The 144,179-nt window shown below is 45.3% G+C and overlaps 2 protein-coding genes and 2 long non-coding RNA genes across 7 annotated transcripts in view; 3 read left to right on the forward strand and 1 right to left on the reverse strand.

Annotated features, from left to right (window-relative positions):
• The window catches only part of EXT2 (exostosin glycosyltransferase 2), a 106,725-nt gene extending 97,158 nt beyond the window's left edge, over nt 1-9,567 (forward strand). For all 3 annotated transcript variants that reach the window (XM_006274085.4, XM_019476897.2, XM_059722769.1), the window contains exon 14: nt 6,696-9,567. In XM_006274085.4, the coding sequence (XP_006274147.1) occupies nt 6,696-6,834 (139 nt within the window). In that variant the 3' untranslated portion in view covers nt 6,835-9,567. The remainder of the gene's footprint in view (nt 1-6,695) is intronic.
• A 6,072-nt stretch (nt 9,568-15,639) lies between these two features.
• Nucleotides 15,640-87,392, reverse strand: ALX4 (ALX homeobox 4). Of its 2 annotated transcripts, XM_006274084.4 has the most exons (5): nt 87,281-87,392; nt 86,795-87,190; nt 44,035-44,345; nt 30,176-30,304; nt 15,640-23,155 (listed from the first exon to the last, which is right to left on the reverse strand). In XM_006274084.4, the coding sequence occupies exons 2-5, from the start codon at nt 87,186-87,188 to the stop codon at nt 22,832-22,834; spliced, it is 1,158 nt and encodes a 385-aa protein (XP_006274146.2). In that variant the 5' UTR covers nt 87,189-87,190; nt 87,281-87,392; the 3' UTR covers nt 15,640-22,831. The 2 variants fall into 2 exon arrangements, with proteins under 2 accessions (XP_006274146.2, XP_059578753.1); XM_059722770.1 differs by having other exon boundaries at nt 86,795-87,392.
• Nucleotides 87,393-89,240: 1,848 nt separating this feature from the next.
• Nucleotides 89,241-97,283, forward strand: LOC106738218 (uncharacterized). The gene is made up of 3 exons (XR_001372705.3): nt 89,241-89,327; nt 93,657-93,913; nt 94,593-97,283. It is a non-coding gene; the product is annotated as an uncharacterized LOC106738218 (long non-coding RNA).
• Nucleotides 97,284-133,805: 36,522 nt separating this feature from the next.
• On the forward strand, nt 133,806-142,102 carry LOC132248409 (uncharacterized). Its single transcript, XR_009459595.1, has 2 exons — nt 133,806-134,456; nt 141,486-142,102. It is a non-coding gene; the product is annotated as an uncharacterized LOC132248409 (long non-coding RNA).
• Nucleotides 142,103-144,179: the final 2,077 nt, after the last annotated feature.

Below are 144,179 nucleotides of genomic sequence, written 5' to 3' on the forward strand. Positions count from 1 at the left end.
AGGATCAAAAAGTGCTTCAGGAGACCTGCAAAAAGGTCATTTGTTTGTGGTATGGTAAAGGCACAAAATAAGCTGATGCAAGTCTGAGTTGTATGCACTGGTCACCACAGTTTTTATAGTCCCATTTGACAGGGCTCTGATGAGACTCCTTCTGGAGTGTTGCATTCTTTTGTGAGCCCTTTTTTATTAGAAAAATATCTTTAGGTGTGTTCAGTGAATAGCTGCAAACATTGTTAATAGCCTGGATAGATTGATTTATGAAAAGAGGGTGAAAAAAATCAAATATTTATATCAGGGGTTGGCAACGTTTTTGGGTAGAGTCCCAAAAACACCCACAACTTAGACATGTAAGTTGTTGGCGAGCCGGGGCAGATGGCGGGGTGGGCAGGGGCTGCAGGGATCCTGATCCTTGTTTTGGCAGTGCAGCTCTAGCCACTTCTCTGCCATCCACCCTGAGGCATATGCATTGAGCAAAATGCTTTCACGTGCCACACTCTGGCATGTGTGCTGGAGGTTGCTTACCCCTGATTTATATAGCTCACCTGAAGGATGGTTAATGTGGGACAAAATAATCTTCAGGTACAGAACAGTGTAAATATTGGGAATGGTAATTAATTACTGGGACACACACACACACAAATTAATTTAAGGAAAGGAAAATGTAGGCTGAATATCAGAAAATACTTCCTAACAATAAGAGGGATTATCTTGTAGAAAAAAAATTCTTAAGATATCAGTTGAAAGCTTTGGGAAACATAAATGTAATTTGAGTGAAGCCTTAGAAAATATGGTATAGGTAACAATCCTGTATTATCTAGAGAATGGACTAGATGAGCCTAGCATTACTCTTTCTCTTTACATTGTTATACCCTGAAAATTCATTCATGGACTGGGATCTGATTGCAACTGGCACTTTTAAAAACACACACAGAAAAACAGCCTTTACTTACAAGAGAACTATAGTAGGGACAGGATGCCAGATGTATAACAACTTTGGTATCCCAGAAGTGTTGCTATCATTTCAATGAATATACCTTTAAATGCATGATTTCCTTTCCTCCCATATAAATTTCCAGCAGCAGAGATAACTAAGCTGAGAAAGTGTCACATTAATTGCAAATCCAAGTTGCTTATTCTCTGATTGTATGAACTACAGATTATCCAACTAATGGAGAAGGGTATTGCATCTATACCTGAAAAAGAATACCACATATTTTACAGCTCTTTGCACTTCATTTTCAAGTTTGTTAATAGGGTAATATTGACCAAACTCAAGTAGTGTAAACTGTTACTTGCCATGTGAATATGAGCCATTGTATCTAGCACTTCCATGATCCATCTAACCTGAGTTTATCATTGCCTGCTTTGAGTTAGTGGGAACTAGCTGAAAATCTTGAAGCTTGTCTTTTTTTTTTTAAATGGGATACTGTAAGCTAAGTATTTGTTTTAATAGTGTAATAAACTACAACAACTTGTGGTGCAAGTTTCCATTGACTCCATAGTGACTAGAACTCTACTTTGGTTTGGGCTTAGGTTGTATACTTCTGATTCATGCAGACACTGGTCCTGTATGTTAACTGCCTTCTGCTAGGCCAGAGGACAATCTGGTTGAAGGGACTGCTCATAACAGGGAACCCAGAACACAAGTTAGAAGAATAACTTACATGATTAACTGTAAATCGCATAAATCACATTATGTAAATGTACATAAATATTTAATGTCCACTGGCTATAAGGATGCTGCAAGGCATGAGGCTGGGAGTCATAACCCAGTCCACCTGTAACTAGCCAAGTTACCAAACTCCTGCTTTCTTGCCATTCAGAAGTTGTGACAAACATATGACTCTTGACATAGAAGTCAGTAACAGGCTTAAATGTCCAGTAGTCAATCTGGTGGTTGTTAAGGGCATGTTGAAGAGTAAAAGTCATCAACCTCTAGCTCACAGACCAAATCTGGCCTGCCAAAATATTTCATTTTGCCTGTGAAGTTGGGACATCTGTGGCAATTATCTGGCAAAGGGAAGCTGTAGCTAGGTTGTTAGTGCATCAGTGGCAATTCAGTGGGGGGGAGCAGAGGAAGTGGTGCTGGCATTAGGTGACAGAACAGAAGCCTGTCTTCAGACTGAGCTTTATTAATTTGTCCTGCTCCTTATAAAAGGCAGCCAGCCCCTGATGTAGAGAACTGCTAAAGAAGGTGCATCGCTTTTCAGTTTTGAGTGTCGGGCTCAAAATTAGCAAAGGAAAATCCAGTTAACAGCTCATGGTTGGTTGTTCAGTGATTTGCAAGGATGTGGTGATCTCTGTCATATTCATCGAGGAAAGGTGTTCACATGAGAAACCCCCCTTAATTGGCTCTTTGCTGCCAATCCAGACAGAGGCAAAGTGATTAGAAGAGGGAAACCTAATGTCTCCCATCCTCACCCCAGAAATTTATTATATTTTTGGCCAGGGTTTGAAGTACATTGCTGGGAGAGCTTTGAACTTTCCCTGCTTGTAGGCCTGTGGCATAGATGAGATTTAAATCTCCAGGACTATCAAGCCCTATCACCAAAATGTATTAAGAGCCTTGAGCCAAGAGTCTCCATCCTATCCTGGAGGAACCTTTGCTTTGAATTGTTGGAAAAGCTTCAGAAAAGTCTTATAACACTCATGTGCTTATGGGCAGCAGTTAAGTAACAGGTTTCCTGCCTTTAGAATCTGCAGCTCTAACCCAAAAAGAAGAGATCCAAATGAAATCTAGAGGGAAATTGGATGTAGGTTAGTGGTAAGTGAGGCTGAGCTGCTTCTACAGTAGAGTCACCAGTAGTATTTCTTTTTTAAGGCAAAGGGTTCACTATAGAAAGATCATTCCCTGAAGAAGGGGTGTGCAGTCATCTTGCTGACATCAGAGAACCAGTGAGAACCAATTCGAGGAAATCCACAGAATCCTTGATTGGACTGGTTTGCTGCCAATCTGCCAGGGGGCGACAAGGCTCTCATTTTTTTTGATTCACAGAAACTTAAATCCATGTTGAACACAATTACATGTTGTCAGCACTGCAAGTTAAATTGAATAATTCTTGGAAGCAAAGCTGCATCTGTTAGTTTGAATTTGCAGAACTGTGAAGACAGCCAAGAAAAATACTCACCGTCTGTATGAGATGACATATTATCATCTTAGCTTCCTAGCTAATGCTTTAGGTGTCCTTGTCGTTTGTGGTGGCCTACAAGTGGCTGGTCCCATAAAAGCAAACCAAACTTGTTTATGTTGGTGTGGGAGAAGAGAGCACTCGGAAGAGGAGGCATATTTCCTTTAGACACAGTATGTGACATAGCTCTCTCTCTCTTACTCACACACACAATGAGTTCAAAAATGGAGTTCTTGAGCTTCGTTCTGAGGTTTGCTGGAAGTGGTTTTTGTAACTTGGCTAGAGTTGATGGGTCATAAAGGATTTAATGTGGGATTTTTCATTTTGCCATTTATTTAAAAATGAAATGGCTTTCTTGGTGAGTAAAAGTTATACTGGCAGTCTTGTAGAGCAGCATTTCTCAGCCTGTGGGTCACAACCCAAAAATGGTTCAGAAGAATATATGAAAGGGTCATGAGCAAACTTTAAAAATGGATTCTCCTTTAAAGGAGAAACCTGTAGGAAACTGTGGCTTTTCTTTTGCAGGCTGGCAGAGCTCCAGTCTGCAAGGGGCTGCTTGGGGGGCCCCCATGCCACACAAACCCCTCTTCCCCACACACTGGGGGGCAATGGGTCAGGAGTGAGGGGCACTGGGTCGGGACTGGCTATGTTTACAAATGGCTCCTGGTACAAAAAAGGTTGAGAACCACTGGTGTAGGGGGTATCCCTGACATAAACACAGTAGAGCTGCACACTGCTTTCTGTCTTTGCAATTCATCTTTGACCTAGGTAAGATCACCTCTGGAAGGAAGAGGACAATTTGCTTCTAAGGTCTATTTAGTTTTTATTTTCTTCTTTGCCTGTTATTTACCCCCAGTTGTGGTAGTGGCTTTTCTGATAGAGACACCTGCCCACCAGCCAGTAGACTTGATACAAATAATTTGTCTCACACAGGCCACCAGACAGCTGCTATATTACAATGACTTTCAGTCATGATTTGCCTGGGTAGGATTTGAACCAGTAACCTAGAAGTGAAAGGCCTTGTATTATTCCATAAACCACTGAGGGATAGCAGCTGTACAAACTTTTCTCATGCAGTTCTTCCAGTGCGTTTACCTCCTGACCTGTGAACTTTATGCTCTTCCCTCTGCAGGGCTCCAGCACACAACTTAGATTACACTCCTCAGCCACGTTTCTCAAATGTAGCTGGATGTTTTGGGGAGCCTTAGCTGTGGAGAGCGGATGGTGCTTCACATTATCTGACAGCCAGGCGGATTTTAGAGCCTCACTTCCCAAACTGGACCAGTTTCTGCCCTCCAGACTGCAGCTGCTTCTCTTGCAGCCAGTTCTCTCGCACCCCCTGAAGCTTCCCTTCTTGCCGATTCTCTTGTGCCCCCCTTCAGCCATGTCGATTCTCTTTGCCAGCAGCAATCACCATCAAAAAAATCGGTAGCAGTCACTGGCAAGGGAAACGGGGAGCAGAGATAGTGGTGACAGCAGCTGAAAAGGGAGGGCAAAAGAAGTGGCAGTAAGTGAAGCAGTGGCAGAGGCAGCTAACGTAAGGTGTGTGCAGGTGTCTGAAGTAGAAGGGTGTAAATCACCCCCCACAGGAGCCTTTTGTTCCCCCTCCACATACACATAGGGTGTGCCCCACAGTGTGGGAAATGCCGTTTGAAGATGTCAGGTTGAGCATACAAAAACTGACACACCAAAAATCACTTAAGATTCCTGGTCAGGGTTTTCAAGCTCACTGCTCACCAAGCTGCTGTAGTCCTGAGCCTCCAGTCTTACCCTTTTCCCCCAATCCACATCACTTATGACTTAAAGAAACCTTGGTATTCCAGATTTTGGACTGCAAATTCTGTGTATGCACTGCAGTTCTGACCTTTTAGTTCACTTGCTGTTCCAGTCGTCTGCCTTTCCCAAGCAGAGTATTTGTGCCAGGTTATCAGGAACGGGTGTTCTGATGCACATAAGTTGTTCCCATATTACTTTCCAAACTCTCTTTCATTTGTTTTCTGCTGTGAAGATTTGAGCCCAAAGGGTGGAGGGCAGAGTGCACACCAGCTGTTCTACCTAGCTATCAAGTGCTTGCAACATTAAACATTTTGTTTTAAACGTGAGCAGCATGATTATTTTCTGGCTGATGTTTAAACTGGTACGAAAATAATTGTTATACATTGAAAACAATTCTTTGGAAACAGAGCACTTTAAAAGCCTTGGCTCTGTGTTTTAAATTGTTTACTCTCACTATTGTCAGAGTGGGAGCCAGTGGATGGCTTGGAAGATGAGGAATTAATTTTGAAATCCAGTCTTGAGGTTCCGTCTACTTCAAAAGAGTTTTTGGGTGGTGCTGAAGCAGTCTCTGTCACAAAACTGTCACACTTAGTTGGTGTGATTGACCAAGTCTGCTCAGGAAAGCTATCCTGGAGACTGAATGACCCTCCTAACCCTTAGAGGGGGTCGGGAGTGAGCAGGGGGAGAGTGGGAGAGACATTCAGACTGTTTGCAGCACATCAGCCTCTGGAACACAGTTCTAGTTTGCTTTTGCTAGACGAACAGCTTATTGCTCTTTTGTCTGTTCCTTTAATTTGTGAATCTCAAAGAACTAGCACCCCATTTTCTTGTGGGTTACTCTGTTTCTTTGATTCTAGTGTCTGAAGCTTTCTAAAGTGATGGTGTTGAACACGCAGCTAAAATTAGCCAAGTGTGGGTTGAGAGAGGATTATCTATGTTTTTTTTTACCCTGCTTCCCCAATTCCCCAGTCTTTTAGCAAAGGAGTTAAGGGGCTCTGTCAAGTCAAAAATCATGTTCGTTAAAGTAAACGGCAAACTGCTCCCTTGTGCTTTGTTATTTACCCCTTAAATTACTACAACTGAGACAATTACCAAAATCAAATATGTTTTGCACCATTTTTATGCTTTACTATTCAATGGTACTTGATTTAGACAATAAAAATATGTCAACTTCACTTTAGGATTCCTTCCCTCCCCACCCCTTTAAATTCAACTTTGTGTTTAGGTTCCCAAGCACAACTGATGATGCTTCAGACACCCTAAGGAGAATGTTTATTTTTTTTAAGCAGGGAAAACAGTTTCTGATGGAGTTTAAAAGAAGAAAGGAGAAAAATCTTTCTGTAGGTGTTCAGTTTCCTGACTGCTTAGTTTTTGCAAAACCTTCATTATGAGCCCCAATAACCCATCAATGGCCCTTTAAGGGACATGTTGGCAGCTAAGCTGTCCAGGTTTACAGCAAATATGTTGTTTTAAGAATGACTGGAATTCTAGGAGGAGGGAGAAGGGAAGCTTTGACCTCCATGTGCACATGTGCTGCTGGCAGCATCCCCCTGCTCTTCACCGTGATTAAATCACGGATAAATGATGGATAAATCAAAGAGCACCAACTTTTTCCAAGCCCCCTCTGTAGTGAGGCTCCCTCTCCTATTTCCTAGTAACTAGGATAGATTAAATATTTCCAGGAACATAGGAGAAGGTTATTAAGCTCTTTTGAAAGTGTTTTGTTTGGGGTGGGAGCTTGGCTGGCATGATCTTTGGGCCATGTAGTTACATTTTTGTCTCTTTTACCAGATCTGAATGCATCAATAAGTTTGCCTCTGTCTTTGGGACCATGCCTCTGAAAGTGGTAGAGCACCGTGCAGATCCTGTCCTCTACAAAGATGACTTCCCTGAGAAACTGAAGAGCTTCCCTAATATTGGCAGCTTGTAAAAGGTGGTTACGAGACTAAAAAAATGCAAAAACAGTGACTGGTGCTAAGACAAGCACAAGGCTCTGAAGGAAAATGCAGAGAGGGGACTTTAGTGTGAGCAAAGGAAGATTGATACCAGGCTTCTGGTATACCTGTCCTTCCTGCACAATGTATAAGACTGTAACGCAGAGCCATGGAGTTCTTTTCTTGTTGTACATTTACACAGGATTGACTCTATTTATGGTTCCACTGAAAATGCCAGTAAAATGCCAGGACAATCCCCTCCCCCCATGTGAAGGCTTCACATCTGGAAGAATAAAACAGCATCTTACTTTGTAGGGGCTAACTGGCATGATTCACCACTTTTAAACAGTCTAGCCCTTCTTTATTTTAGTGTATCTACCAAATATGAGAGCAAACTGTTTTTAATACTGGCTGCAATATCCAGCCTGTTTTTTTCCATGAGGCTGACATGCCTGCATTTGTTGAGATGAGTTGTTGGTTTTAAGTAATTGTGCAACAAGCCTTTCTGACTTTTTAGGCTTAGGAAGATAAATGTTTATTTTTTATTTAAAAAATCACAAGCTTTTGTCACAGTGCTTAGGGGGCTAAACATTTTGTATTAAGTGATTGCAATGAGAGTTGATGCTGATGGCAGCCAAGACATTATCCTTAACTTAAAGATTTGTGGAATATACTTTTTGTCACTACACTTCTTTCCTATATATGAATCTCAGGTTTTCTGCTGTTCCTGTAGAAGATAATTTTACCTAGTATAAAATGCAGTCTTTTTTTTTTAAAGGAAAAACGCATCTTAAAGCTTTTGCTTTCTCTTACCAAGACAAATCAGTTGTTGGTTCATACTCATACAGCACATCCACATATGGAACAGCCACTAAAATGTGATTCTTGTGTGTATGTATTTCTAAGAGCCAGTTAAAATAGACTCTTGATTGGGATGCTTTAGTCAAGGGTGATCCTGTCTTGAGCAGGGGGTTGAACTAGATGACCTCTTGAGGTCCCTTCTAACCCCTTACACAAATGTTTTATGTATTATGTGCAACATACTAATAACATGTAGGTAGAAATCACTCTCATAAACTACCATCATGTGAAAAACTGGTGGGTAGCCTGTGATCAAACCTACTGCCACAGGATGCTAAGAAGGCCAGAAGTCTTAGTATTATTTAAACAAGGAGGAGACTACACATTTTTATGAACTGTAGAATCATTTTTATGAACTGTAGAATCATTTCTGCAAGCTGAAGTTAATTTAAATAGGACTGTTAGCTGCAGCTATGCTACAGAAGGCCCATCAGTCTTCATGCGTTGGTATATAAGCTGATGCCAAGCTAGGCCCAGAAGGGAGTTTTCCGTGCTCCAGTGATAGAATGTCCCCTGGTTTGGTGCATTATGGGTGGTTTGCACTTTCCTCTGACACTTTTTGGATTGCTGTTCTTGGGGCCATCATACTGAATGGGCTATCTTTTTGTTACAGTAAGGCCATTCTTCGGATTCTGCCAAACCCCAAACAGTGGGACAAGTGTTAGAAAGCATAGTTCATCCATCTGCCTTGAGAGTGACAGGCAGCAATGGCAAAAACCAAATGGAAGTCAGGCCAGAAACAGGAAACATCTGCTCCTGTTTGTGTCACCCCACTAAGACTTTCCTTATTATCCAGCACAGTGGATATGCTGTGAATGAAAATCATGTGGGAACAGTAGCTCTGAAGGGATGTCTCAGCTCCTGTGGGAAGTGTTTTTCACATGGATTCCCCCATTCTTTGGGAATGTTTAATTACCAGTAAATTCTAGAGCTTGTTTTTAACTTTGCAGTCTTTGCTATGTTCCTGATATGCTGCGGGAGATGACATTGGGGTGCAGGTGTAGCTTTTTCAGGGACAGGAAGGACTTTCTGAATAGAGAGGGTATCAAAAGATAAGGTACGCTCTTCACCGTTGAGCAGTTCTTGCTAGCAGCCTCACCTGCTCACACACAAACACTTACTTCTAGAATCTGTTGGTTTATGTCAGAATAATGTCTTTGTGCTTGAATATCAGAAACTCCAGTTCACTTACCACTGAGCAGTCTGTTTTAAAAGGGAAGTTATGGAAGCGATAATTATGCTCATGAATAGGAGCTGACCTCAGGATGACAGAGTTTTGAAGCTGCTGTGGTCTGTTCGTTCTTTCCCAAGTTCATAGACAAAGCCTACATGTAGGTTTGGCACAGACAGTTAAAGGACAAGGAGGATTTCTGATTGGTGGTGGGAATATGGTGGCCTAGAAATAAAAGGAGAAGGTGACTTACCCATGTAAGCTGATGTTATAGTGCTGAATCTCAAAGTGGGCAGCAGTCAGAAGATGGTGGGCACTAACAGACTAGTGTTCCTTCCTTGATGTGCTCAAGAGCCAGTGACTCTAAAACTGTCACGTTTTGTCCTGCAGTGTTTTACAGCTGTGTTTTATACCCCAGTCTCTTCTTTGTAATGATACTGTGTCTCTGTTTTATAACATGACAAATGACCTCACTGTAAAGTTGGGCAGCTGACAGTTCTGTAGCCTGGGCTAATTCCCCATTCCATTTATAATTGTTGTGTTTTAAAGATGATGCAAAACTTTAAAAAGTGCAAAGTGTTTTTATGTTTAAATTGGGATGATTTCATCATCAGTCATTGTCAGCTAATCAGCTTGTTTATTTTATCAGAGTCGTCCAATACTGATAATATATATTAAAAGAAAACTTATCTCTAAAGGGTCTTTATGCTGTTTCACTTTTTCAGATATGATTTTATATGCTCCCAAAAGAAATATTCTGAAAAGAAAACTTCATTGATAAATTCTTCATGCTAAATAAATCTCAATTAAATCTCAATTATCTACAACACACTTCAGAAATATCTATCCCTATTTTAATGTCTCCGTAACTCTGAATGGTGCCAATATCTTTCAGTAAGAGCATTTCTCTGATGGTGAGTGCACCTTGTTTTTTGCAGTGGGATGAATTGTAGCAAGTAGGCAGGGTCACCCAGCAGTTGCACAAGTCAAATGGATATATACCGTATTTAGTGTTACCCACCCTTCACATGATCATCGACTTGCTCTGCAGTCTACCTCCTGGCTCTGTTAGCTAATTGCAAGACATGCAGATTCACTCTCCAGTGCTATGAACTACTACTGCTGACCTGTCCCCAGCTCTTAGTGTCTGTCACTCCTCAGCTTGTAGGGCTTGAAGAGATTTCACTGCAGTACCTGTTTTTTTTCCTACTGTCTTGAAGGCCATTTTTTAAAATTCTGATTACTTAAGTGTAGAGTCCTGAATCCATATTCAGACTAGGGTTGTAAATACCAATTAAAAAAAAATCTGTTTAACATGTTGTAATGACAGTGGTTAAACAGTTAATTGGTATTGCAACCTCCAGCTTCGCTTGCATGGTGGGGCTGCTCCCGCCCAGCACCAACAGGGTCCTTCCAGCCCGCCGAGGTATGGCAGGGACTCAGCAGCTCCCCGGGGCCCCAGATCCCCAGGGCTGCACCTCACGACAAGCTGAGCGGGCGAGCGGGTCCTCTCTGGGCCTGGGCATGGACAGGGCAGGGTGTGCTGTGGGACTGAGCTGCAGGCTTGGGGGGAGCCATCCCATACCCACCTAGCTTCTACCTTGCCCCTACCAGGCCCTGCAGATGCTGTGCAGCTGTTTGCATCCTGCCTGCTGCTAGCAGCCTGGGCTCCATGGCAGACAGCAGCAGAGACCTGCCCAGAGCCTGGGCTGCTCACGGAAGGCAGCAGGGAGGCTGCAAGTGGCTGCACTGGGGTCCACGGAGCCTAGCTATAGGTAATAGCTATTAATGGTTTAACTATTCATATCTCTAATTCAGACATCAGAATAACAGCAACCTGCCTGATGCATGAAGATATTCAGTATTACAGCTCCTGATGCCTTTCCTGGCATGGGGGGTGGTACTGAACCCTTTTGAAAAGCAGGCTACTTTTATTTTGATGACCGCCTATAGATTTGATTTGGGAAACTAATTTGGGAGTTTAATATACTGACCCTAAGCTGATCTTTCTTTCCTGAGCATTATGCTTACACATCCGTTTTCATTAAACGAGGCCACAGTATGGATGCACTCCGGAATCAGTCTGTTAGACCACTGTGTAAGAGCACCTTTGCGTAAGAAGGATCCCAGTGATGCACAGAAGTCTACTTACCTGCCTATATGAAATATAGCCCCTCCTGAGTAGGAATATGAGAGCTGTTATTCTTACAAGAAGACTGGTACAGTATAGGGCAGGAAGTGAAAGCCACATGGCTGATCCAGGGAGATAAACTGTAATTATGTGAACTGGAAGCAGTATAAATATTGCAGTCTTCTCAGAATTTGTTTCAAAGACTTATGTATTTTCAATTTCCCAGGGAAACTGCAAGAATCATTTTCTTCCAAACCAAACAGTAGCTTCCACTTTAGCAGGATGGATGTTTCCACAGGCTGTCAAGCAGCAGCCTCTTCCTTACAGTAAAAAAAAACCCCAGTCATTGCCCAGTTCCTTAGCAGATGATGTTCAAGCTGGAGACTGGGAGAAGTTGAGCTGGCTCCATTACTTGCTTCAGTCTGTTTGGCAGGCTTTGAGGACACTGGAGAAAACACCATCGGGGCATCGAATTATATTGATCAACCTTGTAGCTTTGTATTTCCAGGAAGTCCCTGCATGCAAACAGCAACAACAGCCTAAAGCCACCAATAATCACACCTTTCCTCTGGAAGGTGTGTGGCCTTCCTATAAACCCCGTTCAAATGAACAGGCAAACCTTAATGACTTTGCTCCCAGAAACCAGTTTGCAAATATTTGTGGATGACGAGGTGCATCTTGCCTCCCTCTGTTTTCTTCTGTTGCTGTCGTTTGTATCATTTAAACCAAGGCATCCTATAGCATAATTCCATAGCATATGAAAGCACAGTTCATCCCCAAAATAAAATGACCTCATATTTGATGGTTGGGGGGTTTTTAGCCTCAGCTTCTACTGGATGTATAGTATTTGGTGCATACATACTCTCAGTTCATGACGCCAATCACTGTAGTATCTAAATAGCTTCCGGAAATGCGCTGAGCCTCAAAACCCCTTCGTGAAGGGAGTCTGTATTATCTTTGTTACAGATGAGAGAACTGAGGCACAGAGAAGTGGTGACTTACCAAGGTCACTCAGACTGTATGTAGGCAAAACTGCTAGGCTGATACCTGCTTAGTGAACAAGATATATTTTACATGAAGGGATGAGCAAACAGTTGGGAGAGTTAACCAAACTGTCACGTTGCTAGCAGCAGCCAGAGAGCTCTCCACCTGAGAAAGCGTGGCCAGTCCCAAAGAGGTGTTCCCACAAGAAAGCCTGACAGGGCTGCAAGAGCCTCTGTTTGCTCTCTTCATTTTTGTGGAGATGGTTCCAATAATTCTTCTCCAAATGTCCTTGATGCCATCCCCAAACACCTTGATGGTCTGTTTTACTTGGTTCATTGCCTTAAATGAGTAGACTACTCATTTAAGGCAATGAACCACCCACCCATGAGATGTTAGTTATTGAAAATCAATGTATGACGCAACATAAAAATGAAAAGGTTTATGGTATTCCCACATTCTCCAGTTTATTCATTAATTCTTTTGCTTTTGTGTGTCCATGGACATACTAAGTATAACCAGGCACACACAGCTCTGGGATGAAGTTCAACCAGAAAAACATGATAGTTTTAAATATTCAAAAGGCTACCATAAAGAAGAGAGAGCAAAAATTGGTCTTTTTGCCACATCAGGCAATTAGTTTATATAACAGAAAAGCAGATTTACATCAAATCTCAGGAGAGCCTTCCTAATCATAAACACAGTAGGATAATGGCACAAGCTTCCTAGAGAAGTTGTGCAATCTCCTTTCAAGAAGAGACTGGATAAATCAATTTGGGATGCTTTAGAAACAACAAATCCTGCATCTATGCAGGGGATGGGACTTTGACTGCTGAGGTTTCTTTCCATCTGTATACATCTATACAAGAATGAATTATGGATCTTGCCGTCATATTTATAAGTATGTGCTCTCATTTACAAATTAGCTTGAAGGCAGTGGATTTCTGGCATGGCTACAGGTATGCCTCAACAATGGTAAGTGCACCACCACCATGCAAGAAGTATAGTCCCCTACCCTTACACATGCCTGCTTCTTCTGCCCCCCACACACTAAACTTAAAAGTGAAGTGCTGTGCCCTTTACCTCCACTCAAGAAATCTCTGCCTCTGCTCAAGTCGATTCAGGCAAGGTCAGTGCCTGAAACTTAAACATGTTAGAAGTGAAGGAGGAAACAAGTACATGGAAGATTGATAGCAGAGAGCAAAGCTTCTGCATACAAGATATGATGACTTCTCATAGACATCATGGTGAAGAAAAGATACTTTGAGAACTGGAATTTTATCTTGACCCTTGTGGAGGCACAAGAAACTCTGGGATATAAGCCTTTCTTCAAGAAGTACTAGAGCAGCTGTCTTTTTCTCATTATGAAGTAACAACCTCATTTTTTATGTCATGTAGTTAAAACAGGGAAAGTGGAAGATCCCTTAAAGGTAATAAATTTTAATTTGTCTCTGATTAAATGCAACACCTTAATACAGAGTGAGGGCTGTATAGCACATGGGCCATATGATGCAGGATGGGCTCCTAGGAATCCTCTTTTCACCTTTCTCCCCACTGCCCCCCACCATGCAGGCTGCGTGGGTGGTGGTCAGTCTCTTGGCCCATGCTGTGCTGGCAGTGTGTGCCCCCCACCAACCCAAGCCCTCCACCGCTGTAGAGCAGTGGGAGGGGTGGCTGGAGAAGCCCATGGGCCATCAGCTGGACAGCCCCTGCTTAACACATAGGCTGCATATGGCCACATACAGATGCATATTTAACAACATTTTCTCAAAAGTGGAGGTTGTGATTGGTCCATCAATTTAATATTAATCACCTTTTAAAAAAGAGAGGGGAAGCCAAATCTTCAGACCAAAAGAGTTTACAGAAGGAATTGCTTTTCATTCAGATATCCAGAAATCTCTGATAGAGCAAGGCTGCACACCACAAGAAAAAGGGCATGTTTAAATTTTGTATTCTAGCCAAACTATCCTGTAGCAAATTGCCTTCTACATCCCTAAATTCCTTCTGCAGTTATAGTTGGGAAATGCATATCACCATAGCGTGTGGTCTTGGGGAAGTGTGGAGTGCTATTGCTGGCTCTGTCACTGAATCAGGGTGGTTCTGGGAAGGCCTCATCTCTTACTACCTTTCCTGTTTATGTGGATAAGTTAATTGGTTCTGTGTTCTGAAAATGTAAAAGGCAAGATTCAATGGAAGGGCTTTATTGTAGGTATGTTTAGCCCAAAATTGATAGATAGCATTACCCTGGTTCATCCTGCTCATTAAAAATCCCATCATTCCATGGGGATTTCCAGGCTATGACCAATTTTATGTTGGCCATGTTAACCCTTGAAAAGAGGATAAACTGATGCTTCGATAGCATCAGGCGAATCTAGCTTCAGGGAGTGGAGGGATTTTTCTTCTGCAAGTGGACTGATACAGGGAAGGAATAGACCAGGGTTATCCTGAATCTTTGTTACACAGTACCTTGTGATTTGGAAAATTAGTTATTCCATGTCTGATCTAAACTGGTGCTTTGCAGCTTGCTAATTGAATAAGAAAGGCCAGTGCAGGTCACAATGCATTGGATAGATTTGCAATAATGGTTAGGCAATGGAGTTGCTAAGAGGCTAGATAATGGCTTTATATAGGATGGTTTGGATAGGGAAGATGCTGCTTCTGGTGGGATTGGAGTAGATGACCTCTAGAGGTCCTTTCCAGCCCTACTTCTCTATGATTCTATGAACAGTATATCAGCTGGAGTCAGTAGCATAATGAGGGAGGGGCAACTGAGGCAGCTGCCCTGGGTGCCAACTTGGGAAGCAGAAAAAACTTCTCATGATCATGCCACCTGCAGTCAAAAATTGCAGCTGCTTTTGTGTGTTGCAGGTGCCCTGGGCTCCTGGGCTGCTTGGTGACACCTCTGGCTGCAATGCTTCTCAGCTGTGTCTGGGCTCAGGAGGCAAAATGCAGGTTCTGTTCCAAACTTGCAGCATATCTGGGTATTGGCTTATTCCTGTTACTCACTAGAGTTTTGAACATTTGACACATGAGAGCAAGTGACCCTCTTAAAGGCTATTTCCTACACTGACACCACTGGTTTTTCTGCTTTTTGAAAGGCAGCAATGGATTGGAGACTGGAAGTCAGGTCTCCTGCGTCCTATTTCCAAATTTGTCAGTGGCTTGTGTAACATTGGACAAGTCACATGCCTATTTCTATAGAATACAATGGCCTAGTGTGTTAATATTTGAGAAGTGCTTAGAAATAAGAAAGGGAAAGGAGCTAGAGAAGGACCCGGTATTATGTCATTATCAGGTGTAAGTGCTTCTAGCAGAAATAGCATCATGAGAATGATCCTATGATCCTGAGCTTCATTTTGCTAACTAGCAGCCCCTTTAACAGTGCTCTCTTGTAGCTGGCTCTGAGTTTGCTTGCAGGATGATCCTATGTCTGGATTTTGGCTGTTAACCATCTCTTTGTACAGGGCAGAGGCAGCAAGCCTGTGAGCTGCCACCTGTTGTTAATCTAGCCCTGGCTAATCCATTCTGCACTGTGTCAGCAGTTCAAAAGGGCACTGTTAGTATTTTTTGCCAACTTCAATTAATGTGAGATTTCAGAGGCCCCCTCTGATCACATTTCATCTGTCATGAGTCAGGAACAAAACAGACAGATTCCAGTTGAGAGGAGAGAAGAGAAGGAGTTTATTGCAAACACAACAACAACAGCAACAACAACCTTTGGATCCGCTCAGCCAATGCTGTAGGTAACTCATCTCATCTCCAGCAATTTCATTCCTTTTTAAAAAAAAAAGCACCCAGAAAGTCCAACCCCTCCCCCCTCCCCTAAACACTGTAAGTGCAATAACTTACTTCCAAAAAAAAAAAAAAATTAAAAAGAACCAAGATGCAAGACTGTTTTCTCTTTTTTAATATTACACTGTAATGAACTTGTAATACATGTCTGCATAGGCATTAAAATTGAATGGCACAAACCTCACATTGCAATATTTCTTCATACTTTTTAAAATTCATTTTTTCCCCAGAACTTTTTTTTGGTTTTTAATGTTTTTTCTTAATATCTTCTACCCCAGGCTGTTAAGCTAAAGAAAAAGTTGCGTTTATACAAGGTTACAATATTTTACAACAAGAACAATAGTATTGATTGAGGTTTGTGTTCTTTCTTTCTCCCATTCTCTCTTTCAAACACTGCACACCTAAACTGATAATATTACTATACATTGAAAACTGTCCTTCAAAATCAGTAGTATAAAAGTCCTAGCTCTATCTATCTATCTAGATATGTGGAGAGGGGTGGGGTGGAAGTAATCATGTTACCAGCAAAGAGTTAATAAGGTACAAGGTCAATCTTTTGCCTCCCTGCAATACCATTAGTAAAGCTGAGACTGGCTGCCTGATTTTCAGCATGATTCTGCTGCAGTTCCCATTTGGATTTAATTCTTAATTCAGTCTGTTTGCTTTTTGCTGTGTCAGTCAGAGCAGCAAAATAAACACAGTCCTCTGTGTCTGTTTGATTATTTTTGAAACCCTTTCCAGGAAACTACCTTTTGAGCTTAGTTTGTTTTTAGAGTGTTTTACAACATACTGCGAAGTCTGGGGGTACTCGGTGAATGGGAACACCCGCAAAAAAAAAAAAGAAGCCTCCCCATATAAATGGACACATCACATGCAGGCACATACCACATCCAGACTGTACAGTGCAATCCACATACTCACTGCAAACACAGAGATGGCATATGGGATATGCACACAACACTGCATACAAGCTTGCACATTCACACTGTACCTTCTGCACACAGTTCAGCCACCTATACGTGTGTATAGGTGCACTATTGCTCACACACCTAGATTTGTTCTTTTAAGTGTTGTTATCCAGCTACTATCTGTTGGGCCACACCTTTGTTACAAATTTCAAACCTAGGCAACAGATTAAGCCAATTTGCCTTTGCCTTGATTTCTCAGTCCATTGTTACAGGGAACTAGCAATATTAGTGCCAAAGAGATGAGACCTTTAATTCATTAGTGTATTTTAAAGGAAAGAACAAGCACAGCAGATGGTTTGTGGGCCTACTAGGAGCTTGCAGGAACAGCATTTTGGAGCCTCCTGGGTGGCAGAAAGCAAGTCCTCCTGCCTGACTGCTTCACCAGCACTGGGGTCTCTTAAGAAACTTGTTCTGGGGCAGGAGAATAGGAGGAACTTCATTCAGTTTCAGAAACTTACCATGCCCATGCCACGTATTGAGGGAAAATGCATTACTGTTCTCTCCTACCCTCCATGATCTGATTATTTTACAGAACCAGGTATTCTCTGAGTGTCATCTATATGAAACCCATGCACCCTTCTTGGTAGCTGGTAGAAAGGAGCCATTTTGGGGCCTACTGGAAAACCTGGGAGCAGGGAATATGTAAGAAATATTTTTTTAAGTTATGTAAATATTCATTATTGCCACTAATAAATGCTACCAGGTCGTTGGATAGATGTTGGTGCCTGACCACATGTTAACACGCTCTGGGAGCCATGCTGCTGTTAGGCCTGTTCCCATTTTCAAGCTTCAGTGCTTTCTCCGTGTTTCTAATGATGGGCAGAAGAAAACTGGCTGCTGCTGCTGTATCCTTTCCTCTTGGAGCACTGGATTCATGCTAGAGGGCACAGCTTCTCTGGAGTTTTCTAAACCTTTAGGGTCGCCAGCAGAGAGCGCAGGAGAGAGCAAAACACCGTTGCTGGCACTGTGGCACTGGTCCTAGGCACTTGAGCCAGTTATCCTGACCAGCTGCTGAAAACTCCCATCTCCAGTCATGCCTGTCACTCTGTTCTGTAATTTTTTTTCTAAGTGGGCAGGCAGGCTTAAGGTTGTATTTCTATTTGGGCAGACAGGCAGGCTTAAGGTTGGCAAGTCCAAGGCTAGGTGATCACAACTCCAGTTACAGAGGGTAGCAAAATATAAAATATCAAAAGATCACGAAGAGAATAGAAAAGTCAAGAAGAAAGGTGCCTCCCTGTCATGAGCTGATGCAGGGTAGGACTGAAAGGATCACCAATGCAATAACTGGGAAGGCAAAATAAGCCATGGTTGGTTTAAAGAAAGTTCTATATTTTTTAAGTTTTTTTTTCTAGTTGAAGAGTTTTTTAAAATTTTGTGTGTGTGTGTGTGTGTGCACACCATAACACACATATATTAACTGGCTCTAATGCTTTCAAGTAACAACGTTCCACCTTTCAGCTCCACTTTGTATCACTGAATTAGGACCTTGTGGGGGAATGGCACTCAGAAGGCAGCTCCAGATTGAGAGAGAGAGAGAGAGAGAGTGCAAGCAAGCAGAAGTACTTATAAGTAGCTGGAGGCGCTGAATGGCACTTATTTCTTCCAATGGACACTGCCCCCCTTGTCCCGCCACCCCCCTCTTCAACACAGCTCTTGTAATTCCATGCCCCAGAGATGGGCAAGACTGGTTGGCTATAGCACAAATCTAATGAGTCAATGGGATATTTTGTACAAGGATTTTAGAGAAAGAAAATTTGGGATTGAAATGCCATGCCAGTGTCACTTCTCTGTTTCCTCAAAATAACTGTCTTTAATAAATCAAGGCATATAAACCTTCATCCTGCAAGTTACTAATGGCTTGGGTGAAGTACAGTAAAAACTCCCATTGATCTCAACAGAGACACCCCTAGTACCCCTAGAACCTGTTCAACTTGTACTGACCTTGAGGAATGGAGGGGGCTCAGCAGCTTACAAAATCAGGCCTAAACTGTCCCATCACAGCCTTTTTAAAGCTGCCTCAGTTATAAAAAGAGGGGTTAATTTGCCTACTTGCTACTATTTCCTGCTATTATTCTGTACACCATTTTTCCTTGTACTGTATATGAAATGGAGCTAGAAGAGGTCCTTCCCATGTACCCGTGATCTATCCCGTATTGCACAGTAGTGTCTCCTGCCATTGAGGAAGGAGGCTTGTTGTGCTGTTCAGCTTTCAGCATTCAGTTACTAACAAAGTCGCTTCCTGGTCATTGCCCCTGGTTAGAATAGGGCCACGGGCAATTCTTGTTCAGTGACATATAAAGGAGGTTTTATGTTAAGGCCATTTTTACTGTGAGACTCATGAAAGGAGAAGGAGGAAGAGGAGCACAGATTTGATGAGGAGAGGTAGAAAAAGTCGGGTTTCACTTCATCTCAGGCTCTCCCCAAACATCATCTTCTAGCTGAAATGTATGGGCAAGATTTGATATCCTCCCAAATGTAGCATCTTTTTGGCAAATTGTGTGAAGTTAGGGGTATGTAGGAGGAGAGTGGTGCTCCATTCCTGATGCAGAGCCTTAGCAGGTGGACAACTACAGCTGGCTTGGGTAGTGTACTCAAGCCCTTCCATAACTGTAGATCAGGCCAGGCTTTGCACAGACTGTGGTGGTGACCAGGAGTAGAACAAGATGGGAACTAGGCAGGCAAAATGAACCACAGAGCCTGTCTGTGTCAGGCAGTCTCACTAAAGGATCCCCATTACATTCAGCAACTAAGTCCTATTCTTTTCTAGTGGCGGGGTAAGGGGAGGCTATGTGGTGGCCAAAGTATTTATTGATTTACAAAATCTCTCCAGTGCCACTAAGGTGGCTTTAAGAAGAGGTATGTGTTATCCCAGTGTAGTTGGACAATTAGGTTTCTAACTACATTCATTTAAGAACAAAATGGATGAATATGAAACCAACTAGAAATGGGCTCAGAGAATAGAAACACCAATCTGTGCAAAAATGCCCCTTCTTGCACAGAGCTGGCAACCCAAACAGAAGAGATCTGAGCTAGTACAGCAAAGCTAGAAGGTGAAACCAACCACATGAACATCACTGGCCAAGCAGGAAGCGGTGCAGAAACAAAGCAATTTAACTGTATGTGTGGAAAAGTCAATCAAGGGCTTAGATCTGGACTGAAGTGAGGGCACCTAGGGGCCTCTCCCAGGACACTGGATCTACTGTCCTGGATTCTTTTCCACTATCTGGGCTGCCTTATTTTTATTCTGGAAAGGTGTTTTTATTAACATAAGAAAGCTCAGGAGAGGGGTAAGAAGGATTTAAATTTAAGTGTGGTCTATGCCTGGACAGTGCCTCTAATACAACCACTAGAATGGCAGTTTTTCCAATGTAATTAATTGCCTGGTGTGGCAATCAGCATCGTTTTTAGCAAATAAAAAAACCCAAACAGCTTCCCATGCAAGGAACATTTTGCCACTTAGCCCTGACTGAAGACACCTTATTGCAGAGTCTTCTGGATACGTATGTGACATCTTTCCTGCGAGCACAGAGTAAAGATCCCCTTAGCATTCTACCAGCCCTACTTTTTCAAGAAAAAAATGAGCTAGGAGTATTAGTTTTGCTTATTCTGATAAATATATATTAATGCTAGATTAATATAGCCATATCATTTATATAGTGCACAGCAACAGTGAGGCACTATATAAATAATATATTATATACACATAGTTAGCTTGGAACCTACATTTAGAATAGTCCAATGTTTAGCCTCATGGTTAGATTTTCCAAAATGTATTGAAACAAGACTCCCAAGAAGAACAGAGGCCAAAGGGACACTGTTAGTTTTATACATGGGAAAATTCTGCATTACCCTGCCCAGAACACCAGTGGGATGATCCTGCTTAAAGGAAATGAAGCCTTCCTCTAAGTAGCAGAGACTGTTCTTGGAACTTGTTTCTTAATGTTGTTGTTCTCCAACAGAAAAACTCACCAATTGTCTCAAAAGAATTAGCATCCTCAGCCCAATCTATTGGTTCAAATATGGTAAGCCAAGTTCATCCAGATGTAATGCTACTGAAATCACTAGACTTGCATACAAACATAAGCCTCAAATCAACATGGAAGAAGATTCCTGGGAGAGCATGAGTGATGAAGCTATGATGCAGCTTCTTATTTTCATGAGCAGATGCACCCAACCCATGTTGATTAAATTGCTTCAGGTATGAAGGATGAGTACTACCAGAATCACTCCATCCTGTCTTTAGTGTTGTGTCAAATCTAGCAGTATTGTGTTTAAGTGATAGTATAAAGGCAGGTTTGGAGATTATACCAAGTACCATGGACTTGTTGGAAAATCTGAGGAGGACTTAGCTCTGGAGGGAGAGCTCACCCCAAAGTCAATTAATGATGCTGGTAATAAAACAAAATGGGTACATCTACATGTACACTTTAATGCGTGGTAGCCTATTTTACTGTGCATTGAAGTTTCACATAGAAAAAATGTGCAATTACACTAATGCGCAGTAAACTAGACTACAGCGCATTACACGTCACTTAAAAATTGTGCGTATTTGTTACTGTGCATTACGGCACCTAATGTGCATTTCTTTAGTACCTCACATTGGAGGTACTAAATGTAATGCTCATTAGAAAAAGCCTTAAGGCATGTGTAGATGCACCCAATATGAATTAGAGAGAAAAACCAAGAAACCCCCCCAGACTGTGAGGACATGGACAGTTCAGGAGGTTCTGCCTTTCTTCTGCACTCTTCTCCCTGCTGACTGGAATTTAAGAGGATGAGCACTGGAGGCCACATTTCCTCGACTGCTGGGGAGATGCCTGGAGATGGTTGTTACGTATGGGGTACTCTGCTATATATAACAATACTAGACATACTAATCCTGCATCTTGTGTGGGGCGGAGGGATGCGGGGGGGTAGGGACGGTTGTTGAAGGATTCCACAGATGCATCCAAGCTGGAAACCAGGTGTGTGCTAGTGCTAGAACCATTTTTCAAGGGAATCTCACTTCTGCTACAGATACCAACACGCCTGTGTTGGACAGGGCCTCCCCAACAGCTGCACTTAACTGAGTGACTGATTGTAGGTAGAAGGCAGTAGCTGCTGACCGAATAAACAGAGAAGAAAACTATCAGGCTTATTGTCTCTTCCCCACTATGGATCTCTGCTCAGTAAAGCAAACACTATAAATGTTAGCTTTTTTCCTAGGCGGGTGTGAAGCTTACTGGGTACTTCACCCCTAAAATTTTTGAAAAAGCAAGAAAAAGGACCACTTTTGGAAATCACCTTCTACTCTGAACGGAGGGAGACTGAAGGGGGGTGGGGTATAGGAGCTAACACTTGAGGTTACAGGATAAGCCTTCCAGCAAAGGTGGCGCTCATCTCTCTCCTCGAGGTGCTCTGTTGGGAGGACCACCACCACCACACCCCAAGAAACTACACAGTTCCTTGATTCTTCTAAGATTGTGCAAGACGGAAAAAATCAAGGGCAGGACGAGATGGGGGCAAAGGCACTTGCATTCCAGCCAGGATTACCCTCCCCACTCAAGCTAAGAGTTGTGATTCCTGCCTAGAGGCCAAGAGCTCTGGGGCTTCCTAGAAGATGCCTCCTTGCTGGTGCCTCTAGGCTCTGTATGGGGCAGAACAAATGGGATGAGAAATAATGATACCTTAACAACTTTGTATGAGGGGAAGAAAAATCACCTGGAAATGACTGGCAGCTCTAGCTCTGTGGCAAGTTAGATCTGGTGTCAGAAAAGGAGCAGGGAGAAAAATGCCCTGGTCATTGGCAACGTGAGTATGGCAGCAAGAGAGTGTCCTGTGGTAGAAGGAAAGCCAAGTCTCTTTGGGAGAGGTGAAACTCCGCACCTTCCTTTTATCCCACCTGATCCCAGGAACCTGGGAGCTGCCCATGTGTATGCCTGTAACACTCCTCTTACGGTAACATATGTACTCTACATGCCTAGGGTAGCTAAAAGTGCTGCACGCAGATCTCCAAGGAGGCAATGGCTGTCTTGAGTCCAAGCGGATGGATTTATTTGGTTGTCCCCATTTGCTCTATCAGTGTCTGCAGGGCGTTGGCCGCAGCTCTGTCATGTCGCCCAGGAGATGGCAGCACTGTGCTCCTTTGCCTTCATCCTCAGGGCTGCGATGCTGGAGGTCTTGCGGTCCGGCTCACTGTTCAGCTCGTAGCCATTGAGGCCCGGGCTGATCCCAGCAGTGCCAAACAGACTGCCCATGTGAGTCTGTCCCACGTGGCTGCCTGGGCTGGAGACGCTCAGAAACTCGGAGACTCCACCGGCCGCGTGGGGGTGAGCATGGGGGGACATGCAGGAGGGCACCGTGTCACAGGGGACCACGCAGGCAGGCACAGGAGAGGCAGCACCATTGTTCCCAATCCAGGATGGGTTCTGGATCTGGGGTAGGAAAAGAAACGTCAGCACTAGCTCACACAGGAGGCTCTTGGCTGGACTGGTGACAGCCCTGCAGAGGGAAGAACAGGTACAGCACAGGAAGGAACAGTGCAGGCAACTTCCACACATCTCCCGTCTGCTAGTAAACCTCAACCCTGACCCATAGAGGGAACCTTTAGAGGCAAGGGAGGCAGTCAGGGTCTATGGCCCATGACCCATCAGTCTTCCAGCTAGCACTGTCTTTTGGGAAGCCAGCCAATGTCAACTGTAGTATTGCACATAGCTACAAAATGATGGAGTGGGAACTACCGACTCATTTCACAAAGGCCCATCTGGTAACCTCTGCCAACCCAGCCTAGGTTTGAAGCAAAGACCAGCAACAGAAAGGCACCTTGTCCATTCATCTTTAAATATCTTGCAGTGCTACTGGATATGATATCTTGGGGACGGTTCAAAACTGCTTCCATGGCCCCTAAAACACTCAGGAACAGATTCACCAAGACTTCTAGGCATTTAGTTTCAATGGCAATTAGGCTGCCTACACAAGACCTTTGTAGAGCTGGGTACTGGTACCTTGTGGTTGTTGGAATTGTTAGTTTAAAACAACAACTGCATTACAGATATGGAAGTGTTAAAACATAAATGCTACCAGCAGCCCTCTCCTGTCAGGAGACTTTCCTGGGTTGGCTACATGCGCCTCAGAATGCAAAGCCAGCAAACTAAGCACAAGTAACTACCGGAAAAGGGAAAAGTGTATGAGCAGAAGGGAAGAACTCCTGGGGACTAAATCCAGGCCCACATCCAAGAAAATTTTCCAGAGACAGTGTGTGAGTATGGACTAATCTGGCCCACAGCCTTGGGGAGTTTTGGCAATGTTGCGGGTGGGAGAAGGGGGCTCTGTGTTACAGCCAGGTGATGGAGAACTGCTGGCCCATCTTGGACCCACGCTGGATTGCTCCAGTCTACTGCTGCAAAAAGGCTGCCAACTGCTGGTTTAGTCCAAATCATTGTCCCTCCTTGACATCATGAGACCCAACAGGGAATGTGTGAATCCACAGCCAGTCATCATATGACTGGGGAAGACAGGGCTTTAACACTGGAGGAGAATTCAGGCCACAGCATCTTGCACAGCACAATGCACTGAAAATGTGTTTAACCCTTCAGGTACTGGCTAATACCGAGAAGTGTTACACCAGGGGTGCCAAACTCATTTGGCCAAATGAGTGGCATGGGACCAGTCCAGAGGCCAGATGAACAGTATGGGGTTGGCCCTGCAGGGCAGATTAGACCAACAGACCCTCCCTTCCTCCCCACTCCCAACATGCTGTATCCAGTGCCCATGGTTTTCGCTTAAACTGGTCTGGGATTGTGCCATATATGGTACCTGCTGTGGCGGGATTGGGACATGAGCTGCACATGGTGCCCGCTCCAGCTGACCTGAAGAAGGTGCTGTGTTGTGTGGTCTCGGGCCAGCTAGAGCAGGTGCTGCATGAGGTACAGTCCTGGATTAGCCAGAGTAGGCACTGGTTCTGGCATGCGGGGGGGCCATGGAGCACTCCTCAGCCTCCCCCCTTGCATGCCAGATCCAGCACTTGCTTTGGCCGGTTGAGGACTGTGCTGCCCTCATTGCCTGCTCTGGGACCCACACTGCATGTAGCACACCCTCACTGGACTTCAGTCCTGGACTAGTGAGAGTGAGTACTGTGGGTGCTAGATCCCATATGCCAGGGCAGGGATGGAATACCAGTGTCAAGGGCCAAACAATCCAGCTCTGCAGGCTGGATCCAGGCCACAGGCCATATCTTTGGCACCCCTGTTTTAACACTATTGAGATTAATGTTCAGGTCTGGGAAAAGGCTGTCAAGCAAGAGGAGACCAGTGACCACTAGGTCAGTCCAGCTCAATGCTCCTGCTACAAGGAAATTCCCCATGTTGCAGCCCACATGAAAGCTCGACATGTTGCTGGATCCTGCCCTGTGCCTTACACAGGGAAGCAGCCAGACACGAGATGCTAAGGTAAGGAGTTCCTGCCATGGAACCCAGAAGCAGTCCTGTGCTGGAGAGGCAGCTGATGAGGTTTCAAGGGCAGCCGGGGAGAAGAAGCTCTCTCGTGGGGAGGGGGAATCTCTTCTCTATGTATACAGGGTGCAGAGTAAAGCAGTGGGAGGGGAGGCTGCTGGAAGGTGAGGAGGGTGACATATAGGGGGAGAAGTGAGGATGTTGGTTTATACAGGGCAAAGTGAGATGGGCTGTCTGTCAACTTTCCTTCCATCCTTCACCTGGCAAATGTTAAGGAGGACTCTCTGAGTTAAAATGAACACAACTATACAAGATCCTCAATCAGCAGTAAAATGCAGTGGAACCCTCTCTCTTTATATCAATTATTCCCGGAAGGTTAATTGCAACTCGCTGTCAGTCAAGTCATCCATCCATGCAACCACACTATATGCCTGTCACCTGGCAGTACTTATATAGCTACACTCCCTTTTTGGTTTCCACCTGCTCTTCCCTAGGCTCTTCCTTCCTTTGACTTCCCTTGAAAGTTGGTCTCTTCTTTATTAATTAACTAATTAAGTAATTGGCAACTTTCCTGAGAAATATCCTTATGGTGTGTCTAACTACAAAGAGTAGAAATTACTTATATGTGTTCCAAAGTTTCTGATCAGATGGGGGGTGGGGCACATCAAGATTAAATGGAGGATTCCATATGTCTGTGTAGATTTCAGATTAAATCTGCCTCAGTCAAGAAAGGGCCACACAGTCAAGGGAAATACAGTTATGAGCATTGGCTACAGGGCTCCTGATTTCAAGAAAAGACTCCAGAGGGACTCACAGCAGCCTCAGAATTGGTTACTAGCAGGGGCTCATTTGGAAGGAGATGCTTGTGCTTTACTTCTCTGCCAAGGCTTGAGTGGAAGGTATTACAATTCCCATGTAACAACTGATACCCCCCCCCCCCCCCCACTACCTAGAGCAGCTCCCTGCCTGGCATAGGATCTAATAAGGGCATATCATAGGATCAGAGAAAAATAGGGCTGGAAGGAGCCTCTGGAAGTCATCTAGTCCAATCCCCGGCCTGAAGCAGGATCATGAGCTTCTATCCAACCCATCCTATACAAGTCCTTGTCTAACCTATTACTAAAACGGTCTTCATCTAACCTATTGCTAAACCTATTACAATCAACCCTGTCACAATCACAAGGCATAGCATCCTAACCTGCCACAGGTAAAGCAAAAAGACAGTAGTGGCCAACGTCCTGTTGCTGCAAGGGCTCTTAAAATATGCTTGCAAGATCCAAGGAAGATGGCCACACCCCCAGTTTCAAAGGAAGACAAAAAATCCCCACTGTCTATACCAGTCTGATCATAGGGTAAAATTCCTTCCTGACCTCAAATGTGGTGATTGGTCTGATACCCTAATTTTAGGGGCAAGACCTTCTAACTGGAGCCTCTGGGATGCACCTCTGCAGGAGCATTGGCACATCCCAGACAAAGTCCCCAGCCTGGGCTGCAGCCAATACCCAATGCTTCTGAGGAAGGCAAAAAAAAAAGGAACCCCTGAGTCACAGGAGGGGGGGAAATCCCTTCCCAGCCCCATGTGGCAAACAGCAAAGCCCAGAAGCATGGTCTGGCCTTTGGCCAAGGAAATACAGAATTTAGATCATGGATTGATTCATGCAGGAAAACATGTCTGATTTCCTTGTTACATGCCAAGGGAGCTAAAGCTGCCTCACTCAATCAGACAGATCTTTATGGATGCTGTCTGCACTACTTGATGATCCTAATAAAATCTGGTTGATCCCAATCCTTTCCCAGTATACACTGGGTTCTACGAAAAACTTGCAAGAGATTCTGTAAGACCTGCTTCTTTCTTCGTCCAAAAGTTCTGAGCTGGACTGAGGAAGGAACATCAGCAGGACATTATATTCACCTTTAAGAAAACCCCCTTACAGGTAAGTCTCTCCTGCAGGAATGAATTGTTTATTGGTAAACCAGATTGTCCTGGATTTCTCATGTGGCCTAAATTCAGAATCATGAAAAAACAGAGCTCAAGAGTCCTCTACTGCAACCTCCTGCTCAAGGCAGGACCATCCCTGTATAAACCTTCTTAGACAGATGCTTGTCTGGCCTATGCTTAAAACCTGCCAGTGCTGGAGATTCTCTAGAACAACTGCTAAGAAGAATTCAGCCTATGTTCAGACCCAATGGGAAAGCAGGTGTGGCTCTAGGGAAGTGGATTAGCTTCGGAGCACTGGTTTGGGACTTACTTGTGAAAGGCCTCCAGTCTATGAAACTGAGCAGCAGCCTGGGATTAAAGACCAGGGCTCTGACTTTGACCTGATGGGGCTACTGAGCCACTAGTAGCTCATGTTTCCCTTACAGCTCCTTTTTCTTGTTCATTTAGATTGCAAGCTCCTTGGAGCAGACACCATCTCGAGTGCTTATCTAGTCCTTTGTACTCTCTGTCCCTGATCTAGATTATGGCCTCTAAGTGATACCATAACCCACAATTATGAATGTTTGGAGCACTCTGCTTTTCTTGTTGTGTGGGGGGAGGCAGGTGATGTGAGCTGGCAAGCATGCTGAATGGGGAGCCCTTGCTCTCTTTCTTTTTTGCCAGTGTGCACTAGCTGCTTTCAGAGAGGCCTTTGTAAAAGAAGCAAAGGTCCCTGCACATCAGAGCCAAGCGTGCAGCCATCTGGGGCCTGGATCTTAATAATAAAGCAAATTGACATTGCAGAAGAGAAAAGAGGAGCTTGGTGTTTGCCAGCAGGAGGCCCTTCTTCAGGGAATAGGTGCGTTGAGGGGGGAGTGTGAGATGAAAGGAAGCAGCAGGAGAGGATCCAGATGGAGAGGCGGTGCAGCAGGCCCTGCATTCCACAGCCCGGCTGCCCCACGTGCTCCTGTTCCACTTCTGACCTTTTGCCTCCTGCACGCTACATTTTTTTGAGGTTGGGGGAGGCGGGGAGCAGCAAATGGGGAGGGAGGTGATGAAAGTTGCAAAGGAAGATGAGAGAGTGTGGCAAAGTGCTGCCTAGAGCGTCCTCTGGTTGAAAGATGTCTCTGGTATCTCTACGCTGTGTGGTAAGGGCCTCTTGTTTCTTCCATCCCAAAAGGGAAGCTGAGCAGAGGAAAGGCCAAGCACTCTTGGCCTCAGTTCAAGAGAGCTTTCATGCGGTGCTCTCCAGAAGGGCCAAGCCTGTATCTGACAGCTTGTGGCTGGAGAGGGAGGGGGAGGCACAGCAGATCAGAGAACGCTTGAAAGCATCTGACATGGCAAACCTCGGCTTTGCCTGGATCCTGTGTGACAGAAGACAAAACTCAGTGGGATGGACTGAGAGGCTTGAGGGGCCACGCTTACACCCAGGTAGCAGCCCTATGCTATGAGTGGGTCCTGCTGTTGGGAGCTTCCTAAGAAGGGGCACTGTGAAAGAAAGATCAGTCCATCTTTTTCAATGGTACCCTGGGACTTGAGTATTTCAGCTTCAAGTGCCAGCTTTGCAACAAACTTTCTGTGTGGATCTTGAGCATGCCACTTAGCCTCTATGTAGCTCAGTTTCCTGGCTGTAAAATGGGGGTAATAGGACTTCCCACCCTCACAAGGGTGTTGTAAACCTAAATGGATTAAAGAACCTGTGCTCATGGCGGCCAAACCACAGATAGGTAGAAGAGACAAGAGCAGGGTTTGGTGTCCCATTCTGTCCTAAGGTTTGCAGTTTGGGCCTTGTTCCAACAGGGGTCCCAGAACATGCAGTTAGAAATAGAAAAATGAGTCTTTCCACCACTGCCTCGGCCAGCCTCAACTGTTTCTCACAGTCCATTCCCCAGGACTCTGCAGTCTGGGATCTGTGTTCAAGCATGTTTGCACCCATCACTGCCTGAGGAAGATGACTGCAAAGATCTTCTTGCTGGGAAGTCTTCCTGAAAGCATCACCAGCAAACCTGTGCACAGCTGTTACAACATTGTGGTCCAGAAGGACAAGCTGATGCCTAATGGCTCCTCCCGGTTTCAGGAAGTGGCTAGGGTTACAAGGGGGGATTTTTTTTTAAAGCTGACATTAAAGTCATGTGTATGCTGACTCTCTGCCAAGCCTTCAAGTGCCACTAAGAAGTAAGCCCTGGCTCCTTGCTCTCACTCCGTGCAGGCCAGAGCTTAGAAGTTAGGCAGGATAGCTGGCTTGGAGCATATGCAAAGAAATGTGCCCGACACAGAGAGACCTAGATTGGCACTAGTAGAGCTAGAGTGCTTTGGTGTGTACCAAGCAGGAGTCAATAGGTGGCACTAACTTCTCAGTGGGGCTCCTGATCTTGCCAGGGGAACAGTGCAAACATGATCTACAGGCCCTTTGCAACAACACTCAGCGGGGTGTTAGGGGTTGCAGTAACACAATGGTGAGGACAATGTAAGAATTCAGAGAGAACAGAAAATAACTAGTATCACTGAAGTGTGGCACATGAGTCACTGTCCACGCTGTTTCGTGTGGGGCTGGTATCAAACGTAAAGGAGGCTATCTAGGGCAGCCTTATATTAGGGTGTTGGAGATCCAGACCAATCAGCCCACTGCTAAGAGTAGGGGTGAGTTGTATAACCATTCATATATTTATTTGCACTGTGCTGCCTGCCTAGCTAGCATCAGCTAACTGTTGTGTAGACATCAGTACAAGGTAGGTCTTAACAGTTGAAAAGTGTGATAGAAAACATGTTGCTGTGGGTTGTACTGCTTTAACTGGCAGAAACTAAACAGAGCTAAGTTGCTGCTGGCTGTGATGGTGACTGGACCACTGCAGGACGGGTCTTAACAGAAAAAGAGCCATCTCATGGGAGGGAGGAGGAGCAGGTGCTTCATCAGGCAGTTGTTGTCTGGTGGCTGGAACTGGCTTTGATCCCACTCCCATCTGGGTTAGCCTTGTTCCAGTACACCACTGCCAGACTAGTTTTTGGGTATGAGCAGGAGGAACTGGAAGAGGCTGCACAGAGGACAAGTGGGAGGCCGGGGTGGGGTAGTGTGAGGGGACACTCACCTGGGCATAGTTCTCCGCTCGGGTTAGGAGGGGCAACTCATAGGCTGTTGAGAAATGGGTGCGGACTTGCTGCATCTGACCGAATCGCTCTCGCTTCCTCCATTTTGCTCGCCGGTTCTGAAACCAAACCTATGGGGGAGAGAAGCACAGATACCCCAGATCAGAGCGAGGGGAAGGCAGAGCTCCTTAGCAAGAAGCAGGGAGTGGGAGCTCCCAGAGCAGGAGCCTGGGGGACTAGAGACCCTCTTCCAGATAATGCCTCTCAGGGCACTACCCACAGAGCTTTGCAACAGAAGTCTCAAAAGTAGGATGGGAGGGGGTCTGTTTTAGAAGTGGGGACTTCAGATGATGCCAGATGGGGGGAATGTGATTACTCATGTCAGCACTCAAGCCTCCTAATCCCAGTTTGAGGTTTCTATGTACCCACTTATGCCCATAAATCAGTCACACAACTAACATAGATGTCCATCAGTGGACCTTCAGTGTTGGGTGAACTGACTGATTGGTTTTGGCTAGAAGCAATTTCATACCTGCTGGAATAGAAGGAATGTCCTTGGGGCAAACTTCCCTTCAGCACTGGTGAATCCCACCCAGGAACCATTTAAAAGGGAAGAGATTTAAAATTTCATCCATTCATTTTGCACCTACTACCTTGTCAGCTTTCTTTCATAATCCACTTAGACCAGGGCTGTCCAACCTCTGAGCCCCTGGGGGCCATATGCCTGAGAGCTGCACCACTGGGGTTGTATGCTGTGTGGGCTGCACAGATGTTACTCCTCTCCACTAGTACTGCAGTGTGCACCAGCATGATCCCCCCTTCCACTGCTACACCCCAGGGTGCAATCCCCCTCCCCCCATCACACACACATGTGATGCTCATCCATGGCCTCTCTCCCATGGTGCAGTCCTGGACTCTCAGCTCCCGATGCTGCTGCACTGTCTTCCCCTCTGGGGCAAAGGCAGGAAGTTGCAGCTGGAGCAATAAGGGCAGCAATAATAGGATAAATGCCCAAGGGTCACACTTTAAACCCTCACAAGCTGCATACAGCCTGCAGGCGGCCAGTTGGATAAGACAGCCCTTACTTGGGCAATGACATTAATTTGGTTGGTTTCCCTTTCTGTTTTTGGGCAGTTTCCTTCCCTGGGTATCACACAGGAGCCCACTAGCTGCTGCTTTGAGTTTCCAACCTCTGGGGAATTTGTCAATCCAAAGGAAAATGTCTCCACAAAACCCATAAAAACATCTTTGCTCCCATGAACATCCCTGTCCTTGGAAATGAGCGCCCTGCTCATATAAATAGTAGGAAAACACTTCCTAATTCAAGAAGAGAGACTCTCCTTTGCATGTACAGGAGTGGGGTTCGTTTCGAGTAAACCTGGGGTTTCTTCCATTGTGGTACGGGGGTTTCTATGGGAGCTGTAGGAAACCAATGGAAAAAAAAAATCCTTTTCAATAAAGGAAATACCACACCGGGCATGTCTGTACCACCTCTGCCCATGCCTAGAGTGTTGCTATGAACATATTCCCTACCCAGTCACTACTACTCCATACATGCCCAATGCCAAAAAATGGAACGTAGTTGCGGTTTGGCATGTGCGCAGGGTGCATACAGTACTACCCTTCTACATTTAGTCTCATACATGCAAGCCCAGACCTTCTGGCAATATATTCCACATCATTGGCATTTGGTGCCTGTGGATAGGATGTGGCATGATTGAAGGAGGTATACCCCCTGCAGTGTGGCCTGAGCCATGTCCCTTTAAAGAAGATAATCCTGAAGCATTGCATGAGGCTGCTGTAGGGATTTATTCATTCTTTTTGCCAAAGGAAGTATCAGGCCCCCAGCCTGAAAGTCTCAGGTTGTACACTTATCTATTGTGCACCTGGTAGTAGAACTAGCTTCTTCCGCATTATTCCTCAGTGTCTGGGAAAGAAGATGCACTGGGCTGGTCAAGCTCTCCAGGCCCTTCTGGGGCTGATGGATGTTTCTTCCCAAGACCTCAGCCTCACCCTAGCCATGCCTCTGTAATTCAGTTAACATGACTATTATTAAGCTGTCTGTTTCCCTAGTCCCGCACAAGTACCTGCCTCAGCTGAGATGAACCCAAGCCCCCTGAATCCAAGAGGAGACAATATCCAGCAATATCCAGACACTTAAGTGAGCACTCACCCTTTCAGCCATCTCTCAAAGTAAGTTCAAAATAAATAGGGTGTATATTGCACCTAAGGATAAATCAGTGGCCTGGGACCCAGGACACTTTCCGAGTTATAATCCTAGATTCATAGATTGTAAGGGACCTCACAAGATCATTGGGTCCAGCCCCCTGCCCTAGGCAGGAAAGACAGCTGTGGTCAGGTGACTGTTCAGTGTCCTCTTGAAGATTTCCAGGGTAGGTGATTGCAGCACCTGGAGGGAGTTTATTTCACAGTCTGGACACCCTAGCTGTGAAGAAGTTTTTCCTAGAGCTAAGCCTGAAACAGTCTTCCAGGAGTTTGTGGCCATTACTGCTGGTTTTCCCCAAGGGTGCCCTGGTGAACAGCTGTTCGCCAAGCCCTTGATGTATTCCCCTGATGTAGCAGAAAACTGCTACCAAGTCCCCTCTCAGCCTTCTCTTTTTTAGGCTGAAGAGGCTCAAGTCACACAGCTTTTCCTCATGTGGGTGGCTCTTCTCTGGACTCTCAAATTTTTCCATATCCTTGTTGAAGTGCAGCACCCAGAACTGGATGCAGTACTCTAGATTTGGTCTCACCAATACTGAGTAAAGCAGAAGAATCACTTCCTAACTTAAAGGCTGAAGACTCATGGCCAATAGCAGGATCAAACCAGGGACCTCAGCATTATTAACACCACATTTGATCAACTGAGCTAACCATCCCCCTTAATTTCCTTGTGCTTCCTTCTGGGGACTTGGATAACAATGTTTTCTAAGGCTCACTCTACCTGTGCAGGTAAAGATGCAATGGGATCTAATGCCCCATTCACACAATCACACCTTCTGCCTTGCCACACACGCATAGCAGGAGGCGCGATCGTGGGATTGTGCATTAGATCCCATTATCCCCCTTTGTCGAAGCAGGGGGAGCCTTGTAAGAAGCAAGCTCCCACAGCTGGGAGCCCCATGAACCCCAATTGAGGGGCTCCTATCAGTAGGGTGTCCTATACACCCTGTGGTAGGAGGATCATGGTCTCCCCACCCCGGGGATGCAGGAAACCCCTGGGGCCAGAAGATCACCTAGGGTGATCCCCCTGCCTTGGGGATGCAGGAAACTCCTGGGGCTGGAGGATCAATTCTATGGCAGTCCTCTGGGGTTCCCCACACCCTGAAGCCCTAGGGATTGCAGCAACTGCAATCCCCAGGGGCTTCATGCTGGGCATGGTGCACCCCTGCAGTTGGGAATCCTGTCAGCAATGGGACTCCCAGCCACAGGGGAAACCCTGCTACATGTGCAAATTAAAGCTTGATAGCAACCAGCTATAAAGTTATTACACATTTTCAAGGTCTAAGTTCATAGCTGGTTGGAGCTTTTTTATGGTGTGATAGCTACTTTGCATGTGTAGCTGGTCTCCAGGTAATTGTGCAATTAACTAGGTAATTGTGCCATACCGGTAACATGTAGAGGGGGACTCAGATTTTCATCCACATAACAGGACATAAAAACTCTCCTTTCCAAAGAAAATGCAGTGAAGGCTTGCATAGTGCTTTAGAAGAGCATCTGTCACAGACACTCCCCCCTGGCTTTATACCTACTTATCTATTCAGTTTTAATAACTGTGTAGCTGAAGTTCATTTGTTCAGGTCCCTTCTGGGCATTGGGAAGCCTAAGAAATAGTCTGATTCTGATCTGCCTTTTCCTGGCTTGACATCAGTGTAACAGTGCTGATTTCCAGCAGATCCTTCCTGCTTTACACCAGTGTACATAGGAGCAGAGCCAGCCCCCTGCATTCAAAGTCCCCTAAAGCAGGGAGTCAGGGAAACACATCCATCAAAGGCTGCCTTGAAGACTGCAAGATACGTGTGATCACCAGGCACTGGGATGTGCAGGTCACGCTGGTGCATGAAAGCAGCTGCCCGGAGCCCTTGCTCTCTGCTTTGAGTTTTATACAGTGACTCAGGGGGCAGTGAGCTCTGACAGCATACAGACTGGTTGGGAGAGGGGGGATGGGAACCAGGGAAGGCAGATCCTTTGCTTATGAGCAACCTCCAAAAATTGGCTGAGCAGACAGTGAAAACCAGACTTCTCCTTGGACACAAACTATCTATGCAGACACCAAAACAAGATGGACACTGACTGAAGTCAGAGGACACAAGCCAGCCTTTACAGGAATGGTAATGAGCATTAATAGGGAATGTGGATGTTGGTTGTGTAGTTTGCGGCATATGGCAGCATGTCTAGTAGTTGGCACACGAAACTGGGCAGCCAGACTTCTGGGTTTCAGCTCTGGCTGCCTCACTACCCTGTTGTGAACAGATCTCTTAAACTGTGCTGTGCCTCAGTTTCCCTACCTATTAAATCAGGTATCAAAGGGTTTCCAAACTCCAACAGCCATTGTAAAGCTTCAGATGTTAACATTTTTAAATACCTTGAAACTATGGGATCGAAAATACCTAAACAATGACCATGATGAAGGGTGCTCCCAAAACTGCCTGTTTCTTCCTGCAGGAGCTTGTCTGGTGAGCTGGAAGTGCTTTTTCCAGCATCCAGTCTTGATCTCCTTTTTGTCTACTGGTGGGTGCCCCAGTGACTAGGCATTTCTTTACCATGTGGGTTGGGGATGGGTTAGTACTTATCCAAGGAGAGGCATGGCAGTCCTGCATGCATGGGCAGTGCCGTCCTCCATGAAACCTTCCTGCTGCAGCCTTGTCAGCTGAGATCTTGTTCTAGGCAAATTTGTATGCTGTGCTGTAACTAGCAACCCCCACCTTACAGCCATTGGCAGGATTTTCATGTGGAGCAATGAAACCAAACAACAAAGGCTCTAAAATATATAGACAGAAAGAAAGAGGGAGACCTTAATTTGAATGGCATTCTAATGGAGCAGGTTTGGTGCCCTAGGCATCTGTCTGTTTTGCTTATACCACTTTCTGGCGCAGTCCCCAAGCAGCCCAGCTGGAGGCCAGTCCCCAGGATGGCCAGCTTCACATTGCTTTGATCTGCAGTTTCAAAGTCAGTGATGCTGCCCTGCTACTTTCCATGATGAGGAAGCCATGCTGTGCACAGAGGGTGGATAGCAGGTAGAGAACATGATGCGCCTTTTACTCAAAGGCTGGTGAGACCATATGCCATGCATGTGTAAATCCCCAAGAGGGGTTACACATGTGTGACTGGACACAAGCATGGCTAACACATTGAGCTGTCCCCAAGCAAAGTGTGTGCCCTATGTATGCACCCGCTCATGTACAGATTCATGTCTGTGAGCAAATATACAGCATCCCCATCATGCTGTGTTAGCTCAGTGCCATCTGTGGGGCTCCCCTGTGGTAACGGGGACCTTCCAGTGTCCTGCACATCTGACTAATGGTCTGCTTTGCCCAGCCAAAGCCTAGGACAAGATGTGGCTGCTAATGTGTATGAAATGAAGCATATTGAAGCAATGGAGAATAGTTAAGTTTCTTGGTGCCTTTGCTCTGATAAATCTATTAGTTTTCTGTACAGCCCTCCTAGCTAAAGAGGGCAGACAAGACCATTTATAATGTAAAAATGCAAGCAAGAAGAGAATCACTTTCCAGTACTGGAAGAATAGCTTTCCCACCTCAATACATTAAAGGGTGGCAAATATAGAAAGGTCCAAACTCAATGTTCTTTCCTTGGCAAGTCCTATCAATAGATGGGGAGATGGGGGAGAGGGTGGGTAGAGTACAAGGCACCTGGACCAAGATGGGACATTACATACTAAGTATGTAGTTTCTACTCTGTCTCTCCATGTTAGCAGTCAGAGTGGTGATGGATGTAGAGTAATTTAGTGTAGTGTGTTTTTTGCCTGGAAGTTGTGCTTTGACAGGCATTGGTCAAAAGGCAGGAAAAGAAAGAAATCAGACACCTATTCCTCTCATCAGACTCAGCTAGTTCTGCTAGTTGCACTTGGCTGTCGAATCCTCCCTGTCCTCACAGTGCTCAGTTGGATATTCTGAACTTGGTCATTTTTTAAAGCCCAGAGGTTCAGTTGCCGCCATCTTCAGGAACACTTGTCCTTACTGGCTTAGAGGCTTAGAAGGACTTTGTGTCATTACATTAATGCTCTCCCCCTGCTTACAGCTCACCACACCTACGTGAGTGGAAGGGATGAAGGGAGAGCATGGGCTTTGTATGGATAAAGGGGAACTGAGCTCTGGGTTTCACACCCACTTCATAGTTCAATCTGTAGGAATTGGGCCCGGGACTATGGTTAGAGCCCCTGTCTATAGGAAGTTCTCTGGCCATGTCAACTCTGCCTTCCAGCCATGACTGGGAGCATGACTGGGGCCACACCTAGCCCACATGCCATGCTCCCATTCTGCACCTACAAGATCCCAGAAGGAAGACAATGTAACTTGTGCCAAGTGGCTCTGAGTGTGTGCCAACAGCAGTCCTGAGACAGGTGCTGTGCCACTCTGGCATGGCGACATTGCCTCACTTTTAGGAGGTGGCTCGTGCAGAGCAAGCATGAGTGGGAGGTGCTTTGTGGCATGGCACAAAGGCATTGTCAACATGCTCTGGGCCCCCCTTCCCTTGGTGAGGGCCACAAGCCCTTCATTTTTCAAGCCTGCAAGAACAGAGCCAGAATTCATCTTTAAGCACTGAAACTGGACACCATTTTATCAGTGGCCTGGAATGGGAAATTGGAGCCTGGGATGAGAGAATTGAATAACTTGAGCTTGTTTTCATTTCATGTTTAATTTCCTGCAGGCTTAGCTCAGTCTTTCCGCTCCTTCCACCAGCCTCCCAGGGTTTTATGGGGGAAAAGGGATCAAGATATATTACTTCTTGCTTTGCTTTGCTTTTTTTCTTTCCAAGGCAGTGATTTTGCTACAGGGGCGTTTGACATTTCCCTCTCACTTTCAAGCCCCCGCTGCATCACAGGGTCACCACTGAAAAGATTTTCATTAACAGCTCAGCAATTGTGTAGGCAACTCTAGGGGATGGGTTGCGGGGGTTAGATTCCCTGGCACTGAAGTCAAGGAGAGAAGTAAAGCAGAGTACAATGCTACTGTCTGCTAAAAAGCAACAAGCAGCCATGACGATGGATTGATGATGAGCTGTGGTGTCCTACATGGTATAAGGAAAGGGGGTAACTGTGTGTATGAGTGGGCTTAAGTGCTCCTGTGTGCATGTATGAGAAAGAGAAGGAGAGAGAAGAGAAGGAGCTATACAGCAGTACATCAGTGTGTGTATGTACATGTTTGAGGATATGTGTGTGGGGACAGCCTTTATAATGATGTATGTGTATATGTGTGCGTGTATAGAACAGCTGAATGTACAATGATCTCTGCACAGAGCAGGTGGTGTGAAGTGGGGTGTGAGAACATGAAGGCACAAGGGGGTTGTGCAACATTGTGTCAGGCGGAGTATGTGGAATGTGTTGGCGGACAGCCTACTGTTCAAAGTAAAGGGATCAATCAGACCTGGATATTGCCTTGGCTGTGGTTACATGGCTTTCAGCTGCTCTCGTGACTCATCTGTGTGAGCAAAAGTGAGTCGAAGGCCTGGGCAGGGAAGGAAGTCAAGCAGTGACACACAGCATGTTGGGAGGGTCAGTAATACAGTTGCACTGAGCCACTAAGTCCTACGGATGTGTCTCAGACTCTTGCTCTTCATTGGTTTTAATGATATTTTAAGATGGGGTGGAACTGGGCACTCAGCACTGCTGCTTTCATAGATTCATAGACATTCGGGCCGGAGAATCATTGAGTCCAGCCTCCTGCCCCAGGGGCAGGAAGTCAGCAGGGATCATAGGATCCCAGCAAGATAAGCATCCAAATGTGCCTTGAACGCGTTCAAAGTAGGTGCTTGAACCACCTCCGGTGGCAGTCTATTCCAAACCTTGGGGGCTCGGACATTAAAGAAGTTCTTCCTTATGTCCAGCCTGAATCGGTCATGGAGGAGTTTGTGACCGTTCAATCTTGTCATCCCTTGGGGCGCTTCGGTGAACAGACGTTCCCCCAGATCGTGGTGAACACCCCTGATAAACTTATAGGTGGCCACCAGATGCTTGTGGGAGAACACTGCTTCCATCCACCGGGACAGGCGGAAATGCCCAGACAGGGGCCAAAGCCTGAACAGAGCAACCTGCCCATCATTCCCAGTTTTTCAGCACCAGCTTTTTCTCGCCTTCTTGCCCTTGCTTAGCAACTCATGACAGCAGTTATTCTCTAGGCATGATTCAAAGGCAGTGGGGGAACTACAGTGGGGTGACTAAGGCAGCCAACATAGGCACCAACTTATGGAGGGGTGGAAAAAAAACAGCTGTCACTGCAGCTGCACAATCACAGAGTGGCAGCTGGAAGTCTCTGCTTCCCTTCTCATGTCCCAGCTGCCCCGGGCACCAGGCTGTGTTGTTACGCCCCCTGTCCAAAGGGGCGCAGGCAGTTTGACTGTCTTGGTTCTCTAATACTGATGCTGCCTCCTGGTTTCACTAGGTGCATCTACGTGTTCATTAATGTGCCATAGTTACTGCACTTTAAGTTTAATACTTGGATAACCAAGTATTAAATCACGCGCAGTAACTTGTGCTACTGCTCAGTAGCATTGGCGCATGGGTTTTTTTTGGACATTAACTGTGCAGTAGCCTAATACTACTGCACAGTAGTGTACTGGCATGGGTTTTGCCTCACATGCTACTGTGCAGTTTTATTCAGCTACTGCGCAGTTAGTGTCTTGTGCAGTTAGTGTCTCCAGGGCCGAGAATAACTGAAGTGAAAAAAGGAAAATCTACACTTTCGTGTGGGACCTGGCCATCTACAGGTCTGTGTTGCTCCAAGAGAAGGTTGCAGTCTTTTCTGGTTGTGTTTACAGGTAGGGACAGAAGAGTGTGTTTGTTCAGTGCTTGCTTTTATAAGGGTTGTTGGAAGAGATTGCAGCACATTGGGATTGCTGACTTCTGTGGGCACTGAAACTGGGGATGTGCAATATCTAAGCTAAAGGACTGTTTAAATCAGGGGTGGCCAGCTTGTGGTACAGGCAGCCTCTGTGCATGGCATACAGCAGATCAGGGAGGAGGCAGGCAGCACAGGGGCAAATCGGGCATGAAACAGAAAGCAGAATGACAGAGTGGACAGGGAGCATAAGGCAGGGAGCGGACAGCAAAGCAGCAAATTGGGAACAGGAAGGGGATCAGAGTGGTGTTTGGGGAAGGTGTGGGGTTAATCTGTTGCACACCTACTAAAAAGGGTGGTCCCCACTGCTTTAAGTAAAGGTGTAGGAGGGTAGACAGGCAATTCTGCACACCTCCTCTCAGGGGAAACTCAGCCTTACAGTCTTTAGACACCACTCTGGAGATTAGCAGCCAAAGCTGGCAAAAAAGTGGCATCTTCAGCAGCTGGAAAGGAGCCCAACTGGGGAATGATTTTCACAGATCGTCCACTACACAGTTCTGCAGAAGGAGCCCACTGTGCAAAACTACTGATGTGGTGAGTTCTTCTCTAGGTGCTGACTCCCAATCAGGTATTTTACTAGTGAAGTGTGAACTTGGGAGAGATTTAGAAAGATCCATAGCAGTCACTTGTCTGCCTGAGCTTCATTTCTGCTTTGACCCACTGCTTTGGGGACTATTTCAATTCTTCAGGGAAACCAGTTTGGCCGGAGAGAAGACAATTCCAGGCCAAGACCAGCTTTTACTGGTTCAACTATTGGGAGGTGACACACAGCTCATACCAACTTAGTTCATCTATTTCCCCATTCAGCTAAGAGAAAATGCCTGGTTTTTTGGTTCACCCATTTCAAGCAGCTTAGTGACAATAAGGGTCCATTGGCTTCTCAGTTTTGATAATATACCAGACTCACAGTCACACCCAACTCACCAGCACCCTGGCTGGTGAATGGCTATGCCAAGGTTGAGAGAACTATGGAGTTAAATATCAGTTCAAGCTCTGGACCTATATGTCCAGTCACTAGACAGCCACTTGGCATGTGAAAAAGTATCATGGAGAGGACTGAGATAATTTACTTCTTATAACAAATCTTTGTTTGAAATATTTTGGTTTGTATGTCCTGCCCACGCCTAACACCTGGTTTTCATTGCCTCTGGTAGCATGGCTTTCCTTAGATAAAGGACTCTCATGGTATCAAATAGACTAATACCCTCCACCCATGCTCAGGGCATTTTTTGAGGCTTTTGCTTTCAGAAACTGTCTCTGTCATTTTGAGGAATGGTTCTCATGTGGAAAAGCAGCAGGGAAGCAATGGCTGGGAATTTGAGTGTAAGGTAAAGAAGGTGATCATTCCATGGCCACACAACCGGTATTTGCATTTGCAGACAACAGCAGCCATTATTAACTAAGGCTCATAACAATTAAACATGTAAAGCGGAAGTTAGATGGCATTTAGGCATTCAGGTCTGAAAGTGCTCCTCTTGAAACAGTTACCTAACCACACAGGTGTCTGGGAAGCCATACGTGCCTACATTTGTGCCAGTAAAGTTCCCTAGGCACCATGTCTCTGTTCATGCCCAGAACTGTTGCCCCTAGAACTATCTATATGCCTAAGCCCATTTAAAGCTCACAAACCAGGTGTCTGTGTGCTGAGCTCTTCTGAAGGGCCTAGTCCAGCAGACTTCCTCAGAGCATACCCAGCACACACTGACAGCATGGAGTTCAGCACAAAGTGCGGCAGCCACGTTCAAATATGAGGCCAGAGAAGCTGGTGCCTAGTGGTTACAGCTCTTTCCCAGGAAGTGGGAAATCTGAGTTCTAGGCCTTCCTGAAATGGGTAAAATCCATACCTTCCCAGAGGGAGCCTTACTACCTATTAGTCAAAGGTTGTTAGGGAGGGCATGCTCCACCCCTTGCTGGTGAAGCTGTGTCATTGTGTACCCAAGAATGCAAGATCTATAGGGCTGCAAAGAGAGTTCAGTCAAGAAGGTAAAGGAGTCGATAGCCCCCTGTGATGTGGACACTCCTCCAGGAAACAGAGACCTACTTTCTGGCCCCTGCTCCCAAGCTTCTTTATGCATTTGGTATTAATCATTTACCATGGACCATTCTGGAAGTTGGGCACACTCTTCACTCTTCCCAGGTAAGTACCCTCCTCAATGAGCTACAAGCTCATGCTGTGTCAGGAACTCCTTTCTGACTTCCACTGTACAGCCGCACAACTTTCAGCAGGGAGGGAGGGAGTTTCCCCATCCCGTTCCACCTGCACTGTGGTGGTTCGGACCCTTTTCTGGAAAGTGGGAGCAAAAACCTCAGGCTGAGGAGGGCTTAAGACTCAGATTTTTCACTTCCTGGACAAATGCTCTGACCACTACATGGATCTATAAAAGGTGAGAGGCTGCACTGCCACCATCATTAGACAAAGCAAAAGCGAACCTGCCAGTTATATTAAAAAAGGTGCCTAAGTCCAGGATACAGGCAGGCAAGATTCTTTGGGTAGATGTGATATCTTTTATTAGACCAACTGAATAGTTGGGGAAAAGTTCTTTGCAAGCTTTTGGGAGCAATCACCCTTCTTCAGGCATGGGGAGTCTTTGCTGTTCTGAGACTCCACGGATAGGTTTGTGAGCTGTGAATCACATAGGTGCCTTACTCATGGCTGCAGAGAGGCCCCTATGCTCTGGAGACTGCCCCAAATACAGCCTGTCCCAAGTACACCCTGCTGGCTGGGGTAGGTATCCTCACTCAGTGCACTGGAGGCTGTGAATCCCAGTTTGAGGTGCTGAGTACTCCCCATGCATTACAGAGGGAACTCAGGGGTCAGATTCAAACTGACCTTGTAGGTGCCTCCACTGAGACACTCCAGTGCCTAAAATGTAAGCACCTTGCTGCAGGAGGGTGACTTAAATCGGCAGAGTTAGGTGCTGAGGCTTCTTATACAGTGAATGTAGAGACCCAGGCACCTCCCAAGTGTGAGCTGGATGGCTTTGTCACCTACAGCCAGCTGATAGGAAACGGTAGGGTGTATCTGAACTCCCACTGCTCACTGGAGCTGGTGGGTCTGATTCAGGGCCACAAAGGAGACAGTCCAATCATGTCAGGATCCTGTTTGCTCGAGGGGCAGTCCCTACCTGTACTGGGATGCCTAACTGACAGCAGTGTTGAGTTCAGAATAAAGCCTAGCACCCCAGTTTGCTCTTGGTCACAGATCATGGTGGTAATGACAGTTTGCCTGGTGGCAATTGCCCTTGCCGAGGAAGTCAGGGACTTGGGTTTTAGTTCCTCTTCAGCCTAGGACTAGGGTGGGTGAGGGTCCCCCCAGCTCTCCTGTTGAAGCTGGGCCATTGGACAACCAGGAGTGCAAGACCCACAGGGCCAGAAAAAGAGCAAGTAAAAGGAAGGCTGGCTTTGCAGCCCAGCATGGTTGTGTGTGACTGGGGAAGATGGCAGGCTTGGGTTCTAGTCCCTGCTGCCAAGGACATTGCTGTTTTTTAGCCAATGTCTGTCTAATGTAAAATGCACAAACAGATTAGGGAGCAAGCAAGACGAAGCCTGATCCTGTACCCTCCTGGTCAAGGTTAAAGCCGGAGATATCCCTGACAGCAGGGACTGGAACCCACAGCTCCCCTGTTTCAAATGAGTAGTTTCCTCATAGTGGATAGAGTCAGGCCATAGAGTCAGATCGCTCCTTGCTCATTGTCTTTCCTGTCACATGACTCCAGTACTCATGGCTTCCTAATGGCCCGTCTTAAAACAAAGAGGTGCTTGAGGGAGGGGGATGTGGGAAAGGGTAAGAGAGCTTGCAGAGTCATCAACACCTTCCTATAGCACCTAGATTCTTATATACCCAGGCTCATACAAGGCCTCAGTTTACTACTTTGAGACCTTGGCAGGCCAGGGTGGTATGGCTGCAAGGGTGTTGCTGGACTGTCTTGTTCTTATCGAAGTGGGAGCCACACCTTCTTGCTTCAAAACAATAGGTTTCAAGCATTGTCTCTGAACCTGTTCGGCCAACCAGGCAGCAAAACCCGTTTGCATCGTGTCACTGCATTCTGACTCAATTGCACTGGAGGTCATGGTGACCTCAGCCACTCCCCTTTCCCCAGCTTGCCAGAAATAAGATGTATCATGAGAAAGTTTGGCGCCACTGAGGCTGATTCTCTTGGAGCAAGATATTTACATGAGAGTCTTGTTCAGAGTAACCATCACTGAAGAGTATCAGCTGCCTTATTGTTTGATTAACTCAAGGGAGAGAGTACACCTCCATGAACCTTGGAAATATGGATGCTATAAAGGAGTCTGCATTAGTGTTCAGCACATATAAGGCTCCCCTGTACCTTGGTTTGCTGTATAGCATGAAAGAAAAGCATCAATCAGTAGCACTGATTCTGGGTACAGGCCTACAGGCTTCAAGTTTCAAGGGAATTAGGGGCAAGGTTCTAGGTAACTTCCAATAAAACGTTACCTAGAAACAGTGGATTTTTAAGACTGATTGGGCACATCTACACATTCATTAATGCACCATAATTATGGCGCATTAAAGTTTAGTACCTGTAATCGGTGCTACTTCACAGTAGTGCCAACACACGCTTTTTTGTGACGTTAACGTGCAGCAGATTAATTCTACTGAGCATTAGCACAGTTTTTGCCTGCCATGCTAATACATAATAGAAGTAGTCTACTGTGCATTTAGCATCTTGTGTAGATGCACCCATTAACTTGCTACCTGGAAGCCTCAAAGTTTCACATGTAGAAGTTTCACCCCAGTCCAACCCCAGAATTTTTCCCATTACCTGTACTCGGGCCTCAGTGAGGTCTGTCCTCATAGCTAGCTGCTCCCTGGCATAGACATCTGGGTAGTGGGTCTTCTGGAAAACTTTCTCCAGTTCCTCCAGCTGGTAGCTGGTGAAAGTGGTGCGGTTCCGCCGCTTCTTGCCTTTGTTGCTCTCTGAGTCAGTCTTGTCCATGGGGCTGGGGAGGTCAGTGCTGGCCCTGTCCTGGGGAACCTTCACTCCAGCCTCCTTCACACTGAGGTAGCTGCTGTCCATTCCCGAAGGATCAGAGCTTGGCTGTAAGTCGGCTTCTCCCAAGTTGCTCTCTTTACCTGTTTGTGGTTGGGGAGGTGGGGAAACAGGGAGAGAAGAAAAGAGAAAAAACTGTAAAGTCCAGGATAAATGAACAGGAGTCAGAATAACAGGGAAAGAAAAAGACTCCGATTAAGAGGGTGAGAGTGTGATGGAGGAGGAGGAAGGAAGGAAAGAAAAATAAAAACTAAATGATGGAAGAATAGATGTCATTGGGGAAAATACAAGCCTGAGAATGAAAGGGCCTAGAGGATAAGAAGGGGGATGCAATGGGAGGGGGCGATATGGGAAGAAGAGAGAGGAGCTTCTCTTGTTATGGCATGGGAAAGATTAATGATAGCTTAATTGGTATTCAGTTGGGATTCCGCAAATCTGGCATTAGTTACCCAAGTTTGCACCCATAGCAGAAAGTAAAGCAATGCATCCAAAAACTACACTAAGGAGCCAAAATCGCACGGTGAAGCCATAGAGAACAAGAGAGAAGGACTCCACCTGCTTGGAATGTTATCAGCAAGACTGGAGCCAAACTGGGCCTCTCCTGCCACGTGGTGCTTGGAGTTTTGCATGAGACATTCAGATTTCCAGGAGTGGAGGCAAAGGCCAGTTCCTGCAGCTGTCTACATAGAGAAACTGCTGGGTGGGGCTTATACAGACTGAATGCCTTTACTGATCCCCTAGCACTAACTATTGCTAGAGTTGTGCTCCACAGTGAAACCTTCCCTGAGGCAGAGTGGGTTGGGATCCAGGCTTTAGGGGGTCAAGCTTGCTTATAACTGCAAGTTCTAAAAAAATTTAGATTTGTTATTATGTCAGCAAACACTAATCAAGCCAGCATCATCTCCTCTGACTGTGCATCCATCATCAAGATGAACATGAGCCTGCAGTGAGATGCTGCAGCTAGTAAAGCGACCAAAACGCTGGCTTGCATCCATAGATGCTTCTCAAGCAAATCCCGGGACGTCATTCTCCCCCTGTACTCGGCCTTAGTGAGGCCGCAGCTGGAGTACTGCATCCAGTTTTGGGCTCCACAATTCAAAAAGGATGTGGAGAAGCTTGAGAGAGTCCAGAGAAGAGCCACGCGCATGATCAGAGGTCAGGGAAGCAGATCCTACGATGACAGGCTGAGAGCCCTGGGGCTCTTTAGCCTGGAAAAGCGCAGGCTCAGGGGTGATCTGATGGCCACCTACAAGTTTATCAGGGGTGACCACCAGTATCTGGGGGAACGTTTGTTCACCAGAGCGCCCCTAGGGATGACGACTAGGTCGAACGGTCATAAACTACTACAAGACCGTTTCAAGCTGGACATAAGAAAGAATTTCTTTACTGTTCGAGCCCCCAAGGTCTGGAACAGCCTGCCACCGGAGGTGGTTCAAGCACCTACATTGAACACCTTCAAGAGCAAACTGGATGCTTATCTTGCTGGGATCCTGTGACCCCCAGCTGACTTCCTGCCCTTTGGGCGGGGGGCTGGACTCGATGATCTTCCGAGGTCCCTTCCAGCCCTAATGTCTATGAAATCGATGAAATCAATTCCTATATAACAAAATGTGTGATAGCATATCATTCTGTTATTTGTCTGTTCAGAAGACCCCCGGTCTGCTGTTTTCTGGGCATAAGTCAGCAAAACTGGGGATATGTCTCTATGGTACTTCCATATCCCCACTGAGGTACCTGAGCAAGTCACAATCTTTAATATTCGTAGAGTACTTACAGTACTTGCCATGCTACATGGGGTGACTGACCAACAGACAAGGTGAGTGACTTAAGGTCACAGAGGAAGTCTGTGATAAGTCAAGGAACTAAATCAAGGTCTCTCAAACTGGTCCCTTCGCCCCTTTTCTGCTCCTGAATAATATGGGTTCCTAGACAAAAAGGACAAATTATATATGATTTTATTTTATATTATATTTAACAGGCCCCATGCTTCTGTCATGTACATGTGGTGTCAAAAGAGTTACACCAGAGTGAATGGGAGGAGAATCAGGCTTGACCATCTTTGGCTAGAACATACATAATTTTTGGACGAGAAGAAGGTGGTGCAGAAATAAAACAAACTATGAAAAAGCCACAGCTACAAGGGAAATCCAATCACAAACTGTTTACCGTCAGACTGTCTTCAGCAATTAATTAATCAACAGTGGGTGTGTCTACATGTTGCTGTACAGTGATGTTACTGTGGCGCCATGCTTTAGTACTTCCTATGGATGGTTACTGCGCTGTGCATGCAGTGCATGGTTAGATTTCGCTGCTATATCGCTGTAGCTGTCCACTATACTGGGGGAGTATGCCACTACGGCAACATAGCTGGTGATCATGTATAGACCTGTGTTACAGACCAGATCCAGCTGGCCAGGCCATTCTATCCGGCCCACAGGACCCCTCAAAAATTTAGAAAATTAATGTATCTATCCCTAGCTGCCTGTCAAATTTGGCAGGAGCCAGTGGTAGTAGGACCCAGGGGAAGCTGCCAGCAGGATCAAGTGGATGCAGAAGCAAGGCCCAGTGGCCCTGCCTCTCCCACCCCCAGCTGGAAGCCCCATGCAGAGCAGAGAGTTCTGGCCTGGGCCCCTGGGGCTGTTCCTGCCTCCCTGCGCTGAAGGGAAATTCAGATGGAGGAGTGGAGGCAAGGGAGGACTGTGGGCAATTGCCTCAGGGTTGGGCTGAGCTGGCTGCTTCAGTCCTGGTGCTGTAGCCAGGAGCCACATGGTGCCAGAGCAGCTGGCAGCAGGGTGGAGAGGAACGGCATCAGCCATAGGCAGGGAAGCGCTGAAAGTGGCAGCAGGCAGTGGGGGAAGGGGCAGCGAGTGGGTGCATGGAGCTCAGCAACAGCTGCGTGGGAGCGCAGGGTCTGCTCCAGTGCACCAGGGCCAGGGCCAGCAGGTGCCCAGAGCGGGATGGCAGGAGCACGGGGCCAGGCTGGCAGGGCTCTGGAGCCATGCTGGCTCCCCCTCTCCCTGCTGGCACAGCCCAGCCTGGTTCCATAGAGCCCTGCTGGCCCCTTCCCCACGCTCCTGCACCCCGCTGCAGGCCCCGTACTCCTGCGCAGCTGTTGCTGTGCTCCACGCTCCCACTCGCTGCCATTCCCCCCTGCCTGCCGCACCCATTTGCCTGCCACTGCTTCCCTCCAGCCCCCTGCTGGTGGCTTGGGCACCACATGGTTCCTGGCTGCAGCACCAGGCCACAGGACACAGCAGGAGCTGGCCTGGCCCCTGTGATTCTTGGGTGGCCCCATGTGGGCCCAGCCAGATCTGTCCAGCTCCTTCTGTGTCCTGCGGTCTCAGCCATGCAGAAGGGATGTGGTGCCGGAGTAGTGAGTTGGGGGCAGGGGGAGGGAGGGGGATGGGGGGACAGGGAAGTGGCAGAAGGGCAGTGGTAGCAAACGGGGAGAAGTGGCTGCGAGTGGGAGCACGGGGCCGTGCCAGTGCCCTGGGTCCAGGAGCACCAAGAGCATGGAGCCCAGGCTTGGAGGAGCACTGCAGGGGGCTCCACCTGCCATGGGGGTCTGTGGGCAAATCCTCCCCCTCCACACATGCCACAACCCTCCCCAGTCACCTTCCCCCCAAACACTCATAGCCCCCACAAACCCCATACCCACCCACACCACATATCTACACACACATTCACATATTCTCCCACTCCACATACACCCCCACAGATCCCCCCACAAACCCTCAACATACACCCACATCCTCCCCCACACCCACAAACCTATGGCCACCCACCCACACCGTCCTACAATATACAAGAGTAAGACTTCATTTTAAGCTATTGTGCAATCATATTGATGTATACTATACAAACACATATAAATCAGGACAAAAATATTCTTTGAAATCAAATTAATTAATGTTGTAGTAAATGTTTGATTTTTAGAATATAAATTTGGTATTTTTCTGGTTCTGAGATGGCAAACCGTTGCTGAAATGAATACTTCTGGGGGTGGGGGGGGAGGGTAAGGGGAGAGACTTCCGGTGGCAAATGTCAGGGGTTAGGGTGTGGGACTTCTGGTCCCAAGATGGCAACCAGGGGGCGGGGCACCTGTCAAGGGGTGGGGCTACCCTTGCCACCCTCAATAGCTTGTCACAACTCAGTAAGTAGCCCTCCACACAAAATAATTGCCCACCCCTGCCATAGGGTGACATGTAGATGCACCCAATGACATGTAACAATAGTAGAATGAAGGAAGAGAAGAACAGTTTTCAGTCAAGAGTGCTTGCTTCTCTGTCACACTTAGCACTTGTCAATACACCCAGGGCTTTATCACTAGAACCCTCTTCTGGCTTCTATAAAATATACCTAAATATATACACACAAAGCAACAAATTTACAGTGTTTTAATTATGCATGAAATTCTCCTTTACCTCCTGTCCCCAACCATCATGTAATAGTCCTGTCAGTTATTAAATAGCTGCAGCATTCCATACCAAAGGCAGCTAAATTTCAGTGACAGGTGGTATGAGTTCTGAATAGTTAACTATTTTGGGATTCACCTTTGATGGAAGATGCTACATACATGTCATAAGAATTAGGAAATTCCAGATTCTAATCCCAGGGCCTCTATAGCTTTGGCCAAGTCACTTAAACTCCCTCTGGGACTCAGCATCTGGACACCAATGCATTTTTACTAGTATGATTTACATCAGTTTTGTATGTCCATGTAAATTATACTAGGATTCAGAGCAGACAGACCAACAGCTGTTCCAGGGTAACTGCACTCAGCAGGCTGCTATTATGGCACCATGCCACTAGGTGGCAGGAGGCAGGTCACAGTTGTTTGCCTTTAGCAAATAGTTCTTTAAGAATAAGTAGACAAGGTTCTCTGGGTGAATCTGATCTCTTTTATTAGACAAACTTAAATAGTTGGAAAACAATTTTTAAGCAAGCTTTCGGGTTCAAAAACCCTTCGTCAGGCTAAGGAAGTTTCAGCAGTTGGTGTATGCTCTTCCTGGACGGAATGAAAAGTAAAGAAGCCAGAGGCTGGTCTGGTATGCATACAAGATAGGCAGTCACTGAAGAATAAGTGACACTTAGGCTACCTTACACTAGGGGAGTTTTAGCCCTGATTTTTCTTCTGCTGGATTAAATGTATCCTTCTCTTCTACTGAAAAGACTGATAACACTGGTATAAAGGGGTTATGTGCCTATGCCCTCAGTTTCTAGCTGTAGAATGGGGTCACTACAAGACTTCTCTACCTGCATGTTTGAGAATGAATCAGTTGCAATGTGTGAAGAACTGTGTGTATAAGATGTGGTACAGAAAAACTAAGCACTATTATTAAATTGTAATGCTCAGGATCAGTACCTTTCATTTTCTAAGTGTCCATAACTGTGCCAGGCACTCCTAAGAGGCTCTGAGAAATAATAAAGTGCATTCATGTAAGAAAGAAAGATAATAAATGTATTACTATTACATCACTGAAGTCACATATGTACATATTTTTCTCAAAGCTAAGGTTTCATTCCACAGCAGCCAGACACTGCTTGCCAGGCTACGGGTAATCAGGTATAAATTCAGCTTGGCTGTGTTGACGGCCCTCCCTTGACATGCAAGGTGTGAATTCATGCGTGCTAATTTACATTCTGTCATATCTCATTGGTTCACTTGGATACAGCTGGCATGTGAGGCCAGGTCAGTGCCTTGAGCAGGAATCAGCTTCCTTTCAGGAACAGTTTGGTTGGAAGCCCAAATAAAGACTAGTGCAAAGTAGTCAGATTCCTGTTGATGGGGGGTATGGGACAGTCAGCTTACACACAGAGCCTTGCTGTATTGGGTTGTGCCATTTCTCAGTGTTATTCTAGTACGTACCAGCCCCCATCCCACAGTTCCTTCCCTGGGACAAGTTGGTTAAGGTAGAAAGTATGCTAGTAATGGCCCAACTGGGCTCAGCTGATGGCCACACATTAGCATCATGCCAGGAGCTTCAAGGCCATGTCTAATTATCCTAAAAGAGAACATGTTTTGCTACTCCTTTCATTACTACAGATGTGCATCCTGAGGAGACTAAGGCTCAAGGTGAAGCACTGAACTAAGAGGCACAGCTGCCCAGGTCAGTATAGATCATTGTCTTCTGGAATCTGCAGCTACCTTCAGTCCTTAAGAAAGGAGCTGCATGAAACACTGAGATGTCACAGGCTTGTAAAAACCCCACCTCCACTACAAGCTGAATGCGATGGAGAGTGCCTTTGCCAGGAAGCCCAGTTCTTCCCTCAATTTACTCCCCTGGCTCCAACTGCTAACTTTCCAGTGTCTGCAACAGCATAAAGGAAAAGCTGAATGGAGAAAAGGGATGTGGATCAGCTTCAGAGTATCTTTGCCTGACAACTTTCCAAATTTATTTTTTAATCCAATACATTCAATTCCTAGAAATTCAAGATGAAAAGATCCTTTCTCTTGTAGCCACTTCACCAATCCAGGATCATTCCCCACAGTATATTCTTCAGCCTGCTTTTGACTGTCTGAATCTGAAGGACGTCTGCCCTTGGGAGATCATTCTATGATCTCTGGCAGGACCATCCAACTGGCAGCCCATGAGGGGTTAACACCTAGCCCATGGGCTCCCACTGTTGCTGCTCCTGCTGCTGCTGCCACTGTTGGAGTCTCTGGGCTCCCCTCCAGCTCCACTTCTTTCCCCAGTCCTTTGGAGGATGGAGAGGGGGCAGTGTGCCCTGCAGGGCATAGTTGTGGTTGCCCTACCCATGCCATGTGGCAGAGGGGAAACGTGGAGAGGGAGAAGTCACACTGCCCAAGCAGCAGGGGGACCCTCACTGCATGGGGCCCACGAGTCCCAGGGGCCTGTGGCCCATGGGGGGTGTGGACTCCAGCTGCTCTGGAATAAGAAATCTCATGATTCTGCTATTGTTTTCATGGTTCATCCAAGCAGTCATCCTACTCCTCCTAGCTCAGCCCCCTTGTACCACCCTAACTATGCTCCTTGCATTTTGCAAACACTTGGGCCTGCTTACAACCCCACTGATGCTTTATTTATTCTTGCCTGTTTGCTGTACAGGGGGCTCTTTCACAAATGCATATATATTTCAGCTGTGCGTGTGTGTGTTGGGGGGGGGGGGGGGATTTGAAACAGGTAAATTAAGTCTCCCCCCTCTATCCCTGTCTCATGATCTAAAGATTCAGGCAGGCACAATTCAGATGAATGGCCAAGACTGAGATATGGCTGCCTTCATGGGTTGGCTGAATGGAATAAGATCTCAGGAAGGACTGGGAGATGGGCAGGAAACGTACTTAGAGTACGTCCATGCTGCACTCACTCCATGCTCTGGCATAGATACCCCCAAACATATCCCAGAAATGTGCCAACAAGGTATCTCAGGGGATGCCCCTCCCACGGTTGCTCTTGAGACTGTGGTCTCCAGTGTTCTCCACCACAGTTCCAGGTTGGTGGTATGGGAGTGGGATTGGGTGATGGGGCATACTTAGAGGTGTCAGTTTGGCACTTGCTGCTGCACTGTACACATTCCCTCAGTGTGCCTCAAAAGGTGAAGCCCAAAGCTGGGTGTGGGACACTGAGACAAAAGGGGGTAGAAGAAAAGCTACATAGGCAGCCTATAGGGACCAGGGTCTATGAGTAGGAACTGAGGCAGGACAGGTTGTAGCTCTCTGTAGCTATCTCAGGCTGCTTGTCTCTCAGCTCCCTCCAGTTTGCCGATGTCACTCCGGTATTCAGAGTCTCAGAACAGTAGGCAGAGAAGAGTTTAGGGCAAGGTGGCCTTGACACTTAGTGACCTGGCAGAGGGAGTGTTCCTGCAAGATGGAAGGAAGCGGAACATCAAATACAACATGTTTGTCTTTGCTTTCAAAGCCCTTCATGACCTGTCACCACCTGACCTATCATCTTGCCTTCCATATTGAAAGAGCTGTTCTTGTCTCTTACCCCCTCCCCATTATGCAGCCTCCATTGTCCACACGCTCGATTTCAAAGGAGGTATCTGTCTGCTTTCTCCTGTGCTGCCCCCCTCCTATGCTTATAAGGTCCTCCCTGGAAACAGCTACAAAACTGACTTGTTATCCTCCTTCAAAGCTCTTGTTCACTGTGATCCCTGCAAAAATAACCTGACAACAGCCAGACTCTTGATTGTGCCATCCCCACTGCCCACCCTGCTGATCAATACTGTCTTGCTGTCCCCCAGGCACTTCCCCACTTATTGCTTTCTGTCTCATATTAAGCTTGTAAGTGCTTTGAGGCAGGGGCTCCCCCTTTTTTTTGTAGTGCGTATACCACAATAGGGTTCTGGTCATGACCAGAACTCCAAGGACCCAAGGTTATATTGATAATCGATGGACATGGGTGACTGCAAATAAGTAAATCAGTTCAAATGGAGCAAAAAACAAATCAATGTGCCCTTTGCTATTCGGAATTAGGCCTGTTTTTTGGGTTCCAGAGCACTCAGTTAATTGTTCCCCATGTCATTATTTTGGCTATCCTTACACTACCCAGCCCTATCTGTTTCCAGAAGTAGGATGAACAGGAAATCTCACAGGGAAGTCTTGAGTCCGTGAGCTCCACTGCCCTTTCTTGGACATTCACATGGCTCTAATAATTGGTGGAGCAATTGATTTGAACCCAGTGCTGCTCCAAAGAGTTTGAGGCTAGTGTCTCACTATAAATTGAACTTCTTGGGGGAAAAGAATCACTTCAGACAGAAGGGGAAAATGACACAAGAACAATGATATAACCCTGCATAGGCCCACTTTCTCTGGGACATTACATATCCAGAATTTCCTCTTCATAATGAGTTTAAAGGAGGCTCTGTAGTTGTAGTTTAAACCTATTGCCATGTCTAGAGTTGGAATCAGAGGTCCATTAATACAGTTTGCTGCCAGTGTCCTTATCTGGGGATGAATTCCCTCTCTCCACTACTCCTGAGAACAATGGCCTGGAGAAGTGGCTAGTTGCCATCTGTCAAGTCCCCTACCCCTCCACCCTCATCATGGCACAGGGCTTCTTTTTCTGTTTGCTACAGGCTCTGGGGTGAATATGGCCCATTGACAGAGCATCTTGACAGCCTCAGTGAAAAGGGCACTGGCTATGCCATACTCAGTACAGCTGGAGCACTGACTTGCACTACGGTTATTACGTTGCAGCTGTGCCATGGTAGAGGAGAGAGGAAGCATTTTCAGTGTGTGAAGGTAGATGTACAACGTATTCATCGATGCCCATGCATCCGTACTAAAGAAATGCACGTTAGATCCATAAAGTCAGCAGCCTGACCCTCCAGCAATTAGTCTTCCTAAGGGGGGAAGGAACCTGCGTCAGAGGGATGCGTAAATACTTTGGCTGTGGGCTGAGGTCTGTGACCATGTGGCATGTGGGGCTGGCAAGGGCAGGAGGGAGGGACAAGCCAAGGCAGAAGTGACAGCCATGCGAGGGCTCTGCTAGTTGAACCCAGTCACGCACATTCCCTCTGCAAAGCTGGCAGCAGAGCAACCTGAGAACAATGGCCTGGAGAAGTGGCTAGTTGCCATCTGTCAAGTCCCCTACCCCTCCACCCCCATCATGGCACAGGGCTTCTTTTTCTGTTTGCTAGGCAGGAAGGGACTGCTGGTGATGCATAATAATGATTACAGGAGGGAGGTGAAAAACACATGCCAAGCACTGGCGAAAGCTCTGGGTCTGATGTAGCGCCATTGACGACATAGCATAAACTGCAGCTGGGAACCAGGCCCAGGGCTTTCAGCAAAGATATTTATCTCTGCTGAAAGCAGTCAGCCCCCAAGGAACAAACAGCACTGTTACGCAACTCACTGGACAGCACATGGGGCTTGCTTTTCTCGGGCCGGGGGGTGCTCCAGCTCCTGACGTAAGTCGAAAGCCCTCTTTGCCAAAGCAGCCTCACTCCCTTTCAAGTTCCTGCTCTCCAGGCCTTTATTAGTGGTCTCTGTTTAAGCAGGGATTTAATCAGGGGATTCTGTTTGGATGCGGGAAATAGGTTCTTGCTTTATTGTAGAGCGAGGCCTGGCCTGCGCTCATCTTCCTACAAGGACATCCTCTCTCAGGCTGGCGGCTTGGCTCTGCTGCCAGGGGACACAGTGCTGTAGCAAAGGGGCGGAGGGCGAGCAGGGTAACCACCCCAGGCATCAAAGCAAAGGGGCGCCAACAGGTGCTGTCCAGCTGGGGCAGGGTATGGGACAGAGCCACAAGCAGCTTGTTTGGGAGGGCGTGGGGACGGGGGGAGGGAAGCTCCCACTGCTGCATGCACTGCTGAGCAAGCACGGGGTGGGGCACGTGCCCACCAGATCTGTGCATGGGCCAAAGGCGGGCTGCAGCTGTGGGCTTTGCCCCAGGCACCAAACTTCCTTGCCACAGCACTGGGGGGACAGTTGGTGCCTGGACTGGTAGTGTCTTCCAGAAGAGTTCATATCTATAATAAGAAGCTTCTCTTCCTCCCACCCTTGGCTGCTTTTGCCATTGTCCCCTCAACCCTCCCATTACCAGGACTGGACAAAGGGGCAAAGGGCACCTTCAAAATGAACAGCTGTTCGCCCTTGCTTGTGTGTTTTTCAGCCAGAGATCTCAAAGCATCATTGTTCAAAGGAGAGTACACATGCATCACTTCATTTTATGGATGGGGAAACAGAGGCAAGGGGAGGGGCAGTGGTGTCCCCAGGTCACGCAGGGTATCGTGGGCAGGACAAAGGCAGACCTAGCCCGTGTGACTCATGGAGTATGTCTACCACAATGATAGAGGACTCAGTTTGGGCAGTGAGAAAACAAGTTCTGCTCTTGCTCTGTGTGGATGAACCCCAGAACGAGGCAGTGAGGGGGCCCCAATCTGCTGCTCTTGAATACACTGGATACCCAGGTCTTGAGTGTGATGTGGGAGGTGCCACCAAGACATCCTTGCTGCCTCCTCTTCCATGTGCTCAGGTGGGAATGGGTGGGCAGGACTTACTTCCTTATTGGTGAGACTGAGCTCTCTGTCTGCCGTTATGTAGACATTTCCTACAGCAATGGGCCTCAGCCTTTCTAAATTGGAAGCACTCAAAGTCCTCCTTAGAAAATGTCAGCTTTTTCTTTTCACTCAATTTTTGACTACAGAATAATAAGGTAATTCTTCTGTTGCAAAGATCTCAGAAAGAGCATGATGGGGCAGAATGTTTTTGACATTGTGGATTCCTATTTGAAATCTCTGGGTTTATCTTGCGAATCACGTTTGCACACTTAACAGTGCTAACATTGCATTGCACCCTTGAAACGATCTCAAGGATCTCAGCCAGGGTGCTATAGCACCTTGGTTGAGAATCACTGCCCTACAGTGTCCTGCTACCAAGTAGGAATACACCCATGTGTGTACTCAAAAGTAAAGGGAGGAAAGATTTGTTCATATCTCTTTCAGGGATGTCAGTGCAATGCAGCTCCTACAGGCAATTATCTAGAGTCGTGCAATCTAGTCATGAACGTGCCCCATGATGGTCTCCCAGAACTTCCCTTGGGAGATATTTGCCCCTGTTCAATAGACATGGTCATGCATGCTAGAGCATTTCAAGCTGTTGAAATGCACTTTATACACACAATCAGAAAAGGTGACTTACTGACAACACTCCTCTACAGACCATTCACCTCTCTGGGAGCCTGCATATCACTTGCATAGGTCAGAGCTGTGGCAGTGGTTACAGAAGTGGACTGCGAGCCAATCCCCTGCCTTTGGCTCCATTGTCAGCTCTGTCAGTTCACAGCACCGGTGAAGATGCATCATTTCTGTGTGCCACAATTTTCTCATCTGTAAAATGGGCTCTTAAACTTCTCTGCTAGTTGCCAGGTTGTGACCATTAGTTCATGGCTAGAGTGCCATGGGATTGTCAGGAGAAAGGGCCAGTGGACCTGAGGGTGGCCTGCTGTTACATCAGGTGAGGAAAGGGCACGGGCTGAGGGATATGAAGAAATGTGACATAAGGCAATCTTTCCATGTGTCCCTAGAGTTTAAGAGTCAATGAAAGGGATGAAGGTAGGAGGTCACAAGTTAACCCTGTGCACAAGCCAGCCAAAAGAGTGTAGTAAGGGTTAGGGGGAGTGCATCAGACCATCAGGAAGGACTCATCCCCCCCACCCCGATGGAAACAGGAGCAATGCCTGGCTGCAACAGCAAACCCATTTAGAAAAGGAAAGACAAGGAGTGGGATGTACAGAATCTATAAAACCTCTAGGGAGGGTGCAGTGCTTTTTACTCCAGACCTGGTTATAAAAAAAGACAACACCTCATTCCCAAGGGAAAGGAACATTGCTGTCATCAGGATCATGCCAGGATAGTCGCATTAAATACTGAAAGGAAGTAAATCTCATATGGATAGACATACGCAACCCTCCTGCAACTAGGGCTGCCTTCAAAGTTGCAATGTAAGGCTTGGGGGTGTTTGGATGTAGGCCTATTTTCAACCACAGCTACAGAGAGCTGTCCAAGATGAGGAAGTAATTAAGTACCACTCATTTTCACTCTATCTTTCAGGCCCTAAAAGGCCAGCGCCTTCTCTCTATTTGCCATGGCCCCTGGTAGCTGCCCTGATTATTACCAGTGCAATAGATGGAAACATATTCTGCTTCAGAGTTATGACTCTGGTGTACAAATGCCTCTACTGGCATTGGGTTTTGGTCAGAGAGGACCATGGTGTAACTAGCTTTCAAAGTCCCCCTACTGGATTACTGTTCAATGGGTAACAGCAACCTAGCTTTGGCCCTGAGTTCCTCAACTCCACTGTGTCTTGTTACTATTCAGAAGATTCAAGGTAGGCAAGATTGTTTCACATACAAATTTTTCTACACACACACACACACACACACACACACACACACACACACACACACCCCCCCCCAGGGGGAAGGATTGGTCAGGGTGTGATATAAATTGTTATCTCCCATACTGGGCAACTTCCTGAGGGAACCCAAAGCTAGTTGTTCTGAGGAGGAGAATTTCCCCTATTGCAGAGAACTGCGCTTTTGGACTATACCTGCCACCTTTCAGCAAACGATCACCGCCATGCTCTGGTGATCCAGAGCATGGCAGACTCCCTTGAAGGCCCTCAGTAATTAATTCACAGGGAAAATTCCTTCTTGACCCCAGATCTGACCATCAGTTTCTGCACTCATCACTGAACTCAACTGATCAGAAGTAAATATGGGATCCCATTTGCACAGGGCTACTACTAATGCTGTCTACACTGAGTGCCATTAAGGTAGACCCTACCAGTTCCATCCCTGGAGGGAGTAACAGACATTTAACCATACAGTTACTAGGACTATGAAGATTAATAGCTTGAAACCACTTTTCCCTGCAGATGGGTATGCTTTTGAGGTGATGTTGGGGTGAACCTTAGAGCTCCTGAGAATGCCGTATTTTCATTCAGAGGCAGGTCACTGTATGTATAGTGAACTGCTCGCACTGCGATGAAAGGTGGAACTTTCACGCCGGTAATACAACTTTGCTCCCAACTTAAAATTACAAATATTTTGAGGTGACATCTAGCAAAAGCCTATTGTCCCATCATATTCTGCACAACCTGTTGTATGTAAAGCCCCAATCCTGCAGCTTCGTCCCTGCAAGCAGAGCCTGGGCCTGTCACAGCTGCAGTACTAGAGCCTAATGTAAGCACAAGAAAATGACATGGGCAGGGAGTTTCCAGTTATCAGTCCTCCACAGTGCAGAGCCCCTTGTGCTCACAAATTAATCAAAAAAGCCAACAGGTGCTTCTAACAGCTAATAAAGTCACTATATAGCAATTACACTGCACAGCTTTACTGGCTCCACCACACAGGATTGTACAGCTTTACTATGTAATGCTGAAAAACACAGTGATGTTCCTGCTTCATCACTTATCCATAGGTAAGTGAAAAAAAGACAGTCCTATTAATCCACACTAGCTGATACCTCCTGACCAGTGGTATCCGACTACTTTTGAAGTTTTGCCTAAGGTCTAAATCACGGCTTTGCTACACTGGACAGACTGGGAAGCTGATTGTTAGAATTTGTCTCCTGGTTTTCTCATGGTTTGAAGAGGTGTATCCTGTATCAGGCTGACCCAAGGCACAAGACATTTCCACTAAGGCATTGATGCAGCTACATTAGCTGTTGCAGCATATAGGTAGAAGCCAAGCTCCAACCATCCCTTTCCCTACCACACTCACTCCCTATTCTACCCTGTGGGATATATCATTCACAGTGGTTCTCCCTACCCGTGGGGTCAAGTCAATGCAGGGGAGCAAAGAGATGCCTTATGTCCCCTTTGCTTACCAGTGCATCTATTCATGCCCCCTCCCTGGGAAACTGACTACCAAACTGACTAAAAAAAGTGGCTGGATATAAAACATTAATTTGGGGTCCCCAGAAAGTTAATCCCATGCCTGAATCATAGAATCATAGGAAGTTAGGGTTGAAAGGGACTTCAGGAGGTCATCTAGTCCAACCCCCTGATCAAAGCAGGACCAATACCACCTATATCATCTCAGACAAGGCTTTGTCTAGCTGAGTCTTAAAAACCTCCAAGCATGGAGATTCCACTACCTCTCTGGGTAACTTGTTCTAGTGCTTTACTACCCATACCCTCCTAGTGAGAAAATTCTTGCTAATATATAACCTAAACTTTCTTTGCTGCAACTTGAGACCATTGCTCCTTGTTCTGTTGCCTGCCACCACTGAGAACAGTCTAGCTCCATCATCTGTGGAAACCCCCTTCAGGTAGTTGAAGGTTGCTATTAAATTCCCCTCAGTCTTCTCTTCTCCACTCTAAATAAGCCCAGTTCCCCATTGCCTACATGGCAAATCAGGCTATGGTCAGGTCCTTATTTTTTGTATACATTTAAATTAACTTATATTTTAAATTCCCTGGCTCAGACTTTTGGGAAATGTTGTTTAACCTAATCTGAGCTCTTAATATAATTTTCTGAACTCTTGTTTTACTATTATTACTATACTCTCCTCCAAATAGGCCCTGGGAAGCAGATTACTTAGCAAGGAAGATTTGCATTACCAATCCAGCCAGCACTATCCATGGATTACTAATCCAGCCTGTGATTTGGCCAGCTGTAGAAAATATATCCAGTCCTTGTGATCTTGCCCTAACACAAACTGAAGCTATTATATATTCTCCCCAAACAGTCTACCACAGCCCTTTGCTTCTGCCTCTTGTCTGCTTCTTCAGTTAAGAGACTGACACATTACTGTCATTTAAAACCAAACCAAGTTTTGGGTTAAAAGCAAAATGGAAATTCTGGGTTGAGATGTACAAAAGTCCAAACTCACAGAAGGATTCACAGTCAGCACAGTTAAGACTTGAGTTAAAGATGGAGACAACTCCAAAGTTCTTGTCTTTTAGCACTTCATTAAGGATTATCAGATAGCATTGCAAAATGACTTTTCTAGGGCTAGCAGCAAAGATGGTAGAATCACAGAAAAGTAGGGCTGGAAGGGAACTTCAGAGGTCATCTAGTCCAGAGGTCATCTAGTCCAGAGGTCATCCACCACCAGAGGCAGGATCATCCCCATTCAAACCATCCTATACAAATCCATTGTCTAACGTATTACGTACTCAATCCTGACACAGCCACAAGGCTTAACACCCTAACCTGCCACAAGTAAAACAAGGGGATAAACATGGCCAAGGGGCTCAAAGTCTAAAGAAAAATGTGTCACCTGAAACTGTTTGATGCTTCATTCTGGAGGTTGAGAAAAAAAATCCTTTCTTCCAAGACAAACTTGCTCCTCAGGTGTAGGTCATCTCTCCATCAGACTGCCTCAACTCTGCCAAAACTATTATTACAAAATCCCACCATTAGACCAGCTGGCTTTGATCTATCTAGACATCTCTGGTCTTCTCTAAAATGAATCATGACAGGACATGACAGATGTGGATTTCTGTTGCATGGATGGGGCTGGACTAGCTCACTGAACTGCCACTGTGGCATCCGTTTTCAAATATTAAATCATATGATCTCTGAATGCCCTCTTTGTGCATTTAATGGAACTCTATTGGATTTGCACAATACTACACCTGAAGCAATTAGCTGGCTGCAAAATTTAGACATAAAATTATGCATGTTTCTCCTTGCTCTGTGGTCCCTGTATCATCATATACTAAATAAAAAATAATAAATAAAATTCTGGATGAGTATGAACTCAAACTCCTGGGTCACTAGGCAAAGGGGTCTGCCACCATACCTATCACTGCATGTGTGTGAGATGGGTAGAATCCTGTATTCACTTTGTGGGTTTGGAAACTTTGCTTATCCCAGCTATGGAAGGATTCTTGTGGCTCTTGCAACTGGGAGAAAGCTGGTAATGTGTTTGGGAATTCTGGGCAGCTGTCTAGCTTATGGAAAGGTATATGTTCACTTTACATTGATATGGAAGAGAAACTTGCATGAAGCTTGCTTGTGACTGGTGTGCATGTGTGTGTACACATGCACACGCGCACACACATTGCACACAGGTATCACTGCCCATTTCTGAAGGAAACCAGAACTGCCCAAGACTATGTAACAGAAATCATAGGCCCTATTCTGCTGATGGCGAGTCTCTTTTAACTCAAAAAGTAGAGGCTGTGTTTGTGGAACGGGGGGGCCCAGTTCTGCTGTGACATTCCAAGTAGAAAAAGACAACTGTGCAGCTCCTGGGTGCCACTGGCTACAATTACGTACAGTATGAAGTGTCAGCAAGTGCAGCAAGCTGCCCAAACCCCCTGTCTCCTTCTAGAGGGAAGGGAAGGTCAGGTTATTTCTTTACAATGAACTGATCATCACTAGATCTAAGCTCTCCAGCTGCAGCAGAGACTTTTTTTGAGAAAAACAGACCATACAACTAACAGCAAAGCCAGGAACAGAAAGGGATGCATTGGGAATTCACTAAAGAGCCTTGCAAACACACCCACCTTCAAGAAGCCTGGGCTGAAAGGGCCAAACTCAAAGGTGGCATAAAAGGGATGTTCCATTGTGTAAGTTGATCCATGGGTGTAAAGTGACCACCAAACCTAACTCATAGCTCTTAGGCACCAGTTCTGTCTCTAGTGCTTGATCTTCCAGTCACCCTTCCTTTATGCCAAGCTATATTTGGCTCCTAGCTTGGTTTTGTTTGTTTATCAACTATATAGCTGTCTAGAATAAATTATTCAATAAACATTAACTTCGCTGCATAGAACAGGCCTGCACCATAGCAGTTCCTGGCACAGCGCATGCGTGTGTTTCTGTGCCTAAGCGATTCTATTCTCCTTGGTGAGGGGGGTTCTTTGTTTCTCCTTTTTTTTTTTTTAAATAATGCCTTTTTCCCCATACAAGCATCTTCTTCAGAGGGCACATACTGCCTTGTTCTCTGATTAACTGAGTTCACACACCCTGCAGCTACTTGGGGAATGAAACATCCTCTATGCAAGTTCCATTGCCTGTTTCTTGTGCTGTTTAAAACATGGTAACCAAACTCATATTACATATACAAGCGTATTCTCAAAGCTCGGAACAGAAACTCTGGCTGGAGCTCTGAAAGGGCACAGTTCATGCCCTGAGTTGTTCTTAGCTCACACAGAATAAAAGAGAACTAGGTAATACACCGGAACGCACAGAGGGTAGCTGGTAAAAACTGAGCTTCCACTTCCACTTTACTTCCTACCTCCCACAATGTAATGTACTGTATTAAGTGACGTGTGTGTCTATGCCCATGAACAGGTACTCACCACTGCCTTCTGCTGGGCAGAATTAGAACTGCTCAACTCTGTATCATAGGGCCCATACTGCTCACAAACGAGGAGACTGTTGTGGATCTAACAATCTGTACTTTTGGACTGGGGGTGGGTCCTTAATTCCGTCTGCTGGACCCTGGAATTTCTGAGTTGTCCTAATTTTTCAGCACTGTAAACTTCTGCTGTGGTCACTAGCGATGCATTACACAGGGCTTTAGAAGTCTGTGGTTGCCATCACCAAGATCAGCCACCTGGGGGCATTTTAAATGATGCTTATTGCTTAATAAAGATGAAATGCATCCTGTGTAAGGGACCAGCCCAAGACCCATGGACCACTGAAGTTCCATCTGAGCAGGGCTCCCCTCTAGAGATGACCATGAGTAGCTGACTTCTGTTAACTTGAGCAGCCCTGCCTATAGCTAATGCAAAGACATGCTTCAAAGAGTGTTTGTTATAAGTTAGCTACTGCATTTTAAAATACCACATTGTTTTTACTTATTGGAGACAGGCCTTAAAAGAGCTGATGATGAAGTGACCATTTAATGATGTTCATCACAACATCTGATGAAGTGCACTTAGGTTCACGAAAGCTTGTACTCTCTCTATATATCTCATTTCATTAGTCTATAAAGGTATATAAATACCCTGCTTTCTGATTGAACGCAGACTAATATGGCTCTCTTTAAAGAGCTGAGACATACTCTCCATTGCCAGCATCTGGCCTCATTTCTGCATCTCATGGGTAAGCTGCCCAGTGCATACATACATTGCTTTTACCTGTACTGACTCTGGCCTCAAGCCTGCTGCTTTTAACAAGAAAGGTGCCAACCCCACTCATTTCTGGCTATGTGTTTTCAGTGGGAGCCCAGAGGCAGTAGCATATCTTGAGGCAGTGGGTGGGGAGGTACAAAAATGGCAGCCACTAGCACTGCTGTCCAGACGACTGTGCTGCTGCTGGCAGTGCAGCCATAGTCACCGCACAGGAGACAGAACTGCCCAGTTACTCTTTTGCCCACAGAGTTCAGAACTAGGCAGGAGTGTATTGGCAGGAGTATCTAGTTGCCAGCTGGCACCCCATTCCCTCTGAAAAGCAGCACCCAGGGTTGATGCTCTGGTCTCCCTCCCTGGGCAATGCTACTGGAGTTTCAACAAACTTGTAGTTTTCTCTTGGTTTCATATTTGATCCTTTCAGAATAAGACCCCCACCCACCTTCCCTAGGCATAGTGTTTGAAGAGAATAAAGTTATACTTCACAAATGGGTTACTGTACTGTGGCTTTTCCTGACAGCAGTATCAGTGTTATGGGAGGGATTCTCAAAAGGGCTCAGTCTTGATCTCTAATTCAATGGCAGTTAACGGAGGTGACTTCAGTGGAAGCAGAGTAAGGCTAAAGGTGAGTGCTTTTGAAAACCCCACCCAACATACCTACCAGGCTATGGTGCCTGTAATCACTCAAACCAGATCTTCCTGGTTTAACATCTCCTAACTGTTTTTCCTCATCACCAGAATTACTATGATTAGCATTTCTTTAAGTGCTGCCATTGGAGATTCTGAAAGTGCCTGAAAGGTCATAGGCCCCTTTTCCATGTGAGGAACATGGAGATGAGGTCTGGATTGGGAATCTCTCAATCTGGATCATTTTTTTTTATCTACTCTTGCTCAGTGCCATTGTTGGTCCCTCTAAGAAACCCAGGATCTAAAAGGATCCTTGGACCAAGCACGCTAATAATAAATGGTAGGCAGCTCTCTTTGTCTAAGGGGCTGATATCCAATCTGTCATCTCCTCCAGATATTTCCCCTGAAAACCAGCATCGTCTCCATTTTCCCCAGAATGAGCCTCGGTTATTTCCTCTCAAAAACCCAGTCACAGCAAGATGCTGAGTAAGCTGAGAATCTGCACTGTCAGGACCTGACAGCTGCTAGAGCCATCAGCATAATCATGCAAATCCTTCAGGTGGGTTTTACTGAATATTTTAGTCAAACCACAGGCAGAATGAGGCAACTCCAGCCACCAGCTATGACACCAGAGAGAAATCAGCCACCTTGTTACTGAAGGAAAAGATAGGAGGAAGGTTTCTTTTGCACGAATGCAGAAGTTTAACCAGGCACAAATCGCTTTGAAGCTTCCCCTGTGGAAGGATCTGAACATAACTCTGGAGCCTGAATGTGGTATGGGTTAGCTCTGTGCTGCCTCCTTTTAGTATGATTCACCTCATCACATTTGTAAGTGTGCTCATCTGGTCAGAGTTTTATGTTATCCGTCAGTCTGACTCTCTCTATTTTCCTGTCCGCTTTGTAAAAAGAACAGATTAAACAGTCACATCAAGACAACATCATTGACATTCAGCTGCTTCCCAGAGGTGGCTTCTGAGCCCTGTTTTGTGTTGCGTGTGCAACTCCTGGAACTGTAACCTAAACTAAAAACAGACCGAATGAAAGGAGGGAAAGAGATTAGAGCCATTCTGTCATGAGCTGAGCAAAAGCTCAGCAGCCTTAGCCTTATGGAGTCTGCACATGGAAATAAGTCCACTGCAGAATGAAAAAAATGATCAGGGGCCTGGGAGACAAGATTTAGGAGGAAAGGTTGAAAAAGACAGGGTTATTTAATCTGGAGAAGAGGAAACTTGAGGAGGGATTTGATAACAACCTTAAAATACCTGAAGAGTAATTATGGAGAGGATGGGATGGGATTTTCTCTGCAGCTGTAGGGGCAGGACTAGGAGCAATGGCCTCAAGCTGCAGTAGGGGAAATGTAGGTTGGAGTTTAGAACAAAGTTTCTGACTATGAGGGTGGACAGACATTGGAACAGGTTACCTAGAGAAGTTGTAGAAGCTCCATCTTGGAAACTTTCAAAAACAGGTTATACAGACACTTGGCTGGGATGGTTTAGTCAGGGATGATCCTGCCTTGAGCAGGGAGATGGACTAGGTGACCTTCTGAGGTCCCTTCCTGCCTTATTTTCCCATGATTCCTATGAAATTCTTGACAGGCAAACTTCAATAGGCTTGGAGATAGTGTCCAAAGAAGCATCTGAAAGTTTGGATATGCTTTGGATAAGCATCCTCCGAATGGTCCTCATCCAACAAGGCTTTTAAGCGTCTAAGTAGGTCCATCAAGTAGCATACTAGTTTTATACTTAAAATTAAGCATATGCTTAAGTGCTTTGCTGGGTTGGGCACAATGAGGATGTCAGGAACTGCACAACTGATTTAAGAATCTCCCCAGATAGTTTCCCCACAGTGATTCCTGAAGAGGAGCAAGATATACCACCATGGAGATGCTCCGAATGCTCAAAGTTTGGATCCAGCCCTCATCCATCCCAGAGTCTAGAGAAGTTTGGATGCGAGTTTCTGGTCAGACCTACTTCTAACTTACAACAATGCTTCTTTGGGAAATTTTCACACTCCCATTTTCAACTAGAAATCAAAACACAAGAGCCATGGAGAAGCAAAAGATAGGAAAGCAAAACCCAAACAAAGCTAAGCTTTTTTTGAATTACCAGTACGTTACCCAAACTGTTCAGCCCCTCTTCAGTTTTAAACAGCTCATCAGTAAATGCAGGCCAAGTGGCAAGATTAAGAAGTAATCATTCTTAACCAAATACGCCTGTTTTTGGAAACAGGGTTAACATTTATTTCCATTCTGACTGCACAGCACAAAACCCCAGGCTTGAGCAAGGACTGGGAATTGCTAACCGTCTCAGAGGCACAAAGCTTCTGCAAATGTACTAGAGAGAAATTAGGATTCTAGGAGACAAATCCTGGCAGTGCTCAATGCTGGGGGAGAGGAAGAAGACAAGTCATCAACAAGACACAATGTCTACCTGGCTCCAAAGGATTTGACATGGACCCAATTCAACTGCCATCTAAAGGCTGTCCAGTGGTGTCTCTGATGGTATAAATAGGATAGACACACACCGATCTGTGTGACAAAAGAAGCCTTTATCTTAATGTGCTATTGACCTCATTGTGAGAGATTTTCCTATACTTAGACAATAAAATCATGCTGAACCGACAACAGTGCAAAGTGTCCTTAATGTAAACCCCTGAATAGATTTCTTTAGCAAGCAAGAATGAAAGGAAATAAGTAGTCCAAGTCTGACCCACCTATAAACTCCCTGTGCCCCTTGCACAGTCTAAACAAATATTTATTTAAATTACTCAGAATGCCCCAGTCTTTTATACGTATCCCAGAAGAGCGTCATAAAACATCTACAAACAGGACTCCATTAACCTCTGCTGCCCCGAGTTAGAGAAGCATATTTCAACTGCAGTTAAATTGAAGTTTAATAAACTCTTGGCCTCTGTTAGCTCCCTCCAGCCACACTTCTACCCCCTCGTCCCCTGTCTGTCCTCCATGACTTATTACACTGGCATTCAGTCTGAACAGCAGCTGCCAATATGGGGGACTCATTAGTGCTGCTCTTGCTTCTGATGTGAACGGCAAAGCGCCTCAGCGTGTTCAATCAATCATGGCTCTGAGTAGCTACTTCAGTCTCACACCTCTTTTTTTTTCCTGTGAGGGAGAAATGGGAGGGGTCTTTGAGACTACTCCCCATTTTCCTTATTCCCAAAATCTGACCTTCTGACTGAGGAGGATTAGAAGTAAATCTCTGGTCAGAGCTGCTCCTTAGATAGGGGGTTGTATAGCCTCTCTAAGGACTGAACTTAAGTCTGGAGAATTTGGGACTCAGCTGGGTTTTAAACTTGGATGGCTCTCGGAGCCCATCCTTTGACATGATCATACGGTCTTCATGAAAATGTTAGAACATCCTGAAAATTTAATACAATGTTTGAAAATGTGTAAGGGGAGCTCATTAGTCACCCACTAAAAATGTTAGTCAGTCACTCAGGGAACCAATACCATATGACTTGGATAGCCAATTACACGATACGGTTATGCAAGAACCAAAACACACTGTTCATAAACAATCCAAGTATAAAAATGATACATTGAAACAATGTGGCAGAGGCTCACAAATAACAAAGACAGTAAAAAAAAGTGGGATTAGTGTGCACAAGACTCATTAGGTAAAAAGTTGGCTAAATGTGTCATGTATCTAATTCTACACTAAGAGTTTAGCCAGCTTCAGTCACAACCTACACAGTTTAAGTTATAAATAGTGTGGCAGAGAGAAAAGCCTAAAAATTCCAGTGGGTAATTTTAATCAGCGAACTATTAACCAAACAACTTCAAAATGGCACATTTGTAAATCTGAAAAGGAAGTGATGAATTATTCAATAAATTATCAATTTCAAATCACTCACTAGCTCTGTTCAATGAAAAGTCTGAGACAGTGAATTTTGACTGCCAGTAGTGTTTTCAACATTTTTAATTGTTACAGATAAATTACAAAGGTAAGACTGCAGGAGCTCATGAGAAATGTTCTTCTTGTTTTCCTTACCACTTCTTTGGCTTTGTTCCACAACTCTCTGTCCCCTGTAAAATTCCCCTTTCTTGCTAGTCTACCTTTCAAAGGTTTCACTCTCCATCATAGTATCTCCAGTATTTATTGAACTGTGTTAATCTTTTTTGGGGGGGAATGGGGAAATATAGATGGTACTAAAAAGACTTTTTCCATCTCCTTTCATGGTGGTAGATTACACCACTGATCACCAAAGATTCTACCTGGAATATATGGCCAATCTGGTTGCTGATCTAAACAGGTACAACTCCACTGACACTCTAGACGTGTATACCATCAGGTTATTATGCCATTCCTCAGATATGCTTTTGGGTTGACTTCCAACACCAGTATTCTATGTCTACATTTCAAGGACCCACTAATATTTTCTGCTCTTCTTTTATAAATGGTTTGTTCTCAACAACCATCTTCCCTTCACACCCTGTTAATTCAGCCTTGCATTTATCTTTCCTGCTAACAAAGATAACGTGCCATAATATCACATACAAAGACACACACACAAGAGCCTGCATTGAAAGATCATTATTACGGGTGCACGCAAATGAACAAGAGAGGTGAATTGGGGTAAAGACCTACTCTGGAACATGCAGTAACAGTCTGTGCCTGATGCTTAATTGCAGTAATTTAGACTTGTTGCACCTAGAGCCATGGGGCTCAGATTAGCTTCCATCTAATGTGGGGTAAAAGTGTACAATTGGGAAGTTTCCATGGACCAGGTGACATGTTTAAAGTCCTGTTCCTCTTTCTTACCCTGCAGTAAATTGTTCATATGTCCCTCCCAGTAAATTGTTCATATGTCTGTAGTTTTTGTCACTGAGTCTATCAGATATTTGCTAACACGAGAGCAATGATGAGATTCAAGGTACTTGGATTTTATTCCAAGATTTAGAGAATAGGCTCTTTGGCCCATTCCCCACAAGCATGACCCTTCTCTCATATTTCCTCCAACCTGCCCCGGCCCCTGGCTGTCTGCCTCAGCCTGTGTCTCTTCATTTAATCAGTCCTAATCACTGCTCCTTAAGGTTTTCAGTCCAGTACCAGTTTTGTCCAATAAGTCAGACCTGGGCTGAAGCAGGCCTAAAGTAGATTGAAGATCCAGGATAGCTACTTGGAAAAATCAAAGTAGTCTGTGGTGCAAGTGAGAAATGCAGTATCTAAAGAGTTTATATATAGGCTAAATTTGGGCAGTTTCATGAGGTTGGCAAATGGCATATACTCAACATAAGGGCCAGTTCCAGGCCATTATAATTTACTCTAAATATGGGGCACTAGAGCATCTGAAAGAAAAGGCTGACCAACTTGGTGTTAATGTGGAAAGAACAATGCATTTATCTCTAGCCTTGTCCTCAGAAACAGCTGAATTGTTTGGTTGGAAAGTTGTTATTGAATCTTTATTTTTAAATATTTTAATGATAAGGATCATGGCAATAATACTTAATATCAATATTATTTATCAGTATTATATTAATTATCATCATTAGCCCAGAGAAAATGCCTGTCTTGAAAAACATTAGCCCAAACCATTAACATTTGTCAAAATTATAAGTAACTGAAAATGGGACCTTATAAAGGACCTGCCAGGCGATCTTAGTAAAAGACAGTGTGATCATCCTCACCTATAATAATTCACCTCCTAGTACAGGAGATCTTTCACAAGTGTGGAAGGTAATCAAACAGATGTCACATTGAGTGGCAAGGTGAATATATGCAAAGAGATGAACATGAAAATGAACTTATATTAAAAACGTAATTTTGGTCAGCTGTGTTTGCCTTTTGCATTTGTTTTGGTTCAGATTCCAGTATAGGAACAAGAATGAAATTGAATCGTAGGCAAACATTAGCAAATATTCACAGAAATTGCTTTTTTATAGCTCATTACATGGGAGCATTCACACAAGAAACTTGATTCTAAAGGTCAGGTTTATCCAATCAGGGAGCAGAAACACTACCTAGTGACTAATCTATCTAATCACAGCCAGCCAACACAGTTCAAATTTCAAGTATCAAACTGTTTGAAATGTATGACATTCACACAATCTGCAAACCACAGATTACTCACAGAAATCACTCTGTGAATAATCCCAGATCACAAATCAGTTTGAGAAAAATAATAAACTGTTCATAAACACTTCACAACCAAAAAGAAAGAGTACGGTCATCCTTCTTCTCCTGCAAATATGTATTCACTGGTCTCTGAGACAATGAATTTAGTCCCAGATGTTATAACTGGATTCCTGCTGATGGGCCTGTGTACACTTGGAATCCCATTGAAATCAACAGGGCTCTGGATGGGCAGGAGAATCTGCCCACATGTAGCCAGTTGGGCATTGAGGCCTATATATAATTTTTAAGTGATGCTTCTTTTAGGCAGAATACAACTAAGGAAAAAAATCCCCAGGAAAACAAGGAGTCAATACATTTGCAGACAGTATATAAGTATATATAAGTAGGTATGTAGAGAGGTGACAAGAGTAAAAAGGGGATCTGACAGAACTATGTTATGCTGTCATTTGATAAAAGCATATACTCCCTAAGTAGTTAACATTTCAGAATTGTGTGTATGAGACTAGCCAAGCCTCCCCCTTGCCTATTTCCTCTTCCCCAGCTCTTCAGTGATAGGACTATCTGCAGGGGTCTGGAAAGAACAAAATTGAGGAAGAAGAACAGATAAACAATTCAGGTTCCAATGTCTGAAGAGTCCTGGAATTCACCACAGGGAATATGAGGAAGGCGGTGGAAATTTTTGCTCAGCGTTGGCCAAAACTCTGATTCCCAAACTGTGCCCAGACTTCAGATGGGTGGAATGTTTGAAAGGGAAGGGGGGTTTGTTTGTTTGTTTCTTCTTTTAAACTAGGATTCCTCTGCCCATGTCTTCCCAGGTTTTTAGCTCACTTGGTATTTGAATCATAAAAGAGGATTCACAAAAAGAGCAAGAGAAAGAGAGAGACAGAGAAGACAGTTCTTCATGGAGGTTTTTTGATGCAGTTCCTTTTTCTCATGTCATAGGATTCTCAGGAGATGATACTTGGCCCAGAATTAAAATGGTTTTCCTGATGGCGGGAGTCTTTTAGTGGAAACAGACCATCTCCACTTGAATCTATTTATTTCAGAAAGCTGGGAACCACGCTTCACCACTTGAGGGTACAAGGGAGGCTGCTCTATATTGCATATAACAATTAAAGCCAGAATGCAAGAGTTCTGCCTCCTTGGTCTTGTCTACACAGGGAAATTTATGCAGATTAAGGTCTGCTGTGAACAGAGAGAGGAATTTCCAATTTACTTCCTGTGGAGGTGCTCCAATTCTGCTCTAAAGGTACCCTGCACTGAATTATCTTATTTCAGTGCCACTGGTGCCCCTAAGAGATACTGATGCCTAGGTACTCTCCCTGCCTTGGCAGGAGGGAGGAGGGGCTTCTTTGCAACGTAAGCATCACATTTCTTGCACTGTTTTTCTACGCCCTGTTTGCATTTGACCTAACAAAAGAAAAAATCTCTCTTATCTTGGCTAGGATGTCTGCAACCCCCAACTATCCAGCAATTTTAAAATCACAACATGACCTCAGCACATCCTTTTTCAGGGTATCTGGTGTAACCAGCTGATATCTGAAACCCAGTTGTTCCCTCATCTCCTGCACAATGTTTCATGCTTAAATGTCAAGCTTTCCCCCCCGACCAGAACGGTTTTGCTGCGGTGTGCTGAAGTGACATGGCATTCCAAAGGGGAGGCATTTAATAAATGATTTTCAAATCACATTGTGTTCTGATATCAGGATTCCCTTTTTTTCGGAAACATTTAACTTTCCTAATCTCCAGGCCTGCAACCCCACATTCACTGCTCCAGGGCATGAACCAGGAACATTTTCACTTCTGCAAACTGAGGGATGAGAGGAAGTGGTTTTGCTGCTCACCGCGATTCCCTTACAGCAAGAAATTTCTCCTCTCCTGCTGAGGGCAGTGTTTGCTCCCAAAACGCTGTCTCCATGAGGCATTGGGTTTACCATATTAGTGCCCAATCTTCTGTGTAACTAAAATCTTAGCTTTGCAGATTTTCAAATCACGTCACACACTGACTTCCAGGATTCCTGAATCTAAAAAGCTATTGCAGGGATAGATAATTTATCCTGGCCACAAACTATCCCCTATGCAAATGATGGTGAAGACTATAGGTTTAACTCTGGCCAGAAGTCTCATTTGTGTATCATACTGCTTTCTCTCTGCATGACTTGTTCTTGTGCTTTAATAAGCTCCAAACCTGTCAAGTCCTTTGTAATCTTCTGTCAGCAGTGCCTGTACTCCACAAGTAGCAGCATCTGTGTTCAATAGTTTTTGAAACATAGGTAGCTCTCATAAGAGCCTTTTTTTACTCTGAATATGCTAAATCAAATGCTGGCAATCACTGAAAACGGTTTTCTACTCTCAACTGACAGTGGTTTCGCAATATTGGCAAACCCACAAGTAAACCTTTTGTAACAGAAGCAGAGTCCCACATAACTCAGTACATTTGTAAGTGTCTGGGGGAGTTGCCTGTTCTATACAGCTTCAGTTTTCTTTTGTCAGTGAAAATCCCCATCACCATCACCCTTATGACTTGCCTGCCCAAGGTAAATTACTTCTTTCTGAAATAACTCACTTTTCTTTGGATTCAGTTTTAGATTGGCAGCCTGCAGCTTATCATGAGTCATCTGTGAACAGTTTTTTTTAGTAAGCACCCAGCTATCATCTAGGTATAAAGAAGAGGTTGTACTATCCTCTCTAGGTGCTCCTAGAGTTTGTCCACCTTATCCAGGCCACAAGCTACCACCTCAAATAGCCACAGGTGTCATCCTGTGGTCAGAGCAGTCTTTTCCCTTGTCAGGACCTATATTCTAAAACAGAATCTGATGCTGTCATCTTTGGGGGGTTTTAAACAGGGCCATCTGTAAGGTCCAGGATTCGTAAAAGCCTCAGTGATACTTTCCAGATACATTTCCCCAGTGTGTTGTCCCTGGAAACAGTACAACTTTTTCAATACAAATCAACTGACTAAAAATCACTTTTTCTACCTGAGCTATAGCTTTAAAAGAATATCTGCAGGCCTGAATGCATCTGTTCTGGCGTTTATTAGGCAGTTCTTGGCTGTTATGAAACCTAAACTTATTATTAGCTCATCCACTCTCCCAGCTATCCATACATCTTGCTTGAATTCCAAAGGTTTGGTTTACAAACCCCATTTTCACCATTGCTAGACAGGTACACATTTCTGAATCACTGCCTCCTTTGAAATCAATTAAGTGGTTTGGGTTCGAATTGCCTACTCCTTAGATTTTTTAGCATGCCTGATCTAACAACTTCTGTTTACACAAGTAGCTGTTATTCCTGCACATTTCACAGATCTTGTTACTCATTCACCATCCAAACCCCTGTTGGTGCTCTGTGACTACCTAAATCAGGATGAACACCATGGGTGCATCCAGACGAGCACGCACGTGCACTCTGCAGCACCTGAAAAGCTTTTGAGGTACTACAAAATGCACACAGAGCATGTCAAAAGGTTCTCTGCACTGCATATTTACAGTGTAAAGCCAAAATTAGAGATCAGGACATCCTGGTAGCTACATAAAAAATGCTTAAAAAAAATAAAAAAAAAAGCAGGGTGGTGCACATGGCTGCAGCATGTGCCGCCCAAAACAGAAGTCATGCTCTGGCTTCTAGCCAGGCTCCACATGCCAGGATTGCTACTGCTGCAGCCCCAGGAGGCCCCCAGACCTCAGGTAGAGCTGCTGGGGCCAGTCCAAGTACTTGCCCCAGCCCCTCGTACTTCATCCAGGACAATTTGTTGCACACCAGAGTGCATGGGCAGGGGCATTCCCCAAGGATGAGTATCAGCAGCACAGCTATGTGCTGCTGCTATTTGTCCTTGGAGAAACACACATGCACGCTCATGTGGACACACCCTATGTCTCTAAACTTTGCCCCTTTACCTTCATGTCCCTGTTTCCTGATTTGAGCAAGGATTTTTCACTAGGTTTTCCCATTGTTTTGTCCAGTTCAGCCTTACATTTATCACAGTCCTTCTCTTTGTGGCCAATTTTTTTTCCACATACAACTATAATGTGAATGTAATGTGTGTAACAGCAGGTGGAACCAGGGGGCAGTCTGCAGAGTTATGACGTCTGTAAATTTGGACTGCAACTCCCAGAAACTCCTGGGGGCTGTGGGGCAAGGGAAAAAAGAGGACGCTTAAGGCTGGAGTAAGGGTAAGAGAGAGCAGTGGGCACATGCAACCTGGTCAGTCCTACACAGAGGAGTGCACACTGGAGCTGGAGATCTCACTGGCTTGCTCAGCCAGGACTGTGGACTGAAGGACCTGGACTCAGACTTGGGGGCAGTTGCAGGCTGCTGTTTGAGTGCTCTAGGGACTAAGGGCTTGTTTGGGGACACCTCCAGAGATGTGGGAGGAAATTAAGGTACTGAGCATATGTAACCATGGTGTTGATGTTTCTTTACATTTTATCTGTTCCCTCCCTTTGGCTTGTGACCTTAACCCCAATGATTTTCTATTTAAAAGTGGGAACTCCACCTTGCTTCCTGTGCCAGTTTTTGGGGCTGTAGGGTTGGCACAGACACTTAACTGAACCACTTGCCTTGATGTTTTCATGATTGTCAGTCTTCCATACTGAAGTGAGCACCTCTCCTAATTGTTCAACGGGTGCCGGATCAGAATCCTCTTTTCAATCCTATCTAATGAGCTTACAGGGCTCCTGGTGATCAGCTTCCTTGTTAGCAGCCTTTTCTCTCTGGTGAATGATTGAAAGGAAGGACTCAACTGAGTGGCAAATTCTGCAGCTTGCTTGGGTGTCTTTGGGTTTCCTTTACCGATTTCAATGTGCACATTCAAATCTAAAGGAGTATCTATCAGTTGATCACATGTAATTTATCCTGGAATTCCTCAGTGGTATCTGGATATGCAGGGAACATAAGTGTCTTGCAATCCTCTGCCAATTTAAATGAGGTCTCTTCTTTCTTTCTGTATCTAGCTCTTAGCTAAACCCTTGGAATTGACCCGCACAAAACTGCATATCCTGAGTTTATACCAATTCTGGATAATCTAGTGCCTGTTATGGGAATAAGTTCTATAGCACCCTCAGAGCTGAGTCAATTGAATTCACTATTAGAAACCTTCCTTTCTGTTCATCTTCTTAGGCATTCATTTTGAACTTAAACAAATAGCTTCTTAGAGAGTTGTTTCCCTCCCCACATCAGAGACCCATCTCTCTGCTTTTTACCAATGACATGTTAAAGGGTTCTTGCTGTTTGGGTACTGTGCCTTGTACTTGTGAATGAGAATCTACCATGATGAAATGGGGGATTCCTTGAATTAACAGTTACTTGTGAATGCAGGGGACTGGACTTAATTGCCAAGGGAGCCTCTTCCAGTTTTATGGTTCTATGCTCATATAGTGGGGTGCTGAGCTGGGAAAATCATACCTCTCCTTTCTGGGTCTAACTGCACCATTGCTACTGCTCAGTCATTTAGTACTTGCATACCCAAATACTAAATGACTGCGCAGTAACAGGCATTACTGCACACTAGTGTCCCTGCATGGCTTCCTGGTGATGCTGATTGGGCAGTAGCTCATTACAACTGCATAGTATCTCGTTACTACTGCACAGTAGCATTGCAGCATCACGGTTTGTGCCCCGCGATGCTACCACATAGTATTAACGTACTACTGTGCAGTAAGGATATCATGTAGATGCGGCCTGTGTTACAAACAAGGTAAATGCCCAACTTTATCCAAATTCTCTGGCTGAACCAATTCCACATCCAAATAACTGACTTACACTTTGCCCTGTAACCCTTTGATTTCCTTCTCAAGGTGATTTTTCATCTTTTTAAAGTCTTTGCTGAAGCTCATCTCTTATTGAGTTCCAAACAGAATAAAGCTTTCCTGCCCTCCTATAGTTTGTGGATAACCTTCTAGTACATGGCAGCTAGGTTGCTGGTCACCTCATCCATCTGTTTTGCCTTTCCAGATGGGGAGTGTCCTCTCAGTCAATATTAGAACTTTGTAGCTGTTTCCCCAACAAAGATTTGTTCTTAGCCCGTAGTCCCGCTCAGACCTTCCCAAGGCGGCTCCTTAATTCTTTTTGGGAAACTTCTAGCTCTTTATTTAGACCTTATTTTAATTCCCGCTGGTCCTGTTCTAATTTTTGTAGGCTAAGTTTGACCTCAGTGAGCACCTCTATGGTTTGCTCCATCAAAGTTTAAACTAATACTAGCTAATATACTCTCTTTGGAAACTGAATCCCATTTCTCACACCAGTGTTAACGCTTTGGATCAGATCCATCAGCCAATACTCAGGGCCAGATGGGTTGTTTCCTGTAAGAGGAGAACCTGGTGACAGAATGGGCTATTTCTATGATCAGATCCTGTGCATCTTTAATTCATGGACAAAATGTTGTATTTTCCTGAACACAGTAGAAATCAAACAGACAGCAACAGTTTCTTTGCTCGCTATTCTAGGCCTCTTTTTTCCAGCCAGTAATCTGCTCAAAAATCTGCTTTAACATTCCTATACATTCCTTCAGATTCATGCTAACAGCACATTTCTAGCAGCCCTTGGCTTTTTGCAGCAGTCTCAGTCTGCTTTGGGGTGTTTCTGGCTCTCTCTGCTCAGACAGACACTGAAAACAAGCAAACTGATCATTTGTATTCAGCTGCCAATTAAACCCCCATGCCCACATAGTTCAGCTGCTGATTTGACTTGCATATGGCCTGTGTTTTGGGACAGTGATTTCTATTGTTTTAAATGTCTTACTTCCAAAGCAGGTTAAGTGCTTCTTACATTTATCCTAAATGAAAGGAAGCTGCTCCACCAATATGAATGAAGTTTCACCCAAGCCCCAGCATCATATGACATATGGTACCTATAAAAACCACAGTCCATAAGACTGAAGTAACTCATCTTGCACCATTCAATACCTACTAAAAATGGATTTGTATCCTAGGTAATGAACACAATTCTTGTAGTTAAGGATCTGTGCTTGGGAACAGCCCTGATATAACAGTTGGCCAGAAATCAGTTATTTAGCACAGGGCCAACTCCTAGGACCTCATCTTCCCTAGGAAGTCAACTGTACCTAAAGAGAAAGAAAACAATTGAGCTGTGACACACCACTAACAGGTCAGGGTAAGCAGGGCAATTCTGAATAGCCAGCATGTCAGCTGGTCATGGGACCAGGCAAAATTACCTGACACGATGCCCAGCATAAGTCTTTAAATTGATTGTCAGCTATGGTTCAGTTGGTTTACCCCTGATTGAAAGTAACCTGTGCAAACTCCTTTGTCCATACTTAGGGATCAATACTAGGGCAGCTTCACTGATTGCTGGCTGAAAACTGCTGAATCAGGGCTATTCTGCTGAAGGAAGAGACTAAGAGCATCTAAAACTGGTGATTATATATCAGTGTTCTTTACAAAATCCACTGCATGCCAGCTTTTAAAGAAAAAGTTATTGCTCTGACCTTCTCACCACTGCTCCCAGCTTTCTCCCTCTCTCTTTTCTGCTTTCTTCCTTTTAACCTCTCTCTCTTTTCCCCTTTCCACACTCATGTCCTCATTTGCTCCTGACTGACAAGTTCTTTAAACAGATACTCCCTGAAAGGTCTTAGCCATGACACTGCATCTCTCCTTATTTAACAATTAAAATGTGCATTGCCATCCGCTAGAGTGAATACAGAAATTGTTCATTGCAATAACCAACCAGTTTCAAGAAAATATCATGTTTACGTTCAGCTACAGAGAGCAGTAGGATGAAGTCATTTTTTAAATATATCTAGCTAACCTTCATCAATGCATGCACTGTCACTTAAAAATCAGAGGCACTTGAGAAGCAGGTGATTGGTATACATTACCATAACACTTTCCTCACTTTTAGGAAATATTTTCATTAATCTTTATACAAATGTTCTCAACTCGCAAATGCCCTAGGTTTTCTGGGTAAGCCCTCAAGCTAGTCTTAGTTCAGAAATATCTTTCTTTTCTCTCTGAGAAATACTTCTGAACAAAGTTATGGGGCCTACATGTTCCAAAAGGAGTTATGATTTGGGGTGCATTCAATTTGTGGATGCCCACTGTGGGACATCTTGAAAAGCATGGTTTTTGAAGGGTGGGAGCTCAATCTTTTCTGAAAATCAGGCCCCTTTAAGGCATCTCATCTCAATCATCCAAAAACTAAACCACACAAAATTACAACTCCCTCTTCAAAATATAACTCATTAAAGTCATTTGCTAGGTAAACATATGATGGCTGTACAGAGTCTGCAGCACCTAAAAACACATGGTCATCTCCAGCTCTAATATTTCAGGTAAAGTTTGACAGGCAAGAAATAGATTTTATCCCTGCTTCTGCCATGGGTGATGTAAGTGACCTACAGGAGATCACGCCATTATCTGTGCCTAACTTTCTCCAACTGTAAAAGGGAGAGAATAATACTTTCCCACTTATGCAGACTGCTTTAAGCTCTGCTGATGAAAGCCACTACAGAAGTACCAAGTTATTAATGAGCTAATAAAAGGCTTTAAAGACTTCATTACATAATTGACAACAGAGCCAGAAACTTGGACAACTCAGTGGACAGAGATGTGGCTAGAGATGCCCTTTAGCAGTAGATTTTGGAGGAGAGCCACCAGGGCACCTCCTCCCTCTTACAGGGGAAACTCATTAGGGCTTTGGAAAGGGAATAAATCTAGATCTGAGAGACTGAAGTCTGCACATTAACTCCCCTTAAACTCTGAGTGCATTAACTTGGGAGGTTAGAAACCAAAGCCAAAAAAATCTCCTTTTGATTCACAACTTGTTTAGAGCAGTCACCCATAAAGCAGCCAGTGAATCACTCCAGCCAGTTAGTCATACAACCACACTGAAGGTGCACTGGAAAGGGAGCACCAAGCAAACAGCAACATACAGAGACACACACCGCTCATTCGTGCTATCTGGCTTCAACATATATTGTTAATAGGGCTCCTCGATCAAGCCATCGGGACCAGACACACCGATGAAGTATCTCCAAAGCTCCCTCCCCATCAGTTTCTTCCTCTGGTTTTGCAGCCTAGTGCTTTCAAAACAATTCAGACTAATATAAGTTTAAGACCCACCCCTCTCTCCTTTTAGTCCTGGTAAAAACTCTACGAGGGCTAAAAGCAGAGCTGCAGGGAGCTACGGAGAAAAGGGAATTCCGGTCGGTGCAAGGCAGCTTGGAAAGAAACAACCCTGATGGAGAAAGGAAGTCTTCCCTGCCTAGAAGAGAAAGGTAGGAATAAAGGGGAAGTCTCAGTCCTGTGGACACAGGAGTGTTATAAACAGCTCAGCTCAGGCATCCTATAAACCTCTGCAGCCAGATCTCCCGGCCAAGTCGAGGGAAGCACAAGAATTTGAAAGGGACACAGGGAAATCCTGCAACGAAGACCCAGTCCCGAGCCTGAGCCTAATATTACCTCCGCCTCTGCTCCTCCAGCGGCTCCCCGAGGAAATCCTCCTCCCGGTCCGTGCGGGCGGAGGGAGGCGATCCCGCTACTTCCCTGCCTGGTCCAGCGCAAGTGTAGGCAGCCCTTCTGGAGGGAAGCGCCCTCCCTCCCCTCCCGGGGAGGGTGCAGCAGCCTTTGAATGGCAGATCTGGTGGCCCTATTGTGGCAAAGGGAAGGCAATCGCCAAAGTAGCGTCAGCAGCACCCGCGGGGAGCCCGGACCTGGCCCGGGAAGGCAGCCGCGAGCCTCCCCCATCCCTGCTCCCCCACCATTGGGTCCTAGGGGCTGGCTTCTGCCTCCTTCCCCCGTCCTGATCTTCTCGACCCCGTTCCTCCTTTCTTCTCTTTCTTTTTCTTTCTTTTTCTCTTTCCTTTTCTCTCTTTCTTCATCGATGCATAGATGTTAGGGGTTGGAAGGGACCTTACAAGATCATCGGGTCCAGCCCCCTGCACTCGGGCGGGAAGGACTTTCTTCTTCTCTTTCTCGTCCTTTCTTCTCTCATCCCTTGGAGTCTCAGACCAGCAGAGACTCCCTATGCCTGAAGAAGGGTGATTGCACCCGAAAGCTTGCTAAGAACTTTCCCCCAACTACTCAGCTGGTCTAATAAAAGACATCACATCTACCCTTGCCTCTCTTCCTTAGGCATTGCTGCTCCATGTGGGTCTCTCCCTCTCCCTCCCCCTCAACACATTTTCCCCTCAATGCATGGTGGGGTGGGGAGGCAGGGGGAATCTACTGGTATCTCAACCCCCTTATCCACCCTGCAAGGCTCCCTGCCAGCAGCAGAGCCTGAGTCCAAGCTGCCAGAGTTCAGGACCTGTAAAAGCCCCGATGGAGGGAAAGCCAGGCTCTCTCCCTGGCCTCTGATTTCCCCCCCCCCACCAGTCACATCTGGAACCTGGGCTGGCCACTGCCTGAGCCCATCCGCCACATCTGCACAGCTGCCCCGCGGGATGGAGCGGGGCCGGATAGGACGAGCCTCCTTTCTGCACCGCTGGGCTGCAGCTGGCAGGGGCCCTCCGTGCACCAAAGCACCCATGGGGGGAAAGGGACGACTCAGACTTGCAGAGAGACACCTCCCTGCGGGAGGGCAGCCCAGATCATCATCAGCCTTATATACGGCTTGGATCAGCAGCCTTATATAGCCTTATATAGGGCTTCACACTGGTACCCCCCTCCCCCCATCTCTTCCCCTTTCCACCTGTTAATAGCAGGCACCGGGCTATTCCCTGGTACCCGGGACGCCGCCGGGGCGTGGAAGGCAGGGATCTCCCGGCCTCGGGTCCCGCTGCTGCCGGGGTCGCGGTGGGAAAGTGGCAAGAGACAGGGGGGAGGGGTAAGAGCATCCCCTGCCCCCTCCTCCCCCTCCTCCCGGGCCAGTCAGTGTCCGATCCCTCCTAGGTAGGGAAGCCCAGAGGGAGGAGTGGGGTAGCCGCTAGCTAGCTAGATATCTTTTAGGTAGGTAGATGAGAGACTGCTGGCAGCCGCTAGCTAGAGAGCCCCTAGGGATAGAGAAAGGCAGATAAACAGCTGGAGAGGCAGATTTCCTCCAATTAGACAAAAGGGTACCCTGGATCTATATCTAGGGGTAACCGGTATCCATTAGCATCAGGTGAAGCCAGCAGTTGCTTACGAAAGCCTGTCTCTCTCTGACTTCTTTGGTCTCTAAGGTACCACTCTTGCTCTGCCTTCCTCCTGATTTCAGGCTAACAGGATGATTCCCGTTCTCAATATTCAATAGAGGGAGAGAGCCAGACAGATGGATGGATATCCTCTAGCCACACTCACTGTGCAGGACACTCCACGGGTCTATTCTTTACAGGGGCCTCGATGGTTTCCTGCCTACACTAAAATATCTTCACAGACACTGTGGTGACCTTTTCCCCTTACACAGAACCCCCTTCAACTGCGATCCGCAGCACCCCCCCCACCCCATGTTGACACAGCCAGATGTGGGGGAAATGATCCTTCCCTCTATAAACCTCCTTCACACGTGGAGAGCAAATGGCGGGGGCGCCCCACTACCGCACCTCCCTCCCCTGGATCCGGGCGGCAGCCAGGACCTGCAGGAAGAGGAGAGGTTTGCTGCACACATTACAGCCTGCCAGACGCTTCCCCGATGGGCACTTGCTGGACAGGGAGTCAGATGGGCCCGATCCAAAGCCTGTGTTAAAATTGTGGGGTGGGACTTGTCATTGCTTTCAGTGGCCTGCGGATCAGAGCCCAAGTACTTAGTAGTCTACGCCGGGAGGGAAAGGCTCATTCTCCCTTCCCTTATCCCTGCATTTGAAAGTGCTGTTAGGCTGAATACCGGGCTTGTTTGTTTGTTGGGGGGACATATCAGAAATGTCAATTTGAAAAAAAAAGCGCGGTGATTCTTTCACCGCGACGGGGTGATGCTTATTAATAAAGCCTCATAGCCCGAGCTTCTGTTTGCTCGCGAATAAATCTATCAGGACTGGCCCTGAAGGATGTTTCCTTTCCCGGGAAAAGCAGTTTTCCCCCGGAGCAAGAATCCCGGCGGGCTTTCTCTGTCATCCCTCCCAAGTCTTCCCCCAGCCCCTGGTCTTTTTAGTTTTTTCAGTGTCGTTTTTCAAGTAATGTAATTGCTCTCAACTCCTCGCCGAAGAAATAGCGATTCTGATCCCTCTAAGGCATAAATCCGTGGATCCCCTCCCCCCCCCCGCCCTCCAACCAGGATCCGAGGGGGCTTTTTCATATTTTAATTGCTGGTTCCAGTTTGGGAGATAATCCGTTACTGCTAGGGCGGGGAAGCGATAGCGGTGAGAGGGGATTGGGGGAATTAGACACGCACGTTTGATCAGTAGCATAGGGGGACCCTGGGCGGCCTGCACTGTCGGCTCTGGGATCGGGATCCTCGGTGCTACCCTGGCATCAACCCTTTGGGAAAGCCAAAAGGAAAGGGGAAATGAAACGTCGCGGCCGATCTCTCCCATGTCCCACCAGGCGCGACAGCGGGGATCTCCAGCATCTGGATCCCTGATCGGCAGGTTCAAAACGAAGACAAAAAACCCCAAAGCCTTCCGTTGGCCACCCGGGCAGCCCCGGGAGAAAAATAGATCTGGGATCACTCCCTAGCGCTTCCTTATTCCAGGACCCGCTCCCCCCGCTCCTCCCTCTCCTGTGTATCTACCTGCAATCCAACAGCAGTAAGCTGGAGCTCTGCCCACGGTCGTGTACCCACCTCCCCCTTGACCTGAGAGCCTGGCACAGAGACCTCCGATCTCCTTCGGATCGGGTCTTCAGGCGCTGCTGATGGGCTCTGGGCATAAAGAATGGAGATCCATGGCGCTGGGGGCCGAGTTAAGGCGGCGGGGGTGGTGGTGGTGGGGAGGGAGCGTGTTTTCAGCTCAGCTCGCAAACACAGCCGGCATGCCAGCCAGCACGAAGAAAGGAGCTGGTCTGCTAGCGGCACCGCTGCAGCCCCTCTGCCTTGTCCGATGGAGCCAGCCAGCCGTGCAGAGGCAGGGGCCCATCCCGGGTTCATTTCCGAGTGGAGACACGGAAGATGGCTGGGGACCCGCCGCGCCCCGCACTCCCGGCGCATCGCCAGCTCCCCTTGGCTTCAGCGCGGGGATGTGGGAAGATGCGACTGGGGTGGAAGCAGGCAAGGAGGGGGTGCGATGAGATCGGGGCACGGGCAAGGACAGACGGGGAGCGCGGGACAGGCTTAGAGTAGGTTGTTTTCGTTGTTGTGGTTTTTAAATCTGGCCCCTGCGAGGAGCCAGCTCGGCCCCAGGGAAAGCTGCGGCCCGGTGGCTCCGTCTGGCAGGGCGGGGAATCGCCGCACGGAGCAGGGCTGGGGGGACAGCGCCGGGCAGCCGTGGAGCGAGCAGAGCGAGGGACCGGACAGCCCCCGCCATCGCTGCCCCCTGCCCCAGGGGCTGAAGGCAGCATGGAGGCGGCGGATGTAATGGCACCGAGGGTGCCCCTGCACCCCTGGGACCTGCCCCCGGGAAAGCTCAGAGCCCTTCGCCTTAACGCGGATTAACGGCGCTGCCCCAAAAGGGAGAGGAACCGGCATAAAGCCTGACCCACTTGTGCGGGGGAGAATGAGGCCGAGGTTTAGGGCTAGAGCCGCCTCCCGTCCCTGCCCCTGCCCCTGCCCCTGCCCCTGCCAGCACAGAGCTAGGGGCATTGCCCGGCCTGGCCACCGCTCAGCGCTCCAGGGCAGTGCCTGCTGGTGGCGAGCTCTGCTAGGGGCACTGGCCTCAGCCTGGCACGGGAGCGGGTTTGGCAAACCTGCGAGCCCTGATTAACTACGGGCCGTTACGCACGATTGCAATTATGCTCTTTCCTAGTGCATCATTTCGGATACGCTTTGCAGGCAGGCGGTGGGGCGCTTATTAGCAGCAATACGGCTCCGCCGGGCCAGGGGCTGGGGTTGGGGTCTCAGCTGACTCCTGCTTCTCCCCACCGCTGCTGCTCGGACGTGATCACCTGGCAGTGGTGCGGGGGGTGGTTCTCCAGTGGCAGACGCCAAGTCCCACGGGTCGGGACTGCTGCTATTAACACAGCTATTAATATTCCTCATTATTAGTAATTACAACTACACCTTTAATTTTTAGAGTAAGGGGAGCCCCATCTGCCTAGCAGGTCCTTCTACTCGTTCCCGCTTGGATCTCGCTGTTATTAGCCGTGGACTATCCTGTATCACGAACCACACGGGTGACTATTAATTATGTCCCCGTCTGTTCCAGCCACTTCACACGGGCAGGGACTCCGTCGTGCCCTGAGTCTCCGAGGCACAGATCCCAGCTGAAGGCAGAAGGGCCAGCGCTGCTTTGGGGTCAACCCCTAGGATGCTGGCGGGGCTAACGCGGGCCGTAGATCGGCCCGGGTCTCTCCGGCCTTGCCTTGCAGCTAGGAGGGGTCGTGCCTGGATCTTTCAACGTAAAATAAAGCGATCGGGTTAGCCTGGAGCTCTCTGCCTCCGATGCCCAGGGCTGATCAGACACCGCTGCAGCAGAAATCACAGGGTCACTGATAATCGATGAGCTCTCGAGCTGCACAAAACCGGACACACACACACACACACACACACACACACACACACACACACACACACACACACCCTTGGGTTTAGCAGCTGGAAACGGGCAGGGGAGCGGGAAAGCCGCGGCCCAGGGACTGTCAGTTTCGAAGCACTGAAACTGACCATCTGAAACTGACCAGCCCCGGGCCGGCTCCTGAGCGCGCCGCTGGGCTTAAATCGCGTCCAGTTGGGAAGCCGGCGCCTGGCTGGACTCATGCAAAGTCTTGTCCCGCTCCAAACCGTGTTGTCTGCCCGGGGCCAGATCCTGCCCTGGGTTAGGCCGCTGCAAATGGGGAAGGACCCGATCCACCCGCAGGGAGTTCAGTGTGTGAAAAAGATCGGGGACCGGAGCCGCGCACAGGATGATTCCCCCTCTCCCGCTGAGTTGCCCGAGCTGAGCTTTCTGTTACGAACTAAGGGAGGGGAAAGAGAAAGGAAGGAAGCGGCGAGACCCACTCCGAGCAGGGGCACACAGGATCCGAGCATCTCTCAGAGCCTTTTTTTTTTTTTTTTTGGGGGGGGGGGGGAGTGTAATTCTCGCTTGTCCATGCTTGAAAAATGGACATGTTTCCTCTGCGCCCAAAGAGCCCCGGGAACCAAAGCAACCGGGAGCAGGGCTCCGAGACTCTTTGGGAACCAACCCAGATCGCTCCGGGTTGCTGCTTTCCTCGCTGGGGAGGGCAGGTCGGGGAGTGGGAGGGGGTCAGTGCCTAATTCTGAGCGTTACAAGGCTCTTGTCTGCCTGCGAGGCGATGATCTGGGCCTTTCGCCCTGCCCGGGGATGATCGCTGCCCTCCCAGCGGCTGCGAGTGCGGAGCGAGCAGGGCTTTGCCTTCTCTTAGGGGCCACTCAGCTCTTAAACCCGGCCCTTAGCTCGGGAGCGGCTTGGGCCCGTGCAGTCACCTGCCAGGCCGGGAATCACAGGGCTGGAAGGGACCTGGAGATAGCATCGCTCTCTGCTCCGGGCAGGCGCAACCCAGTCTGCACCATCCCTAGGCAATACAGTAACACGCATCCCCCAGGCACGGAGCTCACGGGGCCTGGGCTCGGACGGGCAAAGCTGAGGCTGCACCCGATTGCTGGACCTCTCCCCCCATCCCGTGTCTTTGGAGGCGGCTGCCCAAGACAGGCTTTGCACGGCCCAGGCCTGCCCTGCCAGCTCTGCCTACGGCCCGGAGACACTGTCAGACTTCGGGAGCCTCTGCGGAAGGTGCCTTGGACTGACTTGGAGTTTAGGGAGGGGAAGACAGATGTGCGGAGAAAGGAAACAATAAAGCAGAGTCTATCAAGCAGGGGCCGGGACCTGACCCTGGTGAGATCTGCCAGCACCCAGCCTTGCCTTCCTTGCGAAATCTTTTTCCGATGCCCTCCCTGATGGGCACCACCGGCCTCTCTACAGTTTCCCAGGCGTGGGTCCTTTCTACTGCCGCTTTGGGTGACTCTGTTTGCTTTAAGAGCGGAAAGTAATTACTCCCACTGCTCCTTGGCTGTCTGTGAAGGATCAATCCGGAGGCGCAGCCCGCTCAGGCTGGGGTGGAAAGATTCACTGTGATTCCCAGAGAAGCAAGGCAGCTGGATGGGCTGGGCGGACGGACAGCCAGCCCGAGGAGGGACACTATACACATTCGTCCCTAGCTATGGAATAAACGGGTTTTTTGTCTTTCCATCTTAAAGTGACAGCGAGAGAGAGCAGCTCTGCCAGCATCTGTAAGCGCAGCTTCAGGTCCGCAGTGAGAATAAACCCGGGTTTATATTGGTGCAGCTAAGCGCCCATGGCAGGCTGAGCTGCGAGGACGAAGACGACGCGGATTATCTCGGGTGGCTCAACAACCTCCGGGCCCAGATGGAGATAGGGGCAGTTTTGCATTATCTTCCCATCTCAGTGCCCTCGGCACTGATCCCCGACCCGGGGAGCTCGCTAGGCTCAGGGACTGGGTGCCACCGATTTGGGGTTCTTCCTTGCTGCCTCTCTTCTTTTCCTGCTCTCACTCCCCCTCTTTCTTGCTTTGCCTCTTTCTCTCTCTCTCCTGATTTCTCTCTTTCAAACCCAGCTACAGACGTTAATGGCATCCTAGACAATGAAGGTGGGAAGGGACCCCCGGAAATCATCTAGGGTGCAGACAGAAGTGACAATTTTCGCCCGACCTGGCCACACAAAAGCAGGACCATCCCCAACTAGATCATCCCAGCTCAGGCTTTGTCTAGCCGGGTCTTGAAAACCTCCGAGGATGGAGCGTCCTATAATATTTTATTTTTATATGGTATCTTCTTTAATGCTATAGGGGCTTTAGCACCCCAGCCCGCATGCTCTGGAACCCGGGACCTCGGCGGGACAAAGGGGACGTGTGCGCCGGGGCAGAGAAAGCTGCTGGCAGGGAAAATGCCCGGGTTGGGACCTCTGTTCCGGCCAGGCGAAGGCAGAGAGGACGGGAAGGCGCAGGCGAGGACTCTGTCCGCAGGACCGCGTGTTTGCCCCACCGCCAGGATTTGCTTTGTTCCCAAGCGGAGCCCCTCATCCGCCAGCACCCCTGGGGCACAGGACGGGGCATCGGGGCACAGGGGGAAGTGCATCTCCTTCCCTTTCCTCACCGGGACCCAGGACCCGAAGCCAGATCAAGCTTGTTCACACGGGGTCGGCTCTTGGCCATTCAAGAACCTATTGGCATCCCCGGATCCTCGTCCCCTCTGCTGGAGGAGGGGGGCCAGGCCGTGTCCCACGTACTCCAGAGCTTGATAGTTTCCCTCCTCCTCCCCCGCCAGCCCCACTCCCCGCGTGCCACCCCCAGCCTCAGCCAATGCAACTCACCGTAGCAGGGCACTGGCAGGGCTCCGTTGTGGCCGCTGGTCTCTTGCAGCTTGAGGTTGCTCTCCGGCGGCGTTTTGCAGGGACCTCGCTGCATGTAGAGATGCTGCTGCTGCTGAGCTGGGTATTTGTTAAAGGAGCCTTGCGCCCCGGCCGAGCTCGGAGCCTGCCCACTGCCATCCAGGGACTGACATTCCTGCTGGCTATAGCGGCTCCGGCACTTGCTGCTGCTGTCACCAAAGCCTTGTCCTTTGCTGGCCAGGAAAGCGGGGCTGAACTTGTCACTCGCTTGAAATGCCCTAAAAGGCGAGGAGCCCTCTGTGCTCTGGGAGGCTGCGTTGTAGTAGGACTCCATGGCAGCCGGATCACAATAAGAAACACAAGTATCAGCATTCATTCCTAAAATTAAAAGGCCCGAGTGTCCTTAATGCGCTTGGAGGAGCACCAGCCGCCCCGCTCCCCTCTCCCGGCTCGCTCGCACACACTCACAGCTGGGCCGCGGAGCTCTAAGAGGATTCAGATGTTCCTGAAAGCTGACCAGATCTCCAAAGCCCCCTTCAGATCTTGCAGAGCAAAAGGGGTCCTTCCCCCCCACTCCCTCCCTCTCTCACACACTCACTCACTCACTCGCTCGCTCTCCGTCTCTCCCTCCAAACTATCTACACTCCAAGGAGACTCCTCTCAGCAGTCCCCCCCACCCCAGCTTCCCCCACACCCATACAAAAAAAAAGAGACCTCTCCCCCAATTAATATGTAGATGATGACAGTGGAAGGGGAAAGGGGGGCCAGGAAGGGGGAGAGCAAGTAGGAGGGGGGGGGTTGGGTGGGAGGAGGTCAGATATTTTGCATTAAAAAAAAAGATTTTTTATGATTAAAAAATAGAGAATCAAGCACATGACATGAATGCAATTAGGGGATGAATCTGGGGATCTGTGCCCGGCGGAAGAGCAGGGAAGGATGTAATGGCTATGACACACTCCATTCTTTCTGCCCTTCTCCCCTATCTGCCTTTGCAACGCAGCTGCAGGGACATCCTCAACTAGGTCCTTTGCTAGCAGCAATATAGACCCCCCCCCCCTCCTATTCGGGGCGCTCGAGCCCTTGGATCCCCCATTAACCCTTTTGCAGCTGGACTCTGTGAGAGCCTAACAGGTTGGATGGGTGGTGTTTTTCACCCTCAGTATCAGGAGATGAAGATACCTAACCCAGGGCAAGTGCTCACTGGCTCCTCGACATTCCCTGTTACCGCTATTGTTGCTTTTATGGCTATCATCATCATCATCATCATCATCATCCAGCCCTCTGACACACACTGCTGGTGACTCCTGAGTGGGGTCCCTCGGCAGCCTGGGCTCTGCCAGGCACCTGCCACCTCCGAGGAGGTAGCCTTCCCTGGTTTGAAGGGTCAGCTGCAACCCAGAAAGGGCTTAGAGATGACTCCCCCACAGCTGAACCTGACTCTCCTCCTCCTCCTCCTCCTCCTCCTCCTCCTCCCCTGTTTAACTCCTGCTGCCCCTTAGGGTTATTCTTTACCCGGCCTTTCTTGCAGTCCCACATCTGGTTTCCATTGCTCTCTTACCTTGAAGTTTTCAGTAATAAAGATATTACGCAAACTACAGCCACAGCTCTTCAGTCAAAAAAAAAGGAGAGGCCCTTAACCCTTTCTTGGCCTCCTGAGACTGGACAATCAGGACAACCCCCCCCCCCCCCAACCCAGGCTAGAGAGGAGCCCAAATCTCACCCCAGACACCAGGCCTCTCTCCCGCCCCAGCGAAGCCAATGGGCCCGAGGTCCATGCTAGGGCTTGGTAAGGTGGGGTGTGTGTGCGTGTGTGTAAGGTAATGCTTGTGTGTGCATGTGTGTAGGGGGAGGAGGTTTATCCAGAGATACACACTGGGCCTTTGCAGCCGGGTCCTCCCTCCCACCGTCCTCACTGAGCAGGGAGAGGCGGAAATACCCTCCTGTTTTTACATGGAATATTTTTGGGCTTGGTGGTGGGGTGGATCTGGTCTGTGAGGGGAGCAGAGCCAGGCTGAGGGGAGAGAGGCCAGGTGCAGAGCCAGCGGCTGCAAGGGAGAGGATGAACTTGGAAGTGAGAGCCGGGGTGTGAGGAAGCAGGGCTCTTGCAGCGAGAGGGGCTGCAGTCCTCCCTAGGAGCATTGCTGCTCGGATCCTCTTGGCAGCAGCCAAGGATGGATCCATTTACTAGATTTCCAAACACTGCCGAGTCCCCCCCCCTTGGAGCAGGGCTGCAGCGCGGGGCGCACTCGGGTCTCTGGTCCAAGAAAGCTTTCAGCGGATTTGCTTGCCTTCTTCTCTTTATTACCTGCTTAATTCTTTCCTTATTATTTTTTTTCTGTTTCTCTCCCATTCTCTCCACCCGCCAGCCCTCCCCCCCACTTATGACTTAATAAAAAGCAAATCAACTCCATGCATTCGAGTCTTTCTTAAAAACCTCTTCTGGACGGCTAGTGGGAACTCCTCAGAGAGCACTCAGCCAGACGGACCTGCCTTCTCCTTCTGGTCCCTGTCCGGAGTGAGTATCCTTCTTAACAGAGAGCTCCAGCTCTGTCGGGCTACCTTTGCCTGCCTAGCAGTGGCTTGATTTCTCTGGCCATTTAGATGCCTGAGTGAAGGGATCTGTGTCTACACGCACCCCTTCATTCGTGCACCCGAATGTGTCATCTAAATCTTGCCTGGTCTGAAGCCAGGTGCCCGGGTACGTGCTTTGATTCCCACATCTCAGTGAAATAGGCGGTTCTGGATTCCGTGCGTCTTAATCAAGGGTTTCTAGGCAGTGGTTTGGAGAGAGGCAAGGAGTCCCACGCCAGTCTCAGCCCAGGCAGGGAAGCCCCGCGGGGTGCGCCTGGGTTGCTTTTCCCTGAAACAAACGAGATCGCAAGCTCCGAAGCTCTCTTCTGGCTGCGGATGGCGGGGAGAGCGGGGGCAGGAGTGCCTCCCTGGCTTGGGGGAAGCCGGAGGGGCGATGCGGCGGCTCGGCGCCGCCCGCCCCTGCCCGCACACACCTGGGAACGAGAAGTGCCCGCGCCCCGGGCGCGGCTGCTGGGCGGCCCCGCAGGACGGGTCCCTGCCCGCCCCCTGGCCGCTGGCCCCGCCGTGTCCCGGGGAGGTGGGCGCGGGAGCGGCAATCGTTACCGACCGGGGCCGATCCCCGCCGCCCCTTGCCTTCTGCTTGAAGCCCCTTCCTAAACCCCAGCCGCGCTTTTCTTTTGGATCGCAAACAAACCGGTGAGGACAGACAGACGAGAGTGTGAGATTGCGCTTTCCCTTTGTTTCGCATTCAGATCCGCCACCGGTTTATTTCCCCATCCGATCAGCTCTCTTCAATGGACGCAGGGTTTGGGGCTTTCTTTTTTTCTTTTCTTTTCTTTTTTTTTAAGGCAGAAAAGAAGGAGGGCAGGGGGGGAGGGGGAGCCGATTTGATTTCCCCAGCGGGCCCGGGGAGTTGTCAGATGAAGTTAAGACCCGCAGGAAAAAATGCTGAGCAGATCTTTCTGCGAAGGGAGCGATCCAGCGGTTGCTGATCGAACAGGAATGAGCTGAAACTAAGGCTGATTTCTCCCTACCCCCCCAGGTCTCGAGACTGATTTTATATCATACAATAGGGAGAGAAAGGCAGCAGGAGGAGAGCGGCCATGACATCCGCACCCCGGCCGGTGCATTCACTCCAATGGGTTTCTCTCTCTAGTGAGTTGGGAAAGAAACCCCGTCGGAATCAGGGGCAGAGATCTCACACAGAGGTGGGCAGTGGGCATGAAGGCGATTGATCCTCTTTGTGAAATAGATCTCCCCCCTCCCACCAGAATCTGGGCTCCTTTGGGCGGCCAGAAATGTGCCAATGACCCCGATCAAATGCCTTAGCCCGCTGCTGTCCTGGGCTGCGCCGGCCACGGCTTGGTTTTCCAGCAGAGGCAAAGCAGCGCTCGTGTACACTGTGCTCTTGACTGAGGAGAGGGGGGATTTCACCCAGTCCAGCCTCCAAAATAAGCGGCTCTTTTTATGTCAACGAGCCTGTGACAGCCAGTGGAAAAAAATTGCCTCGATCAGCCCCTCCAGCCCCTTTGCGGGTGAATTTCCCTATTAGATCGATTTCGGATTAGAGCAGGTGATCTCCAGGGCGGGGGGTGTCTAACATTCATTGCATCGATCCCCTAATTCATGATATCCTCTGCCTGGGTAGGAATCTAATTACCCCGCTAATGACAGAAGACCTGAAGAAGAATGTCTTGCATTCAAAAGCCTGTCTATGCCAGCTGTGCAGTTGGTCCCACACAAAATACCACCCATGTGCAGTTAGTCCCATACAAGGTATCACCCAAAAGAAGTCCTTGTCTCTCCCAGTAGTCAGACGCTGTTGTGGAGGGAACAGGCTACAGTGGACACATTACGTGGACAGCCACGATCAAGCGGGTTCAATGTATATTAAAAAAACCTAAACCCAGACGCCTAGAGGGGAGTAGCCGATGGGGGCTGGCGGGAATGGGACCCCTCTCTCGGAGGGACACTAGGAGGAGGCAGCTCGTTTGAAGCCGTCGCTTGGGCTCGCAGCTGGGATGCTTTCCCCTGGGGTTGGGGTTCTCCTGTGCCACGGGCTTGGGTGCCCGGTGTTGGATCATTTGTCACCCCTTCCCCCCCAGCTTGCTGGTCAGAGATCCACTCTTGCAAACCATCTCCACTTTGTTTTCTTGCAGGGCCTTGCACCGAGCTCCTTTTCTACCTGAGCTGAGATCTGACGGGACTTACTGATAGCCTCCCGGGTGGGGGAAAAATGTGTGTGCCCATCTCCAACCTCCCCCACCTCCAAACCTCGCCCCCCACCCGGGAATTCAGATCGCATCTGTATTTCTTGCAACTTAGTCTGCACAGCTGGAGCCATCGTGGGCCTCTCGTGCTAGGTCTTTTCCTCTGTCTCATTTCACCAGCGGGTCCCAGCGCTGCGGGCTGGGGGACAGGAGGATCTCACTTCCCTCCTTAACAATACCCGCCCGGGGGAGGGAAGTCCCCTCCAGGTTCTCCTTATAAAGCCCATTTCTCGCCGTGGAAGAGCCTTTAAGGGTAAGGGAGAGCCTGATCCCACTCCAGGGAATGGAAGCAAAAGTCCTTAGTGGGTTCGGATCAGGCCCCGGGGTCATTCCTGGCCACAGCCCATGCTGGTATTGCTCCAATCCGAGTTGGCGCCAAGGATGTTCCTGGCCTATCTTGTCCTTGCATCGAGTCGGCTACCTCCCGGCAGACCTCCAGCCCAGTGCCCTCGCAGATCCAGGTAGATCTGGGTCCCTTGCTACTCTGATCTAACTAACTGGCCCTCCTTGATCACTGATGGGCAGAGATCACTATTCCTACGAATGAACACTGATGCCTAGTAAGGTCCACCGAGGCACACGGGTATTCGTTTGTCCCCGTCAGTCCCGGGCTCAGAGCAGGATAGCCAGAGGAGCCCTCTCCTGTCCCCCCACCCCGGATCCAGCCCTGCTGCGTGTTTCCAAGTCGCCTCCGCCCCTCCAAGTCATCAAGGGCTGCTCCTGCCGTCCCCTCCGCTGGGAAAGTTGCCCCTTGTTGAAATGCAACACTAATAATCACTCCCATTCTTTGGCCCCGTACAAACGAGTTAAAAGTCGGTAGCTGTTGTACCAGCATCTGGGCCATACGTTTCTGCTATTCTGAGGCTTCCTTTTAACGCCACTTCAATCAAACGAAGTCGGCTGAGCGGCCCGTGTGGCTCAGATGCTGGCGCGGAGGTCTTCCCCTCCCTTCTGCCTCCTTGCTCTTTCTACTCTTTGACTGATCAAAGCTCAGCTGCCATCAATAGCTTCCTCCCCAGAGCAGGGTCTCTGCCCCTCTCCCGTCTCCCGTTCTCCGCACCGGGGCGCGGGGGAATGTCGCTCCAGGCCCCGGCCAGCTCGGGGCAGGGCCGCCCCCGGAAAGTGGTCCCTGCCGGCAGGGTGCCCCGGTGATGATAAGGGGGAGCGGGGAGGGGACAGGCCAGGGATTTCTGCAAAGGGATCGTGTGGCAAAAGTATCCCATCAGGGAAGTTGTGGCCAGACCTTTCTGTAGCGCTCTCAGGATGCTACAGGAAGAAGGGCTCTCCCACTTGTGTCCGCTACGTTTCCCTCGGGAGATTTCATGGGGGCTGTATCATTCCCCTCAAATTATATTTGGCCCTTCACAAGCCAAGCCTCGCCCCCCCACTCCCGCTTCCCATCTCGATGTGTCCCTCCTAGTGTCCCCCACTCTTCCTCCACTGTCCCTTACCTGACTCCTGACTCAACAGCATTGATTTGGGAAGGGCTGATGGGCCTCGTCATTTGAATCGTTGGCTTGTTGCAGGCATAAAACCCAGCTGCAAACTGGCCAGGGTCTTGCCAGGCACGTGATCTGAAACTTGGGGGTGTTCAGTTCATCCCCTTGAATTTCTCATTCGTTTAGATACAGGTCAAATACACCGATCCAGCGAAACACGCGCCTACATGTGAGCACCAGAACGTCGGTCCTAGAAACAGCCCCTACCCCCTTGTCTTAACTCTGGAATCAATCCGGAAATCGATTCAAACGTTAACAAAGAAAAATTGATTATGCTTCGCCCCTTTCTTTTCCTGCAAACCTAGCGCGGAAAGTATCAAGAGACAGAGACCGAATGATCCCCCCCCCTTGCTCTAGCTAAGTGACAGATCCAGAGACAGAACTCGGGAGCCCTGATTCCCCTCTTCAAACCGCTGCCTGCACACGCTTTAGTTCAGTCTCGTTCAGGAATTCCTTCCAAATCTCTATATTTTTGGAATGTGACCTGAAAATAAACTGCCTTATTTTAAGATACAGTAACAATCTGATGTTGACTTTCTAAAGCTTCCAGGGCTTTGCCGTGTCAGGAGAATGAGTTAGACTTCACCCGTCCAGTTCTGGGCGAGAGACAAACCTGCGGAGAATTTGCCCTACATTTGTGATTGCCTGTACAGCTGGAAGCTGGAAGAGCGAGGCGTCCACAACCCGCCCCGAAGAGCCCTTCCCTTACCCCAAGTCAAGAAAAATATGGATCTGAAAATTGCCCCGCGTTGCACAACACTGTCCAGCTGCAGAGGAACACGAGGCAAAAGGCTGAGTAGGTGAGAATCTATCTATCTATCTATCTATCTATCTATCTATCTATCTATCTATCTATCTATCTATCTAGTACCCACCCGCCTATCTATCTATCTATCTATCTATCTATCTATCTATCTATCTATCTATCTATCTATCTATCTATCTATCTATCTATCTAGTACCCACCCGCCTATCTATCTATCTATCTATCTATCTATCTATCTATCTATCTATCTATCTATCTATCTATCGCTAATTGCAAAAAACACACCTACAAATATGTGTTGCATAGACTATGTACACCCATGTGTATACACCCCATTTCCCAATTAAGGTTCATGCCAGTTTGCAATGCACAGACTCTCGGATTTCACAGCTCGAGGCAGCTGGTTGCTTGCAACAGAAAACCAAAACAAGAACAACTCCAATACAGAGAGAGGGAATTGGGGGGAACCCGCAGGTTGGGAGCATGTTGTTCCACCAGCAGGGTGTGATGGGAGCAGAGGCCCCGCCCAGGCAGGGGAGCACCGAGCCCGGCTGGGGATGCGGTGATGGGGCAGTCCCTGTGTTGTCACTGTCCGCGCGGGAGAACAGAGGGGAGCACTACAGCCTCTTCCATCCAAACCCGCTCACTTACCCACTGTGTCCTTCGGATGCCCCCCCTTTCCGCCCCTGCAGTTTGTTTTTCAATCGTTTCAGAGACTCGGGAGAGCATCTCTCTCAGCCTGGGCGACAGGAGCGCTGGTCCCTTGGAGTCGGCGAGTGAGGGATGGGTGAAGTGGTCCAGGGCTCAGCCCCGAGCGTTGTAAGACACAGCCCGCTCTGCCACGCGGTTTGAAAGCTAAAATGCAACCTTCACCAGGTTCCCTATTTACTGCATCCCCGATCCTCACCCTCACCATCCTCCGCCTGGATCTAGCAGGGGGGCACCTGCCAATTCCTCGCTGGAGGAAAACGATCTCACTTGCTCGGAGCTTCCCAGTTGCTTGTAAGGTGCATCTTTACCACGATTGATTCACCATCTCACAGCGGGGATAAATGACACCGCCTGCGGGAACTGCTGCTCCGGCCTCTGGCTTTGGGGACGGACAGCGATCTGAGCTGGGGTGGCAGTATCCGTCCACCTCAGGCTGCTGCCACGAGGAAGACGAAGGAGATTTTCGCTTGTAGCTTTTTATTTTGTTGTATTTTTTTTTCTTAGAAAGCCCGCTATCAATCCTTATTCCGTCCACTTTGCTTTCCGCAGTCCCCCCTTACAGCAGCACTGGAAGGAGCGGAATAACCAACCTCCTTGATGTGGGAATAGGTTAACGGAAAGAATGAACTCCGGGAAGAAAATCCTGGCCCCATGGAAATCCGCAGTAACTCTCCCCTTGATTTCAGCGGGGCCAGGATTTCTACCTCCCCCCTCTCCTCCCCTGAAGGTTTATGATCCACGGTAGATGTGGGACCTACCTGCATTCAGACGTGGCCGGTGGTTTTAATTGGGGCTGGTCCTGCTCTGAGCAGGGGGTTGGACTAAGTGACCTCCTGAGGTCTCTTCCACCCTCATTGTCTAGGAGTCTTTGATTTTTATTTTGGGGGGAGGAGGCTCGCTCTGCTCACCGTGTGAAACTAACCGTCCTGATTTTAAGAGGACAGGTGCTTCTGTCCTTCTGGAAGCCTGTCCTCTTTCAAGTGGTCCCCAAGACCCAGAGACCGCCCCCCACCTCCCCAATCGCTGTCCCTTTGGACAATGCAGGTCCTTGGCTCCCCAGTGCTGCAGACACCGTGCCAGGGCTGTCCCTGTGGCTCTTTATCCTCGGCGGTTGATTGCTGGGATAAACATCCACTAGCAATGCCTCTCCGGGCTCGGAAAGGCAACGAGCCCTTGGCTTTCCCCCCTGAGCAGCGGGCCTGCCCCATCACTATTTCTTCATATGATCCTTCTAGCTCTCTACCAAGCTAACTTCAAAAAAAAAAGAAAAAGAAAAAGAACAGACCCCCAAAACCAAAACAACCCCAACCCCCAAACAAAACAAAACAAAACAAACCAAAACAAACCCAAAAAGGGAAGAGGGAAGGTCTTTGCCCTGGGGGTGGATTTCAAGAGCCTGATGCCAACCCCATTGACGTCTCCCTCCAGTTGATCCCCACGGACGCATGCAGATCATGCTGCCCCCCCCCCCCCGTTGCTGTGTTCATTATGGGGACACCAGCACCTGGGACCAGCCTGATCTGCAGTCCCTGCGGATCAACGGGAGGGAGACTTGTTATTCTGTTGAATTACTTTTTTCTTACAAAGCCCTCTATCCCTTCTCCTTCCTTCTGCTTTGCTTTCCGCACTCCCCGCTTCCAGCAACGCAGGAAGGCGCCGAATACCCACCCCCCTGGATGTGGGAATAGGTTGATGGAAAGAATGAACTCCGGGACGAAAATCAGGATCAGGATCTGCCTTTCACCTCCCACCTCCCCCAGCTCTGCGCACCCACAGGGGGTCTCCAAGCAGGGTGGACACGGAGGACAGTCCGGTTGTCCTCTATTGAGACGAAACCCGAGAAAAGAGAAAAAGGGAGGACACGAAGGCGTTGGGTTGGATGACCACCCCAGCTCCAAGGCGGAGGGGAGCTCGGGGGCAGCGCAAAGGCTGATGGCTCTGAGCAGGACCCTCTCCCTTCTCTCCTTCTAGGAGGTCACTGGCAGGGGCCAGGCTCTTGGCAGCACTCGTGGCATTCCCCGCCTCCTGCGGGGCGTCCCAGCCCTGGGAATGCCCTCCCTGCCTTTTACCAGGGCGCACAATGACCGGGGGCGGGGGCGTCTCTTGGCATATGGTGCACCTGTCAGGGCGCAGCTTGAGCCGGGCACCGTGACCTTCACAGGGCGAAGGGAACAGGACAGTGCCTGGGGCTGGGGGCAGGGACAGGAAAGGGAGGGGCTGGGCGTCCTGGTCTCTGCTCCCCCAGCTGCTCCCAGCCCGCCCCGAGGGGAGCAGCGCAAATCCTCCAGCATCCCCCCGCGGGGCCGGGCGGACCCCGAGCCCCGGAGACCGCCCCCCCCCAGCATCCCAGCATCCGCCGTGTGGGCACGATCCTCCCCCAGGTTGGGCTCCCGTCCTGGGCGGGCGGGCGCGTGTGAGGAGCGGGGCGATGTGCCCCGCGACCGCGATGAATCGCCCGCTCGCAGCCCGCGTGGGAGCGGGGCCATAGTCCGAGGTGCGGCCACTGCCCCGCCTCCAGCTGCCACTTCTGCCCTCCCTCGCAGAGCACCGCCATCCTTATCCAGGAATAGGAATAGCGACAGCGATTATGTCGGATTCTTGTCACCAGTAAGATACCAGGGGGCCGCAGCACAAAAGGAGGATAGGGATTCGGATCTTATTAATCGCTGCAATAAAAGCCATTAGTACCATTATTGGAGTTGTCGTCATCACCGTCGGCGCCATCGATAATCACAAGAAAAACTCGTTGTTAATAATGGCATCAGGATCACCGCTATTATTAGGATTCATTATTGATTGCGGAATAATGATAATAATAATGAATAATAATCATGTTATTAGTAATAATACAGGCAATCGCAATGATGATCATAAGGACAGTAACATGCATGCTAATAAAGGCAACCAATATTATTATTACCGATATTATTATTGTCATTATGATCGTTATTGCGATTGCCATTATTGTTACAAATAACATTACTGTCATTATTATTATTATCATGATTCTGATTGCCATAATTATCGTCATTATTGTGATTATTGTTGTCATGGTTATTACTGCCATTATTACTAATATTATTATTGCATTATTATTATTGTCATTATTGTGATGAACATTTTTGTGATTGCCATTATTATGAGTATCACCCTGTTGATTTCCATTATTATCAATAGTATTGTTATGAGTATCATCATTATGGTGATTGCCACCATTACTAATATTATTATGATTATCATGATTATGGGGATTTCCATTATGATTAATAACATTATTTTTATAAGTATGATCACTATGGCGCTTCCATTATTATTATTAATATTATTATGATTATCACCATTATGGTGATTTCCATTATTATTAATATTGTAATGAGTATTAGCGTTATGGTGATTCCATTATTATTAATATTATGAATATCATTATGATGGCAATTCCCATTATTAGTTATATGATTCTTCTCATGAGTGCCATCATGATGGTGATTCCATTCTTATTGATATCATGATTATCATGATTATGGTGATTCCTATCATTATCATTAAGATTATTGTTATGAGTATCATGATTATGGTGATTCCCAGCATTATTAGTATGATTATGATTATCATGATTATGGGGACCTCCATTATGGTGAATAATATTATTGCTGTGAGTATGATCGCTATGGTGATTCCATTATTGTTAACATTATTGTTATGATTACCATAATTATGGCGATTGCTATTATTATTACGATCATCATTATGGTGATTGACATCATCATCATCATTATTATTATTATTATTCGTGTTTCTGTGCACTACGGGGCTACCACTTAGCAAAAGAAACCAGACCTCTCCTGCCCCCCATATCATAGGAGATTTCATTAGTAATTACGGAGTTCAAATAACCGTGCCGCCAAAGCCCCTTTAACTCTGCAAAGGACGGGAGCTGATGCGGAGCACATGTATCGCTCCAGCTGCCCGATCGGCTCTAGCCAGCGGCGGACAGACAGTCCCCGGCAGAAAAATCACTCTCTCCAGGAGACAGGATCGTGCTCAGCCTGCCTCGAGAAGGAAAAGCGCCTTTTTTGGTTAAACGCAGCGAGCCGAGCCGAGCCGAGCCGAGCCGAGCCTCTCCGGCACAGAGCAAACGAAGTGAGAGCGAAGCCAGCGAGCTGCAAAGGCAAAGCAGGGTGGTAGCGAGCCCGCGAGGATGCCCGCTCCGCGCCGGCGGGCCAAGCGAGCCCACCCTGCTCCTGCCATCCTTTCCCAGACCTCATCATGTTTTCCCCCTCGAAGCTTTTCTCGCCCCTTTTCTTAGTTGCTCAGCGGTTCATTTTCGAATAATTTGCTTGGCTCATTTTCACTGCTTGAATCCGGATTTTTTATAACTGGACCTCCTCCCCCCAGGTATTAGGTAAGATCTGAGGTTCCCCCAGATTCACAGTTGATTACAGGAGAACTGGGAACCTGAACGGAGTCACATCTGTTGCTAGGCTCAGTCTCTGCCTAGGAGCCTAAACGTTAACAGTTCTCTTTTGCCATAACCCGACCAGCTGATATAGACATCATCCGCGATCAAATTTGGATTCAGCTCTCCATCTCGTTTGCAAGGCTCGGACCCTTTCATATCTCCAAGCAGCTGGGATTCACAACAGGTTTCAACCTCCCTCTTTCCATCTTCCTCCCACAGTCCTTGTGGGGTTTTTTTTTAATGCTCTTTCCTTTTTCTCCTTCATGTTTGATTCTCTACAACATTTTTCTTCTCTAAAGTTTTCAAGCTCCTCCACCCCAAAATCAGAGAGCTTAATTATAATTTTCAAGAGAGCTGGGCTGAGTTAAGGAATCCCAATTTAGAACATGCAAAAAACCAGGTAGAAATGATCAGAATGGTTACTTTCAAGATCATAGGATAATCTCAAAGACATTTGCAAGAAATGAGCTATAACTCTCCTGTAAATCAGAGAGCTTCCTATTTAGACAGCAGAGAAAATCTGGTCTATTCATGCATTATGCTTCCCAACCTGGGAAGCATGATTATCACCAGCTCCCCTCTCCCAGCCCTTCAGAGAGGTAAACTGAGGCCAGTGCCGGATTTAGGCTTAAGCTACAGTTTAGGGCCTCACAATATGAGGGGCCTCTAAATAAGAAAAAAAATGGACTCAATATCAAGTTTTATAATAATCAGTTGGTAAATAAAGGAGATATGGGAAAATGATTTTGTAAATGTGGACAGTTTCATTTTCATATGACAAAAATATACATACATTGGATTATTTTTATCGTATGAGACCTCTTAAACTGGACATATTTTAGGGCCTCAGCATGTCAGAATCTGGCACTGACTGAGGCACAGAGCAATGAAATGAGTTACCCGCACGCAGATACTCAGCTGAAAGGCTGGGAGCAGAATCACAGCCTCATCTTTGTCACAGTGGCCCCTTCTCTACCTAGTAAAATCTCCCACAAGCAATTAAGAAAAACAATACAAGCAATCTATTAAGTGTATCCCAGGACTTCAAACCTGAGTGCCTACAGTTAAGCCGTTCTATCCGTATTTATACATTTCATTAAAAATGGCTTGATCTTCACAAGTGCTGAGCACTCACAAAACATACTGTAGTCATTGAAAGTTACAGAATCTCTGAAAATCAGGCACTGAATATTGAGGTTCCTAAATAATGGATTTAAAAGTCTGATTTTAGGCACTCTGGCTTTAAAAAAATGTGTGGAAGGACTTAGGCTAATAATAGAGAAGAAACTATGCACAGCAGTCCTCCTCAGACAATAAGACGTGTACATGGAACCCTGCAGATCGGGCAAAACTGGGGAAGAAGAAGGAAAGAGCAGGCAGGACTAACAGACACTTGTAATGGGAGAGTGCTAACAAAAATTATTAAAAATTCATTAAAGGCCAGGGCAAGGACTCATTTAAAGTGTTATCTTTGGAGGGTTAAAGATCAAAAGAACAAAACAGGGGGATCCCAAACAACAGCAATAGTAATGACAAGGAAAACTGAAAGCTGCTTCACAGCCGATTGTAGTTTGGGATTGAGAGAGACTATGGACTGAATTTATTCAGCGGCTGGACGCGGTGGGAGGACAGTCAGACAGGCCTTCCCTAAGTTAGAAATGACAGTCCAATCAGCTGAGTCCCACGGCCACCTGTGTCCTCCCCGCCGCTCAGATTTATAGAGTGTAACATTTTAATAAAAAACACACACACCTCCCCACTTTGGTGCATTAAGAGATTTCTAGCAAAACACAGTAATGTTGCTATAAATTTCCCTCCCAGCACCCTCACAAGTAATAACTCAAACCCCAGCATTTTGTATTTAATGTTTATTTTGATGGCTGCATTCCAGAAAGAAAAGGGAAAAGAGGCAAAAGCGACTCTCCCCCCTGTTGCTATTAGCCTGATGTTTTCAATAAAAGTCAGTGCAAACTGGGAAACAAACACTTGGAAAAAGAAGGGAGGAAAACAAGGGAGCTTATCAATTGGAGCAGCTGGTTGGTGAAACTCTCAGGCAAAAATCCCAGTGAAGTCCCTGACCCTGTGTAATGACTTATGGAAGCCTGGGTTCAAATCCTGACTCAGGTTACCAGAGGAATGAGTTAAGTGGCTTCTCTTGCTATTCCACTACATCACCATATTAGAACACAGCCCTTAGCAATTGGGCACAGCTGACTGTCTGTGCTCAAGAAAGGCTCACAGGCTGGAACACTGCATCGCTCCAGGTGCTCCACTGGCAGAGCTGCTTGGAGGCACAGGGCTAAAAAAGGAGGGTGTTGGGAACACAGGGCTGAGGCATATTGGCAGAATTGCGTGGGGCCAGCTGGCAGAATAGCAGGGGGTGCTGCAGGTCAGGTTTGATGTTCTTGGCAGAACTTGCAAAGTTTGCAGAACACCTGCTTATATTAAGGCATTAGCCCTTCACTCGCACCGGGATTAGGCTTGCGTTTGCCAATAGAAAAGAAAATTATACAGACAAGTCTTCCATCAACTCACACAAACAAACCATAATGTTTTTTACCCAGGACGCAAGCTACAAGCACTAACTGCTGACCTACATGAGCATAGCTACAGCATTGTATAGCAGTGAATGTTTAGCCAGAGGGGATTTTGCTTCTGATTGCTAACCCAGAAGCAGAAATCTTTGAATTTTACTTGATTCAAGTGGGGAAAAATGGTACACGGCTATTGAGAAGAGTAAAAGAATACAGCATCAGGCTGCTGAGGAATGAGGGATGGGTCCCAGGCTTATAGATAGGGAATATATGTAGGGCCCATGTGGTTGGTCTTAGTAGCTTCACAGACTGTGGATGAAATTCAGCTCTTTGCAGAAGTTTGGAAAAGGCCTTCTGGCATGAGTTTTTAATAGGACTACTGTCCCTCTGAGCAGGGTTACATTTCACCCCTATTACCCAAAAGGCAGTATGGACAATGAATATCACTTGTTGCCACCTCTCTTTCCAGCTCAGCAGAGATCATGATTTTTCAGATTCCTTCCTTCTCTAAATCAGCACCAGAAAAACTATTTTACCTTCTTCCAAATCAGTCCTGACACCAAAGATATACAATGCAAATATGAGACGCAGGGTATATTTGTTCTCCATGGTGTCCCATAGAGTTACCAAACTTTGCATCCTTCCAACTGAAGCTGTTCCAAATCACTGTAGGGGGAAGATCAGGTCTATTTTTCCTATTGGTTTTTATGTCATATATCATTATAATATCTCAACAGACATCTCTGGGGCATCTCTCTTCCTCTCTTTGGCAGTGAGGCCAGTAGACAGGGCAGATTCACAATCTGATCTTTCTACTACCTATTAGTTAGAGTAGAAAGACAGGCATGAGTTCGTGCTGTAGGGCAGAGGGACTGAGCATTCACCATCTAATTCTAGTCCAATGGTTTGGGGACTAATTTTTGGAGATGTGCACCTAATCCTGGGACAAAACAAAGCCTGAGTTGCCATAAATCAGGAGTGAATTAGACTATGAGAACATAAGAGATGCCATACTGGGTCAGATGCAAGCACCTACTCTGGACTCCTTTAAGAGACATTTGGATGTTTATCTTGCTGGGATCCTTTGACCCCAGCTGCCTTCCTGCCCCTGGGGCAGAGGGCTGGACTCAATGATCTCCCAAGGTCCCTTTCAGCCCTAATGTCTATGAAATCTATGAGATCACAGGTCCATGAAGCCCAGCATCCCATATTTTCCAGTAGCATGGAGCACATGCTAAGGGAAAGAGTATTTATGCAGGACCTATCCAGACTGATTTGTCCCCTGCCTCTCTTCTATTACAGATTCCAGCACTCAGAGATCTAGGGAGTCCAAATCCGGAGGATATAGCCCTATCCTATTCTATTGGAGGATACTCACTGATGGACCTACCCTGCACACATCTGTCCAATTCTCTTTTAAATGTGTTTAAACTTGCAGCTTCCACAACATCCTGTGGTAACAAGATTCATAAATTAACAGTATATTTGTAAATATATAAATATTTGTAAGTAGTTTCATATTTGTAAATAGCTCTAGGGAAGTGTATGATACTTTAATGAAACAACGTGGATATTAGGAGTGCACTTGAATAGTACACTGCATTTTACCAGTTATTCATAGAAAGTTCCACACTTTGAGTAGACCTCTGGGTTATAGGCACTAGGATGAAAGCCAAACCACAAAGAGTTCTAATGGCCAAACAGACAGTGCTCAAACCTACAATGCATCCAAATAACCCTATTGTTGTCAGCATGGAATAAAGCATCAAGATGTGATGTAGAGTGCAGTGTTGTAGGGAGGGAAGGCATTAGGAGATTCATTCTAGAAGGATAATTCGGGTTTTCTGATTCCTGCCATAGGTTAATTTTTGCCATTTGTATGTGTGTGTACACCAAATGCAGCAACTGTGTGTACAAATTAGGTACACTTTTGTGCACGTAGTTGTGTACCTAATTATCTGAAACGACAGTCCTCATGACATCAGTGTCACTATTCAGTCAGTAAACTCAGCGTTGATATGAATAGGAGCAATTTAAAGTTCTCTTGTAGCTATTTTTGAGACCATTTAAGACAGTGGTACATCATGGTCTCATCTGCAATCTTTATAACAAGAAACATTAGGGAAGTGGGCCAGATTCTCACTTGAAGAAAATTTGGCTTGGCTTTACAGACATCAACTCTGTCCACTGATTCCAACAGAGTAACACTAATGTGTACTAGCAGAAGGTCTAGCCTTTAATTTCCCTTTTTTCTTTGTTTTTTCTTTTACACATCTATGCAGCAGATATTAGAGTTAGTGAAACATGATTCAGGCAATGTGTTCTTCAATGAATAACAGAAACATCAGCTTAATAATTTTGTTAATGAATATTATTTTGGCATGTTTGACCATTCTAATACATGCATCAGTCTGGTGGGAATTAGACCATGGGCCAAGAATTTGAAATCTCTGTTTCTGAATGAGTTCAATTCATATTTACCTGCTATATTTATCCCCATCTTCCTTCTTAGTAATTTACAGTAGCCATGGAACAAAGGGCCAGAGCCTCAGTTGGTATAAATTGGAAGGACTTTCATGGCACTAGAGTGATTTATACCATCTGAACCAACCACATCAGCTCCACTTGATTAAAAAAGGAGGCATCTGATGATGGCAGAAAGGGGTAATTATGTTTGCTAAGAGGAGGCTGCATTGATTTAACCTGATGGCCTCCAACAGCATGATCCCAGGCCATGTGACTCACGGGTGGGAGTCAATGGAGATGTCCAACTGCTTATTTTTAATAATGCAAGGTGCAGCACAATGTTGGAAGAAGAGTGGTAGTTTCTCTTCAAGCGACATGAAGGAAATGTATTTTCTAAAACCTACTGGAACAAAACCAGTTCCAAGATGCACAGAATTTGATTCTGCTGGATTCTTTTTTTTATAACTAGGTTATTATTACTTTATAAGGAGAATAGGAATAATATTTTTCACTTTAGATGGTAGGACTGATTTACTTCAACTGCATCACAACTCTTACACTTCATATTCCAGGTGGCTTTTTGGGGTGAGGTTTCTGAGTTGTGAGGCAAGTGATGCCATTTAAACAAAGCAGAACACTGAAATGTGACTTTTGAAATGTGTTGAGGGGTGGGAAGAGATTTATGTTAGAACCGACAGTCTCCTTGAATCCATAAATTTGTTTTACTTTTGGATAAACAGCAAGGATGAGATCATTGAACCACACAAACAAACAGAGACCTCTCAGATACCACATACACAAGAGCGTGGTTATCTTCATGGCTAGAGCTGAAGAGGCATTCCAGCTGAGGCATTGTGTTCAGAAACCTGCTGAAAGTTTTTGTTTTATTTCTATCTGTCTTGCCTTGGGCTGAAGGCCTAACGGCTGGGGATTGAAAACGCCAAGGAACGCTAATGTGTTGTAGGAGGTGTTGGAGACGATTCACGATCACTCTTTTTATGATTGGTACTGATCTCCATTTCATAGCATAATGATACAGAAGGCTGTGCAGCTGAAGGGTCTGCCTTTTTTAGATGAGAGAGAAAATAATCCTTAAAAATCCCAGAACACTTTTGCAAAAGTTGAGCAGTATTGACCACTTCCTGTGGAATAATATCCTGATGCTGTGCAGTTCTTTTCAACTGTAGATGTCAAAACACTTCACAAAGTAGTATATATTTTTTCCCATAGTACAAAATGCAAAACTTAATGGACAGAGAGGGACAGCAGATTAATGGTGGAGCTGGAAATAGAAACAGAACTAAGATATCTAATATGGGTATTTAGATTCTGCCTATCTAAATTATTCTGTGCATTGAATGGATACCATCATTTTTCACTGATGATCTCTAAGCTGCTGGGTAGCAGGGATGGTGCTTTTATGGCAGTTTTGAATCTCAAAAGTAAGTGGAGAGAGCTCCATATGTGATGTAATTGTAATTTTATAAAGTGTTTTAAGGTTTACAAAAGATGCTATAGGAACCAGTTTATTATATCCACAGTTATGCCACCATCAACAGAATCAGTGCTGAGCTTATTATGATGGCCCACAGAAAAGGAACCTTTAAATTCTTTCCTGCTTTTGGATCCCTACCTGGGCAAGTTAGCAAAAAAATGCCCATTTTTGTTTGAGACTGTAAGAAAGAACTCTCATTCTATCCGACAAAGATATAGCTACACAGTTCTACATTTTAAAAAATGTCTAGGCTGGCTTATCACAGCTTATTATATCTAGAAAAAAGTAGCCGTGTTAGTCTGAAGTAATGTAGAAGGCAGGGCAGGGTGGTACCTTAGAGACTAACTTGTTCAGAAGGGCATACGCATTTATAAGCAGCATCTTACTTTGCTAAATGCTATGAATGGACTTGCAGAGAGCAGGGGGACTAAACTGAAAGGAATAAAGTAATTGTAAAGCATCTACAAAAGCTTATGCCTCTTAGAACCAGTTAGTCTCTAAGGTGCCACCAGGGCCTTCTGACTGAAACCCCTCCCTCAAACCTCTAGCTATTACACATAAAAAGGACCTCAATTCAAGACTCCAGCCCACTGTTCTGCTCTCTGCACTGCCTCCCCATTGGACCAGGTCAAGGTCTTCGTCCTGATTTTCAAAAGCCCTTTCCAGGACCCTACCTATTTAGGACTTCAACAATGATATCCCATCACAGCTACACAGCACTTATATAATGAAATTGCCGACCATCAGGGAAAGATTTCTGTCTGTAGGTGACAGAACTTTCAACAGATCTGGACCAAATCCCATAGAAGCCAAAGTGTAGCTGGGAAGCTTTGTGTCCTGGGCATCTGTGTGACACCCAGGACAGTGCTGGCCACTGTGGTTGTGGCTACTTTTTTTTTTGCTTTCCCACAAAAGCAGAACCCAGGGCTGCTGCCCTGGTGTCCCCCTTCTAGTTATACTACTGTTGAAACCTGTTACTAGACAAAATAAGAATAATTATTAACTTCACCACATTCAGAACTGAATGTAAAGCTTACTTCTTTAACTTATGCTGCAATAGCACACAAACACACACACAGACACACACACACAAGTTTTCCTACCTTCTATGCAGCAAATGAGAGACATTTCTTATTAGAACTGGTTGAGAAAGAGATGTCCAGGCCTGTACATGCATTCCCTAATCAGAATGAAACTCCAAAATACCGAAGTTTTTGGTGGACCTGGAAGAGCATAATCTTTTGTTCTGGGAATGCAGAAATTATCATGCAGCAGGGACATTTTAATGCATCCAAAACTAAATGGACCTCCTAGGCTTCTAGGCCCCCCAGGACTCTGGAAACCAAGACTGTATGGCAACACACCTTGGTAACAGCTGAAGACACTTCTGGAAGTCTTGAGAGACAAAGAGCCTGGGAAGCTTCAGATCACTAGTTTCCTATTAGGTAGGATGCTGACCAGCTGGGGAGTAGTGCGAGTATACCGGAAACCATGTAGTTTGCCACTGGAAATACATCAGAATCAGTTCTTGAAACCTGGGGAAGCACTGAGGTACTGTGTAAGGTACTGTGAAGATAAGTGCCAACAGACACATTGTCATATACACATACATACTTTGAAACTTTTGCTATTGCTATTGCCTCCTCCAATAGTCAAACTGTTGCCCTAAGCAATCAATTTAAAGTGTATCTCCATGTATTTTCCAGTACAATTGTTTCCATCCTTTAATCCAAGGCTGCAGGTGATGAGAAATCACTGGTTAATTTTAGGGAGGTTTCACTACATATATGCACATTTTTTGTAGGTTTTAAATTTTCCTACCACCTTCTGAAGTCCTCCGGTTTCTCCAGCATTCTCCAAGAGCAAAGGAAATCACCCTTCACACCCCAACCTTCTAAACATAATAGGCATTTCACTGGCCGCCAGTAAAAACAACCTTTCTGATTCCTGTTTTTGCTAATTGGTATTTTCACTTTGCTTGTGCACCAAAAATTTTTGAAATGGTAGTGGGGGGGTTGGGGACCTCTGGCCCAGTACAGAGATGAAAAAGGCATCTGCATTTCTCAGCATTCTCAGACTTTCCCTAGGTGCTCCAATGCAGATTCAAAATGAACATCTCCCTACCCGCAGTACCTCCTAACATGGAGATTTTTTTTCCTCCTCTTAATGTTGCCCATCACCAGTGCTCATCAACAAAATATCTGAGTACAGTGAAGTAGTCATCAGGCATTCCTGCTATTACTATAACATTACCTTAGGCCTGGAGCTCAGTTTTCACGTTACAAGCTTTAGGATAATAAAATCTCTCTTCCTTCTTTGTCTGGATCTTGAGGTTTTAGAAATCTTGCAGGGACCTATCTATCTAGGCCACAATGACATCCAAGCAGCTACACTGCTGAAGCCTTCAGACAAAAGGAAATAAAGAAGGGTCGTTTGTCATCAATTTTAATACTATTGCTATTTCTTTTCCTTTCCTAGCTTCAGTGATAGAGTTTGCCTTTCTGTCTTTTGGACCAAGCCAAGACTTCAGAGCTCACTACTAGATGAAATACAACGATGGCTAAACTGACTGCATTCAGAACCAAATGCAAAGCTCTGCTCTGCAACCTAGTTTTCCAATAGTAGTGCTAGTATGTGCGCACACACACCCCTCATGCATCATATTTATACATTTGAGTGCTATTATCAAAATATAATATGATACAGTAGAAAGGCACAGTCAACATTATTTTGGATGGATAATGACTCATCTTAATTTTCCTATTTATGGGCCCTTCTTCACCCCACTGATGCCAGTGAAAGTTTTGCCAATGATTTTAATAGCAGCAGGGTAAAGCTTTCTGTTTATGACAATCATTTTGCTAATCTTTGATTTGGACTTTTGGTAAGATCAATAATGTGTGCTCTAAACTGATTATGAGGGGGAAAGAAGGATTGTTTTTAATCAGAAGTATAGTAGATCAATGATTTTAGTTTTTAAGTCATTTTCAGATTTTTCAATTTCTCTGCATCAGAACATCCCAATAGGGTGAAATTCATTCATGTTCAGAGGGCTATTTATAGTCATTTAACCCTTAAAATCAGGACTAAATATGTATGTGGTGCACAGACCTTTTAGGGCTTTCTGCATGAGCGAGTTGTTCTTTTTCAGTGAACAACTCTCTTTCTAGTGAGTTGCTCTTTTTCAGAAGGATGGAGTGAAGAAATAGTTCAATTGCAAGACCTGATCTCTTTCTCTCAGTCACAAATTTTCCTGCCCCTTTCGTAAGGGGCAGAAGCCCAATCTTTGCTCTTCCCTAGAAGCAGCCACAGCAGCTGCAGCTAGCAGTGTAAATATACAGATATAAAAATTCCTCCCAGCTAATTCTATGGGATTTACCAAAAAATAAAATTAAACAAAAACAAAAAAAAAAGGTAGTTACATGGCTGAGAAACAAATAATATCTTTCCCAATACACAACGGCACCTTTCTGCTCACTGAGTGGAAATCCTCTGGAGACTCAGTTTTAAAGCAGGGTTAAAAGCAGCATGATATATTTAACCAATGCCTGTAAAACTAGAAGTTATTTTTGACCCAGCACACAAAGCATTTGTAAATAGACAGTTACACTGTCCCCTCTGTGCTGTTGCCCAGTTGGTAAATGACCATCCTTTTATTTGGATGTTGGAAAGCAGCTCTCTAATGGAAGTCATGTGCATGGTATTTTTGAGCTGTATGGGCAAATCTAACATTGACAGGGTTTGGTAACTCATGCCAGGGCACACCATGTGCTAATTGTGCAAGTGAATCACTACGCTATTGTTGAGAAAAGAAGACAAGAACCATCAGATAGGTTCACCATATCTCCCAATTCCTTGATTAATCTCTTTAATGAGAAACTAACATTTACAGTTCGAGGCTGGGGCTTGCATAAATCTTAGTTATCTGTAGACAGAGTAAAATGAGATAGGGGTGAGATTCAGTGTTACAGAATCCAACTTTCTGTAACACTGTAATGAATGTATAGGTCTTGGGAATTTCTTGTGGGCTTGGATGATTGCTGAGGTAGAGATTACCGTGTTATGGTAGAAATGTGTTTGCTTAATCCAAGGCCCTTCCCCAGCACCCTACAGTCACATATGGTCAGATTGTGATTATACTAAAATCAATCTAGAATAAATCTTCAAGGCTCCAAGGATAAAAGAAATGGACTCCAAAGGCAAAAGGGAAGACACAGGAATCTTAAGAACAGTTAATCTGAGATCAGTATTATGCAAAATAAGAGAATGGCTAATGGTTGTACTAGAACAATGAAATGGTTAATACAGGAGCCTATCACCCAAAGATGCAAAAAATCTAATACACGGAGGCAAAAAACCTCATAGAATTAATGCCAGCCCACATGGTTTCATGCACGTATGTCTTGACAAACCAAATGGTTGTATTTTTTTGACAAGATTATAGGTTTGATAAAGCCTACTGTGTTGGTATAGCATTCCTAGGTTTCTCCAAGGTATTTAGTGCCACATAACATTCTGATTTAAAAAATTGCAATATATGGTAATAACAGGGAACTTATTTGATGGATTCTAAAACTAGTTCACTGATAAATCTCATATCGTAGTTGTTAATGGGAAGACATTATTGATAATTTTAAATGTGTCCCTCAGGGGTTGGTTGTTGGTTCAATGCTATTCAATATTTTCTCAACAGCCTATACAATAGTATAAAATGTTCCCTGGTAAAGAGTGCAGGAGACAAAGGTTGGTGGACTAGCAAATAATGAGGAGGACAGATCACTATTGATGACTGATCTGAATCACTTGGTCAATTGGTCACAGTCCAGTAAAGTGTGTTGCAAATGTGAGGTAATATATCTAAAAACAAAGAATGCAGGTACTACCTGCAGGGTGAGAGACAGTTGTGGACTGCTGAGACTCAGAGAAATTTTACAGGTGTTTGTGGGTAACCAGTTTAGCACAAGCACTTGGTGCAATGCTGGAATTAAAATGTGCTAATGCAATCCTTGGATGGACAAAAAGGGGAAGTGACCTCATCTCTTTACACAGTATTGGTAGAACCACTGCATACAGAACGGTTCCATTTCTGGTTTCCATGCATCAGAGTATATATGAAAATATTGGAGAAAGTTCAAAGGAGGGCCACAAAAATGTTCCAGGCACACAAATCCTATTGATGTGAGGCTTACAGAATTCACTGTATCAGCTTATCGAAGAGATGGCTGACAGGTGACTTGATCACTGTGCATAGATACTTACACATGGAAAAGATATCTGCTAGTGGGGGCTTTTTGATCTTGCAGACAAAAACCATAAGATGAAGTTGGACAAATTCAACCTTGAAATAGGATGCAATTTCCTAGCCAGTGAGGGTAATTAGAGAAGCTTTCCAGGGGACTCACTAGTGACTGGAATCTTTAAGACATGATAAAATATCTTCCATGCTTTGACACTGCTCCTATGGTCTGTGTTATACAGTCAGACTATATGATCATAATGGTGTCTTCTGGGTTTAGAAGCCCATGAATACATGAATAAAAGTGTGGCAGGACTTTCTGCCAGCAGTAGCACACAGTCATGCTAAAGCTTCTTGGTCATTTAAGCATTTTGGGGACCTTATTTTTTAGGCAGGGATAATGTCTAGATCTACATTATTTTTTAACACCCCTCCACCCCCTCTTGTGCTTTGTAGAGTCTCAAGCTACAGTTGCAGAGCTGTGGTCAGGATAAAAGCCAACAGTCCAACCATAAATCAGCCAGAACCGAGTTCCTTAACCTTTCATATTAACCTCTTGCATTGACTTGAGTTAGGTGCTACACTCTGCTGCTGTAAATCATCCTTCAGTGAATTTATGAGCCTCAGCACAATAAAGGGGGTTTTCTTTATACCCCTCAACTCCTTTCTCTTGGTACTTTTTAAAAATCATGCAGGAAAAGCCTAATGACTGGGATCTGTGAATATTACTAACTCGCTTTCCCCACCAAAGGGATCTGGCAGGAAGAGAGGTGGGGTGGTGGTGGGGGAGTCTTAATTTCAGTTGCTGGTGACATGATCAGGAAAGCCTGTTCTAAAGACTCCAAGAAACCATTAGGTGCTCCCTGTAATAGAAAAAAAAGCTAGCAATTAAATCCACTTAAGGGTTAAAATAATAACCCATTCATACACATACTATCATCACCCCATTCCTCCTGCACCCCGAAAAACACTTCATAAATGAGGGAGTTTGGACTGTGATTTCACTTACACCACTATGTATATCAGGAGTAAAAGTCATTTAAATGATCTGTATTGCACTGATGTAAACTGGGTGTGAGAGGAGAAGCAGTCTTTTGTACACTGCATTCATTTGAATGGCTGGCAAATAATTATTTGTTATGCAATATTAGTCATTCCTTCTCTTTCCTTCTTCATTGCTTAATGCCAGCTTCAGATGCCTTCATTTTAGGATATCTGCACCTAACTATCCCAGTTGTGAGTGCAGTATACGTGGACATACGTCAGCTAGCTTTAAACTTGCTAGCTCAGGTATCTGTAGCAAGGTAGCCATGACAGTCCAGAGGTTAGTGTGGTTTCAAAGCCCACTGCGAGGCTGGGTAAATACTCGATTAGTTCACAACTCTGGCTACCTTGCACAATCATACTCTATATCCTACCAAATGAGAGAGAATACTTGTGTCGTTTGACCTTTAGACTGCTTCCAGCCTCATAAGAGCTAAGCTCTGGTTTTGGATGGAGTAATTCTTATGAATTTGAATAATCCCATAAATGAATGAGACAAATCATGTGAGGAATGATCACACATGGGACCAAAGGGTTTGCTGTATTTGTCCCTTTGGTTTTAGACTAACATACCAACTTAATGGAGCTGGCAATAGGAGGGATGGTGTACTTGTATGCAAGACATTAACCAATTTACATACATTGTAAGCTTTTTGGACAATGCCTAGCACATGTGATTACTACCAGAGTACTACTCCTCCTCTAAAGCAGCAGTGAAAAAGAGAGAGAGAGAGAGAGAGAGAGTGTAAAAAACCTCACCTTAACCTAAGCTAGTAAAGGGTTGCTTTTTTTCTCAGTATTTATCAATTTTCAGGTAAAGAAATAGGAAGTGCTGGTTAGTGTTTTGTTAAAAATGTACATTTTTCTGGTATATCTAAAGAGAGTTAATCTCAGTGGCACTTTCAGAAAATAAAATGGCTCCTTAGTTTAGACATAACTGTCAAGCTCTTATCTTTTCCCCTTGGGATTATTTCATTCCATCATTTGTATGTCCTCAAAGTCATAGCAAGTTTTAATAAAGAAAGTAGGACTTCACATCAGATCCAGTGAGACAGCAAATTACACTGCAGGATTTTAATGACCATCCAGCAAGCCTAACATGGATACTCAGGGTAAATCGCACATGTGTACGCACAGGTCTGGTGGACATGTATGGCAATTTTGCAAGCCTATACGTGGCTGTTCATAACAATCCATTTTCCTGGGGTCTCTGTTCTTCTCATTAAGAACACAGTGCAGATGTTTCATGTATAACAAGGCAAAAATCATTGAAAAAGCGTTTAACAGCATTCAGGAAAGAATGAAAAGAAGAAAATTTCCTGGTAACCTAGGAAGGGCTGGCAGGAATAGTTTTATGCTTCTCATCTGCCTGCCTTTCTTTCTTTAGAAAACACGAGAGATTTTTGTGGACAAAAATTCTCTTGCTTTTCCTCCCTCCCTCCATCCTTGTTAGAAATATCAGAAATGTCATGTATTGTGTTCTCTGATTTTGTTGAAAAACTTCTTGTATGACTCAGACATGAATGTTGGAGTCTTCCACTTATCCTCAGCACTTATCCTAGCACCCATAATTCTACCATAGAAGTGCTTTCTCTGTCCTTTACTGAATGTGCAAAAGCATTCATAAAGGCTCTCATCATACCAGCTGACCATAACGGCAGACTTCATGACTACTTCTGTGGGGCTCTGAATGTTCTCTTTGGACTGGCAGGCTGCCTGGAGGTCAAAGCTACTGTGGTGCTAAAAGAGATATGTTGAACGAGAGAAAATAGCCCAGTTCCCGAAATATTTTCAATCTATTTAAAAAATTCTTTTCAGATCACCTGTAAGAAACAGTTTCAAACTATATTACCCTTTAAGTACTTGCTCCAGTATTAAATAAGGATTGACAGGCTTGTGCTTAAAGTTGTGCAGTTGGCCTCAGTAGATCTGTGTTCAGTTGGCAGCTTTGCCACAGGCTTACTGCATGACCTTGGGGAAGTCACAGGGACCTCAGTTCCCCATCTGTGTAATGGGATAACAATGCTTCCTTTCTTCCATTCTATGTGTGCCTTGCCTTGTTGCAAGCCATTTGAAACAGGGATTGGCTACTACAGTGCACATGTACAGCACCTAGCATGGGCCTCTGAGTACTCGTTTGATACAAATAATAAAATCTACTAGGAGACAGGAGGCTTTATCATTGGTAGCTTTCTCTAGTTACTTAGAAGGCTTTGAGCTCAGGCTCTCGTTTCAGTTCTGGTTGGCTAGGAAAGGGTAGATGACACTGCCACTCTATTCCCTCCTCCTTCACCAAGGAATACGTACAGCACCTGGGGTCCATTGAAAAGGAACTTGGGTCCCTTATCTCATCCCCCGGTTTTTTCCTTCTATCTGAATATCCAGCTTTCCCACACTCCTTGTTGTATATTTCTTTGCTAAGAAGGGTCCGCTTAGAAAGGGTTTGTGAGAATGAATTTGTATTAAAAGAACAATACTCTATTAATCTTCCTAATGCTTTTAGGTTGGCAGGATTACAACCTTTCAATTTAAATACTTTGTTTGGTGTAAAACAGCAACCACCCTATCACCCCACATCTACAAAAGGCATGCCAGTGTCCCTTCACTAGCAATGTGGAAAATGTTGGAATATAAAAGGAAAAGACACAACACACAAAAGCCCTGACTCCACTGCCCAGATAATTCAAGGGGATATTTCAAGTTACAAGTTTGTTTACCTTATAGAAAAGTTAATTGGGTTCTTTTGATCTCACAGGGAAAACCACAAAGGAAATTTTGTTAGAGTAGGAGCAAACTGAAGCCTGTAAGTTACTCTCCTAACTCTAGATATTCATTAAAACAATTCTGTTTGAGTCCTAATTTAAAGAAAACACTAAAAAAATTCCCTTGCTTATTATTAAGAACCCCTTATGTCCCTAGGCTAGGATATAAAGTGCTCTCCCTCCACATAATCGTCTTACTAGCTGCCAACATTGTGCAATTTATAACCCGTCTTTACAAGATATATATATAGATATGCGTGTGTGTCTATTTATATCTGTATTTACAGGGATGCCATCTTTAAAAATTGCCACATAGATGTTCCAAAAGTACTAGAAAAATTAACATGCATAAGAAAAAATGTATTTGGTTTAAAGAAGGCTACCTGAAATTTAAAATATAGTTATTATAGATTCTAAAAATAAAACCTTTTTATTTCAGTGCCTGACATAATAGTGGAAAGGTGTCAAAAATGTTTCTTTCTTTAGCTAGTTAGTATGCTATACTAGGAAAGCAATTAGTGTGATCTATTTGTAGAGAGATTCCAGTATACAATAATAAGTAATACAAAGAAATATAAGATTTATAGTCATACAAGACAAAAGTAGTAGAGTTTTGGGGGGGGGGGGGTTTAAATCTCATTTCTAGGGTTTAGGCACCATTTTTTTTTGTCTGTTCAATTTTTTTTTTAAATAAGAGAATTGTTCTCCCCTATTTACCTGAATTCCCCCTGAAATATTATTAATGCAGATAGCAAGACTAATCATTTTCTGGAAGCAAAAATCTCATTGCAGAATAACATAAAAGACCTATTGAAAATATGGATTATAATAATAAAAAACAAAGATCTTTCCATCACATTTGGAAGGAAAACTGTTTTCTACAGATAAAGACCTGAAGAGGACAACCTCAGGGAAATCTGTATGTGAGATCTTACAAAACCTGATCGCAAAGTATTATATTTTTAAAGGTAAGCTTTCTACATCACAGTCTTGACAGTTTTCCTTGATCTCTGTGTGCAATCTAACTATACTGTGTTTTATCTATGTATATGTTTATATACAAGTATGAATTCATATGTATAATTTTATTCCTTCATCCATACACATACACTTATTCAACCTTACACTTATTTCAAAGAAGACATTAAAGACAAAAATTAATGTTAAGCAAAGAAATCTCATAACACTTGCAGCATATAAACTGAAATTTACAGTGAAAAGTAATAGTCTGGATACTAGTTACAACTGTATGTTCCAAAGCTTTTTATTTTACTTACATTTAAAAAGCAACTACATTTTTAACAGAAATAACCTAAATATACCTTTGTAAAATACTTAAAATATTAACTCAATTTTTATTGTTTTTGCTGCTATATTTTTCAGTAGTGATTTAAATCAATGAATAGGGCACATTTTATATACTGGAAATAAATTCAAATATTTGCCTTGTTTTTAAATGTTAATTTTAAGAATCCTATGACACTATAACAACATATTTTTAAATAATAAAACAAATAAAAACAACTCTAAATTTTTCATTGTTTATGTAGTACTATCCCAGAAACCTATTAAACAAAGCTATCCTATTAAGCAAACTCTTTGAAGACAGCTGTTATAATTCCTATTTACATTCTTACTGTACCTTTGATATTTAGAGTTCCTTAATATTATTTATTTTTATAACCACAAATAGTTTAGTTTTTAAGCAATATAAAAAAGAGAGACAAACTATTATCTTAAAGAAAACACAACTCGATTAAATATTTTTTTAAACTGGGTGAGTGGTAAGATATTATTTTATTGCTCAATTAAAGAATCAGGATATGATTGAACAAATTTGGATTCTAGCTAATTAAAAAGAAATGGTTCTTGACTGCAGATCTGTTTTGAGTGAAAAGAAAATAAAAAGAATTGGAGTATTTAACTTTTATGCTTTCCAAAATATTATTCTGAGTAGCATATTTTGCACATGTTCTCTTTACCAGACAAGTTCGTAGAATTAGTGAGAAAGAACCTTTTTTTAAGGAGGAAGAAATAACCCCCCCCCCCCCCCCCCAAAAAAAAAAAAAAACCCCCACAAAATTCCTGAAGGATTGCGGCTAAAATTAGATAATTCATGGGGGGAGGAGGAAAGAAAGAGAACGAACTGATTGAGTGATGAAAAGTGAAATCAGACAACAGAATGCAAGTGTCCCTTTGCCTAGTCCAGCTTCACGTTAAAGCAATGAAGTTACCCAGTAAAGAAAGAAAAGTTTGGACCCTACCTTTGTCAGCTGAAAAGTAATAGGGAACGTGTTCCAAAAGTGGGTATGACCTGCACTGCCTATATGGTACTCCTTACCTTAAAATCTATACATTTCTAACCAAAACAGCTTGGAGCAATTCACATAAAACAGACCCAAATGTTACCCATTCAGTGTAAAAGATCAGGTTTCTGTCTCAGCCCAGCCTGTGATATCAGACTTGTTTTTTTTTTTTTTTAAATATGTATTCTTATGTTTCCAATCCTCCGACACACTTTTTTCATCTTGGTAAAGTTTCTTTTTCAGAGAGGGTGTGTGGGAAGGATTTCAAACTTGTCAGGGCTCTCTCTTTTCAGTACAATTAAGCTTTCACTTGATCATTTTGAAGGCTTGAATGATTTGCTGTGGTCACTGGCTCTTTATTATTAATATTGTTGCAGATACATAAAGTTTACTGCAAGCTGTAAATATGTCAGATTTTGCCATGGGGTTTACTAATAAAGAACTCTTAGAGGGGGATTATTGATGGAAAAGATAATCTTTTCAATAAGGGTTCCTGCTTTTTTCCAGGGACAGCTCAGTTCAGGGGCATTCCACACTAAGGAAAATGCAGGCATTTGAATCTCTAAACACTTTGCTCCATGCAACGCATAAGTAACACTGGGCACAGCATTTCTATACTTTGCTTTCTCCTGGCTAAATGTGATTCTATCTTTCAGCACGATTTTAAATGCCCTATTAGTTTTATTAATACCTTTGGTACTATGGCTTTTTAAAGAGTCTTGACCATAAGGATTTGATTGATTGTCATGTGACATTTTCATGTTATTTCTATAGGTGTCATGTTGGGTTAGCACAGGGATATAGGAGGTAGCTAATAGCTTTGTTTTGTTAAAGTTGGAAAGACAGCATAGGGTTAATTAACTCTTTTTTTTTCAAGTGTTCAAAATGAGCCGGACAGATTTTTCTTCCTTTTCTATTGGCATACCCCCTTCTTCCTCTGAAAATTTTTAAATATTTTTTTTTTTTGTCAAGTCACAATAAGTGGCTGATCAATCATTCTTAATTTGTTTTGGTATTCATTGTAATAACGATAAACATGCTGAGCTCATCTGGTGCTAATGTGGTTGTTGTATGGTTGCCCAGAAGAATTCTATGCACATTTACCATTAATTAAATGCATCATTATGAATTGTGTATGCATTAAAAAAAAAAGAAAGGGCACATGTGGAGCCCTGATTGTGCACAGTGCTTTGCTAATCCATTTACATGTACCTGAGGGGGTTAACAGTGAAATAAGATTGTGTTATTTGATTTATTGCATGTAAATCAGGTTTAAATTTCAATGCTGTCAAAATTAGGCTCAGAGGACACCATATTCTGTGAGGATATGTCCACAGGGGGCTTGTTCTGTATATAGAATTGAACTTTAGAGATCTAGGGGATGACAGAAAATTCTTCCTGTAGAAGCGTTTCATTTATCTCATCAAGAAACGTTAGGTTATAGGGAGGTGGCACAAATTTAAAAACCAGAGTTGGTGGCAATTTACCTTCCACCCCACAAGAGTTTCTGCATGGAGGGCTGAGAAATACTCTTCCTTAGGATAAAGAATGCCTTATGGTCCCGAGTAACCCTCTGCCCCCATTGAAACTGTCCAGTTCTAGAGAAATATGGTCCAGTTCACAAAGGCATGTGGTTCTGGGGCTGGGCAGGAAAATGAGCTAGAATCCTTTGGATTTTCTTCCCAAGTCCCTTGGGAGACCATAGAAGAAGGGAGTACAGCTTATGGCTCTATTGACTTATACTGTTATTTCTCCATGCTCTCTTTTGAAGGGGAATTTCTGGCGTGGCAGTGGTATGACAGTAATAGGCTATAAGAATTCATGGTATTAAAAACAGTCCAACCTGTTGTGGTCTTTCTGAGATCTTTGCAACAGAAAGATCGTTCTATTCTCTTTCTGTAGTAAAAAAAAAACAAGTGAAAACTAAGAGCCAGCATTTTCTGACAGGGGCCTTGAGCCTATCAAGGGGTGCGCTGAGTCTAAAATGATTGAGAGCAACTGCACTAAGAGCACTCCTATATGAACTGTGCCATTGAGGCACCAGGAGGGGCATGCGAAATTAAGACAAAGGGCCTTTTGCCACATGAAGTTTCCCTGATACCCATACAGGTCCTGGAGGACTTGTAGGTTAAGAGATAGTGTCTTCAGGGGCTGGATACGGCAAAACCTTGCCTTCACATAGACAAATAAGTAGGAAACTCTTAAATTCTACTCTGTCCATTGCTCCTACATGAGAGAGAAATGAAAATAAGATGGCTGTATTGCAGTGGTGCAGTTTGCCTGTCGGTGTAAACTTGCAGAGTGTAAACTCTTTATGCTGCAAGCCACTAACCAAATTGATATGTAATAGTCATTACAGAATCAAACTGGTTTGCACACTAACAACAACAGCCACAACAACAACGAGGAGGATGGGTGATGGCCTGACAGCAGAAGTTGGGTGCCAGAGGAGTTGTGCACAGCAGGGGTAGGGGAGAATCTGATGAAAGAGGCATCACTGGGAAGGGCAAGAGGTATGTTGTGATGATAAATTGAGTCCAGTGAACAGACAGGGAGGGGCAGTTGTGCAGGTTAGGACAAAGAGATTAAACTTGCTGTGATGGAACCGGGTGGGGAGGGATTCAAAGCAAGAGGGAACGTGCTCTGCAGACAAACCAAAAAACCTCAGCTGTCGTCATAATAAAATAAATAGCTGAGGCACAGATTCAGGAAAGCAGCCCCGCTCAGGAAACCATTTAACCTCACGCTTCCCTTCAATGCTGCTGAACTCAAGTCATCCGCGTAAAGTTAAGTGCTGTGCTGGGTAAGGACTGAAGCATGGGTTACAGTGTTTGCCTGAATCACAGCTTAAAAGTGAGGAAGCCAGCCTGAAGCTTTCCAAATGGAGAGAAGAGATTGATACACACAGTAACAGCCCTAGCACAGAAGAAAACCTAAGCAGTGGTCAGAAGCAGTTCAAAGTTTTGCTGTATGATTGCAAGCAATTCCCATCTAGGATCAGAAAAAATGAACACGGGGACTTGTTTATTTTATGCTTCTTATTTTTTCCCCCTCAGGCAAACGGCAAGGGTTAGATTTCAGCCTGGTGGCTTTTTGGACCAATGATATGAAAGCACAAGGGCTCTTTTGCTCCATTCAGAGGCCTCTGCTGAGCCCATAATGATCTTCTGGTACTGCACCCAGACTCATGTTAATGAAGTCTCTTAAAATAAACACTTCTTTTATAACATGTTCCTCAGAGAAATGGAAAACTCCCTTGGATTTGGTTCAGGAAAGGACCAGGGCAGACTGAGGCAGATACAAGGTGTGATCCAGTGAAGAAAAATAGGTGGATTTATTCCAACCGCTCCTGGGTACAGTCCCTTTAATCCTTTCTTTACCTCTTTTACCCTCTTCCCCCTTCTAGCTACAGTTTTTGCAGGGAGATATATAACTAAACTAATGTAACAGGCTGGCTTGTTAGCACTGCCTATGCATTTCTAACAGTGGCTTTGATTGTACTTCCAGTAAATCTAGTAACTGCCAAGTGACCCTATGGATTAATAGTGAAGGATCTCCAGTAGGACCTCTAAGCACGAGAGATTCATAACCAGACATGTGACTCTTTAAGCCAGAGGTATCCTGTAATCTTGAACGGCCCTTCTGTGATGTTACAGGGCCAGATTCTGATCACTGTAACACTAGTATAAATTGAAAACACTAGCGTTACTTTGGATTCACATACGTAAAAGCAAGACTGGAATCTGCACCTATGCCTGTAATTTCCTGAATGGAGCTGGGCAAAGCTTTTCTTGACAAATAGTAAAATCATCAAAAAATTGAGTTGGACAAGTTCAGCATATAGTTCCAGCTGAAAAATATGGAAAGAATTTTTTGAAAATGTCAAAACATTTGTCAAATGAGACATTTTATGCTAGGAATGCTGAACGAAATAACACTTTTAAACTTTTTGTTTGTTTTAAATTTGGCCTAAAAACATTTTAAATAATGGAGGGTACAAAAGGGTTAGATAACAATAAATAGCCCAATAAACAACATTAAACAACCCAATAAAAGGTTGAAAATGAAACAGTTTTAAATAATGGAGGGTACAAAAGGGTTAGATAACAATAAACAACCCAATAAACAACATTACACAGCCCAATAAAGGGTTGAAAATGAAACAAAACATTTTTGTTTGGGGCTGAACAAAACATTTGGGTATTCAAAATTAATTTTTTGATTTAAAAAAAAAATTGTTTCACTGAAAAATCCCCAGCATTTCTGTTTCAGTTCTATTTGAACATATTCCCACCCTCTCCCTCAGACTTTTTCAGTTCAACCCTGAATTAAAAAAAACATTAGTTGCCCATTACTAGTACTTCATCAAATAACCTTTCCACTCCTCTTGCCCTGTTCAGACCCAGGAATCAGCCATTTGAGCATTCTTCTTCTTTGATTTTGCCAAAATCTGATTTGGATCTGTTGCTACTTAATGAGAACTTTGACTCTCACCTCTCTCTTTCTGGAACCATTGGTAACCCTCATATCGAACCCAGCTTCCCCTCTGTTTGGCCCACTTCTGCTCTCTAAGTTTATAATCATAAATGGTAATACATCTTTTTTAATTCAGCGGAGTTTAGTCGAAAATATTAGGGTACCATACATTCTTATGCAAGTTATATTGATAGTCATAGACTCGCATCGATTTTCAAAGCAGAATTGGAACCCTGTACACATAATCTCTGGAACTAACCTACAAGGAGTATAACTAACTCAAAAGGATATTAATCTATTCTTAATTAGTGCAATTTATATATCAGGTCTGCAAGGCAGACAGTAGCGTAGAGTGGCACTCTAGAGGTCTAGGAGATGTAAATAGCACCAGATTACCTCTTTGCTCACAATATTTAAATAGGAAGTCAGCACCCTAACCTAATTTTCAGACTCACAGATGGCAGGGAAGGGTTGATCTATACCTCAGAAGCCCCAGACTTATGAAGGCATACTTATCTTACCCCACCATGAAGAAACTACTGTAATTCCCCAGTCAAGGACAAAAAAAAAGTGAAAGTCCTTTTAATCTGTAAAAATTAAAAAAACCCTGCCAATATTTCACCAAAGTTTTCCCTACTCCTGGAATTGTACAAAAAGTTAAGCTACAAAGCAGTGGCAACATGTAGGGGGTGCACATGCACCCCCTGAGAGCGCTGGTGCACCCGCTATCAGGCCGCGCTCCCTGTTTAGGTGGCGAGCAGGGGGGCAGGCAGGAGCACCGGTGCCCACCTGTGAGTGCTGACTGGGGAGCAGGGCTGCCAGCCAAAGCAGCTACCCCTCTCCCCCCAAGTCACCCATGCTGCAGAGGATCTTAGGAGGTCAGATAGTCCAACCTCCTGCTGTAGACATGACCAACCCAGTCTAAATCATTCCAGACAAGTACTGGAATGGTTTCCTCTCAGCACCTTCCCTGTACACATACACATGATCTTTACATTGCCCTGCTAACAAATTCTGGCTGCAGTGCAACATCTCTTAATGAACGGTAAGATCCTAACTTGCACAGTCTGATGCTCCAGGTTTTAGAAAAGCACAGGCTCATCTCTAGCCCTATTCAGTAAACACTTAAGTACATACTTAGTTTTACGTATATGCTTAAGTCCCATTGAAGTGAATGGGTCTCAAGCACATGCCCAAAGTAATTATGCGATCAAGTGCTTTGTTGAATACAAAAGGAATACTACAGTGAGGGATGGGTAAAGCATCCTGTAGAGGTAGTGCTTCATGTGATATAGAAATTATTAGTCATTCTTATCTTGCACAAATCTACCCTCCTGAGTGCACTTTCAAAGTAGCAGTGACAGCAGTGACATGCTTTTTACATGACTATCACCAGTTTCCACGAATGACTTGGCTGGGTCCTATAAAATGTAACTTTTCAGCAGAAACTGCATGAAACAGTAGAGTTCTCCCTTCAGATCTCCCCCATCCACAATGTGATACTTATCTCCCAAAATATCCATCCAATCCTCAAGTTTATTGTAGAATAACAGGCCTTTCTTTTTCTTCAAGCAACAGGCCATAGTGAAGATACTTTCCACTGTTATAAATTTATGGGACCCCTGTCACGTAATAAATAGTAAATGGTATAATGGATTGCACAAAAGACAGAGCAGTCATGCCAGGTGCAATGCACCTGATTTCACTTGATCTTGGAAGTTAAGCAGCCCTGGACCTAGCTAGTACTTGGTTGGGAACCCATTTTGTAACCCTAGGTGTCCTAGATACAAGCCAAGGAATTGTGATTGAACACTTCATATATACAATACAGGGGTGCCAAAGCTACAGCTGGATTTGGCTCAGGAATTCAGGGGCAAGTGGTAGTGGGACCTGCCACCAAAATCTGAGGGCTAATGCTCAGCTGGGGATGTGTTTTGGCTACAGGGGGTGAATGAAAGCTGTGTTAAACCCTGCAGCACTGCCACTGCCACCACTGCTCACCCTTCCATTGGAGGTGGGTTTGGATCTGGCCCATGAGGAGCTCCATGGTCCAGATCAGGTTCTGGGGGCTGGGTGAGTTTACCACCCCTGTGAAACATAGACCACAGACCCACCCAAATCAATATTAATATTCCATTTGGTCCTACTGTCACTGCTAAGCTGATAGACAGAAATGGCAGGGAGCACAGGAAAGACTGGGTGAATCTTATCCACTCCTGAAACTGCCAAAATAAATCACCAGCACACGCTCCCCTGTATTCTAAATAGTAACTTTTAAGAAATTTGTACTCCATTATTACTACTATTCTACCAGCACTATCACCATTAGCAGAACATGAAATGAACTAGTTCAACATTGTAAAAAGAATCTGAAAAAAACTTTCCTTACAAGTTTTTTAAATAAAACATATTTCCTTTTGAAAATGATTTTTTAAAATTTCAAAATAGGAATTTTGAAAAATCCCACTGCACAGCTGAAATTGCCAGCCACAATTAAAATCAAAACACAGAAAACGAGAAGCAAAAGACTTTTCACTTAAAATGTTTTCCTGATTTATTTTGTCTTGGCTTCTGATGCTCTAGCTGATACATTGGCATCCTGCTTCTCCTATACATTATAGAAGAAAAGGCAGGGTAGCACCTTACAGTCTAACTGGTTGAGAGAGGCATACGTTTTTGTAGATGACAGCCTACTTTGTCAGATGCTATATACATTATAAGGATACTTAAGATTCCCAGAGCTATCATTAATAATGATGATGTGGAAGGGATATTAAGCATTTGGGGGCTTCAGACAATCTCTAATCATTAAAGAAAAGGGTAAGACCTAATGTGCAGTGCAGATTCTCCTTTGTTTTTCTACACCCAGGTTATTTCAACTTCTTCTGAAACTAAGGCTGCATTCCAGTGACCTGAACTTGAAGATACAAGAGGATTTATTCTCCAATTCCTGTTATTCTCAGAGTTGTAGTGTCCAGACTTCTTACTTTTGTCCCTAAGTTTATGAGCATTTTTCAGCAGTGTGGGGGATAAGACACCCTGACTTTGATAACCCCATACAGCTGATGTTGAAGTCCACCTACAGCGAGAGCTTGTGGAGCGATCTTTTACATAACCCAGAGTAAGTCATATTAGTGTGGAAACTGCACTTAGTATCAAACTGAGCAAAGGTAATTTGACTTTAGCTCTTTTGGATGTATCCCTTAGGTGAGCTGGGCACTTCTGCTTGCTTTTCCGGTTTGTGAACACAGGACTTGCCAGGGTGATTCACACTAATGGTGAAGTGCCAGGTGCTTCCGAGGAAATTTGGGAAAAAAACAAACATTGTGAACTACTATGAATAAATTGACTAGGTGAGTATTTCCCCCCTAACCTTAGGCAGTTAATGTTTGTTGTGCTCCTTGAAGCATGAGAGTTGCCAGCCCTTATCCTTACTTTTTTTAGGTAATGTGACTGTGGACACTCTTATTATTCACATACAATGTTCATAGTTTCATAGCTGGTAGGGTCAGAAGGGACCTTAGCATATCATCAAGTCCGACCCCCTGTCCTGGGCAGGAGAGAATACTGGGCTCATATGACCCCAGTTAGGTAATCGTCAAGCCTCTTCTTAAAGACCCCCAAGGTAGGAGCCAGCACCACTTTCCTTGGAAGTTGGTTCCAGATCCTAGCTCACTTTTCTCACTTCAGAGGAGCTAGTTAATTCAGTGTGTTGGTAATGGGCTAAAGAACCATTCACAGCTTTCTACAAGTTCAAATCCACCACAAATCAGCACTAAATGAAATGTCTTGCTATCTGAGGGCTATTTGGGAGCCCAAGCCAATTGAGCTGATAAATATCTTTCCAGCTCCAAGGGGACAGGTGCCCTTACCACAGACACAAAAACCCCAAATCAAACAAAAAATCCCTACCACTATACTTGGTATTATTAGGCAGTCTCAGATGGCAGGCCCAGGACTGAATGATCCAGGAGATCTAAACTCTTACCCCATGTTCCTCCACATGAGCAGAAAAACATGAAGCATTGCAATTTTCTGTGCTCGGGTCAACAGGGTACACTGACAGCTCTGCTCTTGAATCCTAACTGAACACTTTTCAAGGCAGTCAATCCAATGCAAATTTAGAAAAATATGAATTAGAAAAACTAAGCATCACTAGATCTATTCTCTTCTTTGGCACCATATTTCTGTTAAGCCATTTGGGTTCTTGATAGGATTATTTCTGACTTCCAGTATGGGGGAAAAATCATACTTATTCTCATAAAAAGTTTAAACACGGTGATAATATCAATCAGATAATCAAAGATTAGAATTGATTGGCTCTCCCTTAGAAGAAAGATGTAGTTAGCCATGTTAGTATGAAGTCAAGTAGAAGGCAAGGTAGATTTACAGACTAACCAAAGTAGCTAGCTCTAGCTAGCACAAGGTTTTGTGGGGTGAATCTCACTTCATCTGAAGCACAGCATCTGATGATGTGAGCTTCAGTCCATGAAAGCTTGTGCTGCATGCATGTGTGTGCCTGTACCCATGCACACGTGCACCCCCCCACCACCCCCATACTTACTGTGGTTAGTCTATGAAGTGCAAATCTACCTTGCCTTCTCCTTCAGAATACAGCATCTCTAGTGTATTTGAAGTTCAAACCTGCTGCATTTCCAAATGTAACTTGTCCCTTAAAACTGGCTTTTTAAAAATACTCTCTCACCAGGCTGTAGAATTTACTTCGTTGTCTGTTGGTGGGAAAATGCATGTGTAGGCTGAAGTCTTCAAAGGAAGACTTGATTGACTCAAGAGAGCTTCTCCAAGCCCCCTTTCCCACACTTGCTGTTTGTTTCTTAGTCCATGTCTAATTGCTTACTACAATCAAATCCCTTTCTGTCCCCCTATCATGATACCAAGAAGCCAATCTTTAGCACAAAGGGCTACAGGCCAGCTGCATTTAAATATATATATTTTAAAATCCTAGCATAATTGCAACATATTTTTCACATTTGCTTCTCCCTGCAGTGTAGTTACAAAATGGCTTTGTACACAGACAAAGTCATCTCGTTCAAATAAGAAGACTTGAACCCCCATCACAGTTCTGTCAATGCACCTCAATTCTGACTTGTTGCAACTCCTGCTCTTCCTGTCCAGGGCTTCCCCCACCACACATCTGCTGATACACATCAAGATTGGCATGCAGTGCCCCTACAATTGCGGTTTTGGGATCCTGACATGCAGACATGCAGTGGCAGCTCTGCTGATACTCCTCAATTTTGTTTTGCAGGAGCCTAGTTCATCCTGCCATGAGCTCTTCAAGAACAATTCTGCTGAAGCCTCCTACTTCAGTCCTGCTCCCCTCCTCCTTCTTCTCAGAGCCATATACCTAGTAAATATATCCTTGAATCACACAACACAATCCAAATGGCTAGGATAACCTGACTTCCAGAAAATGGTTTTGAAATGGTTGCTTTCTCCTCTTGCTGATAGATGTTTTATACACTATTTTTTGACTAATAAATGGCTTAGGATAATCCCCTCTAGGGAAGCCTCTGTACAGAGTAACAGAGGGCTTCAGTTACAAAGAGGCAGAAGATGGAAGAATTTGAAACATTCTGTATTTTTCCATACTTCAGTGAGCTTTATGTAGGTCTTCAAGAAGCACTTTTTGCTCATTTTCAGTCATTTGCTGGATTTTCCATTGTTTGAGCTACATTGAAACAAACAAGTCTCTGAGGGAAAGTGTAGGAGAAATGACAAAAAAATGAAATAAATGTTGTTATACATTTGCAGCAATGGCAATTTTCCAGGTAAAAATAAATATGTAAATATTAAAATGAAACAATATTTTCCACTTACAGTTATTGGGGAGGGCTGCTGCGGCTGACTCTCCTGCTGCTAGTGGCCAAGAGGGTGATATAACCTGGGTGGGCACACTGAAGAGCTTTGGCAGAAACTAAGTGAAGTGTCTTTTCAGAAAAACTGTAAGGGAAAATAGTTAGAGCTGAACTCTGGAAAAATCTCTTCAGAGAAAAGCATCCTAACCCAAAAGCCTTAACATAGTTTAATGTTACTACTCTTGCTGTTTCAGGACCATTATAATTAGTTGTCCCATTATAAAGAATGTTTTAAAACACTAGTGCTTCCATTGTCTGCATCCAGCCAGGAAAAGCCCCCAGACAAAGAGAAGTGTTTTTTTAACTTTGTCCCATGCAATTCAGTTCAGGATTGGTTGATATATACATTACTGAAAATTATCCTTCCCCCTTCTGTAACTTGCACAGTCAGCAAAACGTTGGTAACTTGCCAAACAGAACTTGAACAGTCTAAGCTGGGACTGCACTGCTGCCTAGCCAGCAGCAGCTACCTACACTGGAAATGTCTGGGAGCTGATCACCTCCTGAGTATAGCATATGGTCCCTTCCAAAAATTCAGTCTTTGATCTATAAACTAAATGGGTCATGGCCCTTTTTTCTAAAATTGGTACTAAAACCAATAGAATATAATCAGACCCTAAACATATAGCATTATTCACAATAGCACCTTAATGAGGCAGATAGCCATGATTATTTTTAAGTCTAATCAGACAATATTGGAAACAATATTGAAAGTTGTGAAGAAGATAAATCAAGAGTTTCAATGATAAGTTTTGCTTTCTTTTTAATTAACACTAATTCATATTATTTTCATTTTACAGATACGTAACTGAACAGAGAAGGTAAGGACAGGCATTTTGAGTGGCACTGCTATGTGCCTAACTAACCTGAAGCTATTTTGTTAAATAACTAGAGATTTAGATGGGTAGCTTTAAATGGTTAATCACAAGAAATCACTGGCACAACAGGGAAAAGAATTTTGGAGTCTAAGCTTCTAGATACCTAGGACATTACCAATGTCAAGAAACTATTTCACCTGTTATTTTTTATGTGGATGCAGATCTCTGCTCCATAGTTATAGCACAATAGCTGTGTGCCTTTTATAAAACTGTTTTTTGCCGGCCCGCATAAACAACAACCTAGTTTGTATCAGTCTTGTTTGCATGACATGATGCAGCTGGATACTGTTTTCAATGAATACATGAAGTGTAGGATGGTATATTATTACTGGCTCATTTAACCTCTGATCATTTCATTAAAAAAACTTGTGTGACTCCATCATGACCTTTTAGCTCATGTGTTCAGACAGCAGAATAATATATTCTAGACTACAGAACATTGTCTGTTGAAAGGGCAGGGAAAGAGGCAGGTGCACACTGAAGTAGCAGCAGTCAGATGACTGGGAACATCTGGAAGCTGTGTAATTCTGGCTTGGAGAATGGCACAAAAGTAGCCGGCCTTGCTGGTGCTTTCTAACAGTTTTAAATGTGCTTATTAGCGCTTTGTTACCATCATGCTTTGGGAATGAACCATGTTGTATTATGTCTTGTGGCCAGAGTAGGCAAGTGGGAACATTGCAATTTAATTTTAAGCCTGGTTCTCACCAAGGTGAAATTCATCTCATGCAGAGAGCAGGCACACTAATCTTATGCACCACTTAAACTGCACCTATGTTCTTTTAAGGGATTAACTAAGAATTAAGCATATTTGCCTCATGCTGGCTCTCCGTTTAAGTGTGAATTATACTTTCTGTAATCTTGATCAAGTCACTTGACCTATCCGTGACCAAGGTTCTCCAGGGAGACAATGATATTGGCATCTTTGTTTTCAGGGGTGAGTATGAAGGTTACAGTAATGTTAGTGAAATAGCATATGATCCTTAGGGAGAAGTCACTATTTCAGTGATTCTCAACCAGGACGCTCTTGCATTCCAGGGTGCCTTGAGATTCTTTTGAGGGTGCCACAGAGTGCCATACAATGGCATACAGTTGTTCACAGTACACAGTTGCCATACAATTGCACACAGTTAGGTGTGCAAACATGATTCACAAGATGAACCCAGAGATTTGAAATAGGAACGGTATTTAATGGTATTAAAAACACTCTGACCTGTTGTAGTTTTTCTGAGTTATTTGCAACAGGAGACCTGCTCTATTATTTTTCTGTGGTCATAAAAGGAAAGAAAACCAAGAGCTGGAATTTTCCAAGGGTGCCTTGAGTCTACCGAAGTTGAGAACCACTGCACTATTTAAATGATCAGTATTATCATATTATTTTCCCCTCATTGTGGGCATCAGGAAAGAAAAGAAGAAGGCAGGTCCTGGTGCATTGTTTGAAAATCTGGTTTCTTTTGCCATGGAACTTGGCCTCCAGAGTCAACCCAAACCTATCCTCAAACCTTTTCAATTTTTTCTCATGTTTAATTTAAAACCTCCCTGGGTCCTCACCCCCACATTTTAAACTTTGAAAATGGATGAATCACTCACCTCTTTATTTGGGCCATGCCATAAATGTTCTGTTTCATAGTAGGCAATTGGCCATGAAAGATGAACTGTTACAAGACAGACAGCCTCAGGCTGTGTTTCAGGCAGTCCTCAAGCTACTTAAAGCTGTTTAACACACCGTAGCATGAACTATGAATCGACATGTTTGTTCTGCCACTTAACTACCAGTTCCCCCCACAAGCCCTCTGCCCCTCCTAACCCAATAGCTAAGAAAACCAGACAACGGTCAATGCTCCTAAGTTCAGCTAAAAGGATTCCTGATATGGGGGATTATTTTTCTCTCTTATGAGATCTCTGTCTTCCTTTTCCCGCCTGCCCCCATCCTCAACCAGCATCTACAAACTGTAACATAGTTCTCCCCCAAATGCCATAGGAACACATACGGTCTCTGTATGGCTGACAGCCCCTCCCAAGGCCTCTGACATCTTAAAATGAGATAAATGCTTTTGAATGATAGCAATTAATCCCAGAGGAAATAGTTTACTTAAGGACACTGCCCCTTTATCTCTAAATTGTTTTACTTTTTTGTCTTTTTATAGCAGTGACTGAGGGGTTTGTACAGACATTTTACACACAGATTACTTCCTGCTTTCCTTCCTTCAAGGCCCTTGTTTTCCTTTCTCTCCATCTTTCTTTATCTCTTTCTTTCTATTTGAATTTTGTTTTCTGGCTGATCTTTCTCCCTATGCATCCATAGGAACAGAACAGAACTGCAGCCTTGCAGCTAGCTGCACAGGTCATTTCCCTGTTCCCTCCTCCCTACTCACCCTTTCTTTGTGGTTCAAAACCTTTGTTCTCTCTTCACAGAGGAGAAGAGGGGCAGAAAAGAAGCTTACGGCATAGTTTAACTATGCTGAATTTTTCTGTTAACTAATACAACATGTTAGGCACTTTGGCTTTGAATAAGCAGATTTATCCAAAGGAAAAGGGGGGTGGGGGGAGACCAATCGCAAAAGATAAAGGAGTCACTTGAAAGTGATCCGGCCACACGGTTCCTTTGCTCTATCCAAGCAAAGGAGAATATTTCATGATCTGGAGAAAGTTATTGAGAATGTAGTTCTGTGTTGGGAGAGGAAGATGGGTAGTTCTGCTTGGCTTTAAATAGAGACCTGAGCTGTAAAAATTGAGCTGGATCAGAATCTTCTCAGGGTTCCAGTATTTTCAGTCACAATTTTGATCCCAGGCCATCTCTGCTAGTAACAAAACATCATTAAAATGTTAGCCACCAAATCTAAAACAATGCCAAGGAGATGTGGTTTCATGTTTTGGGACAAACTCTAAATTCAACCAGACTTCATCCAAAGGCTCCCTAAAGTTTGACAGAGCTGAGCTTAATTAAACTAGGGAACTTGAAGCCTTTGTGGGACTTAAACTTTGTGGGTATGTACAGACATTTGGGGAGTTTAGGGGGAGATTAGATCAAGTTAAAAACGGCCACCTGATCTAAGGTAAGTTGGGATGGGGGGGTGCTAGTGGGGAGAGACTTGGGGGAGATCGGGGGCAAGAGGGCTCAGAGGGGACTGGGGGAAAGTGGGGTCTACGAGGGAAAATTGGGGAGGGCTAGCCTGGTTCACCAGGGGGCCTGGGGGATTGGAGGTGGGGGGCAAGTGGGATCTGTGGGGGTATTGGTGGGGTCTAAGAGGGTTTGGTGCAATAAGAGGCATTTGGGAAGGTAAGGGAGGCTCTGTCCCTCACCCCCAAGACCAGGGGCAATATTTAGCCCCCAGACTCCTCCAACCCTAGAGGAACAACTCCCCCTGGCAAGCCACCTGCTCCTCCCTACACCCCAATTTACTTAGCTCCTGGCACAAGTGAACATCAATAAAACAGGAACCAGGAGTGGCTTGTGGGACTGAGGGTTTGGTGGGCTTGTGGGGGGTGGGGGCTGGCTGGTCCATGGGGGATGCTAAACATAGCCCAGTGCCAGCGTGGGGGTGGTAGGAAAAACATAGCCCCAGGGCTGGGGCCAACAGCTGGGCTTTCCCAGCCCTGGGGCTGCCCTGGGACTGTACAGAAGTTCACAGTTAGATCAGTCTTGCCGGACCCCATCTAAGTTAGACTATGTCAGAGGTACAGTTCAGTTAGATTGGGTCAGCCATTTTTAGACTGATCTAACCTTCCTGAACTTCTGTAGTGTTCATGCTTAGCTGGACCTAACTGGGGATCTAAGTGCAAGTTCTACACCTGGGCCAGACCATCTTTAATGTGATCCAGCCTCCCCCTAACTTCCCCGAATGTCTAAATGTACCCTGAATGTTCTGGTTCACTCAGAATCGAATCCTCAAGTGAAACACAGAGGTCTTGAGCCTTCCATAACGGATAGAAATGTTCTCCCTATCCTGTGGATTTCACTACCAAGGCTGACAATTCAGGACCCTCTCCTCTCTGTACACTAGAGTACTCTTCTGTAAATGGAGGCAGCAACATTTGTTTACCTTCCAGCAAGTTATAAAGGTTAGATCATTCTTGACAAGCATTTGGGGATGAAAAGTGCAATCAAATGCTAAATATATGTCAGATCCTCATTTATACTAAGGCCTTTTTATGAAGCTCTGGCATTGTCATCAGCTCCCACGTTTTGTACATAAAGCATCTGTATGGGTAGAACCTTTGAGTTCCTCCAGCCTGGTCTCATCAGAGAAACGGAGCCCAGCAGTTTGACTTGTGGTCTGTATGTACTTGATCTTTGGCAACTTTTGTGTTTTTTATTTGTTTGAGACAATTATCCAGTTGTCCCAAAAGCTATTCATTGGGCTTCCTGCCAGTGCAGAGCATTGTGAGTATATTGGTGAATTTAAGCACTGCTCCTGCGTGAGGAGAATATTAATCTAAATTTACAGAAACTAAGACAGAGAAATTAATGGACTTGATCAAGCCTGTAGATAAGGACAAATGTCAGAGACAGGATTCGAGTACAGAAGATGTGTTTGATGTTGTTGCATGAAGAAGAAAGATGCCATCCCCACCTGCTACTCCTTAGAGCATGAGATCACATTGTTTTTTGCACTATTTAGCTGCTATTCTTTGTGGTCAGGGATTATAGTGACTGCTTGGCAGGGAAGTTAGCTTAGTTGTAGGAAGCCAGCTATGAAAGTATTTGCAGGGGCCTTAGAGCTGTCAGTCTCCACACCTGAAAACTGACTTGTAGACTTTGAACCGGAGAGATTTCTGGCCACAAATTTGTTTTCTTCTCTGTTTGCCCACCCTCCTGAATCAAGTTCAAATATTGTGGCAGCAAAGTGGAGGCATAAGACTTTGGTCTATTAAATGATTTCCATTTCAGCTATGTCTTCTTTTGACAGGACTGAATTTGGTTTGAAATGTACTGCTGTGGGATTTTCCTTCATGTCTAGGGAAACCCCACTAGACACTTCTCTGAGGTAACACTAGGAAATGTGCAGAATGGGTAAGACCCATGGTATGTCTACCTAGAAGTCACTACCATGCCTGCAGCTTATACAGGCATACTCACGCTAGCTTTAAACTATCTTGGTTTTTTTTAGCAATGTATCCATGATAGCAAGCAGCTTAGCTTATGCTAACTTCCCAAGTATTTATCCAGATTCTTAGGCACGGTTTGCACCTTGAGCAGGGCTCCATGCTGTTATCAATACCAGAGCTCACTAACTGAAAGCTAGCTCAACAATAGGTATGTCAACATGAGTTGCATTTACAGCAACTGAAGCACAGACATGTCTTGAGCGACACTAGATTTTCAAAAGAGCTCATTGCCCAGCAGCTTCTGCTTAAACACTTAACTATGCCATCAGATTTTACAATAGATCTGCATTACAGTAGATCTGGAATCTGGCCATTTATTTAGAGCCCCTCAAATGTCCTGGTGGGAGCTGAGCTCTTTTGAAAATCTTGCCCAATATATCCAACTCACCTTCTGGAAGCAGAGCGGACCAGAGAGGAAGCAGAACACCTTTCTTGCAGGCTGGGCCTGGCAACATCACACAGGCCTTTTTCTCATGATGTCATAGTCTTGGCAACTTTTGAAAGCAGACTGCAAAGGAGGAAGCCTTGTGGGTCTGAACACACCATGAGTTTCACCAAATGGGCCAGGCTTTGATGAAAACAGCTCATTATCAAAAGTGGGGAAAACATTTCGGACGTTGTTTACCACTGAGATCACTTTGGTGCTTCTTCCAGCTGCCTGAGGATATTGGTGAAGACAGAGAAAGGGAGAGATGGAAAGAAAGAAAGAAAGCATCTGTTTAAAAGTTTCCATCCTCAAGGTGACATGTTTTCTCTCTGTTGTTTTTAGGACACTTCATCTGTTCAAAACAATTCTTCCCAAACCATGCACAGTTCACAGCACTGGGTCAGCTCCAGAATTTGAAACTGCTTCTGCACAGCTTTGTTTTCCTTCCGTTCTTTTAATGACTTTGGGTTCCCATCTCTTGGCTCTCATGCTGGTGGCATTGCTTATAAGAAAAGAAAATGGATGTAATGATTACCATGAGATAAGGGAAAATTCCAAGGTGCAGTCTCACTGACATTATGGTTCAGCTCCAACTCTTTCAACTTCAGATTTCTGTACGTGTGTTTTTTGCATGGCATCTTAAATGGTGTTTCTTAAATCTTCAGAGTAAGTTTGTGAAAGAGATTATATGACATGGTCGCAGCAGCAGTGGGCTGGACTCAAGTTACCCAAGAAGTCCCTTCTCATCCCATGTTTGTAGAAGCAGAGGCAAAACTCAACCATCTACAGCTGCAGAAGGTAAAATGCCCATGAAAGTCTCTGACTGTTGTTTTAGCAGGACCAGAAATGAGGGTATAGGTTACATGTTGTGTATGAGATGGCTTGAAAACAGTGGTGACCTAGTAAAAGCTATTTCAATTTTGATAGGACTTCAAACTGAATGCAACTGAACTTATACACCTGGGGGCAGAAACTGATCTCATTTACTCTGATGTACATTCAGAGCAAGCCTACTGATTTCAGTAAAACGATAGTGGATTTATATCCATGCTCCTGAGCTTAGAATGTGGCCCTGCACATCTTCCTCAGCTCCCCAGGAGCTGCAAAAAAGGTGGCACAAATCACTCTCTGCAGCATAAAGAGAAGCAAGTGGTGGACAATCCTCACTGGTTTGGAGTTTCTGGTTATGTACACTTCCAAAGGCCAGAGCTTTTTTTTTGGTGACAAATGTGCTTCTTCCTCTTAGGGATAGGCCAGTAATGTCACATAAACATCTTCTCTTATGGTATGTAAATGAAACTGCTTCTAGATAGAACTAAAATAACCTCAAAATACATGGAAATGAAAATGAACAGCTGAACCCTTTGGGATCTCAGAAATGTTTTTTTGGGGGTTTGGATCCAGTTAGCTTACTTCATTACAACTTGTTTTAATCATTGCTTGGTATTTCTATTGATGTAGTACCCAGAGGCACAGGACTCATTTGTACGAAGGGCCGTACAAACACACACATGGGATGGCACGATCCCTGCCTCGAGGAACTCTCAGTCTCAGCTGGTGGCACTTGTTCAATGGCCTTCCCGCCCCACCCCAACACTTTGGGTATTAATAAACCCCAGCTCCTGTCATAAGAAAAAGACAACTCTTCAAAATAGTGATCTTTAGAATGGATAATTAACAGTAGGGGAAATCCAGCCTGAGAGTCATAGTATCACAGTATCATAGTGCATAGGGTCAGAAGGGACCTAAATAGATCATCAGGTCCAACCCCCTGCTCCGGGCAGGAATGAAAGCTGGGGTCATAACACCCCAGTCAAACATATGTCCAGCCTCCTCTTGAAGACCTCCAAGGTAGGAGAGAGTACCACCTCCCTTGGGAGCCCATTTCAGAGCCTGGCAGCCCTGACCGTAAGATAATACCTTCTGATGTCCAGGCTGAACCTTCTCTCTAACAGTTTGGGGCTGATGTTCACCAGCCTTTTAAATTAAAAGGCTGCTGGAGTCTTTTAAATGAAAAAGTAGGGTGGAACTAGAAGCTCCAGTCATCTCTCTGTGCATTATAGGAAGGCGCAGGAATAAATCTAAACAAACAAAACCCCCCATCCCCTAGCCACGCTCCAGTCATGTGACTCAAACTCAAACATTGTTTGGTTCTAGGTCAGAGTCACTCAGCAAGTGTAACCACAGTTTGGAAGCCACCTTAGATAGCAGGAAGTTCATTGGAAGAAATGATCAAAATAGCAGCAAATTTGTAAGATCAGCTGATTTAACTTATTTTAGCTGCAAACCCAAACCTGAGCCTTGAACTCAAATTCTATCTCCCAGCCTACGCTGGAATTAGAATTATGAGACCTATTCATTCAGAGCAGTCACAGCACATTAAAAAAAGGGAATATAGGGGGCAAAAAGCCCTACAGTGGTTTTGTACACAGATGAGGGGTTTGAATTACTTTTGCTTCCCAGAGTAAGAGGGTTGAGGTGGACAACCTTCTAGTTTGCAGTAACTACTGTATTTCTGTTTATAAGGCAGAAAGTGGCTTCATAGACAATATGGTTCTAATATGTGCCAATGGAGCCAAAAAGAGATTTTTCCTTTCCTTTTCTTTCTTTTTTTTATAAAAGGAGTTAACTTAATTTCCAGAGCTTGTGTGGTTTTCATTAGCAACGCAGCCTTTTGAAATCTGTCAGAAGAATGCCCAGCAGAAACTGAAATTGATATAAAAGGGTTTGACTCAGATCACCCTCTGTACCCTGCTACCTTGCTTCAGCTTGATTACTTTGAGGGGGGGGATGGGGAGGGGAATGTAAGGGAAAGCCAGTCTTCATTCCTTTTCAGTTGGAGAAACTCAGTCGTGATTAGGATTTAATGCTGGGGAGTGTATATCACTTATTTTCTGGTTTTTGATGTTGAGTGCTCTGGGATAGGACACCCTACATAATGGGGAGACAGCACACAGGACAACAAATGGGTTAGGCTGCCTGGAGTAACTCAGCTGTGACGTGGTCTGAAGTCTGTCTGAGCTGCATGGCTTGAATTCAGCCCTTGCCTTTCACCATGTCATCCAATTTTATTAAGGTTTCTTTTGGGCAGGAATGGATTACCTAGCAGGATCTCTGTGATCAGTCTAGAGAGAGAGAGAAAGAGAGAGAGGGGAAGAGAGAGAGTTTAACAAATCTTCTTTAGCTGTGCTATGCGGACTGTCTCAGATCTAAGGAAAGCAACTGGCTAAAGGGATGCTTCAAATGCAAAATTCATTGTAAGACCCTGACCTTCATGTAACCTGAGGAAAACTCCACTGACTTCCATAGAATTACACTGAATTTACACCCTAGGTGAAAGCAAAATCTGACCCACGTGCCTTATAAAGAAGGCAGCATCATGTTCCTTAACTCTGAAACTGATAACAGTCCAATGAAAGAGCTAGAGTGATTTTCAAAGACAACTCCACCCCCTGCCATTGGTGACTTCATTTGATTTTTGCACTATGCTAGGCTTGATCTGTTTCACCCCCATGATGACTTTACACACCTGTCCAAACTGGATGCAACTTCACCACAGTCAGTGGACTTGGACTGGGTATGCATGATGAAGCTCAGGCTGCTTTCTTCTCCCGGGAGCCCTTCCAGTTTTTATGCCCCATTCCAGTCCTGTGTTTGGGTTCAGACCCCTGCAAGAGAATGTAAAAAAACAAACATTATTTTCAATCTGATTAAAACAATCAGTCAAAGGGGGACCCCCCCCCCCGCCCCCACCACAAAAACCCAAACAGAAAAAACAACCCTCCTCCACCTTTGTTAAGTATGAAGTTTGGGTCTGATATTAATCAACAGCCGCCCTTGCAGAAAACCTAACTACTGCATGGTTTGAGCCAGATGGATTGGACTGCTGCTTATGTTGGTCATTATACACTGTAGGGAAGCAATATCCATGTCATGTAAAGAAGCAAGCAGCGGCTCTACAGATCATTTGTGAATGGGAGTGTGGGCTGCTCGTCAGTAGAGAACAGCCAGATCAGAAGATCAGTCCATACAGGAGAGCTGCTAATGCTCTCCCTCCACGAAGGTTCCTGGCTTGTAGCTGCTGCAGTGTTTGGAGGGGAGGAAAGATGTTCTCTGGAAGCAGGTTTTTAGCTCTTTATTCTTTAAGGACCTTCCCCTACCAACTCCCACACTTGGGAATGGCTGAAAGCAGCTCCTCAGATACTTTTAAAATAAAGTATCTATCTTTCAGGCATTTCCTGCGGGGGTTTATAAGTCAGACCCCACACAATAACAAACTCCTGCCAGTGCAGTGCAAAATGGTTAGGAGTTTACTTCCAAACTGTGCCATTTTTTATGCCAAAATGGCCAAGATAAGCATTCCCACAGCAATCTTTATAGTGTTTTCAGAAGTCTATGAGGCACAAGCAGAAATAATGACACACAAAATCACCACTCCCAACCTTCATCTCCCTAACAGGGGGTTAACCTCCCTCGCTGAATAGGGGTCTCCTGCTATGCATTAGGTGTGGCATTTAGTTTATACATTATGGGTCCAATCTTGCACAATGTTTGGTGCCTTCTACTTGGAATTCTGGGCATTTGACTCCTTGAACAATCAGGGAGTAGCGAATAACGTGAATATTTGCTGAATAGTGAAGGGAGCTCTGTTAAGATCCACTTTGCTGAAAGCCACATAAGGGGGAAAAATGAGATTTTCAGTGGAGATACAGGTTTAACATTGATACTTCCATGTTATCTATCCAGATCATAGATTTAACACTAGATTTCTTTCACGGGCCCTATATATATCATGTGCGTAATGTCAGTGGATGGCTCTGTGGGGATACAGGAAGAGAGACATTCTCCAAAATAAAGAATTAAAAAATTCTCACATTCATCCACTTACATGGACACACTGCCTAGTTATCACAGGACTTTATCACAAGATTTTATAGGACATCCTTAGAGAGTTCTTATATTCTTCTGACATCAATTAGGTAAGAAGGCATTTTGTCTTCAGTACCCAGGTGATAGTTGGCAAATCTATTTGTTTAAGAAATGAGCAAACATTTGATTGGTGTTTTTTTTTTAAGGGGAATTGTCTGAAATGATCTAGTTGGGGATGGTCCTGCTTTGAGCAGGGGTTGGACTAGATGACCTCTTGAGGTCCCTCCCAACCCTAACTTTCTATGATTCTATAAAATACATAGCCTGTTCATGATTAGAAATTAAAATAAAATTTAAAAGCAAAAATGTAGAAATTCATGAGTTTTACTGAGGAACACAGGGTGCCCTTAGAGTCAACACACAAAGTGAATAACTATCAAATATATTAATGGTCTCAAGTAGTGTTACTGAATACAACTCAATATCTTACAATACAATAGCTTCTGTCTAACTGCCACCTGTTAAAATGGGGATACAAGCTAAAAAAGCCTCAGGAACCTGAGAGCTCAGGGCTTCTGAATGTTGTTGCAACAATATCTCCTTTCTTTTCATTCCTTTTGGAATAAATGTTTCCTTTGGCTTCCTCCCTCTCCCCCCATCCCACCCCCCATCTTTTGACCCATTTTTCAGTATTTTGAAATATTTCATGTTCAGAACATGAATGGGAGCTGCTATAATAATAATAATAATAATAATATAGTTCTATCCTGCTCTATCCAAAAAGCTCAGAGCAGGTTACAATAAATGAACAACTTACTTAAAACCTGAGTTTTTTGTTTTTTAATTATGGGTTAGCCAAAGGTGCCTGGCCCTAGAAGGCCCTAGGTTAGAAGACAAAATCTCACCCACAGAAGAAGTACAACCCCATAATATTCCCCCAAAACATCTCAGCCTTACTTTTGGAGAAACATTGCTTGCTTGAAGGCTTCATTCTTCCTGGCTTTTTCAGACACTGTGAGCAGACAGACACTAGTCAGTGGTGAGGCTTGATGGTGTTTTTCCTCAGATGGAGATCTGTCCATCAGGAACTAGTTCATGCAGGCTGATGAGGGGAATGACTTTGGTCCCCAACGTCATGCTAGCCAATAAACTAGAGATTTGAAACTTTTGTGTTGCACATCTGCACCGATCCTTGAAGTTATCCCACCTCAACATTGGGAGGTGCCTCTTAACAAGCAAAGGAAATAGAAGGAATGAATTTCAAATGTACTTGAAGAAAATTTCATCTGTTTGATGGGTGAAATCCTGGCTCCATGAAGGCTAATGAACACAGGATTTCACCCAGTTTGACTATCTGATGATTTACAGAGATGCCTTCTTCCAGTAGCATAACAAGGGGCAGACAACCAGAGTACCAACGTGGCATCTGTGCCCTGGTAGTTGGGCCTCTGCCTTCTGCACTGGGGGCTTTCTAGGGAGGACCAATGGGATTTATTTATAATTCCTAAATTGAGGTTCAGTAGAAGAATTTTTCCCAACATCATGAATAATAATAAGACAAGACCATTTAGATAGCTCTGCTCTTAGCCTGCTACATTTGAGACTGGATTTGTGTCCTGGCTAAGATTCTGCTTCACTGAACAGTTACTCTGCTCCTGGAAGGAGACTCAGGATGCCTTATTTGACTGCTCTGGGATTGTAGACCCAGTCATTTCCACTGTGGAAAACAGCATTTGAGATGGCTTGTTGTTCCATCCAAACCCTGTTAGTCACGGAAGGCAGGCTGCATGCTACCCAGAGAGCCCAATGCCTGTTAAGGCAGAGAAAGAACAAAGTAGTCCTTCTCTTCAGAGGATAAAAAGAAACATTTACTCAAAATTCTCCCTTAAATTAGTGTAGCAAAGGGAAAACAAGAGAGACTTATGAAGACCAGATAAAGTGCTCGAGATGTACAAGTGAGGAGACAGGGAAGTGGAGGATGGGTTCAAGCAAAACAACATCAAACTTCTGGGTTAAGAAAGCTTGTAGCTGAAGGGTGTCCTTTCCATAGCATGGAGATGGTCCCCAATCCATTAAAACCAAGAAGAGCACAGCCCTTCTAATTTGTGGTTTGGTCCAGCTGTGGTTTGTCCTGTTTCTTTTCCCTTTCATCTCCTTGTTGACCCATGCATTTGATAAGTGGAGTGAAGTTTTGGTAAATTCTTTATTATTACAGACTTGAGCAGTGCTGGAGAGGCCTTTACCCTGCTGGGAGGTATGAAAGACCAGGATGGATGGGTATGATTAAATAGCTCTGGAGGGATCCTTGCCTGTAGTGGTAGTACGAGCAGCTGAGAAGGATAGCTGGAGCCCAGCCATAATGGAGAGATTTTACCTCATCATGAGGATGGGAACACCTAATTAGGATACACTTAATGGAACAACATTGAAGAGCTTTTATTTTGCAGGGGCCTGGGTTTGCTTAGTGTGGTTGGATGGTGTCAAGGATACTCCTGCCTTGCCAAGGGGTTTGGGAACAAATAGGAGTTGAAGGCATCTTGTGGAGTTTACTCTGTGTGGGAGCTTTTCAGTCCCCCATATTCATTCCTGCAAACTACAGTAGGCCCAGCATGTATTCTGCAGTGTTCATCTTCAGTGCTAGCATGCTGGCATTAAGGACAGCTTGTTAACATTATTAGCTGACTTTTGGCTCACTGTCATAAATTCATCACCAAGGGCTGAGCTTAAAACACACTCTGTTTAACTTCCTTTGGTGGTCACATGCAGCCAATTAATGATCCCATTATTTCAATATGGGAGCACAACCATGGTTTGGAGAGTGAAGGGTTCTCCAATGGTTTTGATTATTTTTGAACTTCCTCTCTTGTAATTGATAATTACACAGACTGGAAGTATCTCTTCCTTGTAATGCAGTGGAAAAAAAAAGATAAATAAACTATTTTTTGTGGTTTGTTTTAGTTGCTGCTGGCATCTTAAAGATCCTGAAAGGGGGGAAGAAGACAGAGAGAAGAACAGACTATCTTTCAGGGAATGGCTGACCTTTCAGACCTCCTGAGCTTCCAGAAACCTTGCCATTGTCAAACCAGCTGCAGAACCAGGAACTCCCTTTGACGTCATCACTGAAAGGTCCTAATTAGTTAATTTCCCAAGCCATGTGGCCCTCAAGTGGTCTAACTTCACCTTTAGCCCTTGACCAACTCACCCAATTTAGTGGTTCAAGGTTCAGTTCTGTGTCAGGGCAAATGAGTCCCTGAGAAGACACTTATTGTTTCACTTCATTGTATCCGTATGAGTTTTGCCATCTGATACTATTTCTGGATACCTTCTTTGCCAAATGTTTCCTGGGCACCAGCAGCAAACCCTGTGTTCATTTTTTTCTGTGCAAGGAGGACTAGAATAGTAGCAAACGAGCTTTCACTTTTACTATCCAACTGCTTTTTTGTCCACAGGCTTCCTCTATAGACCAGAAATGGACATTTTACAGCTCCCCTGATTGACATGGTGCTTTATTTTCAAATGATATATGATGCAGCACATACAGCATTACATGAGGAGCTTAATAAATAATAATGCTATCTTCTGTTCCTTTAGTACCTTTGCACTTAAAGGACAGTACAGTACTTTGAGCTACACTTTCTGAATTCTTCTGCTCTGTAACATGCTTTTTTTAGTGCCACAATGGATGCAATATACCACATAGATATTATCACTCCATACAACCCTGTAATGCAGCTGCTTCTGAGATGGAAGATGACAGCTATTTTTCTGTGGATGTAAAAGTTTTGGACAAAAAAGGAAAGCAGAATATCAGAGGTACCTGAAACCAAGGGGCAGGTTTAGGGAAGGTATGTGTACAGTGGGAGAAGATGAATCTCCCTTGACTGTTGGGGGTGAGGATTACTTCTGTTTGGTGATGAAGGACCTGTTAATGGTATACAGATAAGGCAGGCCGGGGCTGAATGGGCAGGCAGGTACTAGGAGGCTGCAACAGCTGCAGGAATTTCTATTCAATGTAAAAGCAGCCGTTTTTCCTGCTCTCTTTGCACCAGGTTAGAATGGGAGATGTGGTTGGAGAAGAGTGTATCCCACATGCAATCCTAAGTGATAAGGAGTAAAGGAGAGGTACTATGATTGCAGCAACTCTCCTGGGATTTGGGGAGTCATATGGAGACCCAGCACCAGAAAGGCAGAAATTATTAAAGTGGGTGGCCATAGCATTCCTGGGTACATTTGTGAAAGAAATTCTTGTTACCTCTCTCTCAAATATAATTCACTAATTCCTGTTCACCATGATTCCCAATCAAGGGCACAGGCACAGCTGAAGATATTTCAGTAGATCAATGAGATGATTTTGAGTTTTGCCACAGATCAGCACATTTTTGCACACGTGTGCTTGCCTTTCTCTGGAGCCTCTTACTCCTTTCAACTCTCTTACCTGAATGTGACAGCCCAGTTAAAAAATAATACAGTAAATAAGTAGATGTGAATCTAAGGAAGTCTAGGTCAGTCATTCAAAATAAGATGAACTGAAAGGGACAAAACTGATGTAACATACAAGTTAAAAGTATCAGCAGAAAATGTAAGTTTCATCAATTCATAATCACTCTGGGTAGATATTAAAGACAGAGGCACAGAATTGTGAATTGGGTCCTGTAATTAAGGGATGTAGGTGGCGAGCCTTAATTGTTCTTGTTAAGTCAGAGTCAGCAGAGTAGAAACCAAGGTCAAAGCCAGGTAGGGTTACCGTATTTCCAGTTTCAAAACTGAGGATACCTGTTGGGGAGACAGGTAGAGGGGGAGGGAATATGCGCATGCCCTGCCCCTGCCTCTCACTCCCAAACCACAGCCCTCCTAGCCCTGCTGCTGCCCCTCACTCCTGACCCATAGTACTCCACCCTCCAGACCATGCTGGTGCTCTTCACTCCCAACCTGTAGCCTGTGGCAGAATACCGTCTCTGTCTCTCCCCAAACTCTACTATGTGACAATTTGGTTACCACGGTCACTGCAGAGGACAGACTCCTCTGTCCCGTCTCTTCAGGTAACTCCGAGTTATATCCTGAGCTGGATACATTCCTGAGGGAGGGTGGAAACCTGCTCCCTCTGCCTACGTGACTGGCATCACATACCTGGATGGAGGGGTTTAAGCTCCCTATTGTTCTAAGCAATGCCAACATAACTGGGAGGGGGCTAAAGACCCTGCCAGCCTACCTGGCAACCAATGATGCATTTCAAATTGGTTGACTGGCAGTCAACAGCTGCTGGCCTTCATTGGATCAGGTAAATGAGGTCATAAGGTCTACAAGTGAAGGACTGCCCAGGAAGAGGGGCAGTAGCCATGATGAAAACTCATAGAGGGAGACCACTATTTGTGCTTCAGACTGAAGGAAGCGCCCCCCAAGTTCTTGTAGTGGGTCAAGTACCCTCAAAGGCTAATAGGCCTGTGTTTCACAGAGGGCACAGGTCCAGGATCAGTCCAGACTCTGGATGGTAGCACTGTTACCCCCAGGCTAGTGGGTGTGCTCCAGGAAGAGGGTCAGCCAGATGTGAGGCACCCCCAGGGAGGCACTCAGAGCCTGGAAGGCTGTGTGGCTCCGCATAGGAGCACCCCCTACTGGCCTTCCACACAGCCCCCTGGCACTGCCTCTTCCCTG

This window comes from Alligator mississippiensis, chromosome 2 (genome assembly GCF_030867095.1).
Source record: "Alligator mississippiensis isolate rAllMis1 chromosome 2, rAllMis1, whole genome shotgun sequence".
Taxonomy (NCBI): Eukaryota; Metazoa; Chordata; order Crocodylia; family Alligatoridae; genus Alligator; species Alligator mississippiensis.

What these genes read in the sequence shown, in the direction of transcription:
- ALX4 (XM_006274084.4), bottom strand. Translation starts at nt 87,188, where the DNA reads ATGAATGCTGATACTTGTGTTTCTTATTGTGATCCGGCTGCCATGGAG. An exon ending in CCTGCCAGTGCCCTGCTACG is followed by an intron (nt 44,346 to 86,794) that starts GTGAGTTGCATT and finishes AACCACAAACAG; the next exon opens with GTAAAGAGAGCAACTTGGGA. An exon ending in GAGCGGAGAACTATGCCCAG is followed by an intron (nt 23,156 to 30,175) that starts GTGAGTGTCCCC and finishes TTCCTACCCCAG; the next exon opens with ATCCAGAACCCATCCTGGAT.